Below are 144,179 nucleotides of genomic sequence, written 5' to 3'. Positions count from 1 at the left end.
AAAAGCATCATAAGAAAGAGAAAGAATATGGCAATTATGTCAAATAAAAAAACATATGGGAGGTCCATACTGATCTAATTTCTGCTTTATAACCAAAGTAAATGGAAAAGGAATATCAATATGACAAATGAGTGAAAGCTGTTGGTATAATGTCAAATTTTTAAGAAATGTAAATAAAAGTTAGCCCGTGGTCACAGAAGAATGTCAAACATCAATACATCATAGAAATCCATCTTGATAGCTCTCAGCCCTGTCTGTGCAGCTTTCCCATGAATGCTGTAAAAAACCAGACAAATCAGGCTCCTATTTAAGGGCTTAGAGACAAGGAAAAGGAGCTCCAGCTTTAGAAGAAAACAAAGGAGTAGACCCTCACCAGTGCTGATATCTAACATGCAATCTGCTCTAGAGATTCACATGAGGGCCAATGCTGGTTCTGGAAAGATTTTGGCAAAACTTCCCTCAGTACAGCAGCTCAAGGGTGGGCAATCTCCACTTCTCTCATGGGATCCTCTCTGTTGACAAGCAGTAGATCAAGGAGAGAATCTTTCCAAGTCTGCTCCCTTAGATCTGTTCCATAAAGTTGTCATTGAGATTTTGAGGAATCTTCTGGCCTAGGTTTTGTTAGTATACCTTTGCAAAGACTAAATTCTTTCAGCTGCTTTATTTTCGACCTCATTTTAACAGTTTTCTTGTGTTAATCACCTTATTACTGCTTAAACACAATTTCATTAAATTTTTTGGCCTTTTGGAATTTGTGAGATTTTTGAATCAAAGTAATTGCAACCCTCTTCAGGTGTAGAATTGGTCTTGAAGATGTAGAGTCACAGGTGCTTCTGAAAACCAGTCAAACATTTGCATCTTTTGCAATGTGATACAGGCCAATAAGGGTTTAAAATGGTCCCTGGTGATATCCAGGGGTTTGTTCTTTATACTGCAGCCACACGTGGTATTTTCCCAGTCCACATGGGTTTCCATAGTGCTTTCTGGTTTCAGTGCTTTTCATCGCTCTCTATTGAAGTAATTTTTGTCATTTGTATGTGTAGCTAATAAATAGAAACTTAAATTGTACTTTTCCTATCATGTTAACTACTGAGGTGTTAGGGGTTTTTTTCATTTGGTTTCATTCTAAGTGCTGTGTAACAGATAAGTAATCTAACATCAGCATGGCCCTTTTTTTTTTTCCTTTTTATTTCACCTAGATGAAACAACATGGTTTACCCATAATGAAATTTCCAAACCACATGTTGTTCTGCATCTGCCATTTCATTTCTTCTCACTTCAAAGCACACTGATGGTCCCCTTGGTTTTTGGTGTTCATAAAGTGGCTCACATACAATCTGTTCTTTCTGTGCAGACAGAAGTTTAATTCAAAAATTTTCCTAACAACTTAAGTATTTATTTAATGTAGCTGAACTGGACCAACTAATGGACTGACAAATTCAAAGAATAAACAATAATAAGGAAAACAAAACTGTGCATTGACACATCCAGATATTGATCATACAAGATTTGCTGCCATACAGAAAATTACTCAAACCAAAAAATTTAAATTCAGATTCTGATAGATAGTTCAGATAGTCAAGCGTGCCTGGTTTTGATGTCTTTTCAGAGGAAGAAAGCTTCATTATTTTTAAAATATGTTTTCAGACTGCCTTGCCACATACTACGCTTTCTTAAAACAAAAGATGGAACAATGTATAAAATACTATAAAATAGGCTAGTTCTGTTTTATTTTCAATTTTCTTATCGTTTCCCGGAGTAATTTGGGGAGGATTTGTATCATGCACAATATGCTGTGTGAAATATTCCTGTTCCAAGTAGAAAACAAAACTTTGCTTGACTGATCACAGCCACCTACCTGCATACTCACAGCACTTGTGCACACTGGGTTCCATAGTTTCTAAGTAAGTGTCTTTGTCTTTCTTACAGAACTTGATGCAAAATTTTTGAATTTTTCTGAATAATGAAAATCAAAATATTCCATAGTGTGTAATGAGGATGAGCAATTATTAGAAAAGAACATGTATATGTCATGTTAGAAAACAATTTGTCAAATGATTTGTGACTAATCCTTGAAAATCATCTCAGGTAAAAGGTGAGACTTTCATATAACTATTGTTATCCTGTAAGATTTATCCACCTGAAACTGGACCACATTTACAGAAACAATTTTTGCTTCATAGAGAACTAGCAAGAAGCCTAGTGGTTCTGCAAAGTATCACCATAACAAATGGAACTGTTCCATGATGCATGAAACATTGAAATATCCTGTCTGTGTTGACTTAAAGAAAAATAAGAAAACTACATTGTAAATTATTCTTCTGCTCTTTTCTGATGAAGCTGACTTATATCATTATCAGCTCTCTAAAGTGACACTATGCCTTGAGTATTTTCTAATGGCTTGTGCTGTGGAAAATAAACACCAGAAATTAAAAGGGACTTTGAAGCTACTAATAGCATTTCATTTTGCAGTTGCAGAACACATGGGTTTTGTTCATGTTGTACATGCCCAATGACTGCTGACAGGTTATTCACTTCTTGACATTCTTTTGCATTTTGATGATGTGAGAGGCCTTGTAGTCTTTGAAGCTTACATACATTGAAGAAATATTATCAGCCACACTCTAAATACACTCAGAATAGATGGAAGTCCCCTATTTTTACAGAAATGGGACAGGACGTTGTAGGCATCCTGGCTAGCATGAGAAATCAAGATGCTGAATAGAAGCAAAGACTTACTAAATCTGCATGGATTGCAAGTTCTCAGAGTGGAATGATTTTCACTATTCAAATAAAGATCCCTAAAAATACTTTCTGAAACTAGTGAAATTTACTTGAGAAAAGGAAAAAGTGTTTAATTTGGCCATTGAGAATTCAGACATAAAGAAAAATATTTGCCACACTTTAAATAAGTTCCATAAACTGACCATGAATTGTCATCTTAGACACAAAAGATTTCATTCTTCTGTGTGTGCAGTCTCATAGTAACAGATTTGCTTACAAAATGTATTCAAAACTCAGTACAATAGAGATTTGAATAGAAAGAATGTGAAGGGTTTAAAATACATATCTAGCATTGACTGAAAGACATCATGGGTAGCAACATTTTCAAGTTTTGTCACTGTGGACATGATAGAGACCAGTTTGTGAAGATGTGACAGCAGAAACAGTGAACCATAGAAAGTTTCTTCTCCTTGTGCATGTAGGCATGCATGCATGCATCATATCCTTACTGTTCCTACTCCTCCCATAACATTGAGCTTTGAAGGCAAAGTTCAAGATGTCCAGAGATGGCAAAGAGAAAGGTCTTTATATGCTTTCTTATTGCTGAGACAGTCCTCCTGGTTTGCAGTACTTTGAAAATCTCTCCACACACTGACAATCTTGTGAATCGAGGAAGAAAACTTCCCTTGAATCTGGTATGTCCTACAATGAAAGCAAATACTTCTAAAGGAAGCAGGAAAAAGTGGGGCAATGGTTTTTTGCATGCAGAAGAAACCTTATGGGACATATGTGTTTTTACCAGATTTTTTTTTTTTTTTTTTTTTTTTTTTTTTTTTTTTTTTTTCTTCTGTGCTATTGTAGCTTGTAATGAGCTTGCTATTGTTCTGGAAATGAGAACTCCAAGCAGATTTTTATTGCTGTGTTTTATTGCTGTGTTATCTATGCTTACCATAGATCATATAAATGACTATATATTTCTAATGATGCTGATTGTCTTGTACACTGTTAACCAGAGGTTAGGGACAGTAGGGATCTCTGGAATGCTTCTACCAGGGCTTTGAATTCAATGTGCCCAAATAGGAGATTATATTTGTATCTGTAATTCACTGAATTTGTAGCCTTTGCAACAAGTCAGAAGCTCAATAATTGTTTTCACATGTATGTGCAAATCAGCACTAAATAAAAAGAAAAATTAAAACATTTCTGAAAGAATACCTATGAGGCAAATATTAAAAGTGAGGATGGAAAAAATACAGAACATGCATTTTTTAAATATAACTCATATAGAGGAATAAAATCACACTTTGATGAAATCTAATCATTAAGACAAGATTTGTGGTAGAAGGCAATTTAGAACAGAAAGACATACTGGGAAAGTCATATAATTTTCCACAAATAGATAATAAACACAATTTATTTATTTGATGTCTCTGCTAGCAAAAGGACATGCATCAGTTTAATAATGAAGTGGCAACTTGGTGAAATTCCATTTTGGAATGCCATAAAAAAGTTCAAAGAATTTGACATTTAGTTATTTGCTCTGAAATTTCACATTTAAAAAAAAAAAAGCAAACCGTCACAATGGCAACAGCAACAACAACCAACAACAACAACAACTCTCTGTTGTAAAACTGAGCTTATTGACTTAATTAATTATTTTGGAAAATAATGCTGAATAATTATAAAGTAATACAAGCTGTGGTTTTAATGAAGTTATTCTGTCCACAAGCCTCACAGTGAATACAACCTAACTGCATGATGAGTTCCACAAGGGTAACTTGCAATTGGCACAGACAAAATGGAGTCATCTCATGATGCTTTCAGTGTTTATGGTGGTGCATGGTTTAGTGCTAATCTCACCCAAATCACAGGCTGACTGCTGCAGTAGAAGCTCATGAAATCTGGAGTGCCATCAGTGCTCACACCGGCTACTGGAAAGATGCCTTATGTGTCAATAATTCTCTGTTTGTGTGCTTAAGGCTGACCCACAGACAAAATGCTCAAAAAAATCTTTGTTTATGTCACCTTCTCTCAGATCTGACTAATGCCCAGCAGAATAATCATTATTCAGAGAACTCGGTTAGCAAAATTTTAATATATTAAAAAGTTACACAAGTGCAACACATCAGTGGTTGGCAGCCTTGGTGTGCTCATAAAAATTCATGTAATCATAGCAGGGCTGATCTCAAAGATATGGCTATAACTGCAGAAATTAGAGCAATGTTTCAGCTGTGTTTTTATGATATGTGTGTACTGCCCCATTTTTAATCCTGATTTCACTATCATGGAAACACATCCATATTTGCAGAAATACAGTTCTAATATTTTGGAATTATGTGGATTATGCCTACATATTATATGAAGGATGATGAAAGCTTATAAGATCAGATGAGTGAAGTTTGCTACAAACTTTTCTAATTTTTTATCTTCCTAAACCAGATGTTCACTATTTGAACATTTGGAGAAAAATTAATGTCTTTATGTTCCAATGTTTTGGATTCTTTCTTTCCAAAGTTCATGTAGGTATGTGTTTAGGAAAGAAGCCACCTTTTATATGATTTAGCTAAATTTCTCTGCAGACTAAAATTTTTGAAAAAGGTGCATTTTGAAAGACACAAAACACATTTTGAGGAAAATGCTTAGAATACACTCATTGTAAATTCAACATAGTGTTTTCAATAATTCAGTCAAAACAGAATTCTGAACACCATAGCTTTAAAACAAGCTTTAAGGGTGTTTCTGAAAGCATCTTAAGGAGAAATACTGGCAGCTGCAAAGCATGTCATTGAGATTTAAAACATTGTGTCCCCAGACTGAGTTTGCTGTTGCTGGGTCGAAAAATTTTAGTTTTGTTCAAATAACATTCAAGCCAAAACTTATTTAGAGAAAAGTTGTCCCAAAAAGTTGAGTATATATGTGCTTTAGGGCAACCAATACTTGTCAATATTTTTGATTTTAGAGAGAAGTGTGAAAACTGCTGTGTGAAAATTAAGTGCTCTGCATTTTAAAGATTAATGTAAAAAAGGCATTCAAACAAAAACGGTCCTTCACAGATGAAAAACAAAATAAAACTGCCTCTCAGGTACACTATTTTTCTACCCCCTCAGGCCTAATATTTCTGGTGTAAAATACATACAGACATACTGTACTGTAATGCTGCAGCTGAGACCTATCAAGAAGCTCTGAGATGATTGTACCTAGAATATCCTGCTTTATTCTCTTATTTCATGTCTAGTAATCTCTCACTGATTTCTTTTGAAATCCACACTCTTTTAAATGCATTCACCATAAAAATGGAGTTACCTTATATAATTCTTGGCCCAGCCTCTAATGTACTGAAAACAAAATACTTCATCTTTTCTTGGCAGAATTAGTGATTGTCTAGGCACAGACCCAATGCTGCTCTTTGCTGGGGCTGGTTTTTCCTGTTTCCATTTTTAAACAATGTAAATTCAGTAGCTGGAATTATTGGGATTACTTACAGATGAACACAGAAATAATTTTTCTAATAATAGTAATCAGAGTAATAACAACAACAATTAATCTTATATTAGAAAACTTAGAGTAGCATTGTTTTCTAACATAATAGGTATAGTAGAGCAAACTAGATAGACTAAGAGAAGATTGTTTACAATGAGGGTGGTGAAACACTGGCATGGGTTGCCTAGAGAGATGGATGTCCCATTCCTGGAAGCATTCAAGGTCAGGTTGGATTGGTGCTCTGAGCAACCTGATCGAGTTGAAGATGTCCCTGCTCATTGCAGAGGGCTTGGATTACAAGACCTTCATTGTTCCCTACCAATCCAAACTATTCAATGATTCTAAGGCTAGAAAACCAGATAATTGCTATATCAACAGAAGTACATTAACTCACTCAAAAACAAAATATTAAAGGTTATCTATTTCAATATTTCACATTAAAAGAAGAAAAATTTCAGACATTCAGAGCAATATGTAAAGAAAGATGTTTTTTAACAAAAAATAATTATTATTGTTTATCACCCTTTTGTGCCAGCTTGCTTTTGACTAACTAATGCATCCAATAATGTTACAGAAGTTAGAAAGGATTATCTTTGAATTATAGTTGGTGAATAATTACAAATAATTAACAATGAATACGAAAATGAAGGAAACTCTTTGCCCACATTTCATCAACAGAAAGAACCAAATACATTTAATATATATTCAATGTATCCTTTACATTCTAGTTACCATCAGATGTGTGTGGAGAGGTGAGTAGAAATATCTACATATGGCATGCAAATGAAAATGTGTAAGCTGTTAATTTCAATTCACTCTGTCATAAAATCAAGCTATTGACAGCAGTCATAGATGCAGTGTTTAATATCTTAAACCAGACAGAAACAGAATCCATGGGGTAACATTAAAAAATAAATAAATAATTAAAATATTAATTAAGAAAAAGAAAACATACTTAAAAATTACAGCAAAGACATAGGTCAAATCTAAAAAAATCAAGTCTGACTCATGGTGCTGCACATTGAAAATGAACCTGATGACAACATGGAAATCACAAAATTCAGTAAGCTTAAAAATTGTGTAGGAATCTGAAAATTATAAACAAATCATTGCTGCAGTATCTGACCCAAGCCTGTTAGTCTCTTCACAGACATCTGAAAGATTCTGATAAATGTGTTCAACACAAATAGATAAATTATTTTCAAAGTATGTATTTTTCCAGATAAATGAAGTTATATTATCTAGTATTCAAAATTTGGTTTTTTTTCTGCAGAAGGACTACACAATATCTGTCTCACAAAGGGCTAGCAGTGGGAGACATTCACATATCAAAAGTGCATGTCTCACTTCAGAAAGATGTAGTATTCGTGCCTCATGCCTTTTTTGAAGAGACTACCATGATTCTATTCCACAGGCTCAGTTTTTGGTTTTGCTTAAAATAGCTGCCAAATGAAAAAGTATATCAATCCTACCCATTTTTACCCTCTTCATTTTCTCCTCTCTCAATCAAAAGAGCAAGGAGCAGAAGGATGGAGTCTGTAAATGTAACCAAATTTAATACAAACCCCTTGGTCATACCAGGTTCAATATCTGCAGAATTTCCACATGGCCACAAAAAACTAAACTAATCTGGATGGATTCACAGGAAGCTGTATTTTCCACTGAGTAAAAGCCTTGGTGGATTTTACTGACATTTTCCATCTCAGACTGAAACCATTAAGGAAACATATGGATACCTGAAAAACAAAGTGATTCTGAGGCTTCCAGCTGTGAGCTGCATAAGGGCTTTTTACAATTATCCATTTTCCAGTTGCCAATTTCAAATGATCTGGTTATTACATTTTTTTCTCAAAATAAGGATCAAGTTCTTTTAAGATTTAGAAAATGCTGTGGTAGTTGAGAGACCACCCTATTGGATCTGTTGCACTGTGCTTTCTGCATTGACATTTTCATCCATTTTCATCCATTTTCATCCATTTTCATCCACACTGGAAATTTCTGTCTTGAGTCTTCATTGAATAACTCTCAGCCTCCATGAGAAGTCCATGAGCCTTTATGAAGATAGATGGGAAGAGGTAAGATGAGATGGGGAAACTGGGACTGTTGAGGGGGGAAAAATTAGAACAGAGGGGCAGGAGGGTAAAAGTTCCAGGATGGCTTTCCTTGAGGAGAATGAACCTGGAATTAGGAGTTAAAAATGGAAAGGTGTAGAAAATATGCTAAACAGAAAGTGAATTAAGGTTTCAAAACAACAGAGGTTTTTCTATTTGATCACCAGTTATGAATACAATTTCAGATTAATAATCTTAAACTGAGCATAAGTAATTTTAAATGTAAAACTAGTGGGACACTTTCATTCTGCAATTTAATTTGGAATGCTTATGAGAGACAATTATTTTCTTTTAATCTTGTAAAAGAAAGGAAGGTTGAAAACAGGGACTAAAATAACATTCCTCATGTTTTCCTACCTGCCATGAACATAAAATATATGTTAAGAACAGGAGAAAGCACTGTCCAGTGCCTGTAAGTTTTTTGCAGTATGATTTCATTCTGTTACTGACTCACTGAACACAACCAATGTCAGAATACTGAGAACTGGTGCAAGATTTCTATTAATAACACTGAAGACAAACTTTACCAGAAGCTGTATTTGCTACTCATGTCAAGAGCAAGTCTTCCAGATGAATATAAATAAAGTATTTGTTGACTCATCCCACAGGGAGGTCTGCTGCCTCCCTGGGGCCCAGGTATGGGATATTACTGAGAGACTGCCTGGGTTGATTCAGCCTTCTGTTTATTACCCACTGCTGATGCTCCAGGCTGGCAGCGGTGAGATTGAAAAGAGGAGCGTCAAGGCAATTAGAAAGGACTTTGGGGTACTGGGTCAAGTGGTGGATAAGGCAGGAGCACAGGTAGTGTTCTGCTCAGTCCTTTTGGTGGCTGAGAAAAATGGTCAAAGGAATAGGAGAGCCCACATTGTCAACAAGTGGCTCAAGGGTTGGTGTCATCAGCAGAATTTTGGATTCTTTGATCATAGTGCAACTTTTTCAGCACCTGGCCTGCTGGAAATGGATGGGCTGCATCTCTGTTAAGGGCAGAAGGATTTTAGTTCATGAACTGGTGGAACTCATTGAGAGGGCTTTAAACTAGGTTTGAAGGGGGAAGGGGATGCATCTGGGCTGTCTGGAAAGCAGCCCAAGGGTGGTAAGCCTGAGCTAAGGGTGAAATCAGCAGCTCAGCTGAGGTGCATGTATGCTAATGCACACAGCATGGGCAACAAACAAGAAGAGCTGGAAGCCATGGTACAGCAGCAAGTTGTGATGTAATTACCATCACAGAAACGTGGTGGGATGACTCACATGGCTGGAGTGCTGCACTGGATGGCTACAAGCTCTTCAGGAAAGACAGGAAAGGGAGAAGAGGTGGAGGAGTAGCCCTTTATATTGGGGAGGGTTTTGGTGCCATGTATATTGAAACTAATGATGGTGAAGTTGAATGCTTGTGGATAAGAATTAAGGGGAAAGCCAACAAGGCTGACATCCTGCTGGGCATCTGTTTTTGTCCACCTGACCAGGAAGAAGAGGTGGACAGCTTATTCTGTAAGCAGCTTGGCTAAGGATCATCAGCCCTTGTCCTTGTAGGTGACTTCAACCTACCAGACATCTGCTGGGAACTTAATACAGCAGAAAATAGGCATTCCAGGAAATTCTTAAAGTGTCTGGAGGACAACTTTTTGTCACAGCTCCTGGGTGAGCCCACCAGGGGAGGGACTATGCTAGACCTGTTCTTTGCAAATAGAAATGGGCTGGTGGGAGATGTGGTTGTTGGAGGCTGCTTGGGGCATAGTGATCATGAAATTATGGAGTTCTCAATATTTGGTGAAATGAGGAGGAATATCAATAAGATTTTCACATTGGACTTCCAGAGGGCAGACTTTGGCCTATTTAGGATACTTATTCAGAGAGTTCCTTGGGAAGCAGCCTTTAAAATCAAAGGAGTCCAGGAAAGGTGGGTGTGCTTCAAAACAGAGATCGTGAGGGCACAGGAACAGACTGCCCCTGTGTGCTGAAAGATGAATAAGGGAGGCAAACATCCAGTTTGGATGGGATGGGCAATGAGGTTTTGAAGGAACTTAGGAATAAAAAGAATGTATCATCTTTAGAAGGAGGGTCAGGTCTTTCTTTCAGGAAGTATTTAAGGGGGCTTCTAGGGCATGTAGGAAAAACTTAGGGAGGCCAAAGCTCTGTTCAAGCTTGATTTGGCAACTTTTGTAAAGGATAATAATGTTTTTACAAATATATTAACAGCGCCTGGTGGATGCAGGGAAGGCTGTGGATGTTGTCTATTTGGACTTCAGCAAGGCCTATCTCCCACAGCACACTCCTGGAAAAGCTGGCAGCCCGCAGCTTGGACAGGAGCACTCTGTGCTGGGTTCAGAACTGGCTGGATGGCTGGGCCCAGAGAGTGGTGGTGAAAGGTGCTGCATACAGCTGGGGCCAGTCACCAGTGGTGTCCCTCAGGGATCTGTGCTGGGGCCAGTTCTCTTTAATGGCTTTATTGATGACATGGATGGAGGGATTGAGTCTTGCATTAGTAAATTTGAGAGGACACTCAAATTCCTGTTGGAAGGTAGGAGGGCTCTGCAGAGATACCTGGAATGTTTGGATGAATGGGCAGAGTCCAATAGGATGAAGTTTTATAAGTCCAAGTGCTGAGTTGGCCATTATAACCTCCATGGCTGGGGATGGTGTGGCTGGACAGTGCCCAGGTAGAAAGGTGACAGTCGGCTGAACAGGAGCCAGCAGTGTGCCCTGGTGGCCAAGAAGGCCAATGGCATCCTGGCCTGGATCAGGAAGAGTGTGGCCAGCAGGAGCAGGGAGATAATTCTTCTCCTGTAGCTGGCACTGGTGAGGCCACACCTTGAGTGCTGTGTCCAGTTCTGGCCCCTCAGTTTGGGAAGGACCTTGAGATGCTTGAGTGTGTCCAGAGGAGGCAACGAGGCTGGAGAGGGGCTTGGAACACAAGCCCTGTGAGGAACGGCTGAGGGAGCTGGGGTTGTTTAACCTGGAGAAAAGGAGACTCAGGGGTGGCCTTATGACTCTTTACAACTTCCTGAAAGGTGGTTGTAGTCAGCATTTTTGACAACATCCATAATTAACCAACCTTCCCTCCTTCCCTTACATATATATCTCTTACATATATATCTACCTGTCTCTCTGCCTACCTATTTACCTCTTATATTCAATAAGTATAATTCAATTTCTCCTTTTACTCTGTAGATAATGATGGGATTTATTCGCCCCACTGTGATACAAGGGGAGCACAAGTCAAAGAAAGAAGATAACAGCAAAAGCAAGTTGAAAAACAGACTGTAAATTAAACTGAAAAAGTAAAGGAGTTTCTTTGAGTTTATTGACTTGTGAGCTACTAATAAAGGCAACGTAAGAAAATATATCCTGGATCTGAGCATGTTCTATGGAGAAGGATGGGAATACATAACTTCAAAAGTGTGATCTGGGAAAGTCATTGACCCTCACATCAGCTCAGTTTTCCTAAATGTAAACTGATGAAGCTGGTGGAAGACAGTTTTGAAAGTCCTCTCTTTCTCAGGCACAAGGTGCTTACAGAGTTGTTACCATGAGCTTGTGCCAAAGGGATAAGGAATTTACACAGTTCCACAATCTATTGTGTGGGATCTTTCTTTGTCGTTGCAAGGTCATACTTTATGTTGAAGATTTTCTCTATCTCAACACATTGGATTTAGTAACCTCGTTCACACTGCTGCTCTACAGAGGCTTGGATGGAATTGTTTATACTAAAAAGGAGCATATGGAAGAGTCTGTGTCAGAGATGAAGTCATTTCAATGGGTAAATTAACTCTGTTGCTGCTTGCTGCTCTCTCAGCATGTTTTAAGGTGCTTGTACCAAAAAGATCAAAGATCATAAGAGAAAATGCGTCTAACATCTTGTGAAAGAAAAGAAAATATAAAGATGTGAGGAAGGTTTTTTTTACCACCCAAACACAGATCCATACAAAGATAGAAGGAAACATTGAAGCATTCATAAAAGCATCTCTTCTGTCCTACAATCCAAACATCTGAAACAACTGCCTTTGGCAATTCTTGATACTGACATAGTTTCTTTGTTAAAAGTTACTCAAGATTCTCAAGTTTGTCTTGCAATACTTGAAATCATTAGGCACTGTAGATTTTAGAAGTTTGTAAAGTATGATTCTATGGCTCGGCAAGAATTTATAAGTTATTTGATTAACAGATTTTGATTGCTTCATTTTTTTTTAAGACTATAACATGTGTTTTATGTTTAATTATCACTATTCTAATCTCTGCCAGAATGAAAGAAGCTTGATTCTTGCTAAGATCTTGTCCTAAATGATTGATTTTTCTAAGAATGCTGGAGGTTAAAACAGGAATTCAGGTACTTTAGTTAGCCTTTTTCTTCTGATCAATGTACAAATGGCTCTAAACATTTTAGCACCCATATTCAACTGAAAAACTTGACAGAATCCAGAAAATTAGTTGCTACAGTGTGATAGAATTTGAGGTGTGAGTCCTTACCTATGTTTTGTCTAGGGGGATTTTTTTCTGGGAGATTGAAAATTGAGAATGGATGAAGGAAAACCAGGAAATTATGATAACAAAGTTTCTTGCAGACTTATTTAGCACATCCATTTTCTACTGCAACAGTTGCATGTGATAAGGATATCAGCCTTATTTAATACTTCAAACATAACAGATGAAAGTGTCCACTCTCAGTAGGTTATTCCAGCCTGTACCACATCAGAAGAGTTGCCTGCAATAAGAGAAGTTCAGGATTATTTAGCATTCACCAGTCTCTCCCAACCATCCCTGAGCAGGAATGCAGCTCTTCAGCTTGCCTTAAGCACATCCCAACTTTAATTCATGGAATCTAAATTCTTAAATAATTTTCAGCTACAATTCCAGGACCAAACATTTAAAACAGGCATGAAACTGCATAACTCCTAGGACCTAAGGTTATTTTTCTTTGGTGTTAGTCCTTCTCTGCTGCAAGACAGGAAGATCGGATTTTCTGCATTAGATTAAACTTTGAGAAGATGCCTACTGTGCTGAAAAAGCACAGTCGGAAGTGAGAGCATCTGCAATTATGTGATAGCATACACATGCTGATTATAAACATCAATTCCTCCGTGGGAAATCCCACTGACAATATTAGTCATTTTTACTTAGGAACAAGTACATCCTCCAAGTTCTGTCTAGTGTGAAAAGATTTATTTAAGATAAGGTGAAAAAAAACTATATTATTGCCCTTATATTGCTCTTGCCTATATCACAGAGTTGAATGCAAAAATATAACAGGAACTCTGGAGCACCAACATGAAATTTGTATTGAAAAATAGATCCAGCTCACATAGATGCTTGTGTCAGAAGTAGTTTATGCCCTATTTAAATAACCCTTTTATTTTTATACACTGAGGACACTTATTTAGATTTGGTTATGTTGAAAATGTTGTTCTTTTAAGTGACATTAACAGAAAGACTATACATAAATCAGCTTCAAAATAAGGCAAAGAAAAAGTAGAAGTAAGCTAACAGCCACTAAATAAAATAAAAAGTAAGCCAGCATTGTAGCTGATGAACTAAGTAGTTTTAGCACATAACCAAACTGGAAAACTCTGATGAAATATCTATATCCTAATTCTGTCATGTGATAGATATAAACCCAAAGTAGATTATACATTGTAATTACATTCTGATGATGACTAGACTCCTTCAGTGTAAACACATGACTTCATTTTCACTTTAAATCAGTGTCTTTTTGTTCTCATTTCTATTTATTCCTTTGGAGTTCTGAAGCATCAAATCATCTATCTGAACAGTTTCCAACATGAATCCCAGAGCTGGGGAATGATTTATACCAGAACCGCATGTATCAGCATTGCTGTACTTTTTCTCCAGAATTTTGTCATATCCTGTTTTGCATATCTTAAGTATAAATGTATTTTCCACAGGGGCAGGGTACGGTTTGTTTTGATCCCCATCTCAAAGACACTCAAAAGCCAAATGAAGAAAAACAGACTCAAACTTCTTTCTCCACTGAGTTTGATAAATTATTCTAATATGCAGAAATCATAAGGAAAAGGTAGAATGGTTCTGAACTGTAGCACTATCACCTCTATGTGGAAAAAAAATAGATCTGAGCTTATAAAGTGCTTCTATTTCTGCTTAAAAGAATGATTTAAAAATGCCTATATGCTTGTGATAGATAGATAGATGGAATTTCTTCGTACTGCTTTGGAAGGAATTACACAGAACGTGTCTGTCCCTCATGAAAAAAAGAAAATAAATTCAGTTTCTCCCCTCACCTTTAGGATAGACTATGTCTGCAATTTTAAATTCAATTTCCTTATCTCAGTCGTTCAGACACATGGCAAGTTGCAGACTGTGCAGAGCAAAGCTGCCAGAGGGTTTGCCTGCACAGCCCTGTCTCCTGCATCCATGGGCACCTGGAATGGGGCTCTCAGGGACACAGAGTCTTTCTGCAGAACTGGGTCCTGCACCAATGAACCAGGAGAACACAGGGGCAGGGCCCACCACGATCATCTCCTGGCACGTGGGTACCAGCACGTGGTCAGACTCCGGACAGAGGAGCTGGGAGTACAGCTCCTCACTGCACCAGCACAGGTTAGGTCTCTGCTCTGTTAACCACTCTTCCAAAACCGAGGTGAAGGGGAACAGTCTAATTAATACCACTGCTCTGTATCTGAGCTTGGTCCACCAGAACTAAGCTCAGTCTTTTTGTACCACAACCACACCACAGTGCAGTCTGGCTCTACAGGGACTGACAGAGGCTCCACAGAGCTCAGCAGATTTGTTTCAGTGCAGCTCTGCTTCTGGTATCTGGAGGCAATGGAGGCACATGAAAAAGACATTAGGCCTGATATGATCAGTCTAGATAGACTGTGGTTAGGCAGCATGGACATAAGGCAGAGATTATCTGGAGCCAAAATATGTTGCCCACAGACAGTGGAGGTATTCATGCTCCATGACCTTTCATTCACTTCAGATGACTGCATAAATCACAATTAGATTTCAAGTCACTTCTGTGAATAAAGCCACAAATACTTTTCTCTCTTTCTCATTCTATTCTGGCCATTTACTTGTCCTTGAGTGCCAGTGTCCCAGAGTCCAGAACAGGAAAAGCTGTTCTGCATGCTGGGACACTGGACAATTCAGGTACAGACTTAGAAGAGTAGGATTTAGTTAGAAGCAATCATACAGTGTAAGATAAAACCCCTCTTTGATAATAATCTATAGAAAAATTAAGGAAAATTTGTTTTTAAGGTTTTACCTGCATATTGATACACAGCCTTTAAAGAAACCTTGAAAGGGAGAAAAATGAAATCCGATTCATTTATTAAATGGTAATTTATTTTTTCCTTACCTGTGTCAACTGTCTATAACTGTCTAAAACTGTTACTGACACAACCTGTTGTGACTATTTCTTCTGCAGGCTTTTGTAACACACTATGCAAGTTGCATGTCAGTTCACAGTGTCCTACTTAAAACTTGAGATCCTCCTCTTAGAGAGTTCAGCTGCCAGGATTAAATAAATTCTGTCAGTCCTGGCCTGGAATTGAAGTTTTTTTCTCTCCTAATTGCAGTTGGCTTACAGCATCTTCTGGATTATCACTGGAACAGGTTGTCCAGAAATGCTGTGGTTGCTCCATCCCTGGAAGAGTTCAAGGCCAGGTTGGATGGGGCTCTGAGCAACATGGTCTGGTGGAAGGTAACCCTGCCCATAGCAGGGGAGTTGGAATTCAGTGACCTATAAAGTCCCTTCCAACCCAAACTCTTTTATGATTATGTGATGTTATGGTTTTATGATCCAGCGTACTTTCAACAAAGATAATTTTGTTCTTTCTTTGGTAGTTTATCACCACTACTGGAAGATGAGGGAATTGTGAGGGAAGATGAGGGGAAAATGAGGGAAGAATGAAGAAAGGATTTTTTTTTTCATTACTCCATGTCCTCAACAAAATATAGCAATACTTACTGTTTTTTGGTTCACAGGCAGTATTATATGGCCATATAAGGTTTTGAGGAATTGAGACATGAGTCAATCCACAGCAACCAAGTCAACATTGAAACACAGTGCCTGTAAATTGCCAAACAGTGGTGGGATTGCTTTGACAAAAATCTATGTCACAATATGCTGTGTCTCAGCTGGCTGTGCAGATTTCAGGGTGATGAGTTTCATGAAAAAGACTTAAAGATGATGTCTAAGAAGATAAATACCTAGATTAACTAATAATTTGTTTTAAAGCCTGAAGAAGTGAATGGCAAAATTATTAAACTGAATATCAGTTGCCTATGAAAAAGCAAATAAATAAAATCAGGAAAATCATGAATATGTATAAACAGTAAATTTTTTTTTCTTTTCTTGTTTTATCCTCCAAAAACAATTTAAACAAAACTATATGTTTTAATATCTGATTTTTCTGTGAAATACTTGATATTTTCCAAATATTGTCCAAAGACAAATACATACCAGTCACCAATCTTAAAAATATAAGGTAGTATTAGACACAGAAAAATTTAATATCTCTTCAGAGCACACATAATTGTTTATTTGTAGCCATCTTGGGAAGCCTGGTCAATTCGGAGCCTCCAGACATAGATGGATTTGGTGAAAACCAAGAAGCTCATACAGCCTGAGCACCAATGAACTTATACACCTGTGAAAGATGCCTGGCCTGGGAATATGGTAGATATGCCAACTTTTAAAAATGTCCAAAAAGAATGTCGGATTCTGAGAGACTGTATTTATTTTCTGCAGGACTCTGGTTAACAAGATGGTCTCAGAAAATAAATGGTGCAGCCGTTATTAAAAGATGTGTGGAGAAAAGATAAAAGTCTGACTGACAATCGCTTGTCAACATCCTTTGGGCACATGACAAATCCACTTTATCAAGAGCAAAGCTTTGGTTTCTGTGTAGCTTTCACTGATTTAATAAAAACCAAGTGTGCAAGCTTAGCCTGAGATGTGTGAGGCCTTCCCCATATGGTTTCCAATGCTTCTGAGATAGCTGGGAGCTGTGATGCCAGAATAGTTTGGGAGAACCCTGGACAAATTTTAAGGCTGGTGTGCCTATCCCATTTCTAATGTATCATCTGGTAACCCCATAACTGATATTAGCAGTTGATTTCAAGCCACAGATGACTTGATTAAACTCCTCAGACTCCTATTTCATTGGGTCAAGGCTGCCAAAAAGAAAAAAAAAATCATATATACAAACACTTACAAGATGATGATGAGCCACAGTGAATTGGAATGAGTTGCTACTTTAATGATAGGCTTTGGACTACATTGCTGCTTTGAGGAAAAGCAATAATATTCATAAAATAGCATCTGGAAGAGAGAGGTGAGTGAGAATTGCCTCCTGATCTGCTTTGAAGAAAATGTAGATGGCAAAGTCATCTCTCATTTCTGTGAAGGCAAGCAAGCAAAATGTGTGCGGTCTTTAGATGAACTCATTCTCCCCCACATTAAAGCTTTTACACTGGTATTGTAGCCTGGAACATTATGAAACTGAGCATTATTTCACAGACATTTTTCCTTGAGGAAGTGACTACTCAGCAGATTGCAAGACACTCCTATGCCACACTGTGGCTGAGTGGCCTGAAGAGCTTCAATAATAAATGTTTTTAAAGCCTCAGAAAGATGAATTCTGAGTCCCCAGACTGCATACGTGGAATAAATAACTGGAATAAATATCTATGCCAGAGTTAATTAAAATATCCCAATGCACTGATGATTTCTTTAATCATGAGGATGACAAACACTAAGTATTGAAGATAAATACTAGGAAGAAAATCACTTGTAACTTGTACAGTCAGTATTGTTGCCACCAGTTTAAACAGTGACAATTTGATGAAGTACTTGAATTGGATTCAAATACCACTAATAACTTTTAACAAGAAAGACCAGATGTTTTCTGAGAGAAATTACTGCAAACAGATCTCTATTTATAATGCAATCTTTTACCAGCAAGTTCTACAAAGTTTCAGCTGGTTTGTTCCAGTTTCTAAGGAAATAAGGTCTCTTGTCTTCAGTTGATTTTGTAGACTTTTTTACTCTCATCAGTGTTTCCCCTATTCAACCAAAATAAAGGTGGACATTTTAAAAGTAGTGGCATTTTCTGACAAAAGAGCTATTGCCACATTAATTGTAACAAACCTTTGTAATGCCACACCTCTTCAAAAAGAACTTATATGTGCCTTGAAATCATGTAGATCCAATATAGTGCTTACTTTATTTTTCTCATTTCCAGGATATATTTTGTGACCTGGTTACTCTCCTTAGTTATTTTCTGAAAAAGACTGTTTTTGTCTGTGTATTACCCTGGAAAACAAACAAGGCAGTTACAAAACAGTGTAATTACTTAATCATTACTTTTCTATCCCAGTACTATGATCATACTGTACAAAAGTTGCCCAAGTGGATGAATATTTTCCGTTTCAGGCTCTAGTGTAATACCACAAATGCACAACACATTTTGGAGGCCCTGTCCCAACAAGAAAAAAACCAACTTTTTTTTCCATCATAGCTGGAAGCATAGGAAGTTATAATAATCAAGATGAGTAAATTGTATGGCACTCATTAATATTTAACACATGGTTGCCACTTTGTTGGTAAACATTGGATATCCAGTGAAATTAGGTATTAATGCTGTCATAGAACAGAAAATTAAACACCGGTTTTGTTGACCACTGTTGTGATCCTGATCTGCAATGATAGCCAAGATTGATAAAATAGCACCATAGTGCCAAACTAAAGTCAGTAAGTAGTACATTTTACTCCTTTATCTGATTTTTTATTTGGCTTGTGATTGTTTTCCAGAACATTAAGTTAATCTGGATATATAATAACAATAGAAACTGAGAGTGTTCCATATATTCTCACTGGATAGTGGTTTTAAAGGCAAAAATTAAATTGGCTTTGGCTATGTGACCTGTGTCATTTCAGAAAACCTGATTGTGCCACTGATTCTCCCATATGCTTATACAAGGATTTGTATCAGAGAGCTGTTACACCCTTGAACAAACAGCATTTTCTCATAATGACAACGCATTTTAGGGTATAATTAATTTTAATCCATTTTGCACTCTTCATTCACTGCTAAGTTTCATCCAATTTAACTTTCTAACATCTTTTCAGTCACTCCATCCAGCCCACTCCACAGTATCTCTTAGTGAAAAAATTGTTTTAAAAATACACAAAGTTAACTGTCTTTCATTTTCCAATACTAGAGTCTTGAGTGTGTTTCGGCTGTTAAACCTCCAAATACATAACAAGAACCTTTTTAGACAGAACAACATTAATAATTGCACTGATCACCCAGTGTTGGCTCAACACTTCAGTATTAGAAGTTTAATTCCAGACTATTTATATACATAAAACTTATATATACGAGCTGCGACTGCTTCAAAATCTTACACGTTTCCATGTGTGATTCAATAGGTATTCGTGCCTTCATCTCTGTGAAGGCACTCTGAGAACTCTTCTGGCTCTATCCACTGAGCAATGGAAAGGTCTCTGAATTTTCTCTGCTTCAGCCTGCCTACACTTCCTCCAGTAAGACATGGCAAGTAACAGGCTGCCAACTCCTTCCAAGTGAATTGCATTTTATTAGCCTAGTACAATATCCCACTGATTTTCTTGTATTTATTTTGACTCATTTGGTGTTTCAAAAAGGAAATCACCAGAATAATACATTGGAACTGAGCAAATATTTCTTTCTTTTAAAAATAAGCAGCCTGACTTCACCTACACAGAGGCAAATCCCACCATGCATAATAGAAAACTGATGTAGGTTGGTATTAAGTGGAAAGGTAGCTCATGCAATGAAATTTGATAATTTCTGTAATATCAGTAAGAGTCTTGGTGGACCTAGAACTCTACTGGCCTTTTAGCTGGTACTCCAGACTGATTTTATACTAGTGCAGACAATGTCTTTAACTCAGACAGACATAAGGAGCTGACAGAGTAGTTCTACCAGTCTCAGTAATTCTAGCTAGATTGAGGTGTCGGTCAACTGAACATTTATGGATGTGCCAAAGTAGAGAATATTGTTCGTTCATGTAAACAACCAATATCTCGCTTGAGATACTAAAAGAAGGCAAGTTTAAGCAAGGCCTCCAGTAGGAACAGCATTTTACAGCCTTCCCCTCTTGGACTGTTGCTGCTCTGTATTCACCCACCTCCGTTTATGCATCCCCTACCTGTGGGAGCATTAAGGGTTACATATATCACATAACTTCCTTCATAACTGAAAAAATATATAATTACAAACAGCAAATGGAATAAGCTCCTGGGAACCTGGCCACTACTACTGATATCCCAAAACACTTGGAAGTTTTTTATTATTTACTATTCTTCTCTGTAGTCTCCAGATAGCAGCACAACCTCAGTGGACTTGAACAAAGCTCCATCTTATACTGTAGGACATTTACAACTGGGATAACTCATGAATACTTCAAGCATGAACAAGTTTGCTGTGATATTTACTGTGTGAATCTTGTCCTTCTGGCTTGCAGTTACCTCGTTCTTTGGGCTTAATGCATGATTAGAAAGCTTTGACCATCATTTGCACCTTCCCACTAGACAATTACAGCATATTTATGACTTTTCTTCTACTTCTGCCGCTCCTGACTTTAAGTGTTGAAAACGGAAATATTTTTCATCTCTCTCTGCACTGGTTTCCCAATTCAAGAATTGTTCTTTATTCACCTTCTTTACTTTGTGTATGATTTTACTGGGGTTCCACTGAGCCCTGTCCCATTCTTATTCATATCCCAGTCTGCAGGGTTATATTATACTCATTTTTATGAGGACATATTTCTTACCACTGATTGCAGAGAGACTCAAGACATCTAGATTATAAAATACAATTCACTTTTTTGACTACTGAAGAAAGATGAGTTTAAAGCCACTTAGGGTTTCTGTGCAGTTTTAATTCATTGTGTTCTTCACTCACACATTCCTCTCACCTCTTTACTTTGTGTTTTGCTGCCTCTGCTCCTCTTGCTCTGTCTTGTGAATTTTTCTGAAGTAGTTAGATATCTCACTGTTCTCGCAGCATTTCTAAATCTCAGACATCATTTTGTTGCCTTTTTTCCAACCTGGAAATGAAACTCGAAATAATTTTAGTAAGGAGGTAATATAAAAAGGGATCTTTATTTGAAGGTGTTCAGGAGCAGTTATGGAAACATGCCCATGAAAACCTACCCCTATAGGGATGGGTACACATTTATAGGTTTTGGTAAATTAGCACAATTGATAAAAAATACCAGTTAGGAGGACAAGTGGTGGTGCAATTCCCTCCAGGCCAAGTACCTGCTCTGGAGCCCCCCTTCAGCACTGGCTGTGCTCTGTCCTTGAGAATGTGTCTCAAACATTTCTTTTCAGCCTTGGCCCCCAGGTAGAGCCAACTGGGACCTTGTACCTCCCAGGACTTGGAGCTCTGGAATTTGTTTTGTCTTTCTGCTGAGGGAAAGGCCATGAAAAAGTACTGGGAAAAGTAGCTACTAATACAATAGGTGACAGAGTTACAAATATACATGTGAATAATACAGAGAACATAGAAAAAAGGCAAAACCCAAACAGCATCAATTTGATCATGCATGTTCCCATCTCTTGTGTGGTCTGCTTTTGGTATTCTTGCTGTTTGATCCGAGCATTCCTACTTTATGGAATCTGTTTTCCAGCTGCCTGTCTCCCCTGATCTGCTGAGTGCACACGCATCTCTCTTGTACTTCCAGCCCCTCAGGTGATTGCTGCATATTAATGCAGACTGACATAAGCTTTACATGTGCTTAAGTCAGCATCCTCCAGAAGTCCTATCTGTAGTTTTCGATCTTAAATTCCAATTGCTATCTGATCTGTGATAATTAAATCTGGCAAAATGCCACAGTTAACATGGTTCCCATTAAGTTAAGATTAGACAGGAATTCCTCACTGAATTCTACCTTGCTTCTGCAATTTTAAATGAAGTCTGATCTTCCAGATATTTTATTTTTCTCTTGGGCATACAGTATACCTTAAGGCACTTCACTTTTAGAGTTCAAGCTAGCATTCCAGTTTGTAGTTTCATTATAATAAACATCAGTAACTTCAAGTCCAGTAAAATAGTTAATATCAAATATATTGTTTTCTTCTGGATCTAGTCCTCTCTAATATTTCTCCTGATATGTATGTGATAGAAGTGAAAGACTTGTAAAATTTACAGACTTATACTCAAAGACAGTGTAAAATGACAAAAAATACAGAAGACAGGATTAGAAATTGATTTTGACAGACTGGAAAAAGAGTCTGAAAAAATGGGGCACAATAAAAACAAAGCGAAGACTTTACACTCATGAAGGAATATTCAGCACAGACACACTGTAAAACAAAGCCTTTCTTTGTGAAGGCTAAATATGAAGCTAACATCAGTCAACTGTAACTGTTGTAGGAGAGTTTCAGCTACAAAGACATTCAGCTAGGAAAAAAATCCTAGAAAAAAGAACAGATAAAAATAATAAAGTGTGCAAGGAAGTTATATTGCTTCCATTAATTGATATCTTTATAAGCAGACTAGACAGATTATTTACAGAATCTTCTGAGGGATAAGGGGGAAATATTAAAGTTATCATTCAGCCTCTGCATATGTTGTGAAACCCTATTTTTCTATAATGATGGGGTAAAAGTCAAGATCCAACAGCCAATTTTTATGACCTTCTTTCATGAAAATAAATCTAACCATTCATGTGCATATTTTATCTCTTGCCAGTATCTTTTTTCAAGGAGAGCTTCAGTTTTCTGTGCTCCTTCTTATTTGAAAGTCACTCTGTCTCTCTGCCTCACCAGATCAGGCTGACCAACTTTTTCCTACATACTTCAGACCTAAGGGCAGACTGCCAACGATTTTCCTAGGTCCTTTGGACTTAAGGTTACTATCAGCCTGACACTGCCTTTTGGTTGGTTTGTTACCATTCTGAACTGGCAACCCAGAATCAAACCCTGAGGGTTTATAACGGATGAGATTCACAGAACCAACTCCACAAAACAGAAGTGGGAAGAGGACTATCTACATCTATTGAGAAATTATGTGCTTAAAATGGGACTAAAATCATATCCTTTTTCAGTGTTTGTATGTTTGACTTGGGGACTGGAAGAGGTTTTATTGCCTAATCAAGATACAAATATTTTACAGGTGTATGATTTTTTACTGGATAGAGCCAGTAGAGTTCTCACATTGTCCTCAAAGAGATGAAGGCACGTATAAAACACTATTTGAAAAAGTCAGTGATCTCTTTTCTAAGATACTGATGTTCAAGCAATAGGAAATTATGCCCTTTATTCTCAAAAGCCCTTGGTGAGAGTACTTTAGGAAGTGGCAAGCCAGAATTCAATGCCCTTTTTATCTAAATTAGTCAAAAATGCACATTTTGTTCTTCCAGGAAAATAAGACCTAACTTCTGGGATCTAAGTCTGGACATCAGAAAATGAAAAAAAAAAAAGTTTTATTCCAATGTCTATTCAATTTTTTTAAAAAATTGTGAATGGTTCTGGGAACAGGGACAGAATACAGACATGACTTGGAAACAAAAGAAAAGCAAATGAGACTGTAGTGGAGTCAGAGATCAGGTCCCAGGGTTTCCCTTTCTCCTCTGAGTGCTTGAACTGCCAGGCACTGCTCAAGCACTGATCCCAGGATGGAATGGAGGAAAAGTAGGAACCTCTGTGCTCAGACTGGAACAACTCTGAGTAGCTACAGCAGCAGAAATACAGCTATAAGTGAGTTTTTAGGCTAAGAAGAAAGATGCTTAATGATTTCAGGGGACTTCTGTGCTAGGTGGCTTTGGATCATGTTTTTGCTTGCATTACTGTCTCAGCCTTTAGCGCCTAAAATTTAATTAGCTGGGACCAAAAAACATTCCTGCTAAGAATTTGAATCCTGAGATAAGGGCACAATCACATTACATGTTGATTAGTATCTCCATTTCATCTCATCAAATCAATGGAGTTGCACAACTGCAATGAAAACAATATTTTGCTTAGTTATGCAACTGATTTGGCATTCAGACTTCTTTCTGTTTGTCCATTCATATGTAAAACTGAAATGATTATTCTTTTAGTAAAGTAAAATTGAAGGTTTGAGGACTTTGCATTATCGTTGTTATGAGAATAATTACAGAAGCCAAACAGTAAATTAGCAAGAAGTAAGTTACATTTATATGGAAGAGTTTACCCATAAAGACATTTATGCATCAAATGAGGAGCAGTAGCTCATGCACCCAAAATGTAGCCTGAAAACAGGAGCTCATACAGCATATTGTATTTTATATCACCTTATATTTCCAATGCTCTTTTTGAGCAGTGACTTCTGCTGTCCCAGAACTTTTGAAATTCAGCAAAGTTATATCAGCAACTGAAAAAAGCAATAACCTTTGAAATTTTAAATGTGCACCAAGGCTCATGGTATCTATTGAAGTGTTCCTTCTGTTGCAGTAAGCCTTGCTATGCATACCAAGGGATCTTGTCCTGTATGTGCCACAAATCTGCTACATGTGAAAAAAAGAATAGGTAATTCTGGATATTCTGTGAAATGCTTTTTGCCACCCCAGGCACATTTACTCCCAGCTTTCAATTGTAGTAGTGGAAATTTTAACAGTTGTAGGTTTGGGGTTTCCTCCCCCTGTTTATCCCCCTAACAGTTTCCTCCTCCTGTTTATCCCATAGCCACAATTAGATATTTTCCAGCTGGGAAAAGTCCTCAAATGTCCTGGAAACAGATCAGGTTCTGGCAAACAAAAAGTAATCCCTAGAGACTGAATTTTCATGCTCAGTGGACATACCCAATAAATTTGTTCATTGTCTGTGCAAAGAAGTTTGACAATGGCAGAATACTTTTATGAATAGCATACCACATATTAAGTTCATAACCATGGAGTTGTCAGAACCAGGGCAACAAGTCTAAGATTTCTGCACTCCTTGCCAGTTATACACATGTATGATATTTTTTATACATAGACTGACTGAAGTGTCTCACAGTCTAGCTCTTTTCCCAGGCACTACCTTCATTTCCTTGCTGTCCACTGTTTGAGAGGGACCATGGTCCTATTTGAGTATTTGCATTCATATATGCAGCCCTTAAATCATGCCACTGCCCACCCCCTGCATAGTGCTAGCAACTGGTGCTGTTCAATACACTAATAGAAAATGTACCATAACCCAGGGAAAATAAACACCGATTAGGTACAGCATATAGCGTGTGAAATTCATTAGTGAAAATTATCTCCAGATCAAAATAACATTGGGAACACCTTTTTATTTACTCTCTAACCAGTTTAGCTCAACAACCAAACTTACTTAATTGAGGAGAGTTTCACGTCATGGTGTAGTATTAAAACTGACCTGGTATAAACAGCCTAATATAAATATATGTAATCCTTCAGCACTGATGAATGTACGTAGGGTGACATAATTAATCCTGTCTGCCAGCTTAACTGCATAGGAATTACAGTTCACTCCCCAGGTGATAGCAAGGTGATGCCATCTTAACAGCTTGTTGTGAACATGGTGTTCAACAGCAGAATTTCATTAATTCAGCACTCTTCAAAGCTGCAAAATTTGTCTTCAATTTCAGGTACCAAGAGCTAAGATCGGGTGAGCAAATTTGTTATTTGTTGGTGTGCCATTTTTTTTCTTTCTGCCTTTTGTGTTTTTATTTATTCAGTGCTATCTGAATAGAAATTTTAGTGGCTCTTTCTGACATGAGCTAACATATCAGCATAAAGCAGATGCTGTAAGCAGCTATCATAGCCACAATGACCGTAACCTCTGCTGGACACACACACTTTGCAGGTGACTTTTTCTCAAAAATCAAGAAAAAAACTGCAGATGAGCAGGCAGGGGGAAGGGAAGGGAAGGGAAGGGAAGGGAAGGGAAGGGAAAGAATTTACTTGGCTACTTTCACTGTCTTACCTTCATGCTTTTTGCATTAGGATACTTAATCCTTTTTCTTTGTCTATCTGATAGCTTCTTTCTAAGAGTGATTTGAAAGAGTACCACAATTTTTTTTTTTTTTTTTTTTAATGCAGAAAGAGCAAAGCAATGTTGGCCTCCTGAATCAAGTAACACCACAGTGCCTTTTACCCCTGGGAGAGGTCCTGTTACTGGCTGCTCAGACCTGGCAGTGGTACCTGATGGGTCCCAGCTGCCCACAGCAGCAGGGGCTCAGATCAGTGTGTGGGAGGTGAAGGTAACACATGCTGCTCTGACAGCAGTTGAATAAACCTGGCCCAAAGGCTGGCTGCAGTGGTATGTAACTGATAAATCAAATTTTGATCAGTGCGGGGATGAATGGAAAAAAGGAGAAAAAATGTTGAACTTTTTACCTCACCAGAGGGGAGGAAGGAGCTGATCTACATCTCAGATTCATCTGCTCTACAAAATGTGAAGAAAATTGTTACTTTGCAGGGCCTCATCCCTATCTGAAATTGAGAAGAGATTCTAAGAGGATATGTGAACACAGCAAAGTCAAAACTGCATCTAACAGTAGGATGTCTTGTTAGTCCCTGCCTGTATCACACACAGCCTTGCTCCACAGCTTTCTCCTACTGTGAGCACTGTCAGTGTCCACTCACATGGGCCTAGAAACAATCTTAGCAGCTGATTTTTGGGCCCCTGGGTTCATCAATGGAAAAATACGGACTCTCTGCAGACATGTTAGAGATGTGGCCACAAGTAAAGCAGGTGACTGAACTTCAGAAAGGTCAGTGTGAGTTTTTAGCAGCCCAAAGTGCAAACTCAAATCCCTGAAAAAATGTGGATTTTGATAACTAGCTTCTGAGTCCAGAGGACTAATGAGACAGATTGTCTCCCATATCTGTAAATACGGAAATTAAAAAATTATATTATTTACCCTCTTTCTCTTTTGACATCTCAGAATAGCACGGCATCCTTTCCTAATAATACAGTAACCCCCCTCCTTCCAACAAAAATATCCAGAGGTGGAAACAACTGGCAGCTTCTCCCTTCCCTTCATTATTATAACTCATTCACTTCCTCTGGGAAACATGAAAGAGGAATGTTTTGCTATGATTGTGTAAAAGGGAGTTCCAGCTTGCTGCATGTGGGTCAGAGGGTCATCTCACCCTTGAGGAACAGCAGAGAAAGGATGGGGGAAGTTGGTGTGCAGTGAAACACTGAACACAGGAGTTATTTAATGGGGGCAAAAATGCAAAATTATTCACTGGTCCTTACATCAAACCTGTGCAAGTTGTTGGAATCAGAAAGAGAAAAACTAGTAGAAACACATAATGGTGTACACAGACAAGTAAGCCAAAGGATCAGTCTGGGAAAAAGGAATGTAAAGGAAGTAAATGAGCTGAGCAGTTTCTGGTAAACAGGGGCTAGAAAAAGAATAAAAAAGTTCTGCTTAATAGCAGACTTTCATGTGAAGAAAAAATAAAAATTCACTGAAAAATGATATCTGGAGGAAAAGTCTCAAAAACAAAGGCTGTAGAAAGTTGAGAAAAACAAGAGATAGAAGGTGGCATTCGAAAAGTTACTGAGTAAAAGTTAGTGTCATTTGCTTTTCCCACAACTATTGCCTCACATATATACCCTTTCCAATATGCAAGCAACATTTAGCTCTCAGGAGAGTACAATCTTCAAATCCTGCTGAGCACTTTCAAGAACTTGAAGCTTAATATCCAGAGGATCCTTTAAAAATCCAAGACATCATTTCTGATAGATGTACTATCCCATTGAAAAACAGCATTTACTCTACAATAAATCATAAATGCTTTTGCTACCTCCCCTTATGATTTATGTCTTGAACAGTATCTTATGCCAAAATTTACCAGTCTGTAATTGTCCTGGAGTAATACACTTGGCAACAGTTTAATACTTCTTACTCTTAGGCTATGATTTAACACTGATGTTCTAATTTTTGAGACAATAAGGATCATGCAGAAGCAATATTTGATCTCTTTCCCTCTCGTGAATCACCCACTCTTCTTAGAGGCAGTCTGTTTTCATTATATTTGATCCTTGAAGTTTACCTGTGGGAGCACAGATCACGAATGTGAGGATGCTGCATCGTAGAGCTCATCAGTGATTTAACAAAGCCTTAGTGACTAAAAGCTTAGTGCAAGTTTAGAATTGTCATTAATTTGATGCATTACATTTTTCTTACATCAGGAGGAACACAATAAATATTAAGGAAAATTCACCACCCTCTTTGACCCTCTCACACTGTCAAAGGAGTAGCAGTTGAAAACTGATATGCTGTGCAAGTATGAATCATAGTGTAACAGCACATCTAGGTCCCTAAATAATCTTTGTCTCCAAGATTCTCCAGTAAGGCAAAGGCACTGAACACTATTCTCTTCTGCAAAGTGGTTGGTTGAACATGGAGATCAAGAAGTAACCAGAAGAAAGATAACTTTCAGTTAAATAACTATTTTTAATAAAAAATAAAAATTTTTAAAAAAAAAGAAAAAAAGGGAAGAAATTAAAAAATGCAAGGTTCGTCTTCATTTTAATAGGGGTCTCATTATGACTTCAGTGTATGCCACACAAACTTACTTGAGAAATATTAATGGATATAAATTAGTATTTTTAAAACTTCCACTGTGGCTAAGATCTTGCCCTAAGTGTAAGAATTGTGAGAGAATGGAAAATCTGTGCAGGATATCCCAAAAGGAAAAGGAAAAGGAAAAAAGATTTTATCTGGTGTCTGAATTCTAGCAGCTTATATTAGAAATTTGCTATAATTTCTGACATAAAACCCATGAAGAAATGTGAAGGCAATCAGAAATCTTAATCCATGCAGATAGTTTTTCTGGGTCCAATGGAATCATAGTGTCAACATACATAAGGAATATCTGCCCATGTATGCAACTGTGCTTATATATGTAGATATAATAATGTTAAGTGGTCTACTGGTTAAAATAAATTCTTTCCACTCAGGATTTCAGGGATCTGCTGTTTCTAACACTAACAGATGACTCAAATTTACAGGATGCTCTGTGTTGTCAATTACTATTCAACTGGGATTATTGTGTGGGTAAACAGAAGGGGTGGAGATGGAAATTATGTATGTGTAGCCTTTGCCAAAGAAACAAGATAGCTTTTTGAATGTTATTTTTGCCGTGATTCCTGCAGAAATTGTAACTACTACAAGTAGTTAGCAGAGTGACGGAACCAGACATTTTACTTGAAAGTAAGTATTTATTTGATAACAACCCCAAGTGAAGACCCAACTCCAATGAAGGTATTTGCAATGCCTTGTAACTCCTATTAGACCTCCATTATAAATGATTCCTTGCTGAAATCATATGGCCTTCTCTCAAAATACATCTATTTGAAAACACAAATCAGACTACTTTGCTACTTTCATAACTTTAAAAACTAATGCTGAACACAGTTCATCTTATCCAGAAGTAGTTCACAGAGAAAACACCTAACTAACATGGAGTTAGTTCATCACTTGGTGCTTTCCAACCTCCTGTATACAACTCTGTCAATGGAAGTGAATGAGATAGAAAGTACCGGGGTTCTTGTTGTCGACTCATAGACTTCTGGGTCTCAGCCTGGGCCCTCCCAGGGGGCTCCCCTGTCTCGGGAGACCCTCCTGGAGCAGTTTTGTGTCAGGAAAGAGAGAGCACTGGATTTTTTTGGTCTTCAGGTTCTAGTTTATTATTATCTTATCTAAAGTTTTGCACACTGTCCACACCAGGCTCAGTGCACTGGAAAAGCACCGCAAAAATGGCTAACAATCTCTTGGTACAAGGTTTTTTAAAGACAGTTAAGAACTGACACTTAGATTACTTTCCTTTTTAACCCAATGACTGATCCCAAAGAGCCCTCAATGTGGACTTCTCTGCCCAATTACAAAATGCCACCCAAACCCATGAAGAAGGAGGAAGAAGCACGAAGAAGAAACCCAGGACAACACCCTGTGCTCTCCATCTTGCTTCCATCCAAAACACAGTAAAACTCCCAAAACCTAAATTTCTCACCTAAATGATACACCTACACTACTCTTCATAATCTATTTCACACTTTTGTGGATTCTAGTCTATCTTGAAGTTTAGGAAACTTTTTCCATGAATGAGAGTCAAAGTCAATGCTCCCGTGGGGAATAGGGCACACCAGTGCAGACAGATAAATATTCCCAGTGCCCTGGGCTTCCACAGAAAGGAAAACTTAATTACCTAATGACCTTCTTAAAAAACATTTCTTTGCAAATTTTACAAATTTTAAAAATAAATTTCATGAGAGATGTGGTCAGTTACATACAAATGGAATGTGTGTTAACTTTCCCCTGGGAAAGAAATCCAATTTTTCTGAGGTGTGTGGTGGCCCCTAGTGGCCCCTGTCTTCAGACCAAAATGTGACAGCTGTTATGTTTTGAAACGTGCTTCTTTGGATGATTTATTTTAAACATATTATGCAAGTGCAAATGACATATTTATTAGCTTTGTTTATTTGCAACTGCATGTAAGTGCCTGATGTTATCTTCTGGAAGGAAGCATGCCATAAATAAGTAAATAAATTAATAAATATTATATTTTATATAAGTATGTATATTAAAATACATTCAAATAAAAGATTAGCTTGGATCCAATTCCTTAATTTAAACATCCTTGTAAAAAGTTAAGAATATTAGGTTCAATTTCAAAAAGTTTTAGCTCTAAACATCTTCCCTGCAAATAGGTTTTTGATATTTCTTCATCTAAGCTTATTGTGATGTAGAGAATAGTTGTATTGAAAAAAAAAATTACTGGTGTTTCCAAGTCCAAAGTATAAATCCTCAAACTTTTCTCTCATCTCCTTCTAGAGGTGCATAAATGTTGGGAGAGCCATAAATCCTTTAATATTATGCAATTTAAGGATTTTTAGAATTCTGGTTTGAGACAGACCCAGATTCACCTGTGTCCTGTGGTGCTGAGAAGCAGAAGAGTATCACACACCAACATGAGGATTTCAGCTGTGCTTTGGTCTAGAGTTTGAGCTGCTCTGCAAAGAGCCACTTTAATTTCCTCTCACCCTCTAATGCTGAATCCTTCATGTGTCAGAAATCCTCATAAGAACCACAGATCACAAATCTGTAGCAACAGACATTGCAGATTACAGTACAGGATCTCTTCTGCTTTGGCTGATTGTTTGCTTTATGATGACTGACAAGTATTTTATAGTTTAAAAAAATTTTTGTTCAAAAATTATTCCCCAAGAAGATAATAAAAAACATAACTGTGTGATCATTATAATACTGGGCACTAAAACAGTGAAACAAATTGAGTTGGCTGAGCTGTGGGAACATTTGTGTTCAAAATGGATCCTTTTGTGAATAGTATTATATTCATATAACAATGTGAAAATTCTTCCTAGGCTTTAAAAGACTTTCGTTATTACTTCCTGCTGCCTGATGAAGACCAATTTATGCTTTGAAAATAATGTGATATGTCCTGAACTGACTGTTATAGTGCCTTATAAGTAAGCATTTCATATATAACATACTTATATATTATATCTATATATTATTTATTAAAATATATATATTCTGAATATATTTAATATATTCAGAAAATTAATATTTTTTCTAAAATACTGGTAATTGTAATTGGTTGTATCTAGAGTTGATATGTATATGCTGTGGTATCTCTCAAAAAGCTTTCTTACTGAATATTTAGCAGGTAACATAATCTTTGGTCATCTTGTTAGTTCCAATAACCATTAACTCAATTTCAGAGTTGCAGCATGAAAATAACTAAAAATTTAATTTCACAGTAGAATAATTTCCATGACATTTAACACATAATGAATAACTGTGAAACAATAAACTGGGAAATGAGATGTGTCTACAAACTCATCTGCAGAGAGAGTGAAGGAATGTCACTCTTAGTGCATGCCAAATGGCAAATCATTTACTGCCTTTTTAATGAGCCCTGATCTGCTGGGCATTGACTGTCCCATATATTTCTGAAAACTTGTTATCAGGAGACAGCTGTTAATAGCTGTGGAATATAAATCCTGGAACACAAACAGAATAATCCCAGAAAGTGGCATGCTGACCCTCAGGAGCTTCCCCCTCCAGTTTTCATGTCATTGTGGTCTGCAGATATTCCAGGTTTGCATTCACACTCTAAACCTTTTGGGTCCTTCAAACTGAGACAGGCAGAGCTTTCTCTCTTCCTTTTCTTTACTCTCAGTCTTAATCATTGGGTTTTCTATGTATGGACTCCTGTCCTATTCATTTTGTGCCAAACACTCCTCCAAGTTTTTGTTTTTAAAAAGGGCCCTTCTGTTATGTACTGCTACCTTCCTTTTCCACATATCTCTCCTAAAGTTTTTTTGACCTTGCTATATACAGAAGAAGAGGAAATTTAAAAATCTAACAATAAAGGTCAACAATTCACATACTTTCCCACTATAAATAAACCTGATGATCTGACTTTTTAATATAAAAAAACTTGTCTTTGTGACCTCTAAAGTAAGACTTTAACTCATCAGTGTCCTTGTCGAATTGGATCGTCTTAAGGGATTGGAAAGCTTGATTAACTGGGATTGTTCAACTGGGATCTACAGTGCTGAGAAACTGAAGTTTTACCTGTAGAAACAAGAGATTAAAAAAGTGGCAACTTGTTTGTGGCACCTTGGAACTTTATCAGCTCCTGGCAAGGTGACAAAAATTATCCTCTGGAGAGTTGGTGAGAGCTGCATCTTTCACAGTGGATTCATGTCTGTTGGAGCTTTTCAATTTGAGGCATGAGTGCCCTGACTTTGTCTCTGGAAGCCCAGGGGTGGCCATGGCCATGTCCTGCCTGGCAGCAGCTGTGTTTGCTGCAGTTTGGAGGGTTTGGTCACCTCCAGAACCCCATACAGAGGATGCCATATGCTGCCATATCTCTCCTGACATCCCCCACTCTCCTTTCCCACCTTTCTCTTGCAGAAATGGGCCAACATATCTTGAAGTATTTTTTTGTTTTAAAGAACCTGAGAAGTCTGTTTATATCTGCTCAGTTGCATCACTTGCAATGAATCCTCTCCCTCCCTGGGATTTGTTTTGTGTATACATATTAATCAATTAGCTTTGTAGGTCAATATTCTCCTAGAATCAGCCCTAGCATATGTCCATACTGGCTGTCAATTTCTCCATAAATACATCTTCCCAAGGAAACACTTTCAAACTCCTAAGCCCTGACACTCTGCAATGCTCATCAATTCTCTGTTTCAACAGAGAAACTCTCCAGTTATTCTGAAATGTAAGCCTTTTCTGGATATAAACATGTTTGAGATTATTTCATATACTCACTAGCCCTTGTACTAAATGAACAAACACATTGTGTTACCCTGTACCACATTAGGAGGAAAGTCAGTAAATTATGTAACAATTTCAAAAAAATATTGTTGCTGCAGCCCCTGGTGTCAGTACCCTGAATTGAAACCCAGACCCAGGGAGGGTATCCAAACCTTTTTAAGGAATGCAAGAAAGCAGATTTTGAACATACCTTGAAAGAAATTGAAACCACTTATTGCATTACAACTTTGTATCTTCCAAATAAAAAATTGAAATCTACAGCCAGGAAAAGCTCAGATTCAGAAACTTACTGGTAAACTAGGTTTCCAGTGCATGCTGAACCATGTAACTCAAAAGTGGTCTCACACTATTTAGGAAATGTGGAAAATGTTTCTGGCATCCTTGAATGGAAATTCAATCATTTTTAGTAAGCCTGCTCAGAAAAAAATATCATGGTCTGAAGTCTCTGGGTGTGTCTGCTTATACATGAATTTTATATTTGCAAATGTCCAAATTTAAGTGTCCAGTGGCAGGCACAGAAATACCAATATTGAAGACTTCTATGCCAATCTAGCTTCCACTCTTATTATGCTTAAAAATACAAAATTTAGAGGTACTGTTCAAAAAGCTTTGGGTCATGATGAATTTATCCAGTTTCTGAGGGCAAATGCATGACCAGGCCTTGTAATTTCCACAGCCTGCCATTTGCTACTATTTCTTGTCCAATATCGTAAAAATACCAGCTCGATTGTTTAAAAGCAGGGTAGGGATAAAGATAAATATAACTTAAACAAATATATACAATAAAATTTTGATGGTTTATATCTACTCCACAGCAGAATATTATGGCGTGCAAATGCTATTAAGTTTTCTATAAATAAAAGCACAAAGCCTGTTTTTCTATCTTACGGTACTGTGACTTAAAATGAACAAGCAGAAAGTGTCAGACACCACTGAATCATGATGGAAGCACAGTGAACTTCCTCCTGAGTGGGGCAGTGGCTATCCTAGGTGGGCATAAATATGGGACCAAATGACCATCAGTCCACCATGCTTATTTGAAATACCTCTGAAGGGATTCTCTATTAACTCTTGCTTTGCCATTCTCCACAAGTTAGAGTGCAAGGAAAATCCCATGTAGCCTGTTCTTTGCTGGGCATATCACCTTCATAATTGCTGAAGTAACAACATGGACTAGTGTCACACATCATCAGCTTCACCAGTTCTGAAAGCTGTGTGCTGGCCGAGTCCATGGTAGCTGCTGCCACAGACAAGCAACTTCAATGGCAAACAATTCTTGCGCATTGCCACACTTCCCAGCTAAAGGTCTCACTTCATAAATAGTCAGCCCTCAAAAAAAACATTTTATGGAAAATTCTTTTGCAAAGTTGCCAGTGTTGGCTGGGAGGATTTTGTGGATGAAAATTCAAATTCAGCATCCTTAGAACGAAACTGGAATTTCAAAATTTACCATACGGAGAAACTGATTCATCATTGTTTAGTTTAAGTTTGGTAAAATGCAATTTGGGAAGAAGGGACTTATGGTAGTAGTATATATAATTTTTATAGTAGTATTTATATTTAATTTTTATATGTATTAAAAATTACAATAAATCAACATCTTCCTCTGCCATAACACATGCAGACAGTTGGGGGTTCACATATGCTGAAAGAAAAAACACATCTGTTTTACTACAGGACTTGATTGTTTAAAATAGGTCTATGTTTTAACCCTGTTAAAATGTCTTCATTATCATGCAACCAAAGCAACTGTACATTTTATTTACATATTATATTTTGAGTGTCAGTATTGAGAAAACAGAAAAAATATGTTAATGTCTTATCAAAACAAGTTTCTGGCCTTTAGGGGTCATTTCTCGTTCTCTTCCTCATCTCTTAGTAGTGTACAGTTTCTCAAAAAATCAAAAGTGAAAACAAAATCTCTCCTGAGATATTAGAGTCTGAAAGCTGCACATGATTTTATGAGCCTTGTACATTGATATTCCACAACTGCTGCTATACAACACCTCCACAGAGTAATAACAATTTCTTTCTGTCAGTCTGTGGGAGGATGAAAAAGAGAACAATGAAGAAAGCTTTTTTTCTTCTCAAAACCACCACAAAATATTTATAAAATATTTACTATCAAATATATATCTATTTAGCATTTACTTCTTTCAAAGGTAATCTCATAATTCCTGTTAAGTCAATTTTTTTTTTTTTTGTTTTGCGCAGTGTGCTAAGGTATAATGTACCAAATATGTCAGATAGTCCTACAACAACACAGATGATGTTTGAAAACAAACCAGTTCTAAAGAACTGGCACAACTTTCTAAGCTTTCTTCTAGGTTAAATCTCAGCCAAGTGCTTCCTAGGCCCAATCTAACCTAAATCCTGAGCTTGTGCAATGTGTGACTGGTTTCTCTTGACACATACCTTACCTGTAGGGAACTGGAGTTCTAGGGTCTGCTTACGTGGTTTTTGTTAAATTTAACCCACATTCATCTAGATCACCACTGGACTGACAGACTACCATAAAAATGTGATTTGTCCCCCTTGCAGAAGCCAGTCTCCAATAAATTTAGCATGCAGTCATACAGCCAGATGTATCAGGAAAGGATAATGGGCAGTGCTGGGGAGAGCTCTGGATGATACTGAGATCAGTCTGCTTCCTCCAGCTGCTCCCACTTTACCATTATCTTACGCTCATATCTTAACTGCTTAGGTCTCTCAGGACCTACTCCAGTGCCCCAAAACCTCACTGTTATTCATGTGACATGCAGGGGCATGGGAGTGATCTGCAATACATCGGCAGACAAAAGGGTAGCAGGGAGCTGAGACGCAGGCGTGGCCAAGTGCTCGGCAGTAGCACACACCAGGCATGGAAACAGCCTGCTCTCAGAGCTGCTCCTTCCCCTTCCCATATGGACACAGACAAAAAAGCCAGCTGGAGCAGCTTGAGATTTTATGCAAAAGATCATCTTACAAAATACTGAGCTGTCATACGTCTGCCAGCAGGGCAGACCTCTACTGCGTCCTTCTGCTCCAAAACATCATCACAGAGCAGACTTTTGAGAAAATTGCGGTTTGTAAGAAGCAAATGCACTCCACTTTGTTCTGGAAAGACACTGAATAAAAAAGAATAAAGCAATTAATTATAATTCACTTGTAGAGTCTGAGGCAAAATCAACTAAAAGCTCCTGAAATAGAAAGTAAAAAAAAAAAAACCAAGAAGTTCATAAATACAACAAGACTTGTGCGTGTGTGTGTGTGTTTTAATTGAGTCAAGTAATCTCTTTCTTGCTTTGAAACAATTAACCCTGCACTTGGGGCTTCATCAGGGAGAGGAAAGGATAAGGGCTGATCACAAATAAAAGGGAGGAATGAGAAAGAAAACATCATGAACTGCTGCTGCTTCCTCAGTCCAGACACTGCATCCAAACCTGAAACTGGATTGGAAAGTGAATCAGTAAGCCAACACACCATTAAATCAGAAGGAAGAGACTGTAAATTCATGCTGCTCATTAAAAGTTTATTCTAATTGCCTCACATTCACAGTGAATACAGTTTGAGCTGTGAAGGTGACCCTGTTGGGTACAGGTGAAGTTCTCTGACAATCAGCACTTCTAAGGGTGTTTATGGAACAATTCAGCAGGTTCTCGTGTAGTCTTGAGACTGACAGAGCACAGGAAAACACAGTGTGACTCCTGACTTCCCATATTTTCTTTTCCTTTTTGTCTATCTCTTTATTTTGCAAGATTTGGAAGAATTTCTGAGTTTCTATATTTCTCCTGTTTATGCCTCTGTAGTTTCTACTCAGAAATGTAGTAAAGGGACAGCTTTTGCCTGCAAAAAAGTTCTCTGCTCTGAGACTTTTTAATTTTTTTTCCTTTCTTTAAAAAAAAAAAAAAAAAGAAATAAAAAGGTTGCCCCTGTAGTTTATTGCAGAGAAAAAAAAATCACTTCTATTTCTCTATTCTTACCTCCTTTCCCCCTATCCCAGTAAAACCTGAAACACTTTTATAGTCCTAAAACCAAATATCTTTTATTTCTTTCTTGAATTCAGTTCATGCCATCACCTTGTCTTAGTAATGGACCTGAGTTGTAAATGTAAGTACAGACCCCAGATATCTGGGAGTGGGGAGTTTTTTTCTGGGTTTTTTTTTTTTTTGGTTTATCCTTTTTTTTTTTTCATGTAGATGTCAAATCCATATGGAAGTCTTGCCAGATGTTCCTCTTTAAATGCAAAGCTGTCTAAGTCATTCAGCTCCTTTCTGTGTTTTAGGTGTTAGTGTTGTCTTTGTTTGCTGCAGGAGAAACCAAGAACCTTAACCTCAAATATAAGCCAAGTAAAAAGGCAACAATATCACTTTAATATCTTCATTTTAGATCACCTTTTCACATCTCTAGATTCAGCCATGTGAATGTAGGCTTTAAAAATTTGCCCCATTTCTATAATTTCCCTTCTAATAAAAATGAAAATTGTCCTTATCACAACTTATTAGAAGAAGTAAAATTTTGTAGGGGAGAAAAAAGGAAAAGGATTGGGAAACTGACTATAAAATTCTAAAAAACCATGAAAGCTAGTGACAGAGAATCACCATCTTGGTCATTTAGAGTGTGTGGAGGAAAATTGCTAGAAATATGTGGTGCATCTAACAAGACTTTGGCTACAGCACTGGTGCTGCAGTAGAGCAGTCAGTTTATGTCTCAGTATCCTTATCTTACTTCCCAGATAGTCCTCTGGAAGTGCAGACTCACAAAAAGAACTGTTGAAACAGGCCAGGCTCACTAAGAAAAATGATCTGTGAGAATTCTCACAAAGCAAAGAGTTTGATGTGAGCACATGATTTTCTCATATGACCTGTGTATACTGATAGTTTTAAGGCTTGACCCACTTGGCAAAACCTAGAGGAGCTGCCTAAATGGGTGTTGCCATTTCTCCATATTTAGTGAACCATTTAACATCAAAATATCCAAAACTGCAAAAAGAAAGACCAGCGGTGATATCTTTTCCAGACAGATAATACATCAGTGAGCCTAAGTCATCCAGGAAAAGTTATAGTGTCCAGTTTAAGATAAAACCAGCTGCCTCCAGTCTTTCCAGGAGTTCCAGGGTGTTTTTAAACACATTTTCAAGAGATAGTACATCCTCTACTTTCACTGCACTGACTGTATTTGTCAAATAACAATGTACAGTAGTCGAGTATATGCAGGATACAGGAGAAGAAACAAAAGACAGTCCACATAACAGTCAGGAGAAGATGATGCCATATTAAAAGAAGTTAATACCAAAATTTGGCAATAAAATATTTGTTTCTTCAAACACTAACATGAGCAACAAAACAAGGTGTTTGGAAACCAAACTTTAGAAATATACAGCCGTAGAAAGTTTTCTTCCTTTTCTTCTAATTAATAATTAAATTCTTAATAAAACTTTTGTGTCCAAATATCTTTTTAATCTAATGCCTCCTTAAAATTTTTAATGTGTCTTAAAGATTTTAGCTGATGTGTACATAACTTCACACAGCTCTACCCAAAAACAGATGAAAACAGATAACTTTTACATTGCTAAATGTACAACAAAAGGTTATAGGAAAAGAACAGACTTCTTGTTTTTATATCCTCAATTTTTAGGAAAGGAAGACTAATGAAATCCAATTATATGCAGCTCAGTTCCTGGGATGAATGCCAGCCAATCGCTCTTTCTCTTATCTTCTCCTTTGACTTACAGGGCTTTGAGATTATGTCTGTGAAGAATTAGTAAGAAACTTGTATGCTTTAATTTAGCTTTCTATTTATTTTCTCTCCAAAGTGCTGCCTCCAAACCGTACCTGTTTTCTCACACTGCTACGGTGGTCTTGAACTGGTAGAAAAAAATTGTAAGCTCTGTTCTCATTTTATTATGGTCTACTTCCCTAATCATAGCAATAAGTTACACAAAACTCCAACATCCATATAATTTATCTTTTCTCCCACATACTTTCTGAGATATTGATCCTTTTAAAAACAACGAGACAGAAAAGAAAACCCTCAGTTTAAAATTTTCAGAACCAGACAACCATTTTGTCTCCTGTAATAATAATCTGAATTCAAAAAAATTCTTTCTGCTGAAGAGAGTTGGCACATAAACATCCTAAGAAACAGCCTGTAAAACAAGGTATTATGTTCATTGAGCATCACTCTCAGTAAAAGCAATTTTAAACAAAGGCAGTACCAAAAGGCAAAACTATCATAAAGTCTGTCTAGCCACACTTTCTAAACCTCGAATACAAACCTCCAGTTTCCTTCAAAGAATAAAAACATCAGAGCAATTTTATTTAATCCGATATCAATAGAGGTGCTGTTGGTCCTAACCACACACATAGTAAGGATATCTGAAAGTACAATACAGCTTTTCAGAGAAAAGCACCAGTGTTTCAGTGTTTATATGAACACCTACCCTGAGCTCTACCAAACTTAGTTTGAACAAGTTTAACTGGAGGCATTACAGTGTCTTCAGTGAAATTCAGCACATTTGCAAGAGCAGAGAACTTGGTCATGGAATGCAGATCAACAACTTATTTGACAAGACTTTTAACAACTCATGAAGAATAATTTTTATATGACAACTAAGACACTTAGAAAATTAAGAGACCCTTTCACAAATGAGAATTATTGCATAATGACAGTTCAGAGATCCTGGATGGATGCCCTTATAAAAACTAGTTAGGGAATACTCCCAGAAAATCAACAAATGCACGGATCCTCAGCTGTAACTATGAAAATTGCTGTATTTTGAAGACTGTAAATGTTCTCATTCCTTTTGTTATTCTTTCAGAGGCCTTGTTTCCTCTCTTTCCAATTTCCCAAGTTTCAATGAAGGGACATCAGAGGGTGAAGCAGTACATTCTACTAAAATACCATTTTCTGGATGGCTTCATATAAAACAGGCAAGAACTTATTGCTAGCAACAATATCCTAACAGACTCTGTTGTACTTCTCTTCCCCCAACTTTCCCCTTTATGTAGCCACATTCATCTGCCAACTGGTCATTCAAATGGGAAAATTCATTAGAATATGATTTATAGTGCATCCACTGAGATCACATTCATTACTATTCTTGGGAGTTATTTCAGCAGTATAAAGCAGGCATCATGCTGACTTACCCTACTCCAGTATGTTTTGGGGTCTATTGTATTATTAAAGCAGTGGAATGTAGTAAAACCACACCCTTTTTAATGTTCATATAAAATATTCATCTCTGTTGGATAAAGCTTTTCATTTTTAATGCATTACATAACATTCCTAACTTTAGTGGCAGAGGTTATAACTCAGGTTGGTTGAATTTATTTGTATTTTTTCAAATGAAAAGAGATTTTCTCTTTGATTTCTGTAAAAACAAGCTAAATTATTGAGATGTCAACAGCTTCTGTGCTCAATAATGTTTAATAAAAAGGCAGTTTTGATTTAATAACTGGTATATTAAAAGTACAGTTGTCAGTTCTCAGATATAGGCAGGTACCTTAGTTCCACTCTGGAAAAAGACACAGATAGATGTAATTTCCCAAGAGCCTGGCTTCTGTAGGAAGGCAAGTCAACATCTCCAAGAGCTCTCCAGAATCAGGGGCCCAAGCCCATACAGAAAGCTAAGAGGTCATAGGCTCATCCCACCAGGGACAGAGACAGCTTCCCTGAGCACTGTGCAAGCGCCTGGCTAAGAGGCCCTCCCCTCTCTTCTTGGAGCTGAGGCCACCCAGGCTGCTGTCACTTAGCTTAAGGACAGAATGCATTACATAATCCCACTTGGCAACTGGACCACAGATGCAGAGAATCTAGAGAAGGGAATGAAACAAATCCTCATATTGTGAAGTATGTACGCCTTTCAACTCATTCCCAAAATCCTGATCAGGATTTTGTAGCCTGTATGCGTTACAGGCTCCCATTCAGCCAACATCAGACAAACATCAGGAACCAAACTATAATGGTGTTAAAATTAATTACTTTCTTTTACGCTGTAATTGAGTCTATCAATTATAGATAATGACAACCAAGGATTTAAAGCTAATGCTTACGGAGAATTGGCCTCTTCTGTGTATTCTGTTTATTTTCTCCACTGGTTTTTCCATATTTATGTGCTCTCTTTATGAGGCTTTCTTATCTGTGCATGAGTGTAGGCTGAGGACTTTCTAGGGTGAGACTATTTTTATATGAAACTTAGCAGAGTAGGGTCTAGCTAGGATTTGTATTTCTACTGTAAGGAAAATAAACATTATTAATAAAAGGATTTAATTTTATTGAATTTTCCAAATTAAGAGCCACAAAATTGATTTCATAGACTATTCTCTTTACCAAATGTAGTATAACCATAGATTTTTTTTTCACCTCTGACATGTATACTCCTGCACGTGCTGAGTTTCCAGAAATATTTTGGTAAAGGACAGGTTGCTTTTGATTTCTTCAAGTCATTTAATGTGTTCAACCCAACCGGAGAAAAGGAATTTTTAAATCTTGCAATGTATGTCTGGTTCTTTATATAAAACTCAACATCATACAACTGCACCTAAGGAATTTACAAGGTAAGAGGGAGTTTCAGAAACTTGTTCCGAGATAAAGCTGTCATGTTAGAAGAGAAAGATAGTTCAATACACACACATGTGGTGGAAATGTGGCAGTATATCTGGAATATGTCCTCATAAATACCATTCTGTACTGACTGGGTGAAAAACTATAACATCAAAGGATGCTTTGGGAGAACATGGCTTCTAGGAAAGAACAGATTATTGACCTTGGGAGTTTAAGTCCCAGAAAAAAAAAAGTGAAGATGGGGAAGGAAATTCTTGATACCTTGCAATGTACTCAGATCACCTAAACATTCCTTCTATTTCTATATTCTACAATTGCCTTTGAATAGCTTTAAGTTTCCAATATTGACTTTTATACCTTTTCACTATATATTCATTATAGTAGTCATTTCTATTTAAAAATTACATGGAAGAGTCTGGTAACAATATGCCTAATTTGTATTTCTTTTTTTTTTTTGCAGTATCCTTCTTGCAGAACATGATTTTGGAAAAGAGGTTGGCGGAGAGCAGGTCAAAAGCTCCAAGATGGGCCTGAGGAACTGTAGCACAATGGGTTCTCCTCAGGGGCGATGGTAATATAAATAATAATAAAATTATAACAATTCTGCCTGCCAGGCTTCCTTCTTCAGGATATTACTGCAGCTCATCTGAATGTGCTTTGACCTGCCTAATGCTTTTTGATTCCCTATTCTGGGAACTATTTACTCCTTCATGCATATTTCTGAATTTCTTCTAGGAGAGACATTAAATGATTGAACAGATTTAACCCAATTTTTGGTCAGCAACAGTCAATGAATTGCTGAATATTTCTTTTTATGTCTGGCTTCACAGAAGCTTCAAATCTGTCCAGACAAAATCCTATACAAAGCTTTCCCTCTGAAATCTTGGGAAAGCCCTACTTTTAGTCACTTCACTAAGGACCATCCAGATGCAGTTTCTGTAATACTTATAACCAGAACCTTCCTTTAATTAATACCTTATTGCAACAACAGAGAAGCAGTGGACTTTTCCACCCAGTCAAGTGGAATCTGCACATTTTGTTTTATAATTCAATTTTTACAGTGCCCTTTCCAGAGGAGACTCTTCTCTTTCCTGTCTGTCTTTGATTACTGCTGGGCTGGTGCCACTATCATGGTCTGTGCACCACAAGACCAAATCAGAGATTTTGCAGCACAAAAGAGTGGGTCCAGCTCCTCAGTCACTCCAGACTTACATCTGACAGCACTCTGGAAGCACAGACCTTGCACAAACTGCCAATAAAAGCCAACCTTCCCAACTACATTCCTTTAAAAGCCACTATTGTTCTCATTTGTGATTGAACAGCTCAGCTTTCATTTCAAATGAAAAAAAAAAAAAAAGAAGTCCAGGCTGCATTGAACAATTTCCAGACATTTCCTATACCCTCAGAACATGTCAGTACTATTGTAAGGCTTTTGAGTGCAGCACCCCTGAAATGGTGATGGGGGTTTTTTTCTGATAGGACAAAATCTCTCTGATTAACGCCAGCACAATATTTCTATGATCTTTTAAAATAAATTTTCCGTATGTATTAACTTGCAGAATTGGAAAGGCAGAGCAGTAAATTCATGCAAGGCACAATTTTACTGGCAGACAAATAGATGATGGATTAAATCTGGTGTTACTTCAGCTTCTTCTGTAATGAGCCATTTTCATTGTGATCCCAAATTGTTTTTCTAAGTCACATTCTGGGCTTCAAGACAATGCAAGCAAGTTATAAATTATTTTAATTTTGCTCAGTCTCATGCTAGAAAAACAATGAGCTCTGGGAAGATGTCATGAATGGGAGTGTTTTTAACACAGATATCTTGGTAGCCCTTTTCATCTATTTCTTGATTATGTTTCTTAATTTATCTCTTTACTAAAATTACTACCTAAAAATAAACTACAAACTTCCAGCGTGTTAGACACCAAAAAGAGAGCATGTCCTTACCCAGGAGACATTATGATGTAAAAAACTAGGCAACTGGCCAGTCAAATTAGTGAGCTATAAAACAAACATCTGTATACTTTTAATATTGATATATTTTTAGAAAAGGTATAACTTGCCTTGAACTCCTTTCAAATTCTGACATATGTATTTCAGGGAAGGAAAAATAGGGATAGAGCGTACTTATATTACACACACAGAATCACAGAATGGGTCAGGTTGGAAGGGACCACAGTGGGCCATCCGGTCCAGCTTCCTTACTCAAGCAGGGTCATCCCAGAGCACATGGCCCAGGATTGTGTCCAGATGGTTTTTAATCATCTCCAGTGAGGGAGACTCCACAACCTCTCTGGGCAACCTGTTCCACTACACAGTCACCAACATAAGAAAGAAGTTCTTCCTCATGTTCAGGTGGAACTTCCTGTGCCTCAGTTTCTGCCCATTGCCTCTTGTCCCATTGCTTGGCACCACTGAGCAGAGCCTGGCTCCATCCCCTGACACCCTCCCTTCAGATACTGACAGACATTGACACAGTCCCCTCCCAGTTTTCTCTTCCCAAGGCTGAACAGGCCCAGCTCCCATAGCCTTTCCTCATACAACACTCTCCAGCCTCTGAATCATCTGTGTTGCTCTCTGCTGGACCAGCTGCAGGAGCTCCATGTCTCTCTTGCCCTGAGGAGCTCAGAACTGCGCACAGCACTCCAGATGTGGCTTCACCAGGGATGAGCAGAGGGGCAGGATCACCTCCCTTGAGCAAATGCTCTTCCTGATGCACTCCAGGATTCCATTGCCCTTCTTGGCCACAAGGGCTCACAAGTTCACGGACACCTTGTTGCTTGATATTAATTTAAATTTTATTAATATTAAAAAACCCCAACACACTGGTTTTTCTATGATGAACTAGCAGAGGTGGAAATGCCCAATATCTATGGGCAAGTCAGACACACTTTGGTGCTTTGCTTTCTAGTGGAACAGGGAGCAAATTACTAATGCTTCCCACCATTGGACAAGTGAAAAAATAGTTAAATTGAAATAAAATTATTTTTTAAATCCAACCCAGTGAGTAGGAAAGTATTTTCATGAAAATGTTAAATACGAAGGCATCTTCAGTTCTGCTTTCTGGTGTTTAAGTGCCTTTTTTATTTAAAAAATTATAAAAATTTAAGAACCAAAAGGCTATTCTAAATGTTAGCCCAGGCACAGTTTTTTCATTAAGAATAGTCCATGGAAGATATAAAGAAAGAGTGCTTCTCTTGGGCACACTCCTGTACAGAATTTCCCTTGCTACTGGAGCAGTGAAAATCTCCATCCACTTAGAGGGATTCAGACTCAAAGTTCCCATGAAGATGGGTGGGAACTTGCCTCAGATACTCCAGTGAAGCTGCACATGGAAGTCACTTAAGGCTCCCTCTAAGAGGAAGCAGAGAAATAGAGTGAAGATGGGTATCTATAGCAGACTGATAGGACATTCACCTGGAAGGCAGGAGTCCAGCCACTGATTTATTTTTTGTACCAGGTGGCAAAGCCCAATCCATACCCCCAGCAAAGATCACTCCTAAAAGCACAAACACTCAAGCAGGAGATCCAAACAGCCCTGCAGTGAACTAATTTAGCTACCCAGGAATCAGTCCCAGCACTAAGGAGCTGTCCCTTGTCGTTGGAAGCACCTGTCCCAGCTATAGCTGGGATTCCCCCCCTCCCCCATCCCCTTTTTTAGAATCTAATTAGCTGCTTGAAATAACATCCTTTTACACAAAATGAAAAAAATATAACATCTGTTATCTAATGGTTTTGTTATTCAGCATTTACACTGAAAGTTATAAAGAAGGATGTCCTTGTGAACCAGCTTTCTTCCATAAAAGTGAACAAGCTGGACTCCATTCCTCATTTTCATCAATATGAAAGAATTTTATACCAAGTGTAAATAGCATAAATTTGTGAGCAGGAAAGGACTTTCCTTAGTGGTACATTCACTGGGAAAGCAGATGATGTTTGTTCACATTTGACAAGAAGAGAAGAAACTGAATGGATACTGCACAAACTGGATGAATATTCTGTCTACAGAAATACTAGGAAAGCCAGGACCCACTGTTTTGGGCACAGTCTTAGTTAATCAGCATACATCTGTAAAATCAGTCCCTTGGACAGCATTAGCAAAACCATACTGATTACTGTGTCTGCTGGGGCTGTGATGGACCAAATGCACCTGTCCTGTTTAGGCAGTGGAAGTTACATGCCTGAGATAAGGTGGCAGCTGAAGGGAAGGTTTGTACAGCTCAAGAGCACGTGATGCTGATGTAAGTTCTGTCATGGTAAGGAGGTGCAAGCTGGCTGGGGAAATCTGTATGCGGTGGGATGAATAAGATCTGCTATCCTAATCTCTCCAGACAAATAGTATAGTAAAGCATTGTCTAGATCCACCTAAATTTAACATGAGGGGTCCTTTTTGTCCTTACTTAGTGGATTAGCAGTGACCTTATCCAAACATCCTCTTCCCTCTCACTGTTTCCTTCCCTATTGCTTGTTTCTCCTCTACAGCTGGGAGGAAACACCTCTTGGTCCCACAGGACTGTCCACTGGGTCACACTGCACTTGTCCAGGGGACCTTGCCCCAACTGAGGCTGAACACACTGAACACATACATCTTGGAGGTGTTAGGAGACAAAAGTATATGAGCAATGGTAAATAAAGATTAGGCACCAGGAAGCAGGGAGAGGTGGAGGAAGTACATAATAAAATTCCTTTCCTGCCACCCACACCCAGCTCTCCTCTAGATGCTAGAAGGGGATGAAGCCTCTCTTTCCTGTTCTCTTTATCTCTTTCTCCCTGCTTCCCTTCCTACCTGGACAGATGTCCCCTGGCCATTGTCCCACCACAGCAACCTTCAGCATATCCTAGCACTCATGCTCCCCAGCCACTGGCACATGTGAGGGATTGGCCTCTTTCAGAAAATCCTGGTGATATGTGGCCAACCATTCTACACATAAAACTCTGGAAGTTCCTAATGTGTTCAGCATGTGCAAACTGATTAAGTTCTGACTACAGGGAAACATAATCGTCTGCATATAGTTGGAGGTAGTAAGAGGAGAAGTTATTAAACATGGTATGAGGGAGTTTATTAGGAGTAATAGGATGGAACTGAGAAGGCAAACACTTGAACATATGGAAAAGCTGCCAGACAATGAGATCAACTCAGTATGAAAGACTAGTTCAAGGAGGTGGAGGAAACCACATTTAAAATTAGACTTAACACCAGAAAATGTGCTGTGGGGAACACGCCTGCCTGGCAGAGATGAGCAGAACCCTTTTGTCTCCACACATAGCACCCTTGGATCTGAAAACAGCCCCAAGCACAGATCCAGACTCCAGAATGTGAGGCTTCATGCCATGTCTGCTATGATCAGAAGAAAAATCTTTTTAACATATGTTATGAGCTACTGGAAAGTGTAGCTGAGCTGATAGTGACAAAGATGGCAAAACCAAACAAGGGATATGAGGCCATCTTTTCACTGATAAAAGCCAAAGAGGATGATACAGGATTGTAATATTTATTTCCAGACTTGCCATCACCCATGTCTTTGCCGAAAACTTTTCTTATGCATCCAGTATTTTCTGGGAAGAAAGGGGGTGAAAGGAAAGTAATATGTGTGAGTTAATTTTTTTTTTTTTTTAAAGAAATTTTAGAAATAATTTTAAAAAATATGTCCAGGGTGTGGGAAGTTCAAGTAATATATTTTGCCTTTCAGTGCAAGGGAAAGAGAGCTGTTGGGAAAATCTGGCATGGTTATTTTTACAGCTCCATGAGTATTGCTAAACACAGCTTTGTAGACACCACTGACTGGAAACACCCACCCACCAACTACGTATTTATTGTGAAACCAAGGCAATAGCAGAAGGCACCAGGGCTGCTGTTATCAAGTCAGCTGGGAACACCAGCAGTTCTCATGTCCTCTCAGCAGCCCAGCAATCCTGGAGCTCCAACTCAGCAGCAAAATCTTGCTTCTCAGCTGATATAACACTGCATATATGGGACTAAGGAGGCTTGAATTAACTGTCAGACATTGCCTCAGGACACAAAGATGCATAGATTTTTCCATTCCCCTTTTATTCAAAATCTCTCTGCTTAATCCCACACAGCAGTTTCAGTGAAACCCAATAGGTCACTGGTGGGCTGCTTCCCACAGCTCCTGTTTTCTTCCTCTGCAGACAGTCTCAAACAGAGCAGCTAAAACAGGTTTAAGTGTCTGACACACAAATACCAGAAAAGAGCAGAGGTTTGTGTGGATGTATTTATGGGCACATTGATTTGCATGACTGAATAGTGTTTTTTAAGGGGTAAACATGTAAATGGCTACAGCTATTGTTGCAGTTTGCTATTTTTGAAGGTTATTCTGTTTTTAGAACTAGAGATTTTTATTTCTGAAAAAAATATCTCTGTGGCTCTATTCTATATGATATTGTAGTTTTACATCCTCATATATGGTGACTGGGGGGTGTCTTTATACTCTTGCATAATTTTGATGTACAAATCAAGAATATTTCACTGTATAAACACACACCCTAATGAGGCAAATTGAACTATTTCTGTTTCCAACCAGCTGCTCTGTCTCAGAGTCCTTACAAAGCAGCTACACAGCTGAATATAATGTATTTGATGCTTTTTCATTACAAAGTCTTGGCTAAAATATTCTAAGTTTGTATTTATCTTCATTATTGTTACAGACTTTGGCAGCAATACATGAGGAAATCAAATAAGATCATTTTCATTATTTCATCCAAATGATAAACATTTTCATCTTGTGGCTTGGATAAAATATTGTAAGTACAAAGCTGTGGGGAGTTGATGAAATACTTATTAATCACAATATTGAAAAAAAAAGGGCAGGTGGATATTAAAAAAAACATTCAGGATTACGAATCTGTGTAACTTCACAGTTGTTGAAAAAAACCCAATAATATTTCTATTAAACTCAAACCTTTTTTTCTCAATTATACTTCATACTCAAATGCATAGTTAAAGAAAGTCAAGAAATACTACAAGTTTGTGTTTGTTTTTCTGTAAGTGAGAAAAAAAAGCCAGTGTGTGTTCACCCCAATCTTTTGAGTTATGTTTTCAGACAGCCTGTAAATGCAATGGATTTGTCTTCACTTCAAAAAAATCTGAAGTGCTGTTACTGCTGCAGAGCACCTTCTTAGAAGGCTGTTTTAGGAGAATTATCTCATCTGTCCTGTAGTCTTTTGTTAACTCAACTCCATCATATTTCTTGCTTTTAATTTTAACTTTGGTGGACATGAGCACAAGCTACAGGGCGCCTATTTTTTCTTCTGTGCTTCTGCATCACTGATATTACCAAAGGACCAGTTAGAGAAAAAACAGGCTTTGGAGGTCTGGAGTCTTGGATGGCAGGCTGAATTTGACCATTTAAGTGACCCCTCGCAAGGAATCTAATTTTGCACATCAGTTTTCCCTTAAAGCTGCCATTTGTAATATCCAGGACACTGAGATTTCTGGGTAAATGACACTTGTATTAATTGTTTGCATGACTCACATCTAAGAACACAGTAAACACATCTGCATTGACCACAGTACAAAACTGATAAACACACATATACAGACTGTAAAATTGTGTGTTAGGGGCAGAGTAACAATAATCCATAATGCCAAGTAACGTTAAGATTAGCTGTCTTTTATGACTCTTGCTCATGATTCATAGAAAATCCTGAAGGAAGCAGAGCTTTGAAAATTACATAAACTGATGAAACATCCACTAAAAATTACTCAGTCACAACAAGTTCCCTGCTCACCAGCAGATTGTTTTGACAAGCTGCTATCTGGAATATCTGAGGCAAGGCAGCTGTTTCTAGTCCTCCCCCTCCACAGTGAACTGTGCATGGAAAGTGTTCAGTGAGTATATGTGGAGGCAGTGAGTGCCTACATGATATCACCCTGAAGTGATCAAACCTCTTAGTTTTGTGTTATTTCATAAACCTTTTTTCATTAACAAAGCCAAATGTCATATTCTGTTATCCTAGTCCTTCCCATAAAAGGATTATAGATGTCTAGTATATCAGGGTTCATTTTTTGCCAACAATGGGCAAATCTGCCTTCTCTTTACAGTATAAGACATTAATCTTCATTTTTCTACTAATCAGTACTAATCAGATTTTAACACTTAATACTTTATGCATGGAAAGCAAAAGAACTGTCAGCATGATATAATTAAATTCTCTCTCACTGACCCTTAACATATTTAACAGCACCTCTTCCAGTGACTTAATTACAGTAAATCAGAAGGAAAACTTCCAAATTCAGTTGGCTCTCCTGAATAGTAATCACATTCTTCATTCTTGAATCCACAGCTGTCAACAATCCTGTTGAAATATATTTAAAGAACCTTCAAAAAGCAAAACTACATATCTATAACAATATTAGGTAGAAAATCCTACTTACATCATTGGTGATTTGTTAGATATGTAAGACCTTTCTGCAAAATGCCTGACTTTCCATTTAGAACACAGTATCCAGGATTTAATCAAAATAATTTAGTAGATGTCTCTCTGCTCTACATTCTCAATAACCAAAAGTACACAAACAGATAGCAATTACAAACGTTTCTGATTAGAGATACTTAGGGGAGTATCCACGTCCCAGGCCACTGGCTTCAGAAAAATTAATATCATCTCAGGTCATTTAGAGGTAAGATTGAGGAACAGATATATTTTAAAAAAATACTGATGCAAGTTTTAAGCCTTTCTGCCATTCTCTTATACAGTGAAAGCCAGAGTACAGATTGCCTTGGTCCTGGGAGAGTCCCCCCTTCAAGTCTGAGAGAGAAACACCTGGTATGACTGTCACAGATACCCTAAATGACAACTTTTCTTGTTGCTATTTTCTTAATGTAACTAACTCTCAGTTTTAATCCCTACATGTACAGGATTGCACAATTTCAAACTGAAAAAAACCCAAGCTTTTTTGTTTAGTCGAATGTTCTCTTTCACAATGCAAAACTTCCATGCAGTAACAGCTGCAATCATTGTATACACCAAAAACAAAAAAAAGAAAAAGAAAAAACCCAAACAAAAAACTACCCCTGCCAATAATGGCGCTGAAAATAACTCTGAGAAGACACTGGATTGTCATCTGCATCCTCTGCAAGTCCACTTCCACTATTGATTTATCAGAATTTCCTTCCCTCCATGAGCAGCACTGGCCATACACAGCTTATTCACTGAGCAAGGGCCTGCATTTCAAGGGACCTCACAGCTGAGCAAGAGCAGCCACCCTTCTGATTCACACCAGCAAACCTCTGTTCTCCACAGAGAACTTCCCTAGACTTTTTCTGCTGATCAAAGTATTGCCCAGTGATAATGTGGAGCAGAAATGGAGGTTTCTTGGCTGCTGGAGGCAAACATGATAGTACTCAAGGTTAACATATGTTTTTGCTCTATCAGAAAATTATCTCAGCTTCCACCCCCTAAATTTTTTATGCTAGAGAAAAATCAGACAAAATCAATGTAGCTGATATTTGAGGAGTGGGAGGAGAATTATGTTTCCTTTAGCTTAGACACCATCAAGAGCTCCATGCAGCTCTGGCACATCCATCTCCATTTACTGCTGTGAGCTTTTTAGATGGGCAGAAGGCATTTTCCTCTCTATCTTACTCCACAGTGTGTTCAGGGCAGATTTCAAGGCTGTTATATGCTTCCTGAGGCAGACCTAGGAGCTGGGCCTGGGGCCAGGAGTCCGGCTCATTGTCCAGAAATGTGATTCTGATTTGGACTTTGTGATGGGTGAGGGAGTTGTGCTGAGTTTCCTTGGGGAAGAAAGGAGTTTGGCCAAAGCCTTTGTAACACAATACAAGTGTGAACCCCTGAGCTGGAGAATGCTTTGTGATAGAAGGGGCTTTGGCCATCTGTATCACTTGCAGCACTCCAGGACCTGCAGCTGCACCAGGACTGTGCTGCAAGTGAGTGCTGATCATCACTGTGCTCACAGCCATGAAAGGGCACAGCAACTCTTCCACATAGGACAGAGTGCACAGAGTGCAAATGATCCACACTGGTCTCACAGCTGTTTGCTCCTGCTCAGGAAGAAGATTACAAATACATGGAGAGCAAGGAAACGGGATTTTTGCTGGTATCCTGCTTTTCCTTCCCTCTTGGAAACTGTTAAGTGTGGAAGAGCAGAGAGGCAAGCAAGCCCCCTTTCCATGAGCACTATCTCTTTGCAAACTCAGTTGGATGGAGCCAGTCAAACTCACTAAGACAGACTGCAAGGCTTGGCAACACAGCTGTAATTATTTGAGCTGTTTGTATTTTGTTTATTTACTTGATTGTTATATAATTTCAAAAATAATCTGGTTTTCATTATTTATTCCTTATCCTTTCAATTTCCTCAGGAAAGAAAGGAACAAAAGAAATTTAATAAGCAAAGACAGGGACCCACAGTATTTCCAAGGTCTTCTATCCTGCAGGCACAGGAATAGAAAGAGAACAAATTCCTAAGTGTTCAACTACAAATTATGACTACTACAAAAGTAGGTAGCATGTTGAGAAAGATGGGATGTGTTCTTGCCAGCTAAACTGGTTTACCTTGCACAGCAATAATCTCTGGTTCAGGGATGGAATACTGGACTCTTTCCCAGGCTGCAAAACCCCTTCCATACTTGATCCTTGCCCCTATAGCATCACCTAGCTTCAAAAAATGCATGGTCAGGGATGAGAAAGTAAACAGTGGCATTTGAACTTCTGGAGGTTTTTTTTTGGTTTTTTTTGTTTTGTTTTGTTTTGTTTTGTTTTTTTTTTTTTTTGTTATATTCTTGTTAAATAACTATTTTACAAAAATACTATTTTACAAAATAATAACTTAATTAGAAGACTGTGTTTTCATAGTTGTCAATCTGTAAGAGAGGATTTGAGGCTTTCACTCAATCAGAGGCATCTTGTGAGCACATCTGTCTGCCTACCCAAGCTCAAGAAAGGAGAGTGAATTCCTCCACAGTAGTCCAGATTAAAATCCATGCTATTTCATACAAAACTACAGTAAGAGATAAGTTTATTTAAGTAACTCACTATATAATAGAATAGTATTCACTAAAAGCAAAAAAAAAATCAAAGAAAAAAAGAAAGGACTGCAAGGAGAGGACAAAGAACTGTATATATTTACAGCCTCCAAAGCAAAAACCAGGGTTTCCCAGCAGGACAATGGGCTTTGCTGAAATGATGGCAGCAGCCCCCATGAGCGGGAGCCCTGTCTGTGCAGTGAACAGGACTGCAGCTTTGCAAAGCTGCTTGAGGTGAGCCAGGTCTGTTTTCACTCCACAGTCCTCTAAGGAGAAGGGGATTTTTCTGCTGACTTACACAGGCTGTAAGAACAAGCTTAATCCTAGGGAGCAACATGCTAAAAACCCTTAAATATTTTTACTTTTTAAAGAGGCTGCTTTTTCATCTGAGTGAAGGTGAATGCAAGGCAAATGAAATCTCTCCATTCAAGTTCTTTCAGCCTCATTCCTTTTTAAATTAATTTTGGCTGTGTGACAGCTTCCCTTTCCTGTCCCGTTACTCTTTCAGATCTCACCTCTTCCCCCCACGAGCTGTCAGAGCTCTGTTTTCACTCTCTGGCTGTCACTTCTTAGTGCAAACCCCAGATCACAGTCTCTACCCCACAAGCTCGTTTTCCTTTCTTCCCCTTGGACTGTGCTTACAGACTCTCATGTTACTAAAACACAGTGGAAAAAGAGCCCTCCTCATTTTGACTCCTGTGTTTATGCTGCTGTTACAGAAAGTCTGCAGACAGGCAGAAGAGACGTGCGGCTGCTTGGATTTGTACGTTGCACTCCAGGATGCTTTGACACCTCCACCACACTCACAGAGAAAAAAGTATCAAAGAATTTGAAGTACTCATTGTACTAATTTAAGGCCTAATTTGACCCCAGAAGGTCATTTACAGTGACTGTGCTGGATAATCACCTGGAAGGTACAAAGCCTTGACTCAGGCTGAAATAGGTGACTCAGGATGCCAGGCTCCCTGCACTTTTGTCTGACAACAATCAAAAATCCAGTGTACTGCAGGCCTTCAGAGTTTCTCCCACTATTTGGATGTGTCTGTAGCATACTATGGAAAGATCATATTGGGACAAGTCTGCAGAAGTTCTTTACTGGATCATGGCACACTTGTTGTACGTGAAGGTGACACATTTCCAGCCTCTTGAATCACACCTTTTAATGACTCCATATGGGATCTGGATCTGATAATATTTTGGTGTATTAGTAAAAGATTTTCTTGTCTGTGAAATCATGTGTTGAGGCATTCTCATGAATCAAATGACTTGAATCACTTTGTCCTTAACTTCTCTCCCAGCTACTTGTCTGTGAGACTATTTAAAGCAAAAAAATTAGAAATTTCGATTCAACTTTGTTTTGTTTTTTTTTTCTCCTTCACATTCTCTGGTGCTAGCCCACATGCCATACTTTTTTCCCCTCAAAATACTTGACTTATACGTTCAATTTAATAATGACAGTTGCATTCAATTAAAACAGAAGTATTATGATGTTAGCCCCCTATGACTGGCTTAAGGGAGACTTGCAGACATACAAAGAAACTGATGTTTTTGAAGTGCTTGGAAACTCCTAAACTATTATAGGAGAAATAATCTTTCCAATCCCATGACCATGTTCCAGTATTAGCCAAAATTCTAGACATTAATGTGATGACAAAACTATTTTTCAGGGAGTAAAGACAACCTAAAAGGATAGCAGAGCATAGCAACATCACAGCCTTTTTAAATCACAACAGAGCTACTTTTATGATCTTGACCAACCTGAACAGGGAGTCTTTAATGGTTACTCAGTTAAACAGTTGCATAGCTTTCATCTGGATAAACCTACAAGTGTAGGTCTAGGTTAGAACTTCTTGGAAAACCCCAGAAAGATAAAAGAAAAAAAAAAAGGAAATAAAACCCAAAGAAAAAAATTACCCTTGTTTTATAAAATAGTCCTATGAGATGCCTCCCAGTTTAATTCACTATGTTTTGTATTATTACCCTCACTGACCCAGTGATGCTGTATTTGCAGACATAAATATCATAAACTATATATTTCAATTCTGTGAAGTTTTCCAGACTCACAAGAACACAATAAAAAATCTTGGGATTGAAGTCTCAAAACTCTTGAGACCCTCTATACTCCAAGTGTACATTTAATGTCTTAACTCTCTGATGCCCCAAGCAAGCAGACACAGCCCCTCCAGAGATCTGTGGAATCTCCTTTTGTCTAAGGACATTTGAAGCCCCCTGGCCATTTACTTAAATTCTTGGGGCAGAGTTTCTATCTCCGGTCCAGTTATATCCCAGTTATATATCAGTGTCAGCTGATGCTCCTGTTATCTTGCTGTAATTTTGCTGCTGTGTATTACACTTCCAGCATTGTGATCAGCAGCATTAGAGGGCAATGTGTAACACGTTCAACACACTGAAGGTGGAAGCGCAATCGCCTCGGTACCCTGTAGCACAAAACCATGGAAATGTTTTTAATGGTTCTGTTTTTAATAGGCTCATTTTTAAAGACAAAAAAATTTACACACTGGATTACAAATTCATGCTTTGCTTGTGAGAAGAGGACATTCTGTGATCCTTGACTAGAGGGGTTCATGGGGGAGCAACGCATGCCAAATTAATTAAAGAGTTCAAATTCCCATCAATTCAAACAGGAAATGGGAGAGGAAGAGAGTTTTATTTTCCTGCACATCTTTTTAAGATCACTTCTTTTAACTCCAAATTTAGAACTGCTTGGAACTAAACCTAGTTGAAACAGTTAAATGATTTACTATTGTTTAAAAATAAATATGACTCCAGAGTATACTTTAAAAGTACTTCTGTGGTTATTTTATTCCTTTTTAATTTTTTTTTTTTTTTGTTTAGAGGGAGAACAATTCTTCCTTTATACTTCTGTCACCCAAAGGACAAAGAACAAGTCAGGCTCTGTTAATTAACAGTGGAAAAGTATTTATTGACTTTGAAATGATTTATTGAACTATTACATGGTATTTCAAAAGAGGAGGATTAAAAATATATGGTGTTACTAATGTATGTACATAAACTGATGCTTAAGTAAATGAGGAGTATATCACAAGAAAGGCATGACTTGGAAAAGGCATCAGTTTCTCTGTTTTCAATTACATGTATTCCAAGCTAATTCCCATGGCACAGTTTTCAGGGGAGGAGAAAAGAAGATGTACTCTGTGCACTAGCAAAAGCCAAAATATTAAAGGGAATTCTTTTGTTGACATGAGGCCCCCTGCATGAGCAACATGGAAGTTATACATTTGGGGTGCTTGAATAAAACCAGGTGGGAGCAGGCAAGCCTGTCTTCAGACGTATGGCACAGCTCTGTCACCCAGCCCCAGGAACAGACGTGAGGCTGCTCCAGCCTCCATCCTGAACAACTTCCCTGACCCAGGAAACCTCTTTTCCAAGAGGTCTTGCTGTGCTTCGTTCCCATCTGTCTGGATAAATGTTGGCTGGCAAGCCAAATGGGATCATGCTTGGGCTCGTGGTTCCTTCATGGGCTTTTTTGTGGAGATACATTCCCTTCCCACACTCCAGCCAGTCATGTAGGATCAGCATTTATTAATCAGACAGACTGTGTCTGGTGAAAATGCAAGCACAATGCCACAAGATGTGATTATTTGTCAGCTTGTCACACCACAATAGAAAGGACTGGCTGCAAGTTAGTTTCTTGTGAAATTTCTCTGTCTGATAGAGGCGTGTTTTGCGCAACAACCAGCACTCTTTGGATTCAGTGCACCCCCAGCACCTTGTGAGCACACCAGGTTTTGCCCCTCAGTTTGCAAAGAACTGAGTCCTGCATTAACTTCAACCTGCCTCTGCAATCCACAGAAAGGCCACGCTAGCTTTCAGACTTGAGAGAACAGAGGTTGAATGGCATGGCCATTTAGAACACCTGAGGTAAAAAGATTATTGACTACTGGAAGTTGTGGTTCTACACATGGAAGCCACTGAGGTAACAATTTTTTACCATGAACTTGCTGACCAACAAAATAATTTTTCTTCCAAATGAAAATTCAAAGTTGTCTATAGACAGCAAATCCAGCACCACCTTTAATCAGGACTTGCTTGTCATCAGTAACCAGCGTGCAGCAGCTGGCACCAACACATGGTCCCTTTCACAACTTCAGACCTGAATTAAGTCCAGACACATTAAATAGTCCTTCTGTAGCATTTGAGAACAAAAGGAACTGAAAATAATTGGTACTTTGTAATTTCAATTCCACTAAAGTTTAAGTTGTGAAAACAATGAATTTTATTACTAATAAATAATAACTTGTTATTAGTGGCTACTTAGAAAACTTTAAAATGGAAAAAAAATATTAATCTTAAAATAAATGCTTTATCTTTCAGTGAAATACAGGAAAAAGAAGAGCAGTGTATATTTTCTTTTCTCAGCTTTTGAAGATGGTTCTAAGAATGTCACTTAAGATGAGTACAAAATATTGTTTTGTTGCTTTGGCTCAAGATGGCTCTGCCTGAGCAGGGGCATTGGGCCAGCTGACCTCTGGAGAGCTTTTCCAACCTCAGCCACCCTGTGCTTCTGTGAGATAGTCAAGTGAAAGTCAAAACTTTTCGTAAGTATTTCCTTCCCCTGCTTCAAATTAATCCACCTAATTTGATCCTTGGAGTCCTGAGCTCCTCTGGTGTAATATAAGGTACTCGCATGAGATTCTGACAGAAAACTTTCAAACCCAAGGATATAACACTTCCTCTCCCATCCCCAAGACATTGCTGTTCTTTAGTTTCAAGTACTCTCTCCACCCCTAGAAACGGCATCTGCCTTAAATCAACTACTGCATGGGTGGTGGAGTTTTTTTAGTTGGTTTTGGTTTTATTCTCATAGAAAGGGATACTGTATCAAAGGAAATAAGCACTGAAGATTTTTATTTCACATGGTCCTTTTTCCAATTTGAAAACATTTAACCCCCAAGCAAAGAAAGGCACACTGCCTAAATGTGCTGCAGTGATACCAGGCAATAAATGCAAAGCCAATATATTTTTTTCCCCTTCTTGCCACAGGTAAACATTTGTTCTGCAGTGTTACATTTCTATTAGGGCATTTTGTAGAAGGTAAGGTTTTCACATAACCCAGACACTCTGCTTTCCCAGACACTTACATACAGCCCTACTAACTTCCCACTATTAAAAACATGCAAACTGAGATAAATTGGGTAAATGCAACTATTGACATTAAGAGGAGAAATCTTATTATTTTATTTATTAGTCCTTAAACTTTGCATCTGTTAGACCTTGTTTGAAAGAATTTTAATTTAACCATGCTACTAGAAATCCTTTTAAATACTCTGCCAAGATAGGATGTGTTCTCTCTCTTTTGTTTGTCTCCTCATTCATTGTCTCTCACAATAATTCATTGTTTCAATCTGTAATGTATTGCTGCTATCGCTCATAACACCTTGACAAAAAAAAAAAATCCAGGATGAGGGAATCTTTCAATAGAATAAACAGAAGTGAACTCCACTGAATGTCACCCTCGGGGCAACAGGGAAACAAGCTCGAACATGAAGCAAGCACTTGCAAAACATTACAGAAAAAGACAGCTATTGCTACCTTTAAAAGGAACTACCTAAGAAAAGTAAATGCAAGAACTTTATTGGCAATATACGAAACTATATTGTAACTCAAAGCTGTGTCTCAAGGTGGCTTTTGTTTTAGCTTCCAATATATCATATGCATATGGCGCTATGCAGAGAAAAGAAACCAAAACCCAACAAAACCCTCACACTTTTGGATAACATATGTTCTAAATGTCATTGACTGTTTCTATATTCCTCTTGCAGATTTTCTTCTTTTAGTTGCTTGAAGTTATGCCAATCTCAGATCAACTAAAGAGATTTAGAGAGAGAGAAAGCTTATGGAATGAATTAATTCAAGTAGGATGACAGCTCCACTCAATGTACAGAATACATTAAAAGCTTGAAGACAATACAAGGTAAATGACCCCTCATTTGCATTTTTATTGTATTAATTACTATTCTTTTTGACAGTTTGAAAATGGAAAATCCAGCACACAGATCACAACAAATTAAGTAACTTTCAGTACTGCTCATGGTTTTGGCCCTGGCATGATAAGAAAGTTGATTTAGTTTTAATTTTTAATTATATTGAGAAAAAGAATCACTTCACTGTTTGATCATTCAATCTTCTTATTTTATACTTGGAAATATAAAAAATATTCACCAAATCTTGTCTGTCACCACAAGCCCAATGGAAGTTTGTTTCCTTGACTGATGTTATCTTAGTGAAGGCTATTTCACTCCATGAATCAAAAGATTTTTACTCCATAGCAAACTCAGAAGCTGAGAACTGTCTTGTATTGGCAACTTCCATGTGTCACATAAATAGAACAAAATCAGTAAAAAGCCATGTCTTTTAAAGCTGCAAAGCCTCCTTTGCTTAAGAAATGTGACATCACATGTGAAAATTCAAACCATTTAATATTTCATGAAGATAATGTAACAAAAAAAACAAAAAAAAAAGAAGAGGTAGGGTTAATACTATTAACTCAGCTGCTTCTTTTCCATTGAGATGAAACTTGGGAGTAATAACCAAGATTTTATACTTCTATCAAACATACTTCAAGGTGATACAAAAGGCACTTAAGAGTGACAAGAAACAATCTGCTCTCAGGAGGTGACTCCCAACATGAAAGCACCCCAGTAAAACCTGATACAGAAGACAAACTGCTCAGCATCACCACAAGCCAGAGTGCAGTTTTGAGAAACGCCCTCTACATATCCCAGCTTCACTCCTGAATATACTCCTGTCGTGCCATAGCTACACTTTTTCTACTACATAATTACTGACAGGTTGGAAGAGAGGAACTGAAGAAAACTTCCTCTTTTTACTCCTCATCCGGTAGCTCCCAGTGTTAATCCCCAGCTGAAGAACTCAAATCAGCCCACCTTAATGATACTTCATGATACTTGTTTATTCAAACAATACTTCTCTGTTTGCAAATTAAAGTAGTTTGCACCCAAAGCTTTGGTATGGTTAAATATCTTATTCCTAAACTGAACGCATAGTCTTATTTGGTTGCCAGTTCAGTGTATTAATTAAAATTTTAAACAGATCAACATAATAATTTCAATTCTGCCATATTTCACATGTAAATAATCACCAGCTGCATAGGAAAAAAGTAGAAAATTACTGGGAGAATCTAGTCCCTAAAACAGACTTCAGATGTTTTCAAAATCCAAAATCAAAGGTCAGCAAAAAACCTGACTCAAGCGTAATGGTCACTCATGTTCTGATAGAATGCCTAGAAAATCTATTTTAAAATAATTATTAATTATCATAATTATTATATCTCCGTTTCTTCAATAGACAGATGGTGATATTAAATAATAGATTCAAGTCTCTACAAACACTTTCCTTTTTGAATCATCAAGATTCTGCTGGGGATTACATGAGTCACAGGAGCTTTATATAAATATTTAAAGATAGGTTCAAAATGCACTGTTAGAATTTTATTTTACACAACATTGCAATAGTCACACTCCCTGGTGGCAAATACCTGCAGAGAATAGAAAGACTTCAGTCACACTCAGCTTTTGAAAACTCCTTTTCAGATAAACTAGGTGGAAGCAGTGCTTTTGATCCAAAGTTCAGGTGCCAGCAGGAAAACATTTCTGACAGATCAGCTGGGTTAGCAGGCTCACTTACAGCTGCTACACGGATAATGGCAGTGGCAGGAGAAGCACGAGCCACAGCACAGGACTGCAGTGCTGCTTTAAGGCACAGCCCAGTAAGAATTCACAGAAAAATAAGAGAAAAATAAAAGCGAAAAAATGAAAACTCTAAATCTGAACACATTCAAAGCAGGAATTTATTAATCTGAAGAGGTTGCTGTTTCTGGGTAATGCATTTACATGAGATTGCTGCTTCTTGATAATACATTTACATTATCAACTGACAGCTCCAGCTTTATTAACTGGGGGAAAAAATTACCTACTTCTGTTTACTTACCTGCTTATTTTTTTGCAAAACCTGCTAGTAGAATAGGTAAAAGCTTGACCAAAAACTAAGAACAGAATGTTAAGCCATCTAGTTAATATGCATCAAAGAAAACTGGTTATCATTACAAATGGAAGACATGCTAGTTGTGAATGTTTTATTTATTATATTAACACAGCCTAGCAGCACTGCTTCACTTAAATGGTGCTTCACAAGCATTTTGATTTAGAAGACGGCCCTAAATTCAACTACTATTTCTTTGTAACTGATAAAATAAAAGCAGACTGAAGAAGCTACTAGATATTATATACACAATTTGAAACACTCCATATTTTTGGCATTTGTTCACCAAACTTCAGAAGCACATAATAGCACGGAATCTTTTACTTTTGTATTCCAAATCAAAAACTGAGCTCTCTAATGCCTACCTTCTGAAGAGTTGCCATTGTAAAGTGCAGAGTTTTTCTGTACCTCAGTCTTAGTTAAGTTGCTCAGTTATACTCTCACAAAGCTGCTCAAAGAAGAGACTTGGTCCTTCAAGGCGAAAAGACTTAAGTTTAGGCTCTGCAGGCTCAAGAAGCTGCTGTTTTCTTCACGTGAATTGCAACAGTATTGGCAATGAAAGCATGGCTACCTCCTCTGCACAGCTTAGAAATAGGCAGAAAATTAAGAGCATGATGATTGTAAAGACTGTCCCTCTCCAACCAAGGGATTTTAGTACCAAGGATTCTGTAAACTGGACTGATTACTGACTTAAATTGAAATAAGCTCTGATCCCCAAAACTACATTTTTGGATACAATATTGAGTAATACAGGAATTTCAGCTTAAAAGCAAGCATAAACCTATCACACCATTTTTTCTACAACATTTAGTGATTGAAAAAGTGCATTTGCAAGTATTTATTGGTCAGGCATATCAAGTTTTTTCCTGGATTAAAGTCCAAATAAAGCTTTTTTTTTTTTTTCCCAAAATATGCCCACTTTACTACAATAGTACAGAATAGGGACAATATGCTGGAGAGAAATTTAAAAAACAAAATAACAAACAACTAAAAAAAAAAATTTGAAGTTGGTTAGTTGTTTAATCTGACACCAACTCCACTTTTCAAGGCAACTATCTGTAATCTGGTTATGTAAAAACCAGTACAGTACAGACACACCTGCATGGCACTTTAGAGTTCTGCATTTTTGGTGTTTAAGGTCACATATCAGTTTTGGGATGTGCCTCAGAGATTTCAGTGGCCTGAACTACACAGTAAGAGATGTTAGACTCTTTGCCCCATCAACTCATTGGCATTGAAACAAGTGCAGTGAATCAGATAAACCTGCCTTAAGTCAAATCTGATACAACAGCCCCACTGACTTTTCACAGACTATTATTTTCAGAATAATAGTTTGAAATATGATTGCACAAAACTAGAAAAGTATTTGGATACATAGAAAATCGTACAATTCAGCTTACTAAAATTTTACAGAATTTCTCGTTTCAAGGATAAATGGAAAGCTTGACATACATTCATATGCGATGATTTTCAAAGGGTGGATGGAAAGGGGACATGGAAGACAAAATGGAGTTTTTTTACTACTGAGAACAGCAGAAGAGCCTTTTACTTTCCCTGTGAAAAGCTGCCTGAATTCTGAAGCTGAGACTGAAGCAGCTAGCAGGAGTTTGCATGTGGAAGGGCTCAATTTGTGAATAGTGTAAGAATTCACAAAGTGCTGGGCAGGATCCAGATATAACAATGCCAGCTGCTTTCTACCATTCCTTATAGTATCATACCTTTACTGGTTAACAGTGGGTCACTATCAAATGCTGTTTTAAGAGTGTTTTGCCCTAAAAAGGCCTAATGAAGCATGAAGTGAGAGATCTGGGGGTAGTGAACAAAACCTACCTGCCCTGAATGAGTGAAAAAGCACATTTTAAATGGCTTCTATTGGAAAAGATAAAGAGTTACACGTGTATCCAAAAGAGATGGAGCACTCAGGACAAATGAAGAAAAACTCCACATGGCTGGGGTATGAACAAGAAAATGCCAAACAAAATTCTTCCTTGTTACCATTCAAAAACGTCCTGTGTTTTAACTGAAAAGTCCTTTTGATTCACGTCAAAGACATGACTAAAACCTTGCCAGGGCTCATTGCAGTGTTCCTTCACTTTCCATTAGCAGTCTCTTGAAGCATGTGACATAGTGGTTTACAAGAGAAAAACATCAATGCACAGAATTTAGAATAGAGCCAGGTAGAAAAAAAGAAATATTCTGTCTTAAAAAAGTGAACTCTTAACTAGTCCAAACTGTATCCAGTAGGTCCTATGACTATGTCATTTTCACCAGATTACAATATCTAGGAGATAAGAAATAAAATACATTTGACCCAAGAGAAGGAATTTAAGACAAACAGCTAAACAAACTTTGTTAAAAATGAACTTTTGAAGTTTTGATAGAAGATGAAATAAAGGGTAAGTTAGGTGTGCCTGACATTTTAAGAATATTTTTCATGACATTGTAAGAATATTTTTCAAAGTTTAAAGAAACCGATTGAACTGAGTGTTCTGAACAGTGTTTTTAGGTCACTAAGTTGTGAAAATGACAAAGCAATTAGGGTCATATAATCAAAGTTTAACGAGAAGTTCAAATTAACACTTCTGATTATTGGTGCACTACCTGAAATGGTTTTGAAAATGTAATTTTTGGTGCTTCATTGACACCATCTGAAATCTGTTCCAACACTTGTGTCTTGCTCTGAAAAAGCTTCAAACATGAAAAGAAGGAACAGTTGTTTTTCTGCTTCTCTCGTCTCCCCTTCACCATTTTCTTGGATGAAAAACCCTAACCTTCATCCAGCATAAATGGAAGCACACGAGGTTTAAACATTTGAAAAGATATAAAGGTTTATTAAATGAATCCAGATTTGACAGATATTACATTAAATTAAACAGCAATAAAGTTTTACTAGGGTTTATGTACAGATCACAGTGATTTTTCATTGTGCAATGAGGGCTGACTTTGTAACTTTGAACAGTACTGACACGTGAGCTACAACAAGCAACCAGCGACACACATTAGCCCAAGTGAACCTCGCAAATGGAGCAGTCCAAACTGATTATGCAGCACACAAATGCCTGCTACCACTACCACTACTTACTACACAACAGAGTATTTATAAAGCAGTCAAGGTTTGCCATAGAAAAGTGCAAAACATGGGTAGTCTGTACACAGTACAGTACAAAAAGGAATCATGCTACAGTCATTGAAAGCTGAAAAATAATTCTATAGCATAGGAAGCACTGCATTACAACTCTTCTGAATGGCAAGCAGATGGGCTGAGGAACAGCCATATCTTCATTGCTTTCAAAACTGTAAAATCCCTGTTTATCCATTTAAACATAGTTTAGTACCTATATTTGATCCATAACAATGACTTTCTACAGTGGAAGATCACATTAGTTAAAGCTCAGTAGCACACATATTCATTGATCAAGCTCATTTACAGGAAAATCTACAGCATGTTCTTCACTGAAATCATGAAGCATTTATATCATTTGGTTACAAGGCAATTGAGTTTACAATTCATGTTTATCACTTAAAACCTCAGACTGGGCAATTAAAAATATATATATATAAAACTCAAAAATAAAGGTTGTTTTATTAACGTTTAACATTCTTGTTCACTGATGTAAAATATCAAAGGCCTATGGGCTCTCTTGCAAGACAACAGTCCTTATGCAAAAGTACACATTAACAGAAAGAACTAAAATAAAATGAACTTCAGGTAACACCCTACTTGAATAGGAACTAAAAAAAAATCTTCTAGTCGTCTTAAAAAAAAATCCATAAATCCAGAATTCCTAGTGCAGTGTTTACCTGCATGAGCACTCTGACAGAACGACATTAGTGGGGCATGAAGTCCCAGTAAAGACTTGAAGCAGACTCACTTGTGCAAATAAATAAAACAGCCAGGTGATAACACCTCATTAAGTCCAGGACTGTAGAGAAAATAACTGATCACTTAAAATAATGCTTCAAAAATGTTTTGGTTTTATTTTTTACTTCAGTATTTTAACTAAAAAAAATTGAAAGCAGTTTTGTACTAGAAAGCATGCTGACGAGGTCAGTAGTTAGGTGTATGTACACATGGCTCGGAAACAATGTAAAGTCAAAGGATTATCATTATTAACAACTTGGTATTTGCTTCCTTAGTCTCCATCATAATGAGTGTCAGTGCATCCACTGTCAGCAATGGATAAGAGTCATAAAAAGAAAATTCACTATCTCCTGTTGTTCAAGCATTCAAAACTTCTATAACTGCCACTGTGGCAAATTACTCAATTTCAACGTCATTTCCTCAGATCTGAAGAGGAGCTTTGAAATTTGAAAAAAAAAATCCTATATATAGCACACTTTCTTGCAGTACATAAATTTGCAAATAAGAAATTGATGTATGTAGTATTCAGAGTCCATAAAATACCATACACTTGCACATTAAGAAAACTCCCCAACTGTTTGCTCCCCCTTACACAAAATAAGCTGTGTTTTATGTGTTTCAGTTTTTCCAACTGATTTAGAATAACTAGTTCAACAGATAACAATACAGTGGGCCAAGTTCATTTTTCCAGGAGAATAAGGTACTCACACTAGGTTAAAACTGTAATTTCCTATGGAATGTCTTGTATTGCATTATACATTCCTACACAGTATTTACTGAGTGGCAGCTGGGGCCACCAACTTGCATGCAAAACATCAAGACAGCTTTGTGATATTCCAGAATTATCATTCTGAAATGTCCTGATTTTGTTACACATTGTGCATTTTTGACAAGAGTTATACAATCTCTTTTCATAAGATTTGCTTTATGAAGAAACAATCTAATACCCTAGAAGTTACAGGTTCTCAATAGCACTTCTGTACTGTTTAAAGAAAAAATTGAGTCCACTTTTCCACAAGAAGACTCCAGTAACAGATCTGCCAAAAAATCTTAAAATATGATAATTTCAGTAGCAATTACTAGAATTACAGAATGCCTGCTTTGTAGGCATTTGGACTTAGTTTAAAAACCTAAACAAATCTTCAGCCTACATTTCTTATTGCTTTCAGATCAAAAATGTACAGAATATTTTTGGGAAAAACTGTCTGTATGATCTAATTAAACAGTATCATGTAGAGCCGTAAGTCATAGTAGCAGAATCCAGAGAGCTGATGTGTTCTGAGAAAAAAAAGTCTAAATATGGTAATTTCACTAGAAGCTATCTAAAACCAACAACATCTTAAAAAATGTCGTTTCGTTTTTTGTAATTGAAGTACTTCAAAATCAACTCCCTTATATTAAGACAAGTATCACAATATATAACATGAAAAAAAAAACCTAAAAAAAGAGGTTCTGCCTAGTATTCAAATCTACCTTCATCTTTCTGTGCATTCACATATAGAGATACATACATATGCACATACTAGTATCTAGTGCTACTTAAAATGAATCAATATTGCAAGTACTTCCAAAAAAGTGTGCTCAAGCTGCTAGAAAGATTTTAACACAGGATGGAAAAAGAGACTCTGTACATACGAAATTGCTGGCAGCAGGGACTAGGACATTTTCAAAAATAGAGGAGCAGAAAAATAAGGTTGTACTACATATTCAGTTTTCCCTCTGATAATATGAGGTGTTCGGCATTCTACAATAACTATTTCACTAACGAAAAGGATCCGTTATGGCTCATGCTTTACATTTGGAGAAGACAACAAGTTTGTGAGAGAACAATTCCTGCGAGAGCCAGTTACAGCCCTTTTATCAGGATGGACTGACTTGCATGTTTACAGTGAGTTTTCATGTGAGGAATCTCACTTCAGACAGTGTATAATCACTCAAAACTCTGGTTTTTAAAGAGACATAATTGTAACAGAACTTCATAAATTAGCCAATAAGATACATCTTTAACAACAATAAAACACGCCCTGGTCTTTCTGCTTTCAAGTACTATGGTTGTAAGTGTGAGGCATTCGAAATTTTAGGTACAAATCTTTTTTAAAACTTAATTATTTCTGTTTTTTACAAAGAATTATAAAATGTATATAAGATGATGAAAAACTCATTTATCCTTTTTTAAGACTTTTATTCCTAAAGAACTTCTTGAAAAACATTATTTGAAAAATAAAAATCATAGACTCTGCAAAGTACAAAAATTTACATCTTTGCACAATTCCTGTGCTTTAGTTGTACTGTATCCATTATATACATATATACTAATTTGTGCTTTAATTACACAACTTTAGTATAAACTTATAAAATTAAGTCTATGAGTTAACTATGCAAAAAGGATCTGGGAATAGCAGGAAACTTAATTCAACCATAAGTTAAAAAAAATAATCCTAAAAATATCATTTTACTTAGTCTACTTTAGAGTAGACTATCATTATTACAATTTAATAAACTAAAGTCAAATGTTTACAGCAAAAAATTATTCCTGCCTGCCTCCATCTTTTATGACATTTACTAATACACATATCTAAATGCAGTATCATTCTCAGCCACAAAGAAAATCTTCCTTTATATCTGAACTCCATCATTCTTCACACTTGCTCTTAGCAGTTCGATTTCCTTCCAGTTTCTAAGACAAAAAAAAGAGAACACAACTCAAGGTGGACTATTTGAACTCAGTAAAAAGTATCAACCTATCACATTTATAAGAGAATATTCAGAGTATAGAATTAACCTGACAATTTTACTAGTCTGCTTTCTTAGTAGTAAAACCTTACAGTATTTTACTACCACATTTCCTTATCTTCCTTATCTTCAAATCAATCTAGGTATTTCTTTTTACACACTATTTTAAAAAATTCAAGGACAGAAGGACTTAAATATTTGTATGCAAATAAACCTTCATGAAGGTAGAAAACCATATCCTGTGAGATGATTTTGTCACTTCAACCCATTATGAATCAGAAAATGTAATTTCTGCATGTGGTTCTCACTCACAGGTCTGCAGTGTTTTCAAGGGCACTCTTGACATTTGGACATACCTTGCCCAGTGTAGATCTAACACTCAGAAGTTCTTGAAAATTTCTAGATCTTTAGGAGGTACCGGAGGTGTCTTGTTCCAGTCATCTTCAGGATAAGCTTCAAAATTGGAAGTATCCCCATCATTGGATACTTTGGGCACTATGGGAGGCTAATCAGAAGCACAACAAAAATGTTAGTGATTTCCTCAATGAGCCCCTCTCCATCATACTATTCTGTAAAAGATGTATTAAACAAATTATTAAACAAATGGAGTACAGATTTACAGTTCACCCATTTCCCTAATAATGAATGGCATGAGAGAGAGAACTCGCAGCAACACATACATTCCTACTTTTTGTCAATTTTACACTAATGTGGTTAAAAAACACTTAAATAATTAATACACTTAATACAGATACTTATTGAGCACTAGCTTCTTTTCAACTAAGAATCTTCATAGCAGCATGGGAAACTGCTACCATATTGAGGGAAAGAAGTCTCCTCTTCACTGCTTTTTAAAAGAAGTTGAAATTACTAACTTCTGGCTATCAACTGTGCTTTTTCCTAACCTAGCAATAAATTCAAGCACATAAAGCAATTGCTTCACCATAACTCATTTCAGAAGGATGGTTATTAAAGCATCTTAATTCAAACTGATTGTTTTTATGAAACTTGAAGGTGGCAAGAGAAGTATCAGTTTTTGTTTGTTTTCACAGAGGATCCTTTCAATTTCTAGTATTGCTCGTCAGCTTCACAGTACCTGTAGTTTTAACTTGTCAGAAATCTAACATTGAGAATGCTCTGTGCTTCTGACCACAGACTATGAGATAAAGATCCCTTCAGGAACATTTCATTAATTGCAGGTATTAATGAAGGGCAAACCCCTTTTCCTCTCTCAAGGGACATTCATCTCCCTATCTTCTGAGCTACTGAGAGCTTTACTATCATGCTGAATCCAATAGAATGCTTTAGAATGAGAAAACCTTATGGATGATCAGTGAACAGGCTCAAAGTTATACCACAGACGGAACTATCAAGTACAGCAAGATGCTATTCTGCATATCCTCAAAAATATAAAAAGTCTGGCTTCCACTAGCTCATGAGATCTTATCTGATCTTTTGGGCTTTTCAAAATGATGTCATCATCAGTAGGTTTTCAATAGCAAAGATGGGTCCCTGTATGGCAGTATTTCTAACATTCAGCCAAAAGCAGAGTCCTAATTTTTTGTCTGGCAGTCACAGTAATACTGCCCAGATGCTGAGGAAAATGTGCAGAATCTGCTCTGCCCCCGAGAAATGACTGCTCCACTGTGGGCAGCACCCGGTACCCCTCCTCTCTGTAAGCATTTAGCAGAAAAAACAGTTTTGTGAAGTGACACACAAAAATAAAAAAAACAGGAGAGAAAGGATGATTAATGAACTGATGATCACAATGGTGATTGCTATTGTTTATATGATATTGATATTCAAGACCTTATTTGGAACATGAATCAATGCATAATTTATACAACAGACAAATTCTTGTTTTTTTACAGGGAAAATGGAACATTGTGTGCATTATTTCGTATTTTCCATCTCTTCATCAGTATGAAATTGTGCAAACAAATCCTGAAGAATATAGCTGTCTCTATAAATAACCAAGTAAAATTCTGATCCACGTCACATCCCTACTCTTAAGTTTAGTTAAGCACCGTCTCATCTTCTAAGAGCTTAACTTAACCATCACGAAGATTAAGAAATAAGTTTTGCATTCATAATCTGAATGCTACAGTGACTCTTTTTTGATTAATTTTTTAAAATAAAAATGCCACACAAAGGATGTGTGGACCTGAGACATTTGATTGTACATCTAACAATCATTTTTAATACTATTCGTTTTTTATTGCTTTGATTGTCATAAACTTCAGAGTTCATATACTATTAAACAGGTTATCATCCAGTTTGTGTTCTTTGCAAGGTTTCGGTAAACAGAATTTATAGTAAATACCTAAGTAATGATTAAAAATAAAACAAACCCACACATTTCAAACACTGTAAACTTGTAAACTTATTTTTCTTAAAGAGAAAAGTCATCTACAATTTTGTATTAGATATTGTTTACAAGTATACACCAAGAACATTTTAATATTTTTTTTTTTTGTTTTTTTTTTTTTCTTTTTTTTTTTGCAAGAACTCAAGGTATCTACCTGGAATTTAAGTGCAAGAAACCAATGCAAAGAAAAAAACCCAAATGTTTAATTGGTACTTGATTGACTGCATGTGGTAACTCAACCTCTGCTACAGAAAACCACTCCTGTAAGGAATTGTACAAGTTAGAACTCTGAGAAAGGAAAGAAAGAAGGCAGTTTTACTTCCAAAGGACTTTAAAAAGCATTTTGTAGTGTTGATAGCTTTCGCAAACATCTGCCATCATACCATACTAGAATTCAGTGCTATAATAAAGTATGTTGGAATTCATTCATAAATAGTTCTTTCACCTTCCCTATTCCTCCTACTCCCATGTGCTTTACATTTTATTAAAACATTTACCTGAATTGAACCTGGCACAAAAATTTAAAGCCCAGAGTAAAATACTTCCATGTAGGTAAGGACAACGAAAACCCCCCCAAAAAAAACAACCAAAAAAAAAACCCACAAAAAAACAAAAAAACAAAAAAAAAAACAACAAAAAAACCAAACAAACAAACAAAAAAAAAAAAAAAAAAATCAAACCAAACGCCACTTACAAGTAATCCCTTACAAAACCCTAAACCTGAAAACTAAATTTTGTATTAACTAATCATCTTCAGAAAACTAAAGCAGCGATTTTTTTAGACAGATCGCCACTTACAACAAGTAATCACTTACAAAACCCTAAACCTGAAAACTAAATTTTGTATTAGCTAATCATCTTCAGAAAACTAAAGCAGTGATTTTTTTTAGACAGATTGCATACAGACAAAAATGCAAACAGACACTCAATTTATAATTAACTCCACATTGCAAAAAGGCAAATACGCATTTAATTACTAAGTGTGCATATAGACATGTGGTTATACACACACAAACACACAGATGCAACAGCCAACAAACCTTCAACAGATCAGCTTAAATGAACAATGATTTCTCCTTGTGATGTCCTATACAGTATTTGCAGAATGTACCTTTAGTCTCCTTTGAGGTACAGCATCCCAGTCTATAGACCTGAACCATCGATGTCTCTTCACATCATCTGCTCCATTCTTTAAGGAAAGAAATCAAAATAACTATTTTTTAAGCTACATGTATGCCAAACATCATGTACTTCATTGCAAGGACTGTGATATCAGGTCTACCCTTTTTTCTTTTTTCAGGTGGTAATCATTAAAAAATTCTAAAGGATAAATTCATAGTGTTAATTCCCTAATAGGTCCTGAGTTCCAGCAATAAAACCCAAGTAATTTTAATTTGGGGTTTCTTTGGGCTTTTTTTTAGTGTTCTTCTGACACAATGGAGATCAAGAAAAGGCTTTGAAGTACCCACAAAACCATTCATTACAGTCCCATTTACTTTTGTTTTCACCAACATTTTAGACAGTGCCTTTTATTCAGATACACTTTCTAATTCTTGCACTATAAAAAAAATAACTGAGGGTTGATGGCATTTTAAATAAAAATAATCACATAGTTTTTTTTAAATACTACAGACATTTAATGCCGACAGCAAGAGGTTCTCAGTACTGTTACGAAGAAAACACATTAAAACATTTGTTTTCATTTTAGATATACAGCTAAAGGTGTATTTGCCTTGTAGTGATTATTCTCTCTGGGGTGCCTGTTTTATTTATGTACATAAGGAACAACAATGTCTCTTTTTTTCATTATTAATCTTTTTTCAAGCACAGACCTGCTCTCTAGGCATTAAGCACTGGGGAAAACCAGCTGGTTCTCTGTCTCAGGCCTGATCAAAGCACAGCACTCAAGAATATAACCAAGCATTATCACACATTTGGGCTTTTTCAGATTTATGTGGGAGCGGAACTAGCCATGCTCATATCCAATGAGGCATCAAGAACAGGAGAACAGGATCACATAGTTCCCTCAAAAGCAGATCTGACTGAATGCTTCACCAGAAAACGTTTTGTGGGATTTACATATTTTTAAAACAATTACGACAATGGAAAAGGATCAGACACAAGTCTGACCTGGTGCTCCCACCCCAAAATCTGGTCTTAATTAGAACTGTTTTTGATTAAAGAATTTTAGTCACTTGTAGGGAAAACCCCAAAACAAACCTAAGCAACCAAGGTCTAAAAACATCCCCCAAAACAACACAAAACTCAGCCAAACACATTTACTAAAGCCCACGTTTGAACAAGTCAAGATTTGCTTTTGTTCTTGTTTTCCTTCAAAACTGTCCAAATATATAAAAGTTTTCACTGGTAAATGATTTTAAAATTTTTCAGCTTAAGAAATCCTCCTGAAAAAGACTACAAAGGATTCTCAAGGATCAGAAAATCATTATTTCCTGTTTTTTCTTACGAGCTGAACTTTGTGCCATAAAAAGGCTCCAAACGGAAACACTGGACAGCTGGTTAAAGCATTTATATTTATATCAATATGTTAAGAAAACCCTGGATGATTGTGCACCTTTTATCATCTTCACCTATTTTTACCATTCAATGTGCTTTTGAATGTGCTTTTTTTTGTACCACTCAAAAAGCAAACCTCTAACATCCCTTGCCCAGAGAAATAAAAATTTTAGATGTATCTAAAGAAAAAGATTATAGAAGCTAACTGCAGTATCTATTGTCTTCATAAATCTGTTTGGATTAGGGTAAATAATTCTTCCTGGTGGAAGAGTATTTGACTGTGCTTAATCAGACCCACCAAGACAATGACCAGGTACCACAGTACTACAACAATCCTTATAATTTTAAAGTAATTTTTGAACTTCAAGTTTGATTAGTGGTCCTTCTGGGATTAACACTGCCACAAAAAGAGAACCAACTGAGCTGGCACCCTGCACTAGAGGACTTAATACCATGTTTCTGGTCTAATCTAGGTTTTCATATTAATGAAAATGAAATGAAAAAATGAAAATGAAAAAAGGGTGGTGGTAGGGGTGGTGGCGAGGAGAGGAAAACCATGAATTTTCAGAAATACAGAAATAAACAGGTTAAACTTTGCACTTGGATTACCTAGGATTGCATAACCTAGGTAATGTACGTGGAAATGTATGTGTTTCATGCTTATAACACCAAAACCTCTATGGAGAGCTGGTCTATATCTTTCCTACAGAATTCTTTTAACCTTGTGCTGTGTTACACGAAAGATTTTACACTGACCTTCATATTTCCTAGTCGTCTTGTTCTGTCAACCACAAGCAGCTTCTTAATAAGGTCTCTGAAGTAGAGAAAACATGTTCTCTGTTAAACAGAAGTAATTTATATTTGACTGTTGAGTGCTACAGAATATAGACATGCTTCCCCTTGACCATTCATTTCCTCATACTTTAGGACATTTAAGAGTAAGCAGTAAAACAGAATCTAACACAATTGTTGCAGATTTCTTTTAGATTCTTCCAAGAAACACAGGAAAAAAACTCCCTCTCTCCTCCCCTGCCCCTTGCCAAGTAGCCCCATTTTGTTCTTTGTATTTTTGCATTTTGCGCAGCATTCCAAATCTCAAAATGGATCTCCAATCTGTTTATCAGAACTCAACACTAATACATATTAAGAAAGCAGATAAAGCTGCACCCTCATCTTTATGCTAAATATCCAGGGAAACCATGGAAGAGCTAGTCATCTGCTTAAAACTAGTAATATCTATAATTTAATTGAAAACAAAAAGCCTCACTGAGATACTGGCTCATTGAACAGTTCTACATAAAACTAAATCAACATTTTAAGAGATTAAAAGAAGTTTAGAGACATAAAGCTCTTTCGTACTAATAGCGAAGTACTTCAAATAAGCCCCAAACAACTATGAACCAAAAGTATGAACTATGAACAACTATAAACAAAAAGTATCATAATTAGCTCAATTACTTATGAGTTGAAAGAAAAATATGGCTTCATATTTCTATAAGCAGTTACATTTTATCTCAAAGATTATTGTGCTATTTGATTTTACAAAACTGGCATTCTGGACTAATTTCATGAAGTAAGCAGTTACATTTTATCTCAAAGATTATTGTGCTATTTGATTTTTAGAAAACTGGCATTCTGGACTAATTGCATGAAGCACCAATGACAAGAAAGAACAAAAGTTTAACCATCCTTATTTCTATAATTTCAAGTATTCCTGAGAGATGACATACAGCATGAAATGATGGAACTTAAAGAGTATGGCTAGTTCAAATTTTTAACAATATCAAAGATTAAAAAAGTCAACTGATTTATTTACAGAAAAGAACACAAACATAACAATGACACACCTGCCTCTCTCCAATTCTACCTGTAATGTCTACTACGCCTCTCCAAAATAGCATTGTGTCACCTGTCCTTGAAATGACAGGAGTGCGTGCAGAAAGAACATATGAACTGAATATGCTAGACTGTTTAAAGAATGGTTGCATTTGGCAGAAATACAATTCTAAAATTCAACTGGAAAAAAATTTAAATTATCAGATATACAAATAAAAAAGTCCATGTAGAAAACAGTTTTAAAACTCTGGTGATTATTCCAGACAATCAATATTTCAATTAGATTAAATCATGTCACCAACTCCTTTCAGTCACCTTTGCAGAAATATCCCTTTCTACTTCACAAGGAAGACCATTAATTATGGAAGAGGCTACAAGGAGGACTATAAACACACTTAAAACAGAAGCAGGACTGCAAAGAAATCCAGAAACCCAAAAAGAGATTCACAGAGTTTATGGCCAAAGATACTTTCTAACTCCTATAAAACCAGAAAACATTTCATGGATCATTCTTGGCTCACTTCAAAAATTCATCATAAAACAGTTAAGGGATGAGCTTACTTGCTGATACAGTGCTGTTACTAAATATGACATTTGCTGCATTCGACTGGTGAAATATCCATTGCATTGAAACAAATAGATAGTTTAGCAGTTCTTTATTACATTGGTTCTAAAAAATAATTTTAAAATTATGTTAAAATTATTTCAATAGATATGCTAGTGTATTTTTTTGAGAATCAAATTCTATAAGAAGGTCTCTGCAGACCAATAATTAGTAAAATGCTATAGCAGTGACATTTTGTTTGGAGGCTTCCAAAACTGGGTTTTGCAAATAAAGTTTAAAAAAGCAGTAAGAAAGAGTGATATCCATGCATCAGGAGGGAAAGCAGAAGTGCTACAAATTCAAAAAGTAAAGCATACAGGAGGGTGATAGAGGGTAGGTGAGTAAAAAATGTAAATGCCCATAAGCTCAGGTCATACATACCCCTAGGGAGAGAAGTGCTCTCAGGGTTCAGAAAGGGAAATAAGTTTTGCTGCCTCAGAACAGAGAGTTAAAACATTGTATAGCACTAATACTTCAAGCACAGTCTGGGTCTGACAGGACCCAGGACAGCTTGCTTTCTGGCTGAAATACTGACTTATTGGAAGAAGAAAGAGAAAACAGATGGTTTAGAAGGTAAGAAGCAGACTGTCTTTATTGGACAAAATAACCTTGGCACTTGCTTTAAGCTAATGATGCAGAGATGTTCAAGGACTACCCAGTTCTGTATATTTTAAAAGCAGGAAGAGGGGTTGAGATCCAAGACACTGTGTTCACAACTCACTGCAGAAAGCAAGAGAAGCCACAGAAGTAGCATGTCCAGCAGGACAGAACAGTGATTGGCCCCCTCTACTTGTCAGTGGTGAGACCACACCTCGAGTTCCTGTGTCCAGTTCTGGGCCACTCACTTCAAGAAAGACAATGAGATGCTGGAGTGTGTCCAGAGAAGGGCAATGGAGCTGGTGAAGGATCTGGAGGGTAAGTCCTACAAGGAGTGGCTGAGAGAGCTGGGATTGTGTAGCCTGCATAGAATGAGGCTCAGGGGTGACCTCATTAGTCTCTGTAACTGCTTTCACTATATTGGATAGGTTGCTAGTGATGATTACCTAATTTGATGTGTTTCACCTTCTGATAGCAATATTATAGCTCAGTGCACAGAATACTACAAGAGATAACCAGTTTTCTTTCCAAGACCAAGTGGATTAGGAAGACCAGACAATGAGACTACACTAAACTGTTAACTGTGTGGAGCTACTAAGAGTCAACTGCTATAAAGACAAAAATATGAGACTCTAGTCAGCCGAAGGGGAAGCAGACATGCTTCATTCAGTGCATCCAATGATTCAGTGGAGGTTAAAAAAAAAAAAATAAACCAAAAAAAATCTTTCTCAAATTATTAGTTTTCCGTGTATCTGTTTACCCAATAGTGACAATAAGCAAGTGCCTCTCTGAAGTCACCATCAAAACATCGTGAGTGATTAACCTAGGAGTAACTTCCTGTCTTCATTCCCTCACTCAATTATCACTTAGGAGAAACTTCATGTTTATAATTGCATTTCCTCAGTTTCAATGTTTACTAAAAATTATTTCAGTTATGGAATTTTCAAATAGAAAAAATACCTTATTTCATCTACAATACACTTTTAACAACTGCTAAATACTGAGAATTAAACCCACATTACATGTGTATGTAATACTCCATATTGAACTGGGCCCCTGCCATCATAAATTTAAGTTGACTTTACACTAGAACTTCTGACTTACCAGAGTTTGCTCAAGTAATTATGCTGAGAGTGATTCAAGTGGTATGTATCTTTAGATAGAAACAGTTTAGTGTTCTCTTCCTGCTCTCCTAATTTTTGCTCAGATTATTTCCTTGTATTTCTCCTCTTGACCTTCTTACAGGACATGCCAACGGGGTTTCCACAAGGTGGAAAAGCATTTAATAACCCATAATACACAGAAAAGATAGTCAGATATTATCCTACAACTGTATCACCACCTTGAAGTCTACCAAATATACAAGTTTATTCGGACCGAAAGTGTAAATAAACTATTTTCCAACATGATATTTCAGAAAATCAGAATCTGAAATCAGGTCTTCTAAAAAGATTTTTTAGAAACAGTGCTCAAGAGGTATTTAGAATAGAAAAGAGTGCTGAGAGTCATGGACTTACTTTACATATAAATCCAAATGCCTCGGGAAATCTATTTTTCCAGCAAGAATCTTCTGATATATACCAAATGGATTGTCATCAAAAAATGGAGGAAACCTATTTCAATACAGAAAATTTTCAGATGTTAGAAAAAAAAGTTCTAAAATTTTATTAGCAGTATTACATTATAGCAATTTCCCTCAGAAAGAATTGATTATGTTCTTCTTTTTGGTAGGACACTACCAATCAAGTACTATCCTGAAGAATAATTTAAGGCTACCATTGTAAAACAGAAAACATTTTTGTACACAACACACTGAATGCAGAATTAAAATTTAAATATAACAACAGAATAGAAAAATATAAAATTGCTACATAATTGCAGTAAAAATATAATTTATGAAAAAAAATTCAGAGTTAAAAGTAAAAGATATTTTGCTTTTATCTCTAAAACCCAGGGACATACTCTTCAAAAGAGCATTACCATTTTTGATCTTGTCCTGTAACTGCCGGCACACCCTTATTTACCAGTTTTTTTCTAAAGTGTTAAAGGACCTTCACAAGAATACATTATCCAGTTCAGTTATTTGTTGTGCATCTTGAATTCAACTATGTTCTGCTAGATAAGGTTTTTGAAACAGTCAGACTGCTCACAACTCTCCAAGTGCAGTTGCCTTTCTGTGTGGGACAGATAAAGTTTTCATTGCATAATCTTCTCCATGATGAACAGTAAATTAACATGCAATTGAAATTCTACATTTATGTTTTCTATGAAGTTTTTCATGAAGTTATGAGCCAATAGAGAGACTTCTTGTTGTACAGCTACAGTAAGAACTGAAAGTTTTCTGCTGTGCTTCCTTTACTAGTACAGTACATCCCTGACTGCTGCAAGAGGTGCATCAGTACAGCCAGTACAGGCAGCTGAGCCCAGGCACTGACAGCTTTCTGAGTGTCAGTCATGCTCTTAAAAGTTACCACAGGAAACCCTCTAAGGGAATGCAGTAACTCTTTCAGTAATCTCAGTCCTGCTTTGTCCTCTGTAACATGACCAAAACAACCCTCTTACTATGCTTCTGCCTCAAAATTCCCACAGAATTAAAAAAAACCTACAGCTTTTGAGTGCTGACCACATTAGAAACATCCAACCACTATTACAGTTTAATTAATTTTCACATCTCCCTAACATACTTACTTTCTCAGCTTAACTGTGTACATACACACACAAATGCAGTGCTTGTGGCTTTGGAAATCGCTGATAACACAAAAACAAGGATGAAAACAACGTTTCTTCACTTCAGGCTCTTTTTTTATTTTATGGTAGTCAAACTAGCTTATTCTTCAACAAGTAATATACATTATTTCCATTATGTTTTCAGAAGTATTAATTTCTTCATTATTCAGCAGATGATCAAGTGGATTAGCATCCCCTTTGAAATACCATAATTTCAGCCACGCTAATAATCAAATTCCTTCAGAATAGGTAAGTAAAGGCGTCTGCAGGCTTATGGCAAAAGAACATAATAATTCAAAGCACTGAAAAGCATGACTAAACTAACTGGTTAGGGAAAGACTAAAGGACATTTTTTGTTGGTGTTCAGAAAGTTAGAGTAAATAATTTATGAAAAATTACTTCCCAGCTAACTGGAAAGTGGAAGAATCTCAGTAATATTACTTGTGCTATTAAAAATTCCTGCTTTGACATTAAAGAACAAGGAAAACATGATTGCTATTTAACATGCACAAGTTTTTTTCCCACACAAGAAAGACTATCATATAGTTTCTTTTTTTAGTCAAGTAACATAAATATCATTCACATTCTCCACAGCAAGTTGACAAACCCAATTTTCTATTTATTACCTATTAGAATCTATAAATGCATAAAGCAATTAGAATGTTATTTTTAAACTCTGTATTACAAAGCTACCAGCTGCAGTAAGACGATTACTGTATATTACTGAGGTGTGAAATCAAGAAGTACACACAATTTTTTTCATATTTACACTGCACTGTTTTAATTTGATTTCCCACTTTGAAAATCCAAAATTACTATGTCTAGAGTTCTTGTGAAAAATTTAAATCACAGTTGGCTGTATAGTAATTTTATGGCAATTAAAGTGCATTTGAACTCTATGCAAAATGACAACAGCTTTGAAAGATTGCAGTTTTCTCATGGACAAACCAAGTAACTTGATTTTGACGCTTTTGTAAATGTCAATCTTCAACACAGAACAGATTTTAGACAAAACAACACAAGTATTGTGCTGGAAGCTACCTAATCAACAAAAATCCCCTTGAGTTTCAGACTTTCTTCACACCACAACACTAATACAAACAGCTGCCTTTTCACCAACTGAGAAGAAGCTACAAAAAATATCATCTTTGTAAACGGGAGAACAGCTGCAAAACATTCCTTTTGCTAACTGAAGCATAACAATGGCAGGGACATAAGTTTCCAAGACAATCTAAAGAACAGAAGTAGCAAAACCTCAAGGGAAAACACCCAGGTCTGAAAATAAGAAACTGCAGACAGGAACCATTAGCCTACCTGAAACGCCAGATCAGCACATCACATATGACAACCAAAGCAAAAATAAAAACCACAAATCCCATATTAATACACAAAATTCATGTTAGCTGTGTATCTGCATACAATTACAACCTAACTTATCTAGTGTTAAATAACAAGTATATTTTTCTTGGCATTAAATTGTAACAGAGCTCATTTACTCAAAATAAATAGATGTTTTTGTATTGACAGTTTGTTTAGCTTGTTTAGATTAACTCAATGAACTTGGTGTTATTCATCTGTTTTCTTCTCACCCTTGCTTCTCCCTGTTCCATCCCCTTTCTGTATTTTGCTATGCTAAACCTAAACAGGACCTTGCCTTAAACCTAGCTTGCGCAGAAGAAGAATTCAATGGGCCTCCAGAGATTAAGTTGGGGAAATAAGACACTGTGGAACAGGAAGGTGTGGGTTTGTTTGTTTGTTTTTAGAGAGGCCATTTCCTTATACACACACCTACCAATTATTTTCAATTGCTTTTGGGCTTCAGAGAGACTAACGTCAGGAAATAACTATCAAATGTCTTACATTACTTTACTTGCACATAATAACTTAGTCTTGAAGTCAAGTTTTGTTCACCTTCAAAATATTTTCAGATCTCTTAAATCTTCTTTGAATTTCAATTGCTAAAGTGAACTAGGACTGCTTCTCTAATAAAACCCTTGATAGTAAATATCTAGCTAGACCTTGAGTTGGTGAGGAAAAGTGCTTCAAAACACTATTGCCAAGAACAGCAAAAAGTTTATAAAATGCTAAAAGCATACACTCATTGTGACAACCTTACCATCTAAAGAAAACACATACAAGCCATAGTCCCTGCCCTTCTTTAATCCCCTTAAAAAAAAATCCTAAGAAAGTAGTATACCCCCATCTTAAAAAAGCCCAAATCAAACAAAAAACCCCCAGAAAACAAGCCTCAAAACGCAAATACCCCAAAAAAAACAAGCTTGTATGGAGTCCTTATTCCAGCTTTGGAAAATGACTGAATGCTGCTGTGTTTAATTTTTTAGTGATGGATGCAGTCCCTATCCAAAGCAGTATTCAGTCATTATGAAGAGCATGTCTATACAAGTACTGTAGTAAAAAAACCTTAGAAAATCTCACACAGCAGACAGCTGCTCTGTCAATCAGCCTATGTACAACCTCTCTTGATTTTCAGGACAGTCTAAGGTATCTACATTGGTTAAAAGTCTCTAAAAGCCAAAGTGTTCATATTAAGCCACTGCCTTCCCATCCCCCCACTCTGAAATCCAGGTCTCACCCCTTGAGCCAGACAGTGTCATGATGCAGAAGATCCTACACAGAAACAGCAGCTGCTCCCTTTTTTCATGAATAACATATACCAGTCATACTTCAGTAGAATATGCAGAAGTCATACTTCAGCACCCGGCAGTCTTGAGGTCTCAATGAGTCCAAATATCCTGCTTGATTGCCACCCGTAGTCAGTATGCTAACTTTGTAAATGATGTTTCTATTAGTGGTCTAGTGGAGAGAATCCTACCAACATCTCTGTAAGGCATGCAACTAGAAAAGGTCCAGTATCCACTTACACTGAGACCACACACACCTAACAGAGAGTGGTCCCACTAAAACCCATGGCAGGAAGGTAAATCACAGCTGGATGACTGTAGCACCTGCACTCATATTACAGCCCGGACACCTTTATCTACAGTCTTCCTGCTGTCTAGGACTAAGATTAGTGGCAACAAGCTTGCTGGGAATACCTTTTTTCTCTCTGAGAAGGACTCTTGACCAACTTGAGCTGCTCACCTTACAGGAAGCAATGGAAGAAAGGTGAAGCCTGGTCTCTGTACAAATCAGCCTAGATAAATAACAACTTCATATTAGACCAGTCAGCCAAGCCTGCTTGGGTCAGCCAGCAACTATTTTTATTGCTTTTCTATCTAAAAATTGCCATGAGATTCGAAGTCAATGTATAAGCAAGCCCTCAGGACACTACAAAAGCAAGCAGTGGGTAGCAATGCTGTGCTGGGTAAAGTTGTGTTGCTATTGAGTGAACTTCACAGCAGTACATGCAATGGGATTAGAGCTCTGAAGTGACCACCCATCCATCAGGGGAGCTACTTGCTCGGGCAAACTTACAAGCTTGTCCAAACACAGGAAGAGTGTCACTTTGAAATGACAGAAATGCACAGAGAAAAAGATGACTAAATCCAAGCTAGGACACTTTGTTCTGATGATCCTACAAGGCTGCAGATTTATTAAGAAAGGCCACAGAGGACACCTGACGCACCTGGGACCGAGAAGGTGCAGAGCACACTGAGCCAGGCACCAGGCATAAGGGAGGAAACTATGAAGAAGGTAGAATTATGAAATCAAACTGATGAAATATACTATGTTTCTTCAGAAGCTATGAAAACCTTGCTTTCATCTGCATTTGTCCTATAGCACCCACCACAGGAAAGCCAATTGCTTTCAAAAATCCAAGCCTTTTTTCAAGTACCCTCAAACAACACAGCCAAGACAAAAAAAAAGTAAAAGGAAAACAATGCAGATGCCTTGTGTAGCACACAAGCACAATTTCACATTCTACCTAATTTATTTTTTCAAATCAGAGCAAACTGAGGCAATTACTTATATCTAACTAACAAGTAACGAACAGTTAATTATATTAATGCCAGAAACCATTTCTTCAGTTTGAATGTGTATCTTCTAAAAATACTGCTTTATCAAAAAGCTTCCAAAACAGCAAAAGCACCATTTGAGCAAACTGATTTCAAACAGACCTACAAAGCTTTTCACTGTTCTTCCCCTGGTTTAAAGAAAACCAGTGCTCAGTTGTAATACAAATTGTATTAATAAAAGTCTTCCTACTTGTAACTGTGCATTTTTACAGACTAAAGCTCCCACTGTAATTAGGATTTCCCTATGCTGGAAATTAATTAACAGAAGTAGTCCTGTTCTTTACCCTTGAAATATAAAGAACCTTGTGAATAAATATCTAAATTTCAGCAAAACCTGAATTTCCAAAACACATACTGAAAAGAGAAGCTGTTAAAAAAGTCTTAAGTAAAAAAAAAAAAGCCACAAACCAAAAAACCCAAACCCTAAACAAGAAACAAAACCAACAAACTGAAAACCCTAAAACATTCCTAAAACCCTAAAACATTACAACAACTGTAATATATCTTGTTTTGTAAAGCTTTCCAAATCCTTTCTTCAAAGGCAAAAATTAAACCAGTAAATCAATAATACATTTAGCCCAAATCTGGTAATCCAAATATTGCAAAGAGAACTAGCAAAAAATTCGTATTACATAATATTGCTGTGATACCGTAATTATCACTTACCCTGACAACATCTCAAATATAAGAATTCCCAGGGCCCACCAATCCACAGCTCTTCCATGGCCTTTACTTTGTATAACTTCTGGTGCAAGGTACTCAGGAGTGCCACAGAGAGTCCACGTTCTGGTTGTAAAAGAAAGAAAAAAACCCCACAAAACAAAAAATGCAGATCAAAGTGGAACTGAAATAACAATAACAGCAAAAACCAAACATACACATAAGAACTACCCAGCACATACCTATGTATTTACTGTACAAAGAAACAAAGAAATAAGAATGCCCTCTACAAGATCCAAACAGACTGCTTTGATGATGTTCTCCAATTCTCCTGGAACAGATACACGCAAAATAAGAAACTACCTATCTCAGAAAATACCTGTGCACAGTTTCCCAGCTAGTGCTGTGGTACTCTACCCATTAGACTATACAATGTTTTGAATTATTAACAGTGTTTTTCACTCTGTAAGCCACAGACCTCGGGAGATCATGGACTACTTCTGACAGGCCCAGCAGAAGACAAGTTTAATGGCCTTTTCCAGGAAAACAAAGTTTCATTTAGAAAAAAAAGGGAAGGAGGAAATTTTTAAAGCAGTAGTAGTTTAAACCAGTAAATAATAGCACATACATGAACATTTGTTTTACAGTCTAAGTAAAGTTTTTCAAATAGTATTGAAACCTAACTTGCCACCACTTCCACGATATTCATTAAAAGGAAAACATTTTGCATTTTTAGTTATTTAAAATATTTACAAGGTGTAGCTAAGCAAGTGTGAGATAAGTAGGCAATACTTTTTGTGATATACTTTAAAGTCATTTTTAGTCATAGCTTTCTATGGTAAGGTCAGAATAAAACTATTATATTGCTAACTAATTGAAGCTAAAGTTCTATAAACACATGAAACAAACTGAAGCTAAGCATTTATGTTTACAAAGACCAAATTACATTTGAAAATAAGAATATTCTGAAATAATTTCTTCCAGAAATGTAAAGCTTTCTTTGTAAAAATGCCCATGTAGAATTTGCCTGGCTTCACTCCCTTGACTTAGGTTTAAATGTACACTTGAGAAAAGAATGTGCTCTTATTTTGAATAAATTAGCCTTCCCCAGCAGCAAGTCAGAAGATAAAACTTCGAAAATGTACTCGCCAATTCAAGAGAAACTGAAACCCCAGCAAAAAGAATAAGAAAAAGCTATATCACATTTTAAAAGGAGCTCTATTAAAATATGACAAAGAACAGAATCACAAATGGTCACTGCATATGATTTCTAACTTGCACCAAAAAAACCTGAGCATTTGTGAGAGGAAGAACTTTCTCCAATCAAACAGGTAACACACTCCTGAATAAATGCATTACGATGAACAGCAATCACCTTTAGAACTAATACTAATTCAACTTATTTTTTTCTGAGAATGCAAGGAAGATGATTGTTCCACCTTACTCTGTACTGACATGGCCTCACCTTGAGCCCTGCATGCAGTTTTGGGCACTGCAATGTAAAAAAGACATTAAGCTACAATGAAGATAGTGAAAGGTCTGGAGGAGAAGCCTTATGAGGAGGGGCTGAGGGCACTTGGTCTGTTCAGACTGAAGGGAGACCTCACCGCGGTCCTCAACATCCTCACAATGGGAAGCAGAGGGACAGGCACTGATCTCTTTACTCTTGTGACCAGTGAGAGGACTCAAGAAACATCATGAAGCTGAGTCAGGGGAGGTTTAGGTTGGATACCAGGAAAAGGCTCTTCATCCAGACAGTGGCTGAGCACTGGAACAGGCTCGCCAGGAAGTGATCAAGGCACTAAACCTGAGAAAGTTCAAAAAGTGCTTGGAAAATGCTCAGGCACATGGTGTGACTCTTGGGGATGTCCTGGGCCAGGCCAGGAGTTGGATTTGAGGATTCTAAAGGGTCCCTTCCAACTCAGCACATTCTATGTCTCCTTGCAGTATTTTAAAGGGAGCTTTTGGGATATTTTTTTTTTAAAGCTTTAGCCTTGACTAATAAAAATAAAGCAAGGGAAGTTGTACAGTCAGTTTAGGCTTTAGATGAAGAATTACGACTTGAATTTCTTTAAGCTTCAGTTTGATATGGCAAAAGCCAAATTACTCCAGCAAAAACTGTCAGAAATGTTAGGCACACTTGGCACCAATGTGCTTCAAGGTCATTGAAACTACATTTCTAAGTGTAAAGAATACATTTTTCATTTTTATAATGAATTTATCTAAAAAATATGAACACTTATTTTCCAAATCAAGCACACTGAATTTTTACATACAGTGCTGCTTTACACTACTGCCATCTAGCAGCTACCTAGATCAGGACTATGGAATTAAGAATAACAGTAAAGTTCTCCCTCTCCCAGATTTAAAAAGCTGTATCCGTTGTGTGACTCAATCATACTGATTTTTGGCAGCCATGCAAATGAAACAGCTGACAGTTTTACCGTGTTTTTATTCAAGCAAGAGGAGAACTGTGAATGTAACTTGCCAATGTAACTTGAAGTTTCCTAGCTGCACTAGGAAATAAAATTTATTACCACCACATGAACTACTTCCTTAATTTCAATTGAGAAATGTGTGTTTACTAACTACACAAAAACTTGGAAGAAGCTCATGCTCTTTTTTAAGGTGTGCATTTGTGCTGTAAGATCACTACTTCTGTTTCCTCTTTTGTTGGTCATGAAACAGACTAATATTTTGGAAAACACATCAAGTAGATGCTACAAAAGATAATATTTTAAATTATTTTTTTATCATTACTATATTATGGCTACTGCATATTTATCTGAAATTCCAGATAACTATTTTTGAAGATAAATTACAATGAAAAAAGGTAAGAATAGACTGTTCCCTTCAAACTGCTACAAAATATTCACTCTTCTGAGTTTTCAAAATAAAAGCTGAAATACAAGAAAGTGCTAATTGATAAGCTTGAATATGTAATTTTAAAACATGAAATACAGAATCTGATTAAAAAGGTAAGCTACAAAATAATTTTGTAAAAGTTTTGAAGAGGACTGTGTGAAGAAGTTCAGTCTTGATGGTTAATGTGTTTCAGCATCCATCTCTGTGTACCTGACAAACTTTTTGCATATGAGACAGATTAACAACTTTTGTTTTGGTATTCTGGCAGTTTCTCCATAATTATATTTAACAAAGGTTCCTTTGCATCCAGCCGACAAAAATTTGCTCTGCAAGACATTCTTCCTTGCTTCTACGGTGACAAAGGGCACACTTTGCAAACAAGACTTACTGTGCCTTACACAGTCTTTCTCTTCAGTCCACTGTGTAGAACAGCCATGAGGCACATCCAGCCAATGCAAGAATGCATAACTACCCCCAACATGTTTAAATTAATCACTTCTTAAGTTTGTAGAAAGACTCACAGTAAATTTCTTTTTTTGGAATGTTACCTGAATAAACTAAAATTAACAGTGAATAACATTCTGGGGACAAAAAAAAAATCACGCAAGTCTTAATTTTACCTAAAATGTTTCTAACTTTCTGAGTGAAATCTCTCCATAAAAAAACCCATAAAATTCCATGCAGGTTAGTTTTGTGCTTCTATGAAAGAACATGGGAATTAAATGCCAACACCCCAAAAAATCCCAAAAAACCCCAAACATCCAAACAAACAAACATAAAACCCAAAAACCACACAAAAAAGAAAATCAGAACAGAAAAAAAGCCAATAAAAATACTATACTCAAAAAGTGGTATATGCATCTCAAAAAGCAAAAGGTCTACAAATGTGTAACAGTTGTGAAGTTCAAATGAAATTATTTTTATAGCCTTCAGATTAATAGTAATTTATAAAAACCCCCTCCCCAACTTTGTTCTTGACATTGCCCTTTTTTAGAAGTAGTGGCTCATCTATTTCATATGAATGTACTTACAAGAAACTGAAAAGGTTATTAAGTCTTCAGTTAAGCAACATCAAGGTGGAAAAGAGAAGAAATAAACAGCAGCTGAGGCAAAGACACACTGTTTTGGAGAAAAATTTAGAATCTTTAAATGCATACTATGAGTGAAAAGGGAGGAAAAAGGATAAACAGAAGGACATACCAACAAAGAATAGAAGGAGCAAAGAAAACCTCCTCTCTTTCCTCTGTTTCTAAAAAGAAAACATTAAGAGTCTAGCACTTCAGAAACTGTACTAACAAGAAGGTACAGGTGCAGGTTGCTTTCCACAATGGGAACATGAGCTATGAGCCAGACACTCTGAAGAGCAGCTTAACTGTAGAGGGACATGGTGAATATTTCATCCCTTCACACATGGCAGTGGGAAGAAAGGAAAACATCTACAGAAAAACCTCTATTAGGCAGCTACAGAATCGTTCATGTGACGTATTATGTATATGGAATATGGGATCATAACCAAAGTCTTCTGCAGACCATGCTTGCATTTACGTATTGTGTCTTCTTTCTAGGAATGTCTCTGCTGATGCTGAGAGCAGGTTACCTCACAATGTTTGAAGAACATAAATCCTTCATGTCTTCTTTTTGCCATTCATGTATGCTGTGTATATGTTCACATCTATACACTCACTGACACCCATACACATAAGATTCATGTGTACAGACACTTGCCATGCATAAAAATGACAATATCTCCTATAATTTTGATCAAATAGGCTATGCCATAAACAAAAACACCTGCTGGAGTGCAGTAGTGAATAAAGGGCTGATAACTGTGTATTTTTATAGCGACAAAACCAACATTGTGAAGATGACTTCAGCTAGTGGGGAGAATACTATGTAGTATCAAAAAAACCAAAAACAAACTAGTAACAAAAAACTACACCAGATTTGCATAGGTGCAACCTGTGCAATCTTTGCCACATGTGCTCTAATTGATAACTTTTTTGTTCATTTCAATTTTATGTTCTGCATTTATTTACCTGTTGTACATTTGAAGGCAAATCAGCTATGAAAATAAAAGTATTATAACCTTCTATGATTCAACACAAACTGATCAACTCCACTGCCCCCCAAGCAATATGGAAAATACAAACCTAATTAAAAACCAGTAGTAAGAAGAAAGTTTGATGTCCTAAAATATATTTGAACTAATTTACTCTTAGAGATTCATCTACCAGGTTGAAAAATATACTCTGATGAGAACTATCACCTTATTTAATGAAAGGTTACTTCTCTTGTGCCTTAAACCCACAGAAACACAAAACGAGAATTTCCACTAAGTGGCAGTATTCACATATAAAGAGCAAGTCATAAGTACTTGTAAGAATATGTCTTATAAAGAGATTATAATACTTCCTGCAAAAAGTCTTTTTGCTTTAAAAACAAAAGTATTAAAATGAAAGGCCAGCATTTGTAGGCCTTTTTGCTTGCTCAGTGGAAACAGAATTCATATACTCATAACAAAATTCTATGGTTCTAAAACAGATTTTCAGACCTTAAAGGTGAATAGAACATTTGATGCTATTTTGTGATTTCATTGGTCTCAAATGACTTTTACTTCATAAGGGATGCATTAAGCAGCTTCCTCAGATCCACTCTTGTTACCGATAAGTAAAACCTTGCAAAAGGAAGGCCTTGTAAAATCATGGCTCAGGCCTGTTACTTTGGTTAACTAGAAAAGGACGGTGGGAAAGAGACTTAGGGGTAAAAAACAAGTTACATAACCATGGTGCGTCTACGTTGTGGTGCATGGTGGTTGAATTATTTTTTTTATGATTTAAAAGTATGCAGCTGATAATTGGATAACTGCTCAAAAAGGCCTGGGTTTTGCAATAAAGTACCTCTCATTTGCCCCTGCCCACGGACTGTGTCACTATGGACCCTCACCCACATGCTGTCCTTTCAAACTGACTTTGTAGAAATCTCCTCATACACAGACCTGTTTGTTGCTAAAGCAGCATCAAACGGGTTGATGACTGAAGAGGATGAGCACCTACGTAACACCTAATAGCACTGTGCTGCCCTAATCAGAGCAATCAAATATGGTCTCTTTCAAGACATGACTCAAAGGCATAACATCAAGCAAGCCTTGTCACACTACTCTTCTGATACAACAGGCTGGTTTTTACCTCCCTTTTCTTGAATCCCAATGCTCTTGCTTACTCTTAAAAACATGTATTATGGTCTTGGAAGAGTAGTCCAAACAGAGAGAACAGAGAAATCACTGGTGGGGGGAGCCTCTGCATTATCAAAACTTACATATGTAACTAATGCTGACAGTAATATAGAAGCTAGATTTAAATAATCAGTTCTGCTGAAGCTGGTCTTATGGTTTCTGTCTATATTTTCGCAGTTTCATTTTCGCCACAGGCTAGTGAAAATGCTGTATCCAGTTTTAAAATCATACTTCAAAAATCTCTAAAAGGAAACTAGAAGGCAGCATGAGTTACGAAACATACTCAGTATGTATGGAGGATTAATTTATGCATCTAAGTATCTGTTAATATTATTTCCCTGAACTCCGTTTTTACAACATGACTGCTGAAAACTTAAATATACAAAACCAGCCATATAAAAATATTTTTCTGTCATTGTTCATGTGTGATATTCCTCCTGGTTATAACTAAGGGGTAATGCTACTTTCCATACAGCCATTTTAAGATTATAATTTCCTTCATACTAAGGGATTTGATATGTGTGAACCACATGGAGTGATAAATTAAATGCTGGGCACCTGAAATCAAACATTTTTTTCCTAACTTTTTAACATGCAAAATGTAAATACCAGAACAAACCCCAACTTACCTGTCCACCAGTTTTTTTGCAAATCCGAAGTCAGTAAGCTTGATATGTCCTTCTTTGTCTAGTAATATATTTTCAGGTTTTAAGTCTCTGTAAACTATTTCTTTGGAGTGCAGGTATTCTATTGCACAAATAATTTCCGTAGAGTAAAACAGTCCTGTGCTGTTGTTGAAACGGCCCATGTTGCGCAGGTAACTAAAAAGTTCCCCTCCTGGCACATACTCCATTAACATATATAAAAAACGTTCATCGTGGTTGGTCCAAAATCTGTAACAAAAGTATTGTTTTACTGAATAAAGAAATTATGTCACTGATTTGCTTTACAAGTAAATATCTGTAAAATGGCCTCTGCCACCCCAACCATGCACATAACTAATTTCTGATTCCTAGTCTGCAAATATTAAAACCCCCAAGAATCCAGTAGGATTACGTAAGACATTCAAGTAACCACCTTAACCTACAATACAAAACCAGATAGTTGAGGATAAGTACAGCACAGGCCAATAAAATACTAATTGATAGATTCTGTTCTATCATGCAAAAAGGTCTCTTCTAAACACCAAATAACTGACCTGATATAAAGACCAGACATTTTTTTTTACACATCTTACATTCTACATTATCAAGCATTACCAAAGTGATGGAGGTAAGCAGAATCTGCTTTTGTAAAGACTTTCATGACAATATCCTTGCAACTAGACATCAGAGAGTTGTACTTCTGCTCTCCTATGCCTTCTTCCCTGGAGATACACAATCCCAACTAAAGCACCAGATGACAATGCTTGCTCTTCAATGGCATCTTTCACAAAAGCAATAGAAAAGCAAAAATGATAGCAAAACAAGATTAATTTCTGTACCTCCGAATTAATCTAAGGATTGGTACCTTCCATTCCTCAGACTACCACCTTTAATTTAACTGGTACTTCTGTGGTAGTCAGAGTCACATATAGAACGTAGCTTTAAATGCTTCATTACAGAATACAGGAGTCTTCTCTTCCACATTCTCCTAAATTATGTTGTATTTAATTCTATCTACATTAAACAACTCACCACACCCCTAAATGTAGCTCAACAGTCAAGAAGAAGACAAATATTGTTGACCAACTGAAGAACACTACTATTTAAAACGAAGAACTGACCCTAATTCCATTATAAAAGATAGAGAACACTGTATTCTTACCTATTTTAATGATACAGTGATACAAGAACAGAAGCTACTTCAGCTTCTAGTCAGTGCTTCTGCGGTATCACAAGTACCTCATGGTTAATCAGGGCATAGAGCCTTGGGAAAGATAAGCAGAAACTGAGCTCCCAAAGACATGAGTAATTTTTACTCTGGAAGATTATTTTTGACAGTGGCACTGAAGCAACCAAGGAAATAAGACCAACTAACAGACATCAGCTACAGCAAGCAGAGTACAGGCTTGTCTTCTGCTTTTATGGAACTTCTTCTCTACCATAGTCATGGACATCATTAATTGGCTATTGATGATGCTCACAGTATCATTACAGACTACACAAAAACACTCTGAAAATGTATTTTAGGTAATTAGGCAAAGCTATACTACAATAAACAATGAAAGAAGAGCATAAGTGGATGAAACAAAGCAAACCAAATATAGAGGAAGACCAAAATCTGACAACACAGAGGAGAAAAAATAGAACATCTACATCATTAAGCACAGGATTTTTACTGGAATTGATTTCTTAAAAAATTGACTCTTAAACGTTTGTCTATGCACTAAAAAATGGATACATTATTTAGTATACATGAAAAAGAACAAAATGAAGAACGTCTGTACTTGCAATTCAGACTGCTTTAAATGGTAATGTAATACAAAAAGAGAAAAAAAATTACAGAAGCTGTGATTAGTGTAACATGTGGTGTCATTAAGTCTACAATTCAGCTTACCACATGAACTTTAGATGCCTTTGTGACTTCCTAGAGAGAAAAAACCTCTTTTAGCTTATACAACTACAAGACATAGATGATTTTTATTAATTCTTCCTCTCTTCAAAAGCACGTCAACATTACATCTCACTATGAAGAGCTGCACCACAGTGAGTATGACACAGTACTCAATTGTCAGTAAAGACTGCCTAGCAATCTCCAGTGATCAGTTGTTGCAAAAGTACTTTAAAAGCGTTTAGAAAAAAATTGTTTAAAAAATACATAGATGAATAACTCCATTGTCTACAGAAAAACTATCTCCCTACATTTAGAATAGGTATTTCTCAAAAGCAGCAGGAAAAGGAAAAAAACCTCCATTCTTCATATACAGGAAAACTTATGGACTTTCCATACATAAAAAAACAATTATGTGCAGCAATACTTTATAATTTCCCATCATAAAATCCTGAAATATTATGCTGTCCTGACACCTATTCCCTGTTTTGCAACCAAAGGAGAATACTACCTGTGTTAAAGATGGTGAAGCTAACTGAAAACATAAAAGCCAGACCATGTAGACAACACACTTTAAAGGCATTAAAGCTGAACTATATAATTTTTCCCTGGTTTTGTTAAACACTTACAGTAAAACAATTAACAGAAAAAAACCCAAACATCTACTGGGCAGGAGGTGGTTGCAAAAACCTTGTAGTCACACAAACAGCTGCAGAAAGTGTTATTTGCCATACAATCCAGTGATAATCATCCGCAAAGGCTTGTTTAACCTAAAGCACGTAAACATCTTTGTGACCTAAATTTTAACTACCTCACTTCAGCTATGTTGCTTGGAGTCTTCTCTGACAAGGGAAAAAGGCATCACATGGACAATTACATGAGCATAGCTGATGCAACATCCCATTGGACATTTCAACAGAAAAAGCAGAGCTCTAGAAGACACGAAAAATGTTGGCTTTGTATACATACAAAGAGAACTATTTGAATTGTGTCCTTTGGCAACCTGAAAAATTTAGTACTTTGTAAATAGGGTGTGAATGAAATCCAGGAAAACTCCCGTTTGGATTTTTGATTACTTCTGTATGAACATGAATCCTCCCTGTCTCTGACATGTCACCCAAATTTCTCTACTCCCGCTGTTCCTGACACACAGACCTACTGAGATGGGGTTTGTTTGGGAGTTTGCTTGTTTCTTTTGGTAGGGCTTTCTTTTAAGGAATTTCCAGATGTACATAGATACATACACAAAATCTGGTTCCCCCTATTCCATCCATACTTTAACCAGTCTAACCAGATGTACTCAACTTCTCCATCTTGCTTTCTCCCATGAATCTCAACCTCTACATATTCTAGAACTTGTCTTACTGATACTATGCCACACAGAGGATTTCTGAACACCAGCTGGAAACTAACAACATCATGATGATGCTGGAAAAAGCCAACATCACAGCAGGGGAAAAGCCTCATCCTGCAGGGCTCATTCCATCTTCTGAGTGACTACCATGCTGCTCCCTTCTTTTTCCTCTGATACTTGCCTAACTTTGGCAGGAAGCTGCACTCCCTGCAGCTAGATTAACTAACGCTAATTTTGTCTAATTTTACGTAAAACTGATTAAGGCAGGTAAATGGAAACAAATCTTAGTTAATAGATGGCCACGTATCCATGCAGAGAAGAGATAAATGGAAATTAACCTGCAATTACCAGAGGTTTAGTTATGCCATTAATAGATACAGACTCAGATACACAAGAAGCGCTGTGGTGCTGTGAACAGAAAAGTATGATACTTTCTCTCTTTAACAATGGGACCATTAGTTACCTCAATTCCACTAAAAAAAGAAATATTCTTTAAATTATTCTGTGTTTAAATAATGCTTCTCAATAGGTTCCATCACTTAACAACCTCAAATACAGGAATACCAAGTCCAAGAAGTAGTGCAGTTATTGAAACTTTTAAAAAATAAAGTCCACAAAAGTTCACTTAAGTTTTTAAAAACTAGCTGTTTAAGTCCATAAATATCTTTAGCTATTTACCAATACCTACAGCACATACATGTAGAAATATTTTCATCACAATTCTAACATCAAGAATCATTCTAGAAGTCATTTTGATGAGCCAATCCTAACAATTCGTCATTAGCGTTTTCCTCTCACTTCAGGAAAAGTCTCTTCTGCAGTGTGAAGATAAAGAAAACACCTTAAAATAAATTATTGTTTGAATGTTTAAATAATTCCTCTGTATTTTAAATTCTTGATTCTTCTAAAATCCATACTTCATTCCAAAGTCTATTTTAAGCCAGATTACATATGTAGAAATTAAACGCTCAGTGTTGCTTAAGTGCATAAGCACTTGCAATGAGACTCTGGAGTACTTTAACTGCACTTTCTGTATGAGCGAAATGAATTAAAAAAATAGAACAACTTACAATCTGATCAAAAAAGGGTGGTTGACTTCTTTCAAGACAGACTTTTCATTGTGCACGTGTTGCTCCTGCTTCAGTCGAATGACATCAGGAATGCTCATTACTTTCAGTGCAAAGTAACGCTTGGCCATTTTTTCCTTCACCAGATGAACACGTCCAAAGGTACCTGTGCCTGGAAAGTTGGACAAGAAACAAACTTAGCATAAAAAGGAAAAAGAACAAAGATAATTTGCTAAATTAAAATCTTCAGGAATTCCAATTTTTCAGGTGAGATTATAACTTAAATGTGCACAGAGAGGCAAAGCGATTCAGTAGGATAAGGAAGTGATGGAAAAAATACATAATATTTGCTGATCCTTCTAAAAATTAATACATTTTTTAAATCTGCTTATAGTGCTCAGTGTTATATCACTTGGAAACAGTAGCTGTCTGGGTCCCCTTTTTTTACAGTTAATGTACTCCTTTTCGAACGCACTCTAAAAAATTAAGAAGGAAAATTAAAATGTATAGACTTTTAAATAAAGCATTAAGCATTTCTCTATTCAACAGTCATTAAAGTTCTTTTTAAGTGCATTGCACTCAACACAATCATATATAACTGAACTGAGTATCTCTTTTAGTTTGAAAAGTTAAAACTGGCACATTTAGCCAGACGTCCATTTGTTGTGCAGCACAGTTTTACACATTTGAAGACCAACACAAATTTCAGCTCATTGGGTGATTGTTTATTGTTTTTCTGCTCATTAAACAATGACACGCAGGTTCCATTACAACAGTGCACCTGATATTTTTAATCCCATTCTCAGACAGAAATATGTACCACTATAAAGGACACCTGGCATTCAAACCAAGCACCTAAGCAGCTAACTTGTGAAAGGTCACTCTCTCCAGAAAAGTCAAAAGCTTATACTTCAGCTCACTATCATCCTCTTATTTGCACATGCCCTAGGAAAAGCAGCACACAGACCTGTTACAGTATTATTAACTGATTTGTTACTGGATTTCAGATTGTGTTGACCAGTTATGACCAATTTACAGTAAAGACAATTTCAAAGATGTGTAACAGGTATGGGGAAAGGAGTATGTATGTGAAAGGAAATACTTTTTTGAGAGATTGGTAGAAGCAAGAAACCAACAAATGAACTTCCAAAATTGCATTATTGGGGAGATGAGAAAAAAACAAGGGAATTTTTGCCTCTGGTAGCTTCTATTTATGTTTGAAGTATTTGTTTTCTGTATATGCATTCTCAGCTAAAAATGTTTATGTTATTTAACAGTTTTTCTTTCCAATCACTTAAAATGTTGTTTAAGACACAGCATTTACTAAAGAACACCAAAAACTACTAACTCCAGCAATCCAGTTTGATGTAATTTGCACCTCCATTACCAACACAATTTCGAAGCCAGTTTTCAAGATAAAAGTTCTCACTGCACAAACACATCAAGGATTACCATTGTCCAAGCACTAAAGATTCTATCAAAGAAGTTTTATATTCCCACCTGTCCTGAGTTACAGTTCTTTAACCATGAAAATACATACAGGTTTCAGAAAAAGCCTGCTGTTATAGCAAAGTAAACCATCAGGTTACCCTGGAAAATTTATCATGCTATGAAATCCTTTAACAATGTAGTCACATTACATGACCATACCCACAAACAACTTTATTTGCCCAGGGATAAGCTTCTGCAGTAAAAAAAAAAAAAAAAAAAAAAAAAAAAAAAAAAAAAAAAAAGCCAAAAAAATAACATAGAAAAATCCAACAAACACACACCAAAAAAAGTTCCAAAAGCTTCCAAGCAGAGACATCTGTTCAAGCTACTTTAAATACTGATTACTTAGATTTACACTGCATGCACAGACAAAAAAATTATCTCGGTTATTTCTGAACTAGGAGCTGAAATTTAAATTCTAAGTAAAAATACTGTGAAGAATAATGATAGTCATATGGCACACTAAAACTAGAAACCATCTTTCATTTTTGAGCCTTCCAAATGTGGACTCAGGGAAATTAACAATACTAACCCCATAAGCAAATGTGGTTTTGCATGCATTTTGATACTTGTACAAATCAAGTGCTTCCACAGACATATCCAACAGGAAAGTCAGAAGTGAACACATATCTAATTGTTCCTAGATCTCTAGTGATTACATGTTTCAGGACTTGTTCTACTTGTTTAAGAAATTTTTATTTTAGAATGCTCTACTTTTCCGTATGCTATTAGGTTATCTTTACAAACCACTGGTCAGAAATAACAACAATAACATAAATCACAAGTTCCACCTAATTTCCAAGAAGAACCTGTCAGAAACTTATTTAGCAATAGTTCTAACTTTGGAAACACTTCCTCCCTAAAAACATCTCTGTCAGGAACAGCAAAGCCTGGCAGGCTATTCCAGAATAGTGGCAATGCTCTAATCTACAAAGCCTCTGGGAAAACCAGACGACCACACAGACAGGTGAGAACAGAGAACCTCCCTAACCAGTTTTATTCTTGAACTGATCCCAGGCAGTCTATTTTCAAACATCTTTAGCACACTTGCAAGCAACTATGAAAATCAAGACAATACAGACCGAGAAGCCATCTAACACTTGTTTTCAGACATCTCCTCTCAAAATACACTTTTTCTCCCCATCAAGTCTTCTCAGAAAATCCATTAGGCCTGCATTAAATGGCATTACCCACACACCCACCACTCTTCCATGGGACTAACTGCTATGCCTTTTTATTGTTTTGTTTTATGCTCAGCCAGTCTTCAAATAACCAGATAAAATTTGCATAAATAAACTACTGCAATTAAAAATCTCACTTTAAACCTGCTCATACTTTTAGCCATTTCTGCTAACATTCTTTAAGTGTTCTTCCTTGCAATTGATAGGGAAGAGGGAGAAAAACAGGATGTCAGTCAAGGTAGGAGGCTGCAACAAGATGTTATTGTGGTTGTCTAGCACAGTCAAGTAAATCTCTTTTATAAGACTATGTTGCTGTGTTGTGACTAGATGGAAACTCTGCCCCTCAGATTCATAAAAAGAAAACTAAAAACCTGAACCAGTAAGTGGCACTGAGCAAGACAAAGGCCCAGCTCCATAAACCTGAAGGAAGATTTTTGTCAGCAAAAAAGGCAGTGTTATTATCCATCAAAGCACCACTCCAGGCGAGGTGACACCTAACTCATGGAACAATTTCTGTTAATCCCTATGAAAGAACTGTTCAACTTTTCCACCTGATCACCACAGAGTCCAGCTGTGTGAACTGAAGCTGACCTTTTGTGACAGGTAAGCAAACATTCCTTATGATTACCTTGAAATGGAAATATTCTATACTGGTCTGTAAGAATTAAGGGAAATAGTGTTCACAGATTTGCACTTTAGTCCTACTTATGTTTATTTCATATTTGGCTCAAACCAAGAGAACTCGAGGGACATCATACCATTCTGGATTAGGCCTGGGATCTACCAGGTACTATCCTGCTGAAGGAAGAGCAATGGCTTCATACACTCCCTACATCTGTTTAACTTAGTACAGGTTACCAGAGTTTCAGTGCAAAACAAAGCACCTATATGATAAGATCATACCTCAAGAAAACAGCTGTTCTTTCCAAGTCTGAAGGCAGAGTTGTAGTTCATTTACACAGGCCCCTTCTCCCTGCTAAGGCACATGTAAGTGAAGGTCTCTGGCCATCAGTAACAACAGCAACAAGAAGAGTGCCTGTGTTCAGGATTTTCAGGACTAAATGGGCAAACAGAATAAAATATGCAAAATGCTAACCACTAATCCAGTATAATCTGTTTACAACAGAAACAATAAAATTCTTGGATCCCATTGCAAAATTTATGCGGTTGCACAGCTTGAAGGAATGCCTGCAATCTTCTCCATTAGGTAACCTTCTCATGTTAAACATGAAGAGATGAGGCCAAAATCTGCAGAGGACCAACTTGGCCTATGTATCAAACACAAGTAGGGTATTTTCAGTCTTACAAAACAAGCTGGATTCCCTAATACCATTCAAAAACACCATAGCCAGTTTCCATTTTGCTTTGAAGCCTGGCATAAAAGAATAAAGAATGTGGGAACATTTCTGATGCAATTTCTGATACTTTTGACGCTAGGTAAACCAATCCTGCAACTTTTGATCAGGTAAAACAATTTAGTGAGTAGTCATGTAGCGACTATTTTGCTACTGATGTAGATGACTAATTTAATGCTTAGATTGCCTTTTTATTTGCTCCCATTAATTAGACCCAGCTGTTTCAGCTTCCCATCCTTTTAAATCCCCAGCTCTTTCTTAAAACCAAGTTTGCCTTGTTCAGATAGATACCATCTGTTTTAATGAAGAATAAACTAGGTCATGTGAGCTCTGTGACCCCAGGGGCTGCTTTCTGAGTCCCAGAAGGTTTGGCCCTGACTTCAACAGATGCCCTCAAAAATCATCAGATGCGCTCACTTTGATTTACAATTAGAAGAAACATTTCCTACTGTGACACATATTAGTCTTTACTGATACCCACAAGCACAACAGACTTTATTCTGTTTAACATCAGAGATTAACTAAGTGATATGTATCAGATTGCAAACTAACTACTGAATGCCAAATTTTGTCTGCCATTTAATCATTGTCTTATTTTGGGATGGAACTTCAACTGCCTAGACTAGGAAATGGGGGCTGTCAGTAGTTCTTGACTAAGAAGTGGAAAAGTGGCACAGCAAAGGAAAACCAGCCTGCCCAAACAGACTGGTTATCAGAAGATTAACAGCTGGGAGAATGATTTAGAGAAACCACAAGGCACAAGCAACTCTGGGCTTCTACCACAAAAGATGGGGTTGGTACACAAACAGGGCAACTCAAAATGAGGATGACAATGATTTTGGACATCACAGCAGCCAAGTTCAGGTTTTTATTAATGTGTCAACCCATAAACCAATGTCACTGAAAATGCCAAATTCAGTGTCTTCACTGTTCTGCAAGCCACCTGTGGATTGTTCACTGTAAATCGTGGATCACTGAATTTACAGATCTGCATTACTCTAGAGGGTTCAGATCTAACACTGAAAAACATATCAGAGAAATAACGAGAAGTTAGGAGGTTTTATAGAATGCCTTTTTATGTCATACTGCTAAATCAACACAAGATGCCAGATCAAAATTTTTGTAAAGCTTTTTTTGTATCCTTCAACGATATGCACCGAAATCAGACAGTCTGATTAAGACCTTAACAGCACAGAAAAGAAAGATGATGTAGTGTTCACCATGGACAGCCCAGCCAGCTGAGCTTGCTTCTATGCTTTTTATTCAGCCACTGTGCTATGATTCCATTTCCATCCAGCACCCCTTGAAGAGAGAAAATGACTTTGTGTTTAGCAATAACGTGAGAGAGTACACAGCAAGAACTATGCCCATCATACTCCAGGCAAGATCACTGGATTACCTGCTCCACAAATTTGATTAACACTGGCATACCACTGGTTTTCTCTTCTGTTTTGGATGATAGCCACACCCATTGTCAAACCAATTGAAAGCTCAGTATCATTAATTCTTTATCCCAGCTCAGCTGAACTTAAAAAGGAAATAGCAATGCATGCTCAAAGTACAGCCTACCTTTTGACTCAGAGGATACTACAAAAAACTTCCAAAGATCCCAAAGACCTGGCAATTTTTAGGTTCCTTCTTACTTGGTATACAAGGAGCCTGTAACAATACACCACTAAAATTACATTTAGCCACATTTTACATTCAGTATAGTCACTTTTCAATTTCACACAAGATTCAGTATGCCAGAGAATACCAAGAAGTTGTGTCAACAACTCTTGTTGTTGACCCACTCATTTAAATCTTACTGAACTACAATCCTTAAGAACGAAGGACATGGGAATCATCAGGCTAATTAACACCCATCAGTTAAGTTTCCTGTTTTTCCACATACTTCAGAGACACATTTCTGATTTCCAGAAAGTGCCAATCAACTGAACATCAATGATGCAAGTTACTCTGTAATTTCAGGTTTTTGATCTTTTTTTTTTTTTGCTTACAAATTATCTCTCTACAAAAATATTGTAAATATCAGGGTGCCATTAAGCAAAATATGCATGATTCCTGAAAGTTTCCTCTCTTTATTCTTTCTTTTTAATTTATTTTGAAATACTAGAGACCAATAAATACATGAAACCAGAAAGTAACCAGATTGTTGGTTATGATAGCCATAAATCCTCTCAATTTATAAACAGCTTTTAGAACAGTGATTCTAAATGCATCTCCCATCTCAAAACCTTCAATACCCACAATCTTCAGAACAACTATCATAAAATTAATATTCCCCTACTTCGTTCTTTAATGGTATTTTTGCAGTTCTATCAAGTCTTCCACAACCCGCAATTCATGACATTCACCAAAAACAAAAAAAGAACACTGATAAAAAGAAGATGAACAGATGAGAGGATGATAAAGCTTTTCTTCCATGGTGAAAGTAGGACATGGCAAAAATCATTCTTTCTCCTACTTTTACCTATTTAAATATTACACTTGAAGTACAGATAGATCACAACTTCAAAAGTGTTTTTTTTTAATAAAAAAACTGCTGAAATAGAAACCTTTAATGATGAACTCCTTTTTCACCTAGAAAAAAAGTTTAATACTACTTCCTTAACTAAATTAGGAGGCCTATTCAGACAGCTTATTTTAAATGATACCAAACACTTGCTAGAAGTGAAGTTTATCTGGAATTTAAAAAGTTGTAACATTCAAATCCTATTCACAGAATTGATTCTTTCAGGTAGGGAGAGGTTAAAACAAGCACACAAACTACTTCCTGAAAGGTAAATATAAAAGGGAAGAATTTTTAACCTATTGGTTTCTTTCCAAATAATTTCTCAAACAACAAAAGCCAGGTATGCAAACCCTACACCTAGCCTCTTGTACATTAACTTAATGCTTAAAATTCCCATCAAGTTTTGAGTAATTCAGGACTCTTTCTAAATAAATGTGTTCAAAATGAATCTTTTTTACTGGTGTTAATTATCTTTAAGTGTTTAAACCCCCTATGAAACAGCTTCCTTAAAATGAAAACTAACAAAACCAGAAATTTAGCACAAAAGTTAGTACACTGAAATCAAGTGGGTTACACTTCCAGTTGCCACAAACAAAATGAGATGCAAAATAACCGAGAGTCAAGCAAAAAGAAGGAAAACCAACAAGATGAGTACCACACCTGGTATCACAAAACCCCAAATTTTAGTCTACAAGATTTGCCTTGATTGTTTAAAAGAAGTAATAAAAAATGTTATGACAGAAACATTTTCCAATACAATCCAAAGGAATGAATCCTGATCTTTCTTCAGATACTCTTTGATTTTGCATCTATGAATAGATGAGAGTTGTGAATACACAGCTCTTGCTTCTTGAGCTGGGATTAGCAGTACACTCAGTATTTTGAACTGGATGTCCCAGAACCAGCCTAATCCAAAAGGCTTCAGATTTTCTACAAGGATGAATAAATTGCAGTTTACCTCTGGTAGTACATAAAGAATCAATTCAAGCAAATCATTAACACACCATTTTCCATGTATTCTGTGTTCAGCTAATGAGAAGTGTTTCTCAGTGATTTCTTTTCCCCCTTCCAAAAAAGGTAAGTAGGGAAAAAAAAATACCACCAAACCTAAGTAGGGACAGCTCATATTGGAAAAAAAAAAAAGCCTCTAAGTTTTATTCTCATAATCAAATTTTTACCCACAAGGACAGTAAAGCTCTCTCTCATCATCTATCAGCACTTCTATCTTCACCTTCAATTTCCCTAGTGACAAGAAGTATTTACAGAACTGTTTTGCCCGGTTGCTTTACTCAAATTCAGACTGAAGAAGTTTAGCTCCTTTTCCACAAAAAAAAAAACCCAAAAAAAAAAAAAAAAAACCCCGAAAAAAAAAAAAAAAAAAATCCAAAAAAAAAAAAAAAAAACCCCGAAAAAAAAAAAAAAAAAAATCAAACCTGCAAAACAAAATAAATCAACCAAAGCTAAACAAATTGCCATGTCACAGCAATAACAAGTTTTACTAGAACAAAATCCTTTTCAGGTAACATCCATTAAGGTCTTCCAAGTTTAAAACAGCACCTCTGTAGGAGATACATGACTGTTCAGGTACTTGAAATATTGTTCCAACATCTTTTGCTCTTTCAGTTGCTACAGCTGAACTTATGATGTTGCATATATCACCACCAAACAATTATACATATCATCATTGTAAGCTTACAATTACACCCAAAGAAAAAAGAAAACCTTAAAATAAAACTGCCCAGCCAAACAACTACAAAGCACAGCTCAAAGCTCATGTTTTCATCCCAGAAAAATAAGTAAAAATAAAATTTTGATGACTAAATGTAATAATGTAATGTTAACCAATTAACCAATGTTAACCAATGTAATAATCCCTAAAGGATTTAAAAGCACTTAGTTCCAAAGAAGTTCATGCTATATAGAGTCTAATAAAAATCAAATCATGCAACAGCACAGATCAAAACTTTTAACAGCAGCCCCTTTTAACAGCAGTCTAAATAGGGGTACTTGATATCTGATTAGCAACCTTTCAACACAGAAATATGCATCTCTACATACTTGTATGATTTTACATAATCATCATCTTTTGGTTTGTCCTGAAACTCACCTTGTCCTAAACAGTTACTTGCTGCAAGTCAGTCCCATGTTAATGCAAAGAAAGCATGAGCTTAATACCCTTGATAGTGTCCTTTTAAAAAGTAAACAATAAAGTCTTGTCAAGTACAAAGGTTTATTATTGCTCACCCAAGGTAGTAAAAGCCACATTGTTTGTACTTGACCGATTTCCTCCTTCACCAGTGCTGGACAGAAGCCTTTGAGGGACTAGTACCTCTTAGTACATTCCTTTCAATTACATTTCACTTGCATCTTCACTGAAAGCAGCACTAAATCAGACACAAATGAAGAGGAGGTATTCCACACAGTAAACAAAAATGGTATTTTTAACACTTTTCAAACAGATTGCCTATTTATTACTTAGTATGTACTACAGTGATTGTGAAGTAGAAAACTCAAATTATGTTGAAGAGCTCCTGGTTGAAGACAGGTAAGACTTGCATTTAGGAATTAATTTAAACGCACTCAGGACATTTTAGTTCTCTCACGTGTTTCAGGAAATGAGTAAATAGGCAACTAATAGCAAAGTGTTCCCGGATTACCTATTCCCTGCTATTTTCTGTGTTACCACACAATTAAACACAGAAGGCCCTAGTCCAGAATCACACGTGAGCACATATATACCAGCACAACTGAGAAAGCTGGACAGGTCAGGTTGAATACCTGATACACATTCAGAAAGCAGAATGAAATCAAAGCTCAGCGGTGGTCAACAGCTACCTTTCATTATTTTTTTCCAATCAAACTTTTCACATTCATTTTTAAATTTTAAACTGACCTACAGCTAACTCAGGATATGGAAAAATGAAACAAACAAAACCTCTGGGCATTCTCACAGAAGACAAAGCCTGACCATTGAGTAGTAGTTGAAGACCTCAAGGCATCAGAAAGTTGTCTTCACATTATATGTTAAAACCTTAGGACTCGTATTTTTGAAAACGGGAGTAAAACTTCCACTTTCAAAGATAGATTACCACAAAGCACCATGTAGCTCATACCATCTTCATGGCTGGACATTAAAAGGCACAGTAAGTGTATGCTTTGAAAGAAATACCATTAATCTTGGCCTGTTCCAATTTATGGTAGAAACTTACAAAAACTCTGTACAACACAAAAAAATTAAAGTAGCAAAGTTGCAGGCTAAGAGTATGCAAGCTGCCATTGTACCCCAAACACAAGGTGAGAGACACAATTTCTCCCATCTTTTAGGCCAAGAATCAACAGTTTCCACAGACACCCAGAGTTGCAATGTCTTCACTTACTGCACAGCTTAACTTTGGACCAGCCAAGTGGAATTCCCTGCAAATTAACAGAGAAAAAAGGCACTTCTGTATTCAACAGAGTGGTTTTGCACATCCAATTTATGAACACAGAAGTACCTACTTCCCTCTGTTGACTCTACACACATAAGTTTGATAATTGTTTACAGTGCATAGGTCTACACTCAGACAGAAGAGACCACCTCGAAGTTACATGGCCTAATAAGTGCATAACACTTATCATGGCATAGAAACGACTGAAACAGAAGATGCTAATCTGTGTAAGGAAGTATATAAATTTGTGAGGCTTGAAAAAGAATTGTTGGCAACTCACTGAATTCTTCAGGCTCCATGTCATAAAACCTATGCCAAATGATGTCACAGCATACCACATCTTATGTTGCAGTTGAGACAGCCACAATACACAGAGTATCATCATGGCATTTCAGAAGGCTCCAACCCATACAGAGTAACACAACACCACTTCAGAAGGCTTCAAGCATGTGCCCTCCTTGTTCTTTAGCCCAGCCTTTTACACCCCCCATGTTCATGCACTGCACCTGTGTGCCCTCTGTTCCCTTTGGTGGTTGGTCAGTGCCCCTGGGCACTCCATGGCTCATTGCTGTCAGTGCTGCTCACAGCTGTGCCCACTGGGGATGAGGCTCACCTGCAGCCCCACTGCCAATTACCACAAACTATGTGCCTACAAAATGATACCTATACTGCTTTATAGTCTTCAGCACTCTAACTTACTGACCCAGTGTCACAAATGTGGTGACATGATGTCAGCTCATTCATCTGGCATTTTTTTTCAAAATATTGATATAGTTTAACACTGCACACAGGAAAGGATACTGTGCGTACAAATAATCATGGTTCAAACCACATCTGATTTGCAAGCTGGAATTTATCTCTGTAGTCTGTAATTTTACATATGTTATTCATGTTTATATAGACAACAAGTCTTAGAAGGTATTTAAAACCTTAGTCTCACACTTGAGCTATTATACTGACAGAGAAAAATATTTCTGATATAACTATGACATCATGTTTATATAGACAACAAGTCTTAGAAGGTATTTAAAACCTTACTCTCACACTTGAGCTATATACTGACAGAGACAAATATTTCTGATATAACTATGACATTTTCTAAAAAATCTATTTTGTTAGATCTTTGTTTTGAATGGATTGTAGTGAGTACTAGAGATTTTATAATATGCACAAATGACTCTGCATTGTAACCACAGCAAAAGGAAAGCCATTACAAAAGACTCAAATAACTCCTTTGCATCTACAAGTTACGAGCAGCTGCAGTACCTCTACAACCCTGCACTCTATCTTCTATAAATGAAATTTTACAAAACAAACTACAAGCCCACAAAAAATTTCTCCTAAAACACTATCTCAATCTGGAAGAAGCACTGCAAATATATTTTTATTTGGTTAAAGGTTAATACACTGAGAACTCATGAGTGGAACAAAATATTCCTCAAAGGGAAGGCTTTGTTTATATTCAGAAGGCAGTATCAACTGATATTCCTAAGAGACTACAGAACAACAATGCCTTAGGTATCTGGAATTTACCTCATGTGTTCCATTACCTTTCCAAATTCTCACATAGTATATCTTACAAAAATTAGCGTAACTCTGTACAAGATAAGGTGACGAAATCACCACTGTGCGATACTACAATGAATATCACCATATTCTCCACATAAAGACCCATTATCCAAGAAAGAGGAAGTAAGTCTAGAATATCCAAATAAAGTTGTATTTGATATGGAACTGGAACAAAAGCCCTAACACAAATATTAAGTTTCAAAATCCCAGTCTCCAAATTGCATTCTCAAATATCAATTTAACATATTGGAAAAAATCTTGATAGTACCCAAGAATTACATTACTAATGGAATTAAAGACTGAAAATATCACTTGTATTAATACCTAATGTTACTGGAGACATGGCAATGCCAATTTAACATTTAAATACTCTATCAGAAAAGGACCATACTCTGAATTTTTCATGCTATTCAAGGCTGTATGGATCAGTCACTGTTTTTTCTTTATAGTGTAGAAAAATAAGGCTAAACTTAAATTCTGTTCTAACTTCATATAAGCCAGCTATGTGACTGAAACACAGAATGGATGCAGTAGTTTTTTCTATTTTTACTATGCAGTTCCTTAATAGGAAAGAAAAGCCACTCTACCAAGCTCTCACAGTTTCACCTTCCCCCAAGTTTTACGCATACACTTTCCATTCCTTCCTGTATCGAAACTGGGATCCAATCTCTCTCAGCTATTACACCTCTCAATATCATGCCCAAGGAAACCCATCCAAATCCAAATAAGACTTTAAATAGAACACTGTACAAAATTGGCATTATTTAAATGGACCAGGATGAGAACATTTGAGAATTTATTAAAAAGAACACCGAAACAAGCTACAAGTGAATTCCTTTCATAAAACAACCCTGATTTTCCAAATGACTCTTAAGAAACTAACTCTACTAGAAAAAGGAAATCAAGTCAATATCAGAGTAAATTTCAGAGGCTATGGCATATATTTTAACAATATCATTAATTTTCAACAGTAAGGAAAGATATTTTGGCTGATAACCTGATGGCATTTCTGTGCTGTACACTGTTTCTGTACAATCCTTCCTTTTGTGTTTCTTTAAGCATAACATCATCTAAGATCCAATATTTATTTTAAAAAAATTTGTATTAAACACAGTTTGCAAATTTCATACATCTGAAGGGACAGGTGGAAAGATGTAATATGTCACAAACAGGCAAGGATAGACTTGAACTCCCTACAGAATACATTTTTTTCCATGCAAAAGGATGACTGACGTACAAGATTATAGAATAAAGCCTATATGCAGTGACTAGCTGCCCTGAACAAATATATTTAAGGAGTAAATACATATGTGATTAATAAAGAATTTATCAGATTTGAAATTATTAACAAAAAATGCATGCTTGCAGCCCAGAACATCAACCACATCTTGGGCTGCATCACAAGCAGTGTGGGTGAGCAGGTCACGGGAGGGGATTCTGCCCCTCTAGTCTGCTACAGTAAGCCCACTTGAGTAGTACACCCAGGTCTGGGGTTCTCAGCACAAGAAAGACACAGACCTGTTAGAATGGGTCCAAAGGAGGGACACAAAGGTCATGAGAGGGCTGGAGCACCTCTCCTGTGAAGACAGGCTGAGAGAGCTGGGTTGCTCAGCCTGGAGAAAGCAAGGATCAGGGGAGAACTTACTGAGGCTTTCTGGCAGTTAAAGAGGCCTTAAAAATCCCAAAATAAAATACTACTTTTTACATGGGCAGATAGTGACAGGACAAGGGGGAATGGCTTCAAACTCAAAGAGGGTAGGTTTAGGCCAGATGTTAGGTGAGATTAATCAGGCTGCCCAGAGAAGATCTGGATGCCTCAACCATGGAAGTGTTTGAGCTCAGCTCGTATGGGGCTTTCAGGAACCTAGAGGAAGAAACCTGCCCAGAGCAGAGAAGTTGGAACTAGATGGTCTTTAAGGTACCTTTCAACCATTTCAAAGCATTCTTTGATTTTATGACTCCTCAAACCTAGAAAATAAAACCAAGTTCACTTTTTCCCTAAGAATCAACATTTCCTTTCAGATTTTTTGTTATTTCACTGCTTTTTTTCACTGCTATTTCACTCTTCATCCTATGTATGTCTTCATCGTACATCGAACTGCTCACATAAGTAACAGACATATACACATGCACCCATTTATCAAAACTCAGGTTAATTTATTCTGTTGTTTACTGCCATAGTTGCTTCTTACTTCTAGCCTCTAAAATTCTCTCACTCCATACAACCTCAGAATTACCTGCACCTAGTCTGATGCACTTAAAAACAAGACCACAGTCAGTAGTAAAGGAAGTAATGAATAGCAGATCCAACACCACTTTGATAGGATAGATTAAATTACAGCTAACTGAATTCATGAGCTACAGTTCACATGCCAGGAGTACAAGATGTGCCCTTTGTAGACTGTGTTTCTCCAAAATAGAAACACCATTGCTGAGGGTCAGTCACTACTATAGCTGACACAGCACACAGCTCAACAGAAATATATTTGTTTTCAATTTAAAGAACAAACAGTTCAACATCATTTGTAATTCAGAATCTACATTTAAGGAAACAGTACACAAGCTCAAAGCTACTAAACTTAGAAGGCAGGGACAAATTTAAGATCAGAAATAAACTAAATCTATCTGGGCATCAGCTCATTTAAATCAATTGTAATGGAAAGCTACTGGTAATCTAATGGTTATTATATTATTATCCATCAGCACTTTTTACAAAAGGTGAAGCATGTTAAGTTTTCAGTAGCAAAGCTAAAAGGCATATTTCTTCCTGAAGACAGATGAAATAGCCAAACAAGAAAAATTATTGGGCATATTAGGTATTTACTATTACTGAAGCTTGTTTCAGATGCTTGCAGATTTCCTAGGAACAAGTCTCAGAAGACAAAACAGAGACTGATGAAATTATTGTGTCTCATATATGAGGGATCCTCATACATCACTAATGGAAGAAGCAACTAGCACTGCACTATATAAAATACATCTCACAAGGTACCAGAAAAAAGCTCTGACAATGACTAATGAAATTTCATACTTCTTGACATAAAAACTAAATGCTATCTGTTGTAAGACAGTACACAAGCTAAGTGCAATCAATGCTTAAAGTGTCCCTATACACCTGTTTTCACTATAGTGCCCTTTTAAGTCAAGTTTACTTTCAGTCTTTAAAATGAGGTCTGTGGAAGGCTCTCCAAAGCAAAGTGATCAAACACAGCATGGCTTTTCTCCTTCTCTTTGATCCCCCTTCCCTCAAGTGGCCTTGCATTTCTAGGTGGCTTTTTTTTTTTTTTTTGTCCTATTATTAGAATCATTGTTTAATTCTATATCAATACTCATATTTCAGAGAAGCAAAGGAGGCTAAGCAACAAAGCTGTGCTTGTTCTCACACAATGCAGCTCTTAACATTTCTATCAAAAATGAAAGCCAATCGGACTAGAAATCTCAACTATCATGGGAGGACCTGGAGTTCTGAATCTCTCCATAGGTATTAGACCCAGCTGCCAATAGGAGATTTTCCCCCCTTGTACAAATATTTTAAATGCCAAAACATACAAAGATTAGAGAGAGGTTTATCAATATATTTTATTACAGGACATAAACTGTCCATATTTCATGCAGGAGTGCCCAACTTGAGCATATCAGATAATCCATTAAAAAAAGCACCATAGCTCATTTCCACATGAATAGATGACACTGCACCCTCAGTATTACCTAGCAAAAAACTACACATTTAGATACACTTATCAAATCAAGAACTAGTGATATCATTTTCTTCACTTACAATCATATAGAACACCCAACTGTGTTCCCAGCTACACTTTCACTCAGTTCTACTGGTTTTGCTCTGAAAAGAAGCAATTATCCAAGAAATACAAACCCACCCAAACAAAATGGAAGCGTCTCAAAACAGCATTAAGCCCCCTTATCCCTTCTTTTTCCAACTTCATTTTTAGTAGGAACTCCAACATTCTACATATCAAAGGTATAGCCTCAGATATGCATTCATCTCCACTGCCTGCCAACCTTCTCTTATTATTATTTTGTTAATTCCCCATTTCACCAAGAACCTTCTTTTTAAAAATACAAATAGCAACCACACAAAGTCAGTAAAATTCTAAAAGAATATTTAACAGAAGTGCAAACCCTTGTCTCCAAATACTATGCCAAAGCATTTCAATTGCAACTCAAAGACAAAATTATCTATATTGCATGCTTTTATCACCCAGGTACACTCATGGGAAACTCTTAAAGCAGTGTGAAACAGGCAGACACTAAGCTATGAAATGGACAACTATGAAACCAACTCCAGCCTTATCCTTAAGTTAGCTGTGTTTACCTGCAAACATGTCAGGATAAAAAAAACAAGAAAAAAAAAAAAGACTACTTGCTGAGACACTGGTTAATTAGTCACAAAACCAGTTGTCTTCCCCATTTATCATGTCACAGTATGGCCTCTCTACTTACGGTTACCGTGTATTGCAAGCTGTTCTCGACAGATCAATAATTCACTGATAAGAAACATCACTTGCAGGGAGCAAAATCATATGTATTTCATGTTCAAAAGTATTTTTAAAAATTGTTTTCACAGAATTATGCCAAATAAAACAAATCAGGCTGTACTCTTGTCTAATCCTCAACCAACAGTAGTCTAGGAGCACTGAAAAATTTAGGTCTGCCTAAGCACCAAGGCAGCAAAAAAAAATTAACACCACTGCCACCAAAATAAATCTTTTGCCTTACAGTAAGTCAAGTGTTGCAGATGAAGAGTTAAGATAAATCTAGAAACTTCACTTATTAGAACAAAGAATATAATTTATTTTATTACAATACTTAAAATTGATAGATGTAATAAGCTTTACATCATCAGGATTGGATGTGCCCCAATTTATTTCTACTTTTCAACTGATGAATGTATAAAACCAGAATGAATGTGCAAAACTGAAATGAAAAAAAAAATTAAAAAAAATTTCTTTCTTTCCCCCCCCCCCCATAATATATCTTCATGTTTTTGAAAAATATTTTGCACCAACTGTTATGGTTTTTCTTCATATTCTTTCAAATTTCTTCCCGGTTACTTTTGTTTTTCCTTCTAATGGCTCTGTCTTGTAGGACACACTCTTTCTCACAGCTTCTTCCCAGCTGGCATTTGCAGCAGAAAAAAATCCAAACCAAAACAAACATTTAATCAAGAAAAACTTTCCATAAACAAATCCAAGGAAACACAGCTACTCACTGTAAAAATACTGGAAGAGATGCAGATGTAGAAAAGCTTTCAAGCAAAATAATTTGTATTAAGGTGCAATACTGGGAAAATGCTACAAATGTTTTATAAATTTATTATAACCCACATTCCACTGTTTCCAAATATATGAAAAAATGAACAATTTCTAAAATATGGGAATTAAACTGTGTTGGTTACTAAAAAAAGAGGAAAAAAAATGTTGCTACTTCACCATAAATTCTAAATTCACCACTTCTGAGTGTGACAACTGGGTGGCTTAAATACAGACATACTGCCAAAGTTTTTAAAGGCCTTTGAAAGTAACAGAAGTCAGGGAGAATTTAATGGCCTGAGAACACAAACTCAACATAGTGACATGCAACCTGAAATTTTTTCATGAAAGAGGAGACAAGAATCCCAGTTTAGAAACAGACTGACCACTATTGTCCTCATTGTTTGTTCTCCAGGGACAGACAACAAGTTACCCACTAATTTTCCTGAAAACAAACAAAAATTTTACAATGCATACTCTAAAGTTACTTTTGGCAGGCCACGCAAATTAAAACTGTACAGCCTATCATCTCCTGCACCCAAGAGCTGTAGGAAGCCACTCCAAGCCAGGAGGGAAGAGCTCTGAGGCTGGAAGTCTGTCATCAGTTTTGGGGCAGGTGGCACAAAGAGTCTGCTATTACAGCACCCAGAAGTTCAAGATGAACACAGTCAGCCACCAGCCCCTCCATTTTTATATCTGCCATACATACAGCTATTACAGTGCATGCTCATTAGCAGACCAGCAAAGTAAAAATCTTATACCCAGTTTAGCTTGTTTTTAGAAGAGTCTGTGGAGGGATAGTTTCCTTAAAACCTACCTAAAGCACTTCAGAGTATTTAATTTACTGACAGGCATAATACCTGAGAGGCATAAAAAGCACTACTAACTAGACATTTTGTTTCCATCCAGAGAGCACCCTGCACCTTCAACAATAATGGCAGTCATTACTATTAATATTTCAAATTGCTCTGAGTCACCATATTCCCCTAAACAAACATAACAATACTATAACAAATACCAAAAACACTCTGTAAGAAGCTACATTTTAGCAAAGAACAATTCCAAAACTCATAAAAAACACAGCATAATGGACAACTCAAACTGCCATTTTACAAGATTTTTGTAATCAGCCCTTACCTCCCTGGAAAGAATCATGTAATGAAGAAACAAACAAACAAGATATCAACCAAACAGAAAACAAAACAAAAAAATCCCACACCTTGGCACCTTAACTTGATTTCCTCCTGTATTAGACAATGTCAGAGGTTCTATAATCACATTTTCCAAGCAAAATAATTTACTGCATTTTAGATTTAATGCTTTTAAAAATATTGCTTAGACAACATCAAGACTACATACAAAAAACAAGACTAAGTCACAGGTTACAACTGCTGATAACTGTTTATAATATATAGCTCTTCTGCTTTGAGTTCCCTTTCTCCAGCACTCCAATAAATATGAAATATAAATACTTACACCTGAATATACAAATTGCATATTTTAATCAAATTAACAAATAATAGGTACATGATTTTTTCATGCAAAATTAGCTCAGAAGCAATCCTTTAAGGAAGTAAAAAATATACCTACTGAAAAATTGAATAAAAAACCCACTCTTGCATACTGTAGGTACTGTATGAATAGTTTCTAGAAATCGAGATCTCGTGTGATAGCCATTAAGAAGCCCAAATATGCTGACAGGAAAAGAGCAGAATAATTACATATTCTCACTCTTCCTCTATCAAGATGCAGGATAGTAAAACTTAAAATTTATGCATTTGTGTAAACTTAAATATATACACATATTTACATATATAATGTATATATGTATATATCCAATATAGAAATCTGTAGGTGATACTCAAACCAAATATCCAGGAAAGAAACAAGAGCAAAAATTTCACATAAAAATTAGTCTCTTGATATATAGACAAGACAGCTGGCTGGCATAAGTGCTATGAAACACTCTCCCTAACGAATAAAGAGTCACAAGAGTAGAAAATCAGATACTTTGGGAATGGTTCCACTGACCAGATCAACGTAACAGACAAGCCTCACATTCCATTCTCTCATCACCATCAGAAGCATACAGAAATAAGTTGTACCATGCAGTTCAGTGACACAAAAAGGATGTTTCCTTCACTTATATTTAATGTGCCTTAGTTATCAATAAATAAATAAAACACAACACACGACTTGTCTGATTTGAAATGTATCGAAGCGGACCAACTGATTGCCTGAAGAAAAAAGACAACACATTTACACAGAAGTTACGACCAATCAATTAACAGACCAGCCAGCAACTGCTCCAAGCTGGGATGTGAGTGAAGAAACTGGCCAGAAGAAAAAGAGCAGCCGAGTGGAAAGTTTTCATGACCAAATTCTACAGATCCACTCCAGTATTAAAAATAAGAATTAAAAAAATCTGTATTTCATACAAGAAACGGAACCAGTGCTCTAATGTGAAGTGCAAACGGCGCAGTTCATAAACTGAATATTATTAGCAAAGAATGTTGTATCATATATTTCTCCCTTCTTTATTTTTTAAAAAAAGAAATCAACACTTGTTCAGTCATTTGAAAGACAGTCTTTCTATGGGAGAGCAGAAATAGTCTAATTTTGAGAATTGTTCTATTTTGCTCTTCCCTAAATATCCCAGGCGCACACTAACACACAATACTCAGCAAAATTTTACGTACCAGTTTGAAGCTGCTAAAAAACCCTCTAAAATATTGCAGAGTTAAAAGGATGATTTCCCAGGTAAACAAAACACATCAAATTACTCCTGAGCAGTACAAGCTAATACTGAAAATGTTTTACACTGCTAAGAGTTAACAGGAGGGGAATTACACTGAGCTAAATAATTTGGTTAAAAACAGCTTATGCCCAGACAAGACCTTGGAAGGTAAAAACAGGTTCCTATCTTTACTTTACAAAAAATCACTCTTCATTGCTGTATGCACCTCTATGTCTCTCATAATAAACAAAATGGTATATAAATTTCACCACACTTGTCTTTTTTTTTCTAGTTACACTATTACCCTTAAAAGTAGACCAAACCAGCATTAAACACACCTTGGGAAGGGATTTGTTTCACTAAGTTTTCATTACAAAACATCAACACAGTCACCTCCAAAAGGCTGCTCTGTCCTCTACAAACAGTCCAGACATGCATGCTCAAGAAACTAAACATAGAAAAAACTGAGTCAAGCCCTAAGAGCCTACATGCTTTCAACCCCTAGCACTTTAAAGTTTCTTTTTCTTCCCACTGAAAAAGGGAAAAGAAAAAAAAATAGTTAAAATCTCCATTTCTCCGCAGGTTTCTTATCTTCTTCAGTTTGGGCTAAGAAAATACTTAACAAAGAAATTTTTCCAAAGTATTTTCACCTGGTACATAAGGGTTTTTTAAAGTGTAAACTTGGCAGAGGAAAGTATGGTGTTAGGCGCTTTTGATTTTGTGGGTAAGTTTTGCTTGCTTCTTATTTCTGAAATATTAATACTAGTCAGGTTCCAGATTATTCGATTATTTGAATTGCAAAAAGCACTTCTGGGCATCTCTGGGCTATTTATAGGACTTTACAAATTACTTATCTTTAAGAAGCATATTTGAGTGTCGAAGCCTACTCTATAACACACTGTCAAATTCAAAACATCAGAAAAAGAATACTGAATTTCTTTCTGCAATCAATTAAATATCCAAACTAGATTCAGACAAAAGAAACAGATGACAGGCAAACACTAACAATTTACCTCAAGACTGACTTTAAACACTGAAGATAGAAAAGCAGAAATGTGAACTTTCAATTTTCACATATTCAGACTTCTTCCATACACTCTCACTTTTCTGACCTCTCTGAAAGATAAAAGAGAATACTTGTTTCAATCCATTTTTTTCCAATCCTAAAGAGAACAAGAATCTTATGGGAAAGAACCTGTTGCTGCCTAATCTGCAATAAACATTATGGTATTGGAATTCACCTCAGCAGTGGATAACAGGAAAAGCAAGGGAAGAAAGCTGAGTCACACACCTGCTCATTTCTCTCTACAACAGCAGCTATAATAATAATGATTTATTTTGGGACAAGTGTCATTTTGTGGGAGGGAAAAATGAAGTAAGAAATACAGAGAGTGAAAACAAAATCCAAGTCATTTAGCTTTATGACTAAAGCCTCAAAGATGTACCAACGTAATGGTGAATTCAGGTCACCATTACAGTCACAACATTCAGACCATGTTTTCTTTCAAAACTTGTGGTATTCAAGAACATTGCCAAGTAAAATCATGGATTATTATTTATCATCTCAGTATCAAGAAAATGTGACAAAACAGGGAAAAAATGCTCATACATCCCTTAGAAAATTTAAAATAGGTGACAACCTTGGTAGTGAAACCAAAAATAACACTTGGTAAGAAAGTGAACTAATTTAAGCCTCCAAGAAAAGGAAAAAAAAGCCACCAGCATTCTTTTCATGTAAAGACCTTAGCTACTCTGGGGCACAAAAAACTTAGACAATTCCCTGGCATTAAGACTACAGCTGTGTGCCTACTGTCATGCTGATACAATGCCACTTGAAATATATTTGGCTAGCATATTTTGTGTGTGAACATAGAGAAATTAAGTATTTGAAAATATGTAGCACCTCATTTTTCCCATGAACTTTTTTAAATTTTCCCATGTGCATAAAAATGAAAATACTGGTATGCCCAATTTTTTATTCTGCATTTGTTTAGTGCAAAGCACTTCATGGGAACGGTAGTTTAAAAGAATCTTTTTGCATAAAAATACTTCAATCAATTGTTTTTATTCACAACTCCAAATTTACATTTACATAGTCTGCTATGGAATTTATTGCACTTGAAAAATGGATAAGAAACAGATCTCAAAGGACAGAGGCAAGAAAAAAATTGTCATCTTTCTCCTCCTGATGTTCTCTTCCTTCTCCCTTTCCCATCACCATGCATTTCAACTGAGAATGTAACACTTTTCCCACCTTTACATACCCAAAAGTGAAAAAGTACCTTCTGATTTTCCTGCATTACTTATTCTAGTTTACCTGAATTACTTTTTCATTATGGCATAATTAAAAATTTAGCATCTCTGTTTCAAGATACGTGTCAGGTGTCCAACTGCAGGCACTCCGGCTACTGGAACAGGAAGTTTGCCCATATTAAATGCCCATCACAACGAAAGATGATTCAGAAACTATGCCACTAGTGTTCAGTCTCCCTCTTCCACTGATGAGACTTACAAGTTTGAAATAGGTGCAGAAAAGCACAGGCCACGAACTTTGAATGAACACGGTGGTCAAAGCATATAAATTTTTTGTTTCTGTACAGCACAGAACTAAATCTTTAAGTACATAAGTTCACTGAGATTCACACAGTATTTCAGCCTGGCCTGAACAGCAGTTTCTGAGTATGCTGAGCAAACATTTGTATTTCAACCTCCTTTGAAAGGAAAATTAATTCAAAACAAGATGAGGACAGCCAGGCACCTCCAACGGCTCCAGAGCAAGAGCGTTCAACTTTCATACAAGAAGACTAGTTAAAAAACCCATACACTTCAAAGGTTCAAAGCCACATGCTCAACCCCTCAGGAAGTACCTTCAAAGAAATATTTTTCCTGTTTAACTTCTCTTAGTGCCAGAAACCAGTATGTGCCCCAATCCTGTGCCCTCCCCAAAGCCTTAACTTCACTTTATCAACTAAATATTAAAGCACTTCCCTCCAAAGCAAACCTGTACTCCAGACTCTGCTCCAATTGCCTTTTAAGAAAGAGCCCACAAACACCCAAACAAAGGTTGGGTCCTGGGATGTTTGGGGGAGACAAATGTCCTCTGAGTCATTACACTAGATTGTACTTCCCTTTTGCTCTTCCCACCTTTACATGAAGTTCTTTGCCAAACCAGGCACAGCATCCCAAAAGAAATCACAGAAAACACAGATCACAGAAAATCCAGCCTGCATTATGGTGGTCAGGTTAACAGAGAGATTTTAATCCTCTGAAACTATGAAGGATACTTCATACAGTAGTTGCTGTTCAAAGCAGGTATTGCGTTCAACTTTTTTTTTACATGGATTCTATTCCATCCTGAGAGAAAAGCCGCATAAAGTCATGGATGACTGCAATCTCACAGACACCAACACAGCTCTGTTACCTTAAATATTAATCATAAACAGCTGCAACAGCATGGAACTCACCTCCCTATTTTGACTTTCAACTTTCTCAAGTTGATAGTTTCCAACGCCATAACTACTTCTAAGCCTGGGTATATCTATAAGCAATGATTCTAGTAAAGGAGATACCAGAACTTCCTGTTATGTAATTTTTGGGTATTTCCCCTCCCATCCCCAAACATCTCCAATTATCTTAGACAGAGCATACAGCTTTCAAGAACATCAGCAGAAAGAAAATGGTTATCCTTATCAGAGCAGTCAAACTGCAGACTAGTCTAAATTGCTGTAGTGAAACTGATGACATTAATGCCATCTGTTTGTGCAGGGAGATCAAAATGGAGGATAAGGTAATACTGACTTAAAAGACTGCTAAAAAGAAGTGTAGATATACTCTTTCAGTACACGTGATATAAACCTACAGTGTACTTAACTAACTGAATTAAAAAAGGTCTAAGCCAAGCAAAAAAGTTTCTCAAGCTAAAATACAAATCTACTCTACTCTACCCTGCAGTATTTTGCACTGATTTAAATTTGCAGCCCATTTAAATCAGGTCTCCAATGCTTCATGTTAGCAGGTGCACACAGAGCTGCCCAACCTCAGGCAGACTGAGATGTGACTCAGATCCCCGACTAATGCACTACAGAAGCATTAGTGGGGCACTGCATCTTTTATAAACTTGGCCACTCAGAGCAGGTATTCACGTGTTCAGTTTCAGTATCACTTTGAAGCTGCAACATTACTTCCTAGTCAGGAGCAAGATGCACAGGGGCATAAGTTCATTTTTCAACCAACTTAAAATAAACCAGCTCAGTTTCTTTGACAAGGTAAGGCCTTATATATTTATCTGTGTACACTTTTACATCTTTCCAGTTCTATCTTTTTTATCTTTATCTTCCCTATTAAATGCCTAATGACACAGTTCAACAGAGATGCAGAGAATGGTCATATTTTGAGACAGAGTTATCTGAGAAAAAAAGAAAAAAAAATCAAGCTGGGGAAGACAGAGAATAAAGGGAGACTGTATTCTGTCAGTGCCTTGACAGGCAGCTACCTGCTCCTTTTGCCTTTTATTTCTTTCTCTAAAATAAAGTCAACAGACAGTGTCTCATTTTTTTTAAGGCTCTCTTTATATCCTGTGGAATCACAATTTTGCCCTTACTTAGCCTCTAAAGAGCGTCTTAATGAACTCTCTCAAAGGTATACTGCTTAAGGTTGACACCAGGATTATTTCCACATTTCTTCACTGGCCACAGGAATATTTCCATGACTACTCTGTCTTCGTTAGAAATTACTATTTTTCTGCAATCTGTGTTTCACCCGAAGTCTTAATCCTCAGTGATGACTACTGTATCCACATGGTCATGATGTAATGAAGAAAAACAAGCACTTCTGGAGGGAAAAAAAACATTACAAACCTTTCAAGCAGTCTCTTAATAATCTCAAATAATTTATCAGTAAAACGTCTGCCTACATTTCAAACTGGAACATTATCCCAAAACACAATGCACTTTGAGAGAAGATAATGCATTCTTCACTGACAACAACACTCCTGGGCCTTTCCAATTCCATGCTCAAAGCCATTAACTTCACTAAGAAAGGGTTTATATCACACCTTTTTGGCTGAAGAGAGCTTAGGGGAAATTAAGATTTACAATACATTATTTACTGGAACAAATCTATCCAAAATAATTTCAAAGTCCTATAACAAAAAAGTGAATAAAACTTTCATGTACTTGAACATGTAAGCTTTCAAACCAGGTGCAAAAACATATGCAACTGTCAGTATGTGTGTTCAAATACAATGCAGAGATACAGCACACATGAACACTATGAACATCACGGATGTCTGAAATGCCTATTTACTAGACACATGCATTTACTCTGCAATGCCACCAATTACAGGCAGTTCTAGTAAGCGTGGTACTTGTGAGATGAGACCTTACCTTCCACCAAAATTCTGCACACGCAAAGCATCTTTGCATCAATATTCAGGGCAACAGCGTGTCGGGGGTTTGACATACACTCAGTTGCATTCGGTTAACCTGTTTGATCTTTTTCCTGGCCCGACAGCTAATTTAAATGATGACTTTTTTATCATGATGCAGGTAAATGAAGTTAAACCAGATAAACCGGGCTTTATACTATAAGTCTTTTAGCTTCAGCAGTGACACTACCCATCCCAGAGACAAGCCAAACCCAGGGCTAGGTGCAGGATTGCTCTGCTGCAGATGCCGCAGCCGCAGCCGGTGACACGGCAGCACCGGGGCCGTACAATGCCCACAGCCTCCCGCAGCGCGGCTCCCGAACTGCGCGGAGGCTGCGGCGCGTCCCCGTCAGCCACCCACAGGCACCTAGAGCCACCGCAGGCACCCCAGCTGCCCTCACACCGACCAGCGGTGGCGCGGCGGGAGAAACGGGAGCGGAGCGGGGAGGGGGAGGCGGAGAGAAAAGAACACAAAAAAGAGGGCGCTGGGGAAGGGGGCAGCCAGCTGTTCGGGCACCTCCTCTCGCCGGGCACGGTCGCAGACAGGCACCTCGGCAGCTCCTTTGTTCCCCTCATCCCCGCACTCACCTACGGTGGCCAGGGTCTCCAGGTCCTCCAGCTTGTAGGCAGCGGGCTCGAGCGCGGCGGGCGAGCCGGGACCGGCGGGGCTGGGGGCCGGCACGGCGGGCTGAGGCGCGGCCACTCCCGCCGCCGCCGCCTCGCCGCCGCTTTTCGCCCCCATCTTGGCCTTGGCAGCGCTGAAGGCGTCCATGGGGCCGAGCGGGCGCCCCGCGGCCGCTCAGCGCATGGAGAAGGGCAAAAGGAAGAGGGAGGAGAGGGAGCGGCGGGGACGCAAAGTTTCAGTCTTCAGCAGGCGGGGTGGCTGCTCCCCAGGGCTGGAGCCCGCTGCCGCGTCTGAGGGGGCGCGCAGCCCTTCTGCATCGCGGCCACAAGCGCCGCGCCGCCCGCCGGTGCCCGCAGCAGGCAAGGACCGCCGCGCAGACAATGGCGAGGGTGCGCCCAGCCGCGCCACACGCGGGGCGGAGGGCGGGGTTTGCCGCTGCCGCTGCGGCACCGTCCCGCTGAGGGCTGGCGGGGCGGGGCCGGGAGAAGCGCGGCCCCGCCGCACAGCGGGAGCGCGGCTCTCGCCCCTCGCCGCGGGCACAGCCCGGATCCGTGTGACAGCCCCGGTGCTCTGTGCTTGTCCTTCCCCACCCTGCGTCCCTCCCGAGGGGCAGCGCGGCTCGGCGGCGGGAAACGGGGTGAAGTGCCGGCGGCTGCCGCGCCTGCCCCGCGCTCTCTGAGTGTTGTAGGGACACCTGGAGTGGTCCCGTCCGCTCCCCGCAGAAAGTTAAAAATGAGCGGTGGAGCTCTTGCGAAGCGGCAGCCGGGGCCCCCTCGGCTGCTCAGGAACAGCCCTGGGAGGAGCTGGTCTTTCCCCACACGTGGGTGCGCGTTCGAGTGGCTCCCCCCGCACGTCCCAAAGGGGTTGTCACGCCTTATTTTCCTCCCCGTTTCCAAGCAGGTGTGGATTCCGCGCCGGTCACAGCCCGTCCGCGTCCCCTGCTGCAGCCTGCGGGGTGTTCGTGTGGCTGGGGATGGCTGGGGGTAGTGCTGGGCTGCGCTCGGCCGAGGCGAGCAGACACCCGCCTCATGCAGCAGCAGCAGTGGAGTGCCGAATATAGCTCCTTCCAGAGCTGCCAAGAAGCTGTTGACGATTATGCTGAAAGACAAGGCAAATTGGTATGTGAATCAAGTCACTGTAAAGCGTTCACATCAAAACTGGGAAGGAAATCCTAATTTTTTCCATGCCTTGTTCTGGCCCAGTTTTACCCTATTCACAACTACTACCCTATGCTCCCGTGAGCTGAATATCTGCAAAGCTGATGTGTAAATCAAGTCACATTTGGCATCTCCTTTTTATTTAATGTGACATTGTGAGAATTTAAGGCTTATTAGTTTCTGTGTGGAGCAGGTTCAATAATAATGAGAAATAGTTATGTGCATTAAAAAAAAAAAGAGTACAAATATATAAATTATTTATAAGACTTACAAATATATGTACATTTATCCTGAATTTTAAGGTATCGTTAGAGTCAAATTAATAGTTGTAATATCAGAGGATATAAAATGCATTTTTATCTTTTAGCTTGTTGACATGAAGGGTTATGACTAATTCAGAAAATCATTAGGTCATCTCTGCTTCCTGTCAGCCTTTGAAAAGTCACCGGTCAAGGAGGATGACATCACTTTTGCTCCAAAATTTCAGATTTCATTTGTTAACTCTTTGGAATGCAAGTTTTGCCCTTCTATTTTGCTTTACTACTATACTGCTTTACTTTCCTTTCTGCTTCTTTACTGCAAGGTTGACTGAGCATTAGAGCAGGTCACCCAGAGAGGTTGTGGAATCTCCCTCACTGGAGATATTCAGAAACCATCTGGATGCAATGCAGTGCCATGTGCTCTGGGATGACCCTGCTAGAGCAGGGAGGCTGAACCAGATGACCCACTGGTCCTTTCCCACCTTACCCAGTCTGTGACTATGTTCTGTACATTCTCTATCAGACTTTCCATGGTTTAGGCCTTGAATTATATATTTTGAAGATTGCTTGAACTGCAAATTGTAAATGTGCTGACAAGCTGTAAATCTAATTTCTGTTTGGTCAAAAGGTAAGCAAGCCAACAAAGCTCTTTTGACAATAACTGAAAATTTTGTTTAAGATAGCAGTTTGAAAAATACACATCAAAACATTGAAAAAAATCTTAGTGTGTCTAAAAATCTTTGTTTCTCTAGCCAAATAATTGCAAATTGAGAAAAAAGGTATAAGCTGATTGTGCTAATTATTTTCAAGAGAGAGTTCTTTAACTTCGGTCTAGCCAAGAAAATTGATATTTGATCTTCCTGAAACCTTTTCTTTTCAATAAAAACTAAGAAATAATTCACTTCTCAGATGTTAAAAAGGGCATAAAGTATTTTACTTAAGGTATTGATTGTCCTCAACTGATATTTCCATTTATGTTACAGATTTTACCTAATGTTTAAATTACTTGCATCCAGGACCATAAAACTTTCTTTTAAAGAGCCTCCTAGTGCCATGTTTCAACAGTTGGTGGCCTGTGTGACAGCACCCATTCACAAGAGCTGTGATTCAGCAAGGCTCCTAAGCACAGGATTAGTTTCATTCGATGCAGTGTCTGATCTTAAGATTTAAGTTTGCTTCCTTCCTTCGCGTGCAAGGCATTTCCTAGTTGTAGTTGTAGCAACATAATTGCAGTGTTTATATTTAGAATGTCAACATATTATTAGTGTGCTTTGCCACCTCTCTATAACCATCTCAGAATTTGTCATCCAGATACTGATTATTATCCACAATACTACATACAATCAAAGCTTCTAACTTCATAAATTGCAAGTGGAAGTAGAGCTGCCACTAGATTGCAATAATGGATATGAAACATAGTTTCTTGCCCAATTTGGGCACAATTCATAGGAAAGCCTGCAGCCCTATGTTCCTATTTTCTTTCTTCTTTGCCTTTATTTTAACTTAAAATGTCACCTCTTGGTCACAGGTACTTTTTGAATAATCTTGGCTTTTCCCATGCTCTCAATAATTCATAGTTCTCAGTTTTTCACTTTCCCCACACATGCATTAGGTGCCTAATGCCAGGTTTCTTTATTGTAAAACAATTTTCCCCCTTTATGTTTAAGTCCTTTACCTTACAGGTCCTTACACCAAGGGTTAGTTCTATTTAATTTTCTCTTAAAAGTTCCAGATATTAGAGATTAATCTTTCCAAAGAGAGTGAAGATCTTTTTAAAAGAGATTTTATTTAGGAAAAAAAAAAAAAACCAACCAAAAAACAGAGAACTGTAGTTTAAACAGTTTTCTCAGTTCATTGTTTTAGTGAGGGCTTAGTCTTCTATTTCAGTTGCAAAAAAATGTTGCATGTACTTACATTTCTTCATGAATTTAGAATTTTCAGGGACCAGAAGGGTTACAGGTGTCAGTTTGGTTGTTCCCTGTGGCCTTTCATATATGTGCATTTGCCAAACTTCAGCACATAAAACCATACTGGTAGTTAAATGTTTATTTGGGTCCTAAATTACTAACTTTCTTCCCATTCCTTCCTTTTGGTTTGTAGGTTTGTTGGTTTTGGTTTTTTTGTTTTTTTTTTTTTTTTTTTTTTTCCTTATTTTCCCCCAGGAAACCTTTAGTTAACAATATTAAACCAATGTAAAGGATACCAAAACTTTCTATCTATCAATGAGTTGATATAGTAGATCATTTTTCTGTCATTTTGGGGGGACATTGTGGTACACATTCCATGCAAATGGAATATGATTTAAGTACCTAACTCTCTGGGAAAGGAATCAGTCATTTAAATGTCTCCATGGCTGCAGACAAAAGTGTCTTTCCTGTAGTTTGAGGAGGTTTGCGTTTGTCTTCCTGAAAGCCTGCTTCTTTCTTCCCTGCAAATATATAATTTTCCTTACAAATCTCGTTAAAGCATATATTTACCATCGCCATCACAGTAGTAAAACTACTACAACAAGTTTGCTGGAGAACCTGTTCAAACCTGTAGGGAGGAAATGGAGAAGTCCTTCAGTGGTGGTTATTACTAATAAATAGCTCCGTATCATCTCCTTTAGTCACATTACATACGGTGCCTAAAAACGTGGGACTGCTCTGAGGAGGAAGAATAACTAGTAAAGATAATTAGTACTGGTATGTGTTTTTCATTTGTTTTGTTTTGCTAAAGAAGTTCATGATCAGGCAAGTCCTGTGATGTAAACCAGCACCCTTTCGTGCAAAAAAATCCTGGCCTGTGACAAAGGAAGGGGGAAATTATTCCACCCATCTGAAGCAGTTCCTTCATAGTATGGAAATAAGCCTATCTGTATAATGAGCAATCACACAGCATGTGCATGTATCTACACCTTCATAAAGCAACTATCACACTTTTATTTGAATATGATTATGTTTAACATTTTTTTAAAAGCATTTATATTATGATGAATATAGTGGCAGTATCCAAGTGAGAATTTAAACACAAAGAATTTAACATCATTGCCTACATCCAAAATCGTGTTTCTGACGAATCTTGCTGAGTTGATTCCTTGCTTCGGAAATGCATTGGTGTAGCCAGTTCAAACATGGAAATGCTGTTACTAGGGTGTCTAGACTTTCTGCCCAGTCTGAGCAAGTTTGTGTCTTGCTTCTGCCAAAACTAGATTGAGATCTGGAAACAAGATGTTGCTTTGCCTACATTTGCTGAGGAACTTGTTCTGTTAAACATTCTGAAGGTATATCTCACATACATGCAAAACTGCTACCCTCACAAAAGTAAGTTGTGACCAATTTTTATATTAAAAATAAGTGTTATAGGAACACTGTCTTAGCTGATAGAAGACCCTGAAGCGCCAGCATGCTGGACAAGCTCTTTGAAGTCAGGTGGTGATATTTGCTTCAGTTCAAAGATAGAATCAAGTAGCAATTCACTAGGACATCTCTTTGTTCATTCTTTTCCCCAGATAACTAGTTATGTCCCTTGACACTGGCATATCTCATTTTCAATACTCAGGATAGTACGCTGCTTATAGCAGTCACCCCGAAAACGGGATATCCAGAATTTTGGCTCTTAATTGTATGAGAAGAGCTCTCATTCTAGCCTCCCTTCTTTAAGCTACTGAATGCAATTGTAGGACCTATTCTCCCATACTGTGCATTTCTACTTTACAAATACTCCACATTTACTGTGCCAATGAAAGGGTGTGTTTGCTACATTGCTGTGTGGAATTCTGCAGAAGTTGTATAAATCAAATACAATTTTATTCACATTTATTTATGCAATTTATGGTATGTATCTGTAGTGTATTTTTACATATTTTACCACATTTCTGAAAAATTAGTATAAAATAATAAATTCCACAAACAAGTACATTAATTTTAGCTTTTGAGAGTTTTTGTTGTTGTTGTTGGTTGTTTTTTTTTTTTTAATTTATTTTATTTTTGGTTGTTTTTTTCCTAGCAAGACATATAATGTGAACTTCATAGCTTTCAGGGTAGTCGGACAGAATAATAAACTCTATCTGTTGCTACCAGCTTTAGGGAATTAAGCTATCTCAACAAGGACTTCTCATTTAGATAAATGTAAAATTTCTGTGACAAAATATTTTTTCACCTGTATTAGCATAATTAAAAGCCTTTTAAAGTGAAATTGTATATGTCTTTTTTAAGGCATGTTCATCTAATGCATGAACAGAATAAATCTTCTTATTCAACATTTTTAAAAATTTTATTTGGTTTCATATTGGTATCTTCATGTACAAGACTAAGGACTGGGTGAGAAAAAAGAAACAGCTAAAATCTTCCTCTAGTCATGAGCATCAAGGTGACAATGTTGTCAGGCCTCAGAGTCCATCGTATCTGCATTGGTTTAGCATTAAATTTTCCCTGTGTCCCAATTTATGTGGGCTTCAGGTGTGGTTCATTTTAACCTGATCCAAATCCGGGCTGCCACAACTCTGTTGTTCTCCTCCCTCTCTCGCATCAGCACCTACGCCCTTGCTTTTGCTTTTGACACTCAGGTAACTTCCTGGTGAGCCAGTTCAGGAATTAGTTCAGGGAATCATTTATTAAATAAAGTTATTGGGGTTTCTAGCCAAATCACTTCCCCAAACCCTTACCATTAACAAGGTTTTAGGGCATTTACAGCTGTGAGGAATTCTGAGCCAGACTGTATTTCTCACAAGCTGGGTCACCTTTAAATAACCCTTTATTTGCTTATGCCTTTACTATTTCACACACTGACCCTTAGAAAAAAAAAAAAATCAGCACTCTGAATGGATATACATGGCTGGATATAACATGAGGTTCCCATTAATAGTTTTTAAAGATACCTTTGTTCACAAATCTTTTGCAACCTGAACGATTTTGTGCTCTGCATGACAACTCACTTCACAGTGGTGTTGAAACTGGCCGTAAAATCAGAGGACAGAGATGGGCACATCATTTAGATTGTCATGTCATATGGTAGGTAATATTCTGGATTCCTTTCTTTGACTGGGTCTATCAGAAAAAAAACCAGTTAGATTTAACTCACATGGGCTCCAGATGAGACTGTCATTCTCTCTTACCTCTGTAGCAGTTAAAATCAGCTAAACAAAATCTGACCCTTATTTACTTCCAGCTTAGACAAATATTTTCAAATCTTTGCAGTTTATCTCTAAAGGAAAGATTAAATCAGCCCCCAAACTTTTACAAATAGTATGCAAAGATGTTCTATAAATATTTATATTCATGGGTAAATGTAAGCAATTCTTGTTATTTTTTTTATTGAAGGAAAAATGCTTGAATGCATGATAGCTACATCTTTAAAATTGGAATTGAATTGCAAAAAGGAAGAACATGATCTGTTAAATACAACAATATGAATTATGCATTTTTTATTTGTAACTGGTATCTTTTGTGAAGAAATATATTCTTAATCTGCTCTTAATGAAATTAAAATACTATAAAGACTAAATGCATTCTATAATGTCATGCTTATCACTTCAACACTTCAAGCTGGCCTAATTTATACTTTTATTGTTAAGTAATATTTTCACAGAAACATGGGCTAAAGCAGATTTCTACTGATACTCTTACAATCTGATTACTACCGAAGCTGAGGAAATAGATTTTAGATTTCTTAGAATTCATTTTTGTATACTTACGTATGAAATAAAATTTATGTATGATATTCAGACTTTTTCTGGTAAACAAGTATGTTTTACTGAACAATTCCAAAGTGATATTAACTGTGATTCATTCATCTGTTTACAGTTCAGTTCATTAACTGTTCAGTACCCGAGAGTCATTGCAGACTCATTAAGCAAAGTATTTAAGCACCTACTTAATTTTTATTAGTTTTAAGCAAGTGCCTAGATTCTGTTAAAGCCAATAAGAATTAGTCATAAGGTGCACTGATTCAATAACTGCTGTTAAGTTTACATGCATGGTCAAAGTCATGCATACACTTACATGCTTTATGACAGGAGCATAAACCAAAAGCATGAAACCGCTCAAGCAACGAAGCTGAGAAGAAAACATATTTCAAATATAAAAAGAAAATAGAATAAAATGAAATTTCTTAGGCATCATGTTCATTTAAGTATGAACTTCAGCCAAAAAAAAAAAAAATCAAAGCATTGTGGCATTTAGGAAGAGTCAAGGGGTAATTTAATATGGGATCATTATACAACTGTGCAAACTCTAGGTTATGCCCAGGCATATATACTGCATAGCTGGTCATAATAACTCCTGAAGAAGAAGGGCAATTCATCATCAGTTTATATATGAATTAATTTAATGGTCTCACTTTTTTCCTCCTTTTTGGTACATTTTATTTTTTTTTACATTGTGTATTACTTTGATGTAGTATAAAATCTGCAAAGTAGTCAACATAAATATTAAATATTATGAATGTTGGTCAGTACATAATATGGATGCAGCTGAGTTCAGCAGCATATGAGAAATCCAGTTGTTCATTGATCTTGCAAAACAACTAATTACATAACTTTCCTACTATACTTAGCAGCTGATCTCTGGCCTTTGAGTCAACTTTGTGTGTGTTGGAAGGAAATGGATAATTTCCCAAGAGAGCTGGAATAGATCTCTCATTCATAGTTTTATTGAAGATGTAAACTTTTATAAAGCTGCAATTTGGCACACAGTCATTCTTCTCTTCAGTTTTCAGACTTAAGTAATTTTAAAAGTTTTATACAGATGAAATTAGGATTATTTAGTTAAATATAAAGCCCAGGAATTCAAATGAAAGCTAATAGCATTTCAGGGGATAGGTTACTGCATCAATTGATACAGTGTCAGTGCCGTTCCCTGCCAGTCTGAGGGGAGTGAGGAAGACAGTGTCTTGAATCAGAGGAAATATTGATTTAGGAACAAAAGATGCTTTAAGTAATCTGAAAATAATTGCAAACATTCTTTTCCAGTTTTGATTTTAGTATATATAGAAATCATGTCTCATCATTAATAAATTCACTTTATTGAAGTTTATACCAATGTTTTGCAAAATTTCTCAATGTGTTTATCTGGTTTGCAATTATTATTTTTCATCATCCATTCATCTACTTCTCATAGGCACAGGGATGACAGAGGCTGCATCAGGTATCATCTACACACACTAGGGATTGGTTTGTTTGTTTGTTTGCTGGGATTAGTTAACAGTGACATACTTGAAGTATTGGGAAAATGGTTGCTTAGATACTGATTCCAAGCGAGCGGAAATTAACAGGAATCATGCACTTACTGATGTCTGAGATTAGTGGATAATATATCAAAAAATATGTATTAATTTTGTAAAAGAATATATAATTTTGGGGAGTCTCAGATTACAGGAAAAGGATCTTTTCTGGTATTTCCCTCCAGTTTTAGTTTTTCTTTCTCTGTATATGAAAGAGAGTCAGATATATACAATTTATTTTACTAAAATGTCTCTGACTCTATATTTTTATTAAAAAGAAAAATAAGTCCGTTTTTAACCTGGGCTGCATTTAACTACTTGGTAGGTCCTGTAACAGGGGCATGGGGTTTTGATCTATATTTTGTTACTTCTTTTTTGTGACTCTTGTTATTCAGATACTTGACTTCCTTAATTATTTTATCAGTGGTGCTGCTTTCATGAGTATAAGAATGATGTTTATATTTTGTGGGTCTCTTTTCTGTTACTGTTTTTAGAAATTTTTTCATCAGGCAACCAAGCAGTCTCATTGCTTTCAACAAGGTTCATATTTCTCAATGACGTCTGTACAATTGCAAAGGTTACTACTCAAAAATTAATAGAAAACTCTGCCAGATGTCTTCACCTTTGTCATATTCTCCATTACAAATGGTTCCCAAATTCATTATAAGAACATACAATATATGAATAATGAAATATGTAAATAATAAGTAATAGCAGACATATAGGCCAAGGAGAAAGAATGTTTTTTGTTGGAAAAGTGAATGCCATGTGGGATGGGCAGGATAGTGGGGATCGGGGTAGCACTTCCAGCTATCATGGCTAAGGAAGAAATCTGCTGAGGGTTCCTGAGCCTTGGGGAAAGCCTTTTGAAGGAGAGTGTTTGTAGAGTTTCCTTTTTCAGCTTCCTTCTGAACTTCTAATTGGGGGGACAGCAGATTTACATTTCACTGGGGACTGAGAAACCCAGTCTACAGAAACCACTGAAAACAGAAATTGGATTTGATCATATCATGGCTTGTGCCATGACTTTCCTGGACAGTTCTGTCCTTTTCCAGCACCTTAGGAGAAATGGGTAATAAATGCACATGTGGTAGTGCATGACTATACAAATCTGTTTCTAAATCTAATGGGAAAAATGTAAAGTTCTTTAGCAATGATTTAGCTAGCTTCATCAGTTGTTTTTAGTATCTGGATTTGAACAGCTGCAACTTGAGGAATAGTGAAAGGAAGAAAATTACTGTAATTCAGAAAGAAATGTGGGTAAGGTGATATAGGGATTTCACAATAATGACATTAAAGTGCTTCCCTAAGAATGCCAAAGTACAAGTTTTAGGGTGCAGATGACTGTAACACAGGTGAGGTGTTTCTGAGTGAGCATATGCTTTTTAGTCTAGACAGCTGATCACCTCATTTTTCTATCACCAGTAACATTTGACTGCCCCAACCTGTGCCTCCAGGGACTGTTACGTAGGAAGAGTGAGGAATTTAATGAAGGGGCCTGCATGAGGTTTTCAGAAGTTAGGAATTTAAATGCTGAAAATGTGACAATCGTATTGTGACAGTGTTAGAGATAGTGGCTAAGTTGGACGATGGAGACATCATATGTTTCTGCAGTACTCTTTACTCTGTTATTTGGGATGGAGTGAAAGTTACATTACTGCTGGTACCTTTTTCATTCATTATAAATATTCAAGATGTTTTCTCTTGGATGGGCTGTTCTATTAAAATTGTTTCAGTTTTAGTGTTTGTGAAAAAAAAAAAAAGCCCAAAGATAACTTACACATTTGAGAAGAAATGTGAAAATACTTGGTGATATTATTTTCAAGATTCAGTGAGAAGTGATTTTCACTAGATGATTTGAAGAGCATGGATAGCATTTATTTGGCAATATTACAAATAGTGCCTATCTTAATCTCATTACATTACAGAGGATTTTTATTTCTTAAAAGCAGTAGTGATTTGCTGAACATAACATTAAAACTTTGATACTTGTTCAAAGTTTTTTGAGAGAAAGTTTTTAACTTCAGATCAGGTTCAAAGGTTGAAAATTTAATCTCCCAGGCAATACCCAGGGACCTTAAGAAGGAAAAATCTTTAATGAATTGTAATGGAATCAGATCACAACTTTTCTTGGATAAGTCCATTTAAAATGTGTTTCGCAGTTTGGTCTTGTTTTATGAAATCAGTTATATGCATTTTCCATTTAAGGTTGAGTGTGATTTGGAGTCAGTAGGAACAAAAGAAAGGTTAAAGTGCTTTGTTGACTAACAAAAAGTTAAGCACACACTTAATAGTAAGTGCTTTACTAAATTGAAACTCTGTGAGAGTAGGTCAGGCAGAAAGCAGCAGTGAATTAGCCCTTAAGCTGATGCAGAAGGCATCAACTTAAGGCCTGCTTAAGAAGCAGAATGCTAAGAAAGAGAATATCTAGATATGTAATGGTGAAAAGCACGGGATTATGCGTTATGTTATGTTAATATAGGTTAAGTCGTAATCTCTATATAAGGATATGTGTTAATGATTGGTTAGTTGGTTTTCCATATATAGTCATGTTGTTGTTCATAGGTTCTTCGTTCTGTTACCAAGGTTGTAAAATGTTCTATTCCCTGTAATATTGGTCTTCTGTTGGCTGTCCCCCACAAGGTGTTACCTCCTAGGGCTACTGTGTTTGGCTTCTGTTTTTGTTATCCACCTTAATAAATTAGCTTTGGTAATTTATTTGTTTATTTATTTAATTACCTTTTCGCCAGACTGCTCCTCAAGTCTGGTCTCCCACACCACAACAAAACTCTTCTAATGTTTTTTCCAGTTGCGATGAGAGTAGAGTGAAAGAAGAAAAATATTACCTTTGATCTCACTGAACCATTAAAAAAAGAGGTATGGCTCTCTAGGAACCTATTTTACCAAATCAGGCCAATTCAGCAGAATGAAGCATCAAACCGCAGATCCTTACTACATGTAGCGCTAATTTCACTGGGTGTGAAATTGTTTTTTGCTAATCCAAAAAGCATGAAATATGCACTGAGCAAGGAATATCTCATAGAAATAAAGTGCCACATTGATGGTTTCTGACAGTACGTAATGATTAAGGAAAAGGTGTTCTCGACACAGGATTGCTGCAAACTAAAAAATTCCCTTTGCACCACCCCAATTTATTATTTGCCAAAGGAGTACTAAATTTTGATTTTATAAAGCAGTAAAAAAAGGTCAAACTATTGATGCAAAGCAAATATGATATTAGAAATTTGTATTTCTGTGGTTTTATAGATTTGCTGAAAATAGGAATTAATTTCTTGCCAAATGAACCTTACAGTGCAGTGCAGAAATAAAATGCTGGCAAATGGTACTGGTACATGTAGATATCTGTACTAAGGCCTCCCAGATAATTAAAATATTTTCTATTAGTTCACACATTAATATAATCTAAAAGAATTGGTTCCCTCTTATTACAGGTATAACATAATTTGTGAATAGAAGTGATTATAAATCAGGTACCTCAAAATAAAACATCAGGTATAAAAATATCCTGAAAAAATTCTTTGCATGAGATGAAAGTCTTCCTCAATTCCATTAAGTGTTTCTGCTGAAGCTGTGACAATCTGTCAAGTCCATGAGAATACCTACTCTGGTAAAGCCTCATAAATCCTAAGTCTGGAATTATTTTAAGATGGGGAATACTATGACCTCTGAAGCCCTTTGGAGCCCTTCAAGACCTCTTATATACCACAGAAAGATTTCTGCTAATTTCTGTTTGTCTTTATTTAGCAAAGCTGTATATCATTACAGTAAAAAGTTTTTATATCAGAGCTTTTGTGAGAGTCTTATATGTGCCTCCAAAAAATAACTCAAATTATTAACTCATTATTTTATTCTTAGATTTTTGCTTTTGTAAAATGTAAGCATGGACATAAAATAGTATACCAATTATTTAATTCTAATTCAGTTTTCCTGGTTTTATCTAGGTGTGTGCTAGTGAAAATTAGACGTTTTCTAAGTAGTTCATTTACCCAACCAGGCAACTTTAAAACTAGATGAGAATCACAACTTAGAATGTCATGCTGCAGACATGTTTCAAATTTAAACCAAACATTTATTAAGGCTCTAATATTTTCCTTTTGAATATATTTTAATTACTTGAGTGCCTCTTGAGTTATGCATTCCACTTTTAAAAACCACATAATTATGATCTAAAATGCCACAATGTGTCTTTGTTTATCTTTTAGAAATCTCATGGAAAATTGAATTTATTGAATTTATTTCATATAAAAAACATTTTTTCTGAAAAACCCCCAACTTTGTGAGTGTGAATTACCTGTTTTCTATTTTTCCTCTTTAAATACTCTCTGTTTCTCCCTGAAGAACATGATTATTTCTGTGGCATAAAAAGAAGAAAGTGTTAGCACTGCTAACTACACTAACAAAATACTGAAAGCAGAGTTGCTGACCCCAGTGTGCTGAGCCGGGAACTAGTAGTCATCTACAGGTCAGAGGAGGCAAGGGCAAGTGTGGTGTGGACAAAGCTAAGAATTTACATTTGATCAGCAAATGATTAGTACACAAAGTCAAGATGGAAATGCAGGTGCCTTGTCATCTCAGCCATTGGTGTAAAATGAGATTCAGGCCAAGTTAAGCAGTTGTCAGCTAATTGTTTCTTTTTTCCTTCCCACTTCTCCCCTCAGCTGTGCAACCGCAGTGAACAGTCCTGGCAGAGCCATCAGACTGAAAAGTGAAGCCATAGAAAGAGAAAGCTTTTCCCAGCCTCACTAGTTCCTTGGTGTGGGACACCACACTTTTACAATAATAGCTCTCCCAGAAAGATGGAAGAGGTGATAAGGAAAAGAGGAGGTAGGTGAGCCACATGTGATGGTGCTGCAGCTGAAGAAACCCACATAAGATAATGACCTAATAGACCATTTTTGTCAAATTATGTCTTGCCATTGACCCACTACAGGATATAGTGGAGGCAGAACACTTGTGTTCTAAATCTAGATGTAAACCGAAGGTATTTTTAAGATCCAGTGTTCTTAAAAACAGAACACCTTATTTTTGCTTATTGACAGTGGTTACAAAATTGGTTGTTGTACCTAGGAAATAATCTCATTCATCAAAACTAATAATAGTCAGAAAATACACAAAAGTAGTGAAACCTGGTTTTAGTGATTTCTAGCATTCTTAGGACTGCATTCACAGTTGAATTATGAACAGTAGTCTTTGACAATAAACTCCATGGTTTCATTCCGAGTGATTTCACTTGTTTTGTATTTCTTTTGCATTATTCTGGTACATTATCTACCTTTTGCAACATAGACATGGTGTTTTATTTTTTTCTTCTTATTGTCAAAAGTATTTGTAAAGAGCCTGTCTTCATGTCATTGAAAAAACTCACATTTTTACATCTATTTATTTTGTTGGAGTCCTATTACAGCAGTATCTCATTAGAGCCAAATTTAACTCAAGATTTTGCTAATCTTGACTTCTTTTTATTGTTCATAGATCTTTACTAACTTCCTTTGAAACACATTTTCACAAATATTGGACAGATATCCATATGAATTTCTCAACAGTCATTATCAAGGTGCTATTCCTGTGGGATTTTTGACATTTTTCAATCTTCTTCCATTATTTAATGTCTCTGTTTTTTCTCTATTTAACAACCTCTTTTCTTCTGCAATTGCATGTCACTATTTATAATAACATGACATGACATAACATAGCAGAACATAATATATGAAATCTCTCATGGCTGTTGGTTTGAAGACTAAAGTATGTGGTACCCATCTGAACTTAACTGTGTTAGGTTATATTCTTCCTTAGGACATATTTGGCATTTATATTTCTCTCTATTTCTCCTTAACTTTCATCTGTTTCATTATTCTGGAATTTAAACAAATAGTGACAAATAGGTCTGTTGCAGACCTATTTGTCACTATTTGTTTTGTAGTAGCCTAAAAACTAAAGTACCCTGCATTCCATCTATTTTTCAGTTCTGTAAATCCTAACAATTTCTGGCATATTTCATTCATTCCCACTCACAACTGTTTTTCCTTCTGCTGATTTAAATTTATTTCACCTTCTGTAGTAGCATTTGTATCAGTTTTTGTAATGCATATGTGTATTTAAAAGGTGTTGGTATAATCAAGATTCAATATTTTAGTTATTTTGCAAGAATATAAATATTTAACAGGAGTTCTATGCCCTGGTCCTTTTCTGTCCTCATCTATTTCACATATATGTATATTATCAACTGAAACCATTTTTTTTGGGTTTTTTTCAAATGTTTGGCAAAATTCTCCTTGAGTGATTAATGGGTTGATTAATTATTGCTATGAGTGATGATATATGAACACACAATACAGCTGGGTCTTCCAAGAAAGTATAAAAATACAGAAGAAGTCTTAAATTTTTTTTTTTTTTGCTGTGAAGTATGAAAGAGAATCAATACTTACCCTTAATCAAGATTTTGGAAACAGTGAAGACATGCAAGTACCCCACTGACAGGTTTTTTTACCTGTGGTGCAATGATGGATAGTGCAGCAATACTGCTTCTGTGTTTCAACAGGTGAATTTAATCATTATTTAATTAAAATGATATTAATTACAAAAATCAGCTGAAGAGTAGGAATATGCTGACAGAGTATGCTATAAGCTATGTGAGTTATTATAAAGTCAGCTGTTTTAAGTGCATCTTGCAGCCCAAGCTATCCATTTCCCCCTCTGGCCTCACTGTGTTCTTCACAAGACTGGAGTCCTCGCTCCTAAGCTTTGTCTGGCAAAAATCCCTGAAGAACAGCCCTGCACAGAAGATACGAATAATTAAGAGAAAGAGCTTCAGGCGTCCTAATCTTTTCATGTTGAGAACAGCCCTGGTTTTTTGATCCATGCATCACTAGAAAATGGACTACTCCATAATTATTTCTTCTTTTCTGTGGGATTCCTCTGACTATGACATTTTTGTACCAAATTAAGGAGGCTGGATGACGTCAGAGGAGCACAAAGCCAGTCTTGTGCACTGCACAGGGGTAGAAATGTACATGCCAGTTATCCTCCCATGTTAATTCTAAAGAAATCAAGAAGTTGTAGGGTTTCAAAAATAATTCTTGCCTGGAGTAATGGAAGATTCACAGATCAAATTATATATTTACTGGTTTTATAAGTGATCTTCACAGTTTTTGAGAAATGCTAATGGAAAAGTAGAATTCAGGCACAATTCAGGCACAATTTCTTACACATCTTCCATAGGGCTTAGCAGCACGGGACAGTTTAACATTGTCTAGCAGATTCCCAGGTCCTTATTAATATAAGAATTAAGCCTATGTCAAATTGTTTGCTTAAGAACAATTCTTTTGATCTTGTTTAGCATTTATAACTAGAACTTAAAAGTGAAGCTGGTTTAGGCAGCTGCAAGAGTGTTCTAGACTTTTTAATATTATTTCTAATTAGGTGTTCTTTCCCCCAGACCTGATTTTTTTTTACTAGCATTTAACTTTTATATTCTCCTGATTAAGTTATGCTGAATTAATGCTGTGTTCCATTTCCTCTTTTGCTCTATTTTCACACTTGTCACAGAGCCGATCGATTTTTAAGATCATTGTTACTGCTTTGGATTGCAGTAGAAAGCAGACACTGATAAATGGAGTGGCTATGACAGTGGCTGGACACATGTTCTCCTCTAATGCCTAGAAGTTATCTACTCTTCTGGTTTTTCCACAGAATAAGTTATTCTTGTTTTAACATAATTGTACTAAAATAGTGCTTTAAGGTAATTTATTATGAGGATTGATTTTAAGGCTGCTATAGTTAAGACTGAAAGTTCACTTTGGGCTCCTAAATTAAGGTCTGAGTTTTATTAATGCTCAGTGTCTCTCAGTTCCACCCGAGAGAGTTGCTGTATACCGTGCAACACCAGAAAATCATATTATTGTTGTTCCTATGTGGACATAGGAAGCTGGTTTTAGATTTGATTGAATTAGAAAATCTCTTACATTTTATTTTTGCATTTTCAGGAAGAATTCACATTGGGCTTAAATTTTTAAGGATGTGACCACTTTGGAGAGATGGTCCTATGCAGTGGTCATTGGAATTAAGTGGAAGTGACACTTGCAAAAATACCATGTTCATCATACTGCTTAGGCTTTAAAATTTTCACTGAATTGTCCTTTTTTCAAATTAACAGAAATAAAGCAGATACTTTTATCACAGTTATTCAATAAATCATTACTAGCATTTTATGCTAAAATGCTAGGGCTGATAAGTTACTGTGTTTTTAAAAAATAGTTCATATTTAATTAATATTTAAATTATTTAGATGCCTTAATTTTGCCTTATTTTAGAGAAGCAGATAATATTTCTCTTATTTTAATACCCATGTCTGATCATGTATACAATTGTAGGACATGTTCCACCTTTAATTTATGTATTTTTGCCAGAAGATTCTGTAGTCCTTGGCATGGAAGGCCTTCACATTGCTACTGTAATTAGTCACTATGTAATCTAGAGCCTAATAATCATATATAAATTCCCTACTAATTACCCTGTAATCTACTATTTGTTGATTAGAAGAGCATGAGATGAGTATTTCTACTATTATGAATTTCAATTTACATGATAATTATAGGGCTGTAACAATTTTTCTTGTTTACTCGCTTGGCTATGCTGTGCGGCCTTTTGTTGTGTTAATAAAATACTGCCTTTTTATGTTCAACCATTTTAATCCATACCCAGCCAGCTTCTCCTTGCATGCACTTCTAGCCTGCATTGTTCTTGGGCTGGCACCCAGACAGGTCACTACAACAGGTCATTCTTTGTTTTCCCTGAAAAGCACCCAGGCAAGTTTATGTGAAATAGTTACAATGCTCTTGTCTAGTTTAAATATAGGGTGAAACCCTGCCCATGCTGAAGGAAAAACACAGGGAACTGTTGCTCTATGGAGCAAGAATGTACACATACCTGCTCTGAAGTTCAGGAGGAGGCAGTGTGGTTGGATACTTGGGTGAAGATGAAAGGAGAAAAAAACAAGGTTAATTTAATGGTAAGGATATACTATAAACTGCCAAACAGAAGGAGTAGGTGTGGACGAAGCTATTTTTGTGCAGCTATGTAATGCATCAAAATAGCAGGGTTGTGGGAGATGGTTTTAATTAAGCTTGTATCTTTGAAAGAGTAATTTTGCTTTTTACACAAGGAATAATAACTAGTCAGATGGACACAATATTTTTATTCGAATAAATGGTTGGTTCCAGCAGTTTTAGGTGTGATTCAAACTAGCCAGACAATACCACTTGAAAATCTAAAGACAGGAGACATGGTGATGCAAATGATTATGATGTGATTCTAGGAAGCGGCTGCATGTATGGAAGAGGAGGATAAAGTTGGAAGTATACTTCAGCAAAGAAAATAGCAAATTCAGTGTTGTTAGGTAGGATCTCATAGGAAGATAGAATGAAAGAAGGATAACTGTCATAGTGGAAAACTATAACTTTTATTTAAGGAATTCGTTAAAGTTTTCTACAGCTAAATATCTCAATCAAAAAAAAAAAAAAGTGAGTAGTTAATGAATATGATAAATTAGAGAAATTATCTGAAGTCAGTTAGATGAAATCCAGTAAAGCAAAATGCATAGTAAGACACTACAGGATCAAAAAAAAACCAACCCAAAGCCAAAAAAATCACAAAGACAAAATAAGGAATCACTCTTTAGGCAGAAGAATTGCAGAGAAGCATTTTGAAGAGATTGCATATGCAGCATAATACATGTAAATCAATAGTTTGATGTGGTTAAAGAGAAAGCAAATTTCATTCTAGGAGGTATTAGCAGCTGTGTTGTACATAATACAGATAGTAGTTTTTCTGCTTTTTCCAGATCTGGTGAGGGCTCTGCTAAAATAGCATGTCTACTTTTAGGAATTTTCTCTGATGTGAATGATGTAGACAAGTTAGGATAAGTTCAGAGTAGAGCTAGAAATGCCAAATGAATTAGACCGTATGATCTCAGAGGACAATTTGAAAACACTGAGTTAATTTAGGAAAATAAGACGGTTTAAGGGTAAATCCTCCAGTATATACAGGCTGTTTCATTGTGGTTTTCATCTATCTTCCATGTCCACCATAGGACAAAGAAAATAGTGACTAAATATGCAACAAGAGAGGGTTAAGTTAAATGGGAAAAGATAGTATTTAAAACACATTGATAATTAATAACATGAACAAACTGCCTAGTCTATAAATAGGGTTTCTATTATTAGAGGTTTTGAAAGAGACTGGAGAAAAGCCTGCATTAAGAGTGGTCCAGCCTCCTTCAGTAGAGGAAGATAAACTCAGTAACATTTTTGTTCTTACACCATTCTAATATTTCCAGGTTGGTTGTGGTGGGCTTTTTTTTATTTTTTTTTTTTTTTTTTTTTTTTTGTTTTTTTGGTTTTTTTTTGTTTTTTTTTTTTTTTTTTTTTTAGACTGGAGAAAAGCCTGCATTAAGAGTGGTCCAGCCTCCTTCAGTAGAGGAAGATAAACTCAGTAACATTTTTGTTCTTACACCATTCTAATATTTCCAGGTTTGTTGTGGTGGGTTTTTTTTTTTTTTTTGTTTGTTTCTGTGTTTTTTGTTTTTTTGGGGTTTTTTTTTGTTTGTTTGTTTGTTTTTTAATTAATGGCAGTAACACTTTGGACTTTGGAGAGTGTTTTACCTCCTAAGGAGGTCAATATGATTAAAAGTGGATCTACAAACTAGCTCAAATACATGGAAAATGGAGTGGCAGAATACATGAGTGAGCTTTATGCCTCCTTTGCTCTTACCAGCTTTTATATTAAATCATGGGATATAGTATATAACCAGAAACCACATAATCAGATGGAAAATACACTGAGTGTGTACTATGAAATCACATAGCTCAATTACATCATGGTATTTGAAAATTTTTGTAATTATGGTAGTTCACATTGATGCTCACAATTTAAAATTAAGTAATGTCTACTGGAGTGCCTACCTTCAGATTCAAATTGTAAATGAATTATTCAAATAAAATTTACTCTTTTGAGTGATACATTATCAATCTTATTTGAACCATGGTGAGCAAATGTGGAAATTACCAGAAATAAATTTTAATTTATTTAGATATAAATAAAGCCATATGGCATTATACTTTTGGTGATCAGATGATGTTCTAAATAAAAAACCTCACACACCTTAAATATCAAAGAGGGACTGAATTTCATGAAAATTCTTTGAAAATTTGAACTCTAGAGCCTTCTTTATCTTAAATATTTTCAGTGTAAAAAGAAAATTTTGCTTACATCTCCCTATCAAGTAAATATCAGTCATGAGTTATTGAGATGCCATCACTCAAGAGTTAGCACTTTACAATGGAAGCCACCAGCACATAGCCAGGGTTATAATTAATACAAGGATCTAATTGTTGCTTTGCTCTGAATAAATGGAAAAATTATAGTTTCATAGAGTGGAAGTCTTTATGGAATAAGTGATATATTAGTGCACTCTTATTGTATAAGATATGGGGAAAGATCACATTAAAATACATATTTAGGATAATTTAACCATTAACATCTGTCATGTAGAAGAAAACATTAGGGACGTTTTTTTTAATGATAAATAACCGATGTTTTAAATGCAATACATTTGTTAGTAATAGGGTGTGAAAGTAATAAGAAGAGATTATCCTTAAAATACTGTAAAATTTATTTCCTACAGGCGCTCCACCTATATGCATGGCTAATTGTTTAAATACAATAGCAATATTCAAAATGTTCCTTTATGAACATTTGCTTATGAAAATAGAGGTAGTGCACTGTGCTAAATTTTCCTCATATTTTGCTATCCCTTTCAAAATCCAGCCATTTTAGATTTTGAAGGACTGCCATATACAACCACTGGGTAGATTACCCAGATTTCATCAGTAAAAAACTTAAGATTCTATCACAGGATAAATAAGGGAATTCCCATCATTTCTCTCACTGCTCTGGCACTATAGATGATGCATTTACCAGCTAGAATTAGATTTGCAAGATAAAAAGGCATTTAGTTGGAAAATTCTGTGTAGTTAATAAAGGGAGAAAACGTCTGTATTAGATCTCTTCTCTGAAACAGGATAGTCTTCTGAAAAAACTGTCTTAGACTTCTGGCCTCAGATACAGAGGTGGAAAGTCCTGGACTGTCAGTGAGAAGCAAAGGAGGAGACTGTGATATTGAGCTCAGCAGACCTGGGCCAGGGTAGGGAGGAACCTAAACTTGTCAGCCAGGATCATCAGGGACAAACCAGGTTATTCGGGAAGTACTGAGACAAAATGGACAAATTGGGAGTGAGATGCTGAAAGGGGGAAATCATCATTATGGAGTCAAGGAGAATTGAAAAGGAAAAAAACAGGTAACTCATGGGGAAAAACCTGGTCTGGAAAAAATTGGAGAAGGAGGAAAGTAGTGGGTAAAGACTGCAAAAGGCTTTGTGATCACAGTCATGTGCTCTTCTTCAGAAATCAGTGTCGAAGTAGACACACATCGAATGTCATCAACCTTCTACTGATGACCTCAACAGACCATGGTGCAACAGTTTTTGTTTTATTTTGTGTTGCTTCACTTTACATTTTAGAAAATACATGCAGACAATTACACATTAAGGAAATACAAAGTTTTCAAGTACTCAAAATTAAGAGGTACCAAGCAGAGGCTTGTGTCTTATGTTAACGTATTACCTTTATTTGCATAGCCCAGGACCTGGTCCCATGGGTGTGCTCTTGTAATGGAAGCAATTGTCCTCACAGTGCCTTAAGTTTTAACTGCAGATGAAGCCTTTGAAAAATTACTGCCTTTCTCTCTATTAAATAAACACCATCTACACTATGTACTGCAGTTATTCACTGTATGTAGCCAAAGAATAATGAACATGTAACAACATCAATGCTAATGCAGATGATATGGTGGAAGACTGAATCAGGATGGCAGAGTTGACCTTAATGTAATTCCTTGGCCTTTTCTGACAACTTGATTTTGTCCATTGAGTTCTTCTAGCCTGGACTATTCTTTGCCTTGACCTTAGATTCAGCAGTTTAAAATTGCCTGAGAAAAGTGTGAATTATCATTGATAAATATCTCTCCGCAGTCGAACTGTTGCGTTTTTTTATGCTGAAAAGGAAACTTTGTTTTACAAGCTGCTTTCTCATTCAAGTTTCACCAGAGCACTCTGTCTGGCAGAGCAATTTTGCCTACGTGCCTGGTTTGTATTATTCTTACAGCTTTATTGCTCTAGTTACAGAGTTTTTACTAGTTGTACTTGAAATGAGCATCTTGATTGTATTCATGAGTGCAAAGCACATATTTTTGATTCAGTTGTGGTCTTTACTTTTCCTTGATCTGCCCTCCTAGCATCATTGAAGAGAGAAGCAATCTATCTGTGCATTTAGCGGAAAAAGTCCCTCATCATACCCCCTCAGTTAAAAAGGAAAGAAAAAAAAGTATAATTGATTGAAGAGATAGCAGAAATTAATGAAAATTTCCTTTAAAATGTAAGAACAAGTAGAAAGTAAGAGTGCAGATGAGGAAAATAAAATGAAAGAAACCTAGTGAAAAGATGGTGTCTCATGGAGAGGGGGAATAGAAGAGCTTTTCTGATATCTGGAGGCGTCAACATTTGCGGAATACAACATTAATTTTTCCTGAACATTTCTTGTGTACACAGCTGGGGCAAAATCTGTCATGATGTCTCCTTGGAGCTGTTGTGACAATACAGGTAAATCAGAAATACAGCCTAGCAAAAAAAAAAAAAAAAAAGAACTGTTCTCTGGAAGCTGTAAAAAGAAGCTGTCCTATCCAAGATTTATTGCCTTCCTCTTTCATCTGAACATCTCTCCGCCCTCTGGGAATGCTACTACCATGGGACTGGAACTGTAATCCCAGAAGTCTGCTCCAATCATAAACCAGTGCTTTATTTTGGTGACTATATTTAGCTTGTATACTACTTTATTCAATGTACCAAACACCAGTATTAGGGTTGCAAAGGATGTGGCATGAGAAATGATCAAAAATACTCTGTGTAAATGCAACTTCACTCATGTTACAAAAAATAGCTACATCAAAACCCTGTGGACAGTTAAAAAAACCCCAACATATATATATATATATATATATATATATATATATATGCCAGAATAATTAATTTACTGGTAAATTTGCTGTGTGGGAAGAAAGTAAGTGATTGAATGTTCCCTGCTAGCAAAAGCAACTGAACAGGAAAACCAATAAACAGACAGAAGTTGACTTGCTAATTATCACTACTAAGAAATGGTTAGTGAGTTGTCTGTGTGCCAAATGCAACTTTCAGAGGGCAGGGTACAGTTTATTCTACATTGCTTGCTCCATCCTTTCCCCCCTCTTTTCCTTATGTTAAACAAATGAAACAAAATGATTTTCAGGAAGGTGATAGCATCTGTTTTTAGTAAATAATACTATTTCTGTTTTTTTCTTTTTTTCTCCAGATAACATAGTAACCTATTCAACTTTTCTTGGGGAAAGCATGGTCATAATTTGTCAGAAAACAGAAAGATAACTGTGGCACATTGTCTTTATGCTGCAGAATTCATTGCATAGTAGAAAGCTGGAAAGCTTTCTGGGGAGGTGAGGAAGATTTATGTTCTGTCTCTCTGGACCAGCAGTAACTTCTTCTGGTGCAGAATAACACATGGCTATCACTGACAATTTAAATGCAACAGGTACACAGTGCCTTGTCACACAAATTGCATTCAAATTGTATGGTAGGCACCATGAAATGCAGTGAATATCTTTAAACTCACAGAGCAAACATTTGCCAAAAGCTGGTGGTACATCCAGTAGTGACATGGTAGAATCAGTAGTGGAATAATTGATGTTAAGAGAATTGTCACCAGACTTCAGCAATAACAGCCCTCCAGGAAATACAAGGCAATTTGTGCTATTTCAAGCCATGGTTCCAGACTGTAAACTCGGAGAGACATTCTTCATCGATTCCACAGTCATATTACGTTTTACAACCCTGGAACTAGAGGCATTTTGAATATAAATCGTGAATCTGGAAGGTGGCATTTTAGAAAAAAAAAGCATCTGACATAATGCAGCAATGTGCTCAGATCTGTAATCATATTATAAACTTTCTCTGGCACTAAGACTTAGGCAAAGTAGATAGGCTATATCCGGCAGTCATCACCCTTGGCTTTATGTGAACAATAGAAAAATTAATATCATTATGACCAGCATCTCTTGTACTAATGATATTGTGGATCTTGTGGCTAATTATTGTCAGGCCACTGATGACTTTTTTAATAAACTAAGTAAAGTTTTGAAAAGCTTTACATTTGGACAGTTCTCTGAAATCCAGAACCAAAATCTGCAAAATAGACACTTGGCTCAGTGGAGGTCCTGTGACCTCAGTAACTGGTGATCAGGTTTGTTACATGTCTGAACATGGGTCTAATTAACTGGTGTTAGGTGCACAAGTTTGATATTTTAGAACTGCTTTTTAAACTTATTTCTGGCCTAGCATTTCATTGTGGCATAATTTTGCTCTGGTGGATCAAAACAATAGTAATGACCAAATATCTAGTGACATTTTTGTTCCATTAATTTTCTGCAACAAAATTAATTTTCTTCTGGAGAGAGAAGGCCAGTATACCAAAGCTTATTGTCACCTCCGACTACCCCTAAAATTATCTGTCCTGTAGAAAATGTAATAGGTAGACTTACACTGTTAAACAACTAATAGTTAGGTATAAATAATGATAAATCTTTTATTGAGGTCTGTTTTACAAGTAGAGTAGAGACAGCATATACCACACTGAAAGGAATTTTGGACTAGGAGCTTTTGAAGTGTTTTGTACACCCGCA

General features: G+C 36.8%; 1 protein-coding gene across 2 annotated transcripts; it reads right to left on the bottom strand.

The window, feature by feature from the left end:
- Positions 1 to 63,986: 63,986 nt before the first annotated feature.
- PRKX (protein kinase X-linked) lies at positions 63,987 to 120,097 on the bottom strand. Of its 2 annotated transcripts, XM_041418106.1 has the most exons (9): positions 119,667 to 120,091; positions 94,111 to 94,279; positions 89,784 to 90,047; positions 83,064 to 83,183; positions 77,211 to 77,306; positions 73,413 to 73,470; positions 71,251 to 71,328; positions 68,128 to 68,276; positions 63,987 to 67,715 (listed from the first exon to the last, which is right to left on the bottom strand). In XM_041418106.1, the coding sequence occupies exons 1-8, from the start codon at positions 119,848 to 119,850 to the stop codon at positions 68,151 to 68,153; spliced, it is 1,095 nt and encodes a 364-aa protein (XP_041274040.1). In that variant the 5' UTR covers positions 119,851 to 120,091; the 3' UTR covers positions 63,987 to 67,715; positions 68,128 to 68,150. The 2 variants fall into 2 exon arrangements, with proteins under 2 accessions (XP_041274040.1, XP_041274041.1); XM_041418107.1 differs by lacking the exon at positions 63,987 to 67,715 and having other exon boundaries at positions 68,141 to 68,276; positions 71,180 to 71,328; positions 119,667 to 120,097.
- Between the last annotated feature and the right edge of the window lie 24,082 nt (positions 120,098 to 144,179).

This window comes from Onychostruthus taczanowskii, unplaced genomic scaffold (assembly GCF_017590055.1).
Source record: "Onychostruthus taczanowskii isolate IOZ18803 unplaced genomic scaffold, ASM1759005v1 scaffold58, whole genome shotgun sequence".
NCBI classification, from domain to species: domain Eukaryota; kingdom Metazoa; phylum Chordata; class Aves; order Passeriformes; family Passeridae; genus Onychostruthus; species Onychostruthus taczanowskii.
Note: the sequence above shows the minus strand (reverse complement) of the source record. Positions and strands in the feature narration are given on the sequence as shown.

What these genes read in the sequence shown, in the direction of transcription:
- PRKX (XM_041418106.1), bottom strand. Translation starts at nt 119,850, where the DNA reads ATGGACGCCTTCAGCGCTGCCAAGGCCAAGATGGGGGCGAAAAGCGGC. An exon ending in GGAGACCCTGGCCACCGTAG is followed by an intron (nt 94,280 to 119,666) that starts GTGAGTGCGGGG and finishes CCAACTTTCCAG; the next exon opens with GCACAGGTACCTTTGGACGT. An exon ending in TACCTCAAAGGAGACTAAAG is followed by an intron (nt 68,277 to 71,250) that starts GTACATTCTGCA and finishes GCTTCTGATTAG; the next exon opens with CCTCCCATAGTGCCCAAAGT.